The sequence below is a fragment of the Hyla sarda genome, chromosome 10 (assembly GCF_029499605.1).
Source record: "Hyla sarda isolate aHylSar1 chromosome 10, aHylSar1.hap1, whole genome shotgun sequence".
Lineage (NCBI taxonomy): Eukaryota > Metazoa > Chordata > Amphibia > Anura > Hylidae > Hyla > Hyla sarda.
The window spans coordinates 110,754,543-110,881,510 of record NC_079198.1 but is presented as its reverse complement, the minus strand read 5'-3'; the positions used below and the strand labels follow the sequence as shown (position 1 = coordinate 110,881,510).

Genomic DNA, 126,968 nt, shown 5'->3' with positions numbered 1-126,968 from the left:
TATATATTATTTTCCTGAAGTACCCCTTTAAGATAAAATGTGACTATTCCTCCTAGCCTCAAACGTACCTTTTAAAGGGGTACTCCACCCCTAGAAATCTTATCCCCTATCCAAAGGATAGAATATAAAATGTCTGATCGCAGGGGGTCCCGCTGCTGGGGACCCCCGCAATCTCTCCTGCAGCATCCGCTTGTCATCAGCTGCACGGAGTGAAGATTGCTCCATGCTGATAACTCACAATACAGGGGCCGGAGTATCGCGACGTCCCACCCCACACCCCCTCAATGCATTTGGGAGGGGGCGTGATGGCCAACATGCTCCCTCCCATAGAGAGTTGCATTGAGGGGGCGAAGCGTGACGTCACGAGGGGGGCGGGGACGTGATGTCACAATATTCCGGCCCGTATATCGTGAGTAATCAGCACGGAGTTAGCTTCACTCAGTGCAGCTGATGACAGTGGCGGGAGCCCCGCGATCAGAGATCTTACCCCCTATCTTTTGGATAGGGGATAAGTTGTCTAGGGGCGGAGTACCTCTTTAATCTGTGGCTATCCAGCCGTTACACAAACCACAACTCCCAGCATAAGTTTTTAGTTTTGCAACAGCTTGAGAGCCACAAACTGGGGGCCAGTGCTTTATAAAGGATATGCAGGAGGGAACAGCTGGAAGGAAGGCAGCCTGGCAGGGATGACTTCTGGACCAGGGAGAAAATCAGATTTAAAAAAAAAAAGTTTTTTTGAGCCAAAAAAATCGGATTTTCTCCCTGGTCCAGAAGTCCACGCCGTCCAGCTGTTCCCTCCTGCATCTGCACCGCTGCCTCAGCGGGACCGACTGCCATCTGACTGCCGGCACAACACACTTTGCAAATTGGTTAACTTATTTTCAGTATAAAACTCTTCTCCAGACATGTATACCCAGGCTTACAGTCTAGACTGCAGTGCACGGTAGCCTGTCTGTAGTCATGGTACTATATACCAGCTGTGCCTCCATGTAAGATGCAAGATCAAAAATGGACTCCATTCCCCCAAAAAATATTCACTTGAAACAGAATTTCACAATTCAAAATTATACATAGTCTATACCAGAGGTCTCCAACCTGCGGACCTCCAGATGTTGCAAAACTACAACTCCCAGCATGCCCGGACAGCCGAAGGCTGTCCGGGCATGCTGGGAGTTGTAGTTTTGCATGGGCGTCAATGGGAACCGTATGTGGGTACGGTTCCATCCAGTTTGCGCCATACGGCTTTTGACTTTGTACAGTTTTTTTCTAGGAATTTCAATCAAACAAGTAAAACTTTATTCATAATGGAGTGAAAAGTTAAAAAACGCATACGCATTTATTTATTTTTTTTTTAAACGTATGCAACCAGACATTTTTCAAACCGTGTACGGGTTAAAACGTGTACACGTTTTGATACAGTTTAGTCAGGTTTTGAGGAATCAGTTTTTTTTTTTTTTAATCAAAACTCTATTGCAAAAACGTGGTGTGAATGCAACCTAAGCAAGAGGGCTTGGGAAGCAAGGAATGAAGGAGATAATTAGTGACAACCATAGAGGCTCCTCTCCTTGAAGATCATTTGAGGACCCACGTGTGATGGCATCCGTATGGACATGTCTAAGGGTGCATGCACGCCACGTTTTTGCAATACAGTTCCCGTATCAGGTTTTTGATGAAAAACGGATTCCTCAAAACCTGACTAAACTGTATTAAAACGTGTGTACAAATTTCAACCTGTATACGGTTAAAAACCCTATACGGTTTGAAAAATTATGTCTGGTTGCATCAGTTTTTTTAAGAAAAAAAAGTATACGTTTAACTTTTCACTCCATTATGAATAAAGTTTCACTTGTTTGATTGAAATTCCAAGAAAAAAACTGTGCTAAGTCAAAAACAGTATGGTGCAAACCGGATGGAACTATATGCACATACAGTTCTGTAGGGTTCCCATTGACTCCCTTCTTCAAATAAAAAAAAAAAAAAAAAATACGGTTTAATACAGTGACCCCCCGACCTACGATGACCCCGACATATGATCATTTCAACATGCGAAGGCCTCTCAGAGGCCATCGCATGTTGAAGGCAGCATCAACATAAGAAGCTTTTATATGTCGGGGCCATCGCATAAACGGCTATCCGGCAGCGCAGACTGCTTCAGCTGCCACCGGATAGCCGTTTACGGTGCCCCGTGTGGTCCGCTGACGATCACTTACCTGTCCTCGGGGCTCCGGCGCGTCCTCTTCGGGATCCCCTGCATAGTCGGCGCTCTTCATCGTCGTCGTCATCACGTCGCTGCGCACGCCGTCCCGTCATTGAATAGGAGCGGCGTGCGTAACGACGTGATGGCTGTGACGGAGAGCAAAGATGCCGGGGAAGCAGAGGTCTTACCGGAATGTCGGGGACACCTCGGGGACGCGGCAACAGCGATTGAGGGCGACATCCAGGGCAGCGGTGACGAGCGGTGACGGTCCGGAGCGGCGGGGACAGGTGAGTACAACTTCCTCTACCAGTGGTCTTCAACCTGCAGACCTCCAGATGTTGCAAAACTACAACTCCCAGCATGCCCGGACAGCCAACGGCTGTCCGGTCATGCTGGGTGTTGTAGTTTTGCAACATCTGGAGGTCCGCAGGTTGTAGACCACTGTCCTATACTTTACATTGCACGGATCCCTCAACATACGATGGTTTCAACAAACGATGGTCCATTTGGAACTGTACTGTTTTTCTACCGGAAAAAAAACATAGTAGACTACGGTTTTGGGTACAGGTAAAAAAAACAGACAAAACCATGTAAGACGCAAAACGGACTAAACCGGATGATGCGTTTGGCATACGGTTTTCTATACGGTTCTGTATGGTTTTTAACTTGAAACCGTATACGGGAACTGTATAGCAAAAACGTGGTGTGCGTGCACCCTAAGACAGTGTTTCCCAACCAATGTGCCTCCAACTATTGCGAAAACTAAAATTCCCTGCATGCCCAAAAAGCCCGCTCTAAGGGGTACACACCTCACTGCTTTCACAGTATAAACTCCACAAAACCTTTTCATTGATTCTTAAATATATTTTACATTTACAAGCAAAAGGCAAATATATATATATTACATTTTTTTTTCACCATTTGCTGTTACAGCATAAAAAACAAAGTCCAAACACGCATTTTGGCTGCAGCAGAGTTCACCAGGAATTGTACAATCCCTCAGCCCGACGCCTTCTTACCAGGAACATCACCGGCTATAGCTCTTCTGTTATGGTGCCAGGAATAGTCTGTGCCGTGACATCTGGGGCCACAGAGCACACGATCTATTGCTCACCCTCAGGACTTGTGGTGTCGTCCCATGAACACTGATGTCTTGGTGTCCCCCGCCAGTCATTGAGGCTCTGTCGCTGGCTTAGGGGGAGGGGTGGTGGTCACTACAACGGTGGATACCGCCTTGGAAGCTGCAGAGGAGGCCGGCTGCAAATGGGAGGCGGGGACTGTCTGAATACGCACCTAGTGGAGGAAATTTTAATTTGTTATCACTTTTGAAAATATCAAATCATCATAGGTTATCAAGAAACAGCGGGTGCAACTAATCCCAACCAAAAGGGGCCAAACCAAAACTTATGCACAAACAAGCTATAGGGACAACTGGAAGTAGCAAAATTGTATAGGTACTACTGATTATGGCTAGAGATGAGCGAACTTACAGTAAATTCGATTCGTCATGAACTTCTCGGCTCAGCAGTTGATGACTTATTTTGCGTAAATTAGTTCAGCCTTCAGGTGCTCCGGTGGGCTGGAAAAGGTGGATAAATTCCTAGGAAAGAGTCTACTAGGACTGTATCCACCTTTTCCAGCCCACCGGAGCACCGGAAAGCTGAACTAATTTATGCAGGAAAAGTCATCAACTGCCGAGCCGAGAAGTTTGTGACGAATCGAGTTTACTGTAAGTTCGCTCATCTCTAATTATGGCCACACTTGTTAGGGGGGATTCACACCACGATTTTGCTATACGGTTTCAGCAAACGGTTTCATAAAAAAAAACGTATGCAACCGTACAGAAAACCGTGGCATAGACTTCCCATTCAAAACTGTATGCACCATGATGTATACGGTTGTCTCAGTTTTTCAAACCATATGGTTTTTTACTATTTTTTTTTTCCCCGGACAGAAAACCGTGGCCTACCACGGTTTTTGGTCCAAGAGAAAAACTGTATTAAACCGTATACGTTTTTTTTTTTTTAAACATGGGAGTCAATGGGAACTGTACAGAACTGTATGTGCTTACGGTTCCATCTGGTTTTCACCTTTGCCAAGTTTTTTTTTCTTGGAATTTCAATCAAACTAGTAAAACTTTATTCATAATGGAGTGAAAGGTTAAAAACGTTTACGTTTTTTCTTAAAAGGATGCAACCGGACATCATTTATCAAACCGTATACTGTTTTCAACTGCATACAGATAAAAAATTTGTACACATTTTGATACAGTTTAGTCAGGTTTTGAAGAATCCGTTTTTTTTTTTAAAATCAAAAACCTGATACAAAACTGTATTGCAAAAGCGTGGTGTGAACCCAGCCTTACTCAGTTTATTCCCGATTTTCACAAATTGCACATTTAAAATTGTGCTAAATTTGCAGCGTTTACTTTCTTAAACCAAACCAGATATCAGTCAAGAAAGGTGGGCATGATCAAGCTCTTAAACTGTGGCCATTCAGGTGTTGCAAAACTTCAACTCCCACCATACTCTGTGCAGTTCCCGAGACAAGCAGAGATGTCAGCAGGGAGCACTGTTGCCAGACAGAAAAGAACAACTCAACTTCAGCAGCTGATAATTATTGGAAGGATTAAGATTTTTTAATAGAAGTAATTTACAAATCTGTTTAAAGGGGTTATCCAGGAAAAAACTTTTCTTTATATATCAACCGGCTCCAGAAAGTTAAACAGATTTGTAAATTACTTCTATTAAAAAATCTTAATCCTTTCAGTACTTATGAGCTTCTGAAGTTAAGGTTGCTCTTTTCTGTCTGATGACACGTGTCTCGGGAACCACCCAGTTTAGAAGAGGTTTGCTATGGGGATTTGCTTCTAAACTGGGCAGTTCCCGAGACACGTGTCATCAGAGAGGACTTAGACAGAAAAGAACAACCTTAACTTCAGAAGCTCATAAGTACTGAAAGGATTAAGATTTTTTTAATAGAAGTAATTTACAAATCTGTTTAACTTTCTGGAGCCAGTGGATATATAAAAAAAAAAAGTTTTTTCCTGGAATACCCCTTTTTTGCAATTCTGACCACTCTCACTTTATGCATTAATAACTCTGGGATGCTTTTACCTTTTATTCTGATTCTGAGATAGTTTTTTCATGACTTATTCTACTTTAACATACTGGTAAATTTTTGTCGTTACTTGCATCCTTTCTTGGTGAAAAATCCCAAAATTTGATGAAAATGTAAAAAATGTAGCATTTTTGTAACTTAGAAACTTTCTGCTTGTAAGGAAAATAGACATTCCAAATAAATTATATATTGATTCACAAATACAATATGTCTACTTTATGTTGGCATCAGAAAGTTGACAGGTTTTTACTTTTTGAAGGCATTAAGGGGCTTCAAAGTATAGCAGCAATTTTCAAAATTTTCACAAAAATACAAAATCTGAATTTTTCAGGGACAGTTAAGTTTGAAGTGGATTTCAGGGGCTTTTCTGTGAGAAATACCCCAATAAATGACCCCATTATAGAAACTGCACCCCTCAAAGCATTCAAAATGACATTCAGAAAGTTTGTTAACCCTTAAGGTGTTCCACAGGAATAGCAGCAAAATAAAGGAGGAAATTCTAAATCTTCTTTTTTACACTTGCATGTTCTTGTAGAGCCATTTTTTTTAAATTTTTATAAGGGTTAAAAGGAGAGAAATCCCCCCCCCAAATTTGTAACCCAATTTCTCTCGAGTAAGGAAATACCTCATATGTGGATGTAAAGTGCTATGTGGGTGCACTAGAGGGAAGGAGCGACAATGGGATTTTGGAGAGTGTGTTTTGCTGAAATGGTTTTTGGGGGGCATGTCGCAAGGAAGCCCCTATGGTGCCAGAACAGCACAAAAAAACAAACAAAAAAAACCACATGGCATACAATTTTGGAAACTACACCCCTCAAGGAACGTAACAAGGGGTCCAGTGAGCCTTAACACCCCACAGGTGTTTAACGACTTTTCCTTAAAGTCAGATGTGTAGAAACTTCCGATTCTGGCGCCATGCTGAGAGGACACAGAGTAGCTCCGCTCCTCTCCCGCTCTCGAGATAAACCCGAATTACCCGCAATTGAACCCAGTTCAGCTGGCCCGAACCATCCCAAGAACTGACCCACCTTTTATGGACCGTTTTGTGGTACACATGGGGCTCCGAGACGACAAATCCGCAAAAGCCAGGCAATCCCGCGGCCGTAACAGACCCCCCAGCGCGGCCTCCTCTCCCGCCTCCAGCCGAGCGGCCTCTCCGGCTCCTTCGCTTTCCGGCCTGAGGGCAGAGGACGACTCCCCAGCGCACCAGACCACTGACTATGCTGCGCTTGCCGATGTGATGGTGGACCGGATTATGCCCCGAGTTAAGGAGACCTTGGTGACGACGCTACAAACAGCCCTGCAAGAGCTGCAAACGTCGCTGTCGCAACATTGCGCCAGCTTACAGTCCGCAGAGGATCGTATTCAGGCAGCAGAGGACAGCGGAGTGTTGACAGATGGCAAGGTCGCAACACTGGAGGCGGAATGCCGCCTCCTCTGGGACAAAGTGGAAGATCTGGAGAACCGCTCCAGAAGGAACAATCTCTGCGTTGTGGGGGTCCCAGAATCTGTTCCGGCGTCTGACCTGCTACACCTCTGTGAGTTCCTCATTCCCAAACATCTGGGCCTACCAAGACCTTGCAAGGTTGAACGAGTACATAGGATGGGCCCTGACCTGAGGGGGGAGGCGGAGAGAGGAGTAACCCCGGGTCTGGCCACAAGGTCCCGTCCACGCCAAGTGATCGCTAAATACCTGGACTTTCAGGATAAGACTGCTATCTTACGTGCTTTCAGGAGAAGAAGAGATGACCTGGTTATTGGCAGAGCTCGGTTGCTCATTTTTGGAGACTTTTCGGCCGAAGTCACCAGCCGCCCCAAGGTACTGTCCCCAATTTGTACGGCCCTATACAAGAAAAATATTCGCTTTGCCATGCTGTACCCAGCGAACTTAAGAGTGTTCTTCCCTGACGGCCAAATGGCAACCTACTTGACACCTGATGCTGCCTCCGCTGGCCTGACCGATATTTTGGGCCGCTCCTTAGCCTGAGGGAATGATGTTCCTGCTTCTCCTCCACCGAGCCAATCACGGGGACCGACTTCTGGTGCTCACGATGCCCTCAACCCGGTGGCATCCTCGTACAGACCGGATCGTGGAGCATCCGAAGATTGGACCCTTCCGCCGCGGGATCAAAGACTCGCTGACTTGTCCCCTTATGTTGGTCTATGGGACTGCCGCTTGAATTCAGATGAGGATTCCTGCTGATTTGGTCGCTGACCATATGACCATGTAGGAGACTGGATGTACCCCGCTTGAGTGCCTCTGGGATGATACTGGACCCTGATTGCTGGTAGTTATCTTCTTGTTCGTTGGGTTGCTTGAGGGGAGGGGAGCGGGGGCGAGGGGAGAGGGGGCGAGGGGGGAGGGGAGAGGGGGCGAGGGGGGGAGGGGAGAGGGGACGAGGGGGGAGGGGAGAGGGGACGAGGGGGGAGGGGAGAGGGGGGCGAGGGGGGGGAGCGGGGGCGAGGGGGGGAGCGGGGGCGAGGGGGGGAGCGGGGGGCGAGGGGGGGGGGGGCGAGGGCGTGGGGGAGGCAATGCAAATAAACTCAAAATACAAGAGAGAAAAAAAATATATATATAAAAAAAAAAAAAAAAAAACTAAGTTAAATAATGAAGGGGGAAGATACAAAACTCGGGGAAACATTTTTTTTTTTATATAAAGAAACCATTATGATCCCTCAGGGGCACGTCCAATTTTTTGTATAAAGGGGTTTTCTTGGTGTATTTCTATGGATGAATCCTTCAGGGCATGTGGCGGGATGTTCATGGCCACATATTAATGCGGAGGGTCCTTGGGTCCGACTACAGTCAGGGTCGGCAGTGGGGCCAGGGTTCGGCACTGTCATACTGGGACAAGCATATTCCCTGTCGTGTATAGTCATATTAACACTGTTATTACTGTTTAACGCCTACAGGGTATAACAGTGTACTCGATGGGCCTCTGTTCTTGAAGGTCGGGGGTGGAGTGGATCGGATTGCTCGGGTGGTCCTAATCTAGGTCGGGTGATGAACAGTTTATTAGGGTAGTGTATTTCTGTTATTCTGCTCCACTTCTTCTGGGGGGAGGGGGCCGGGTGTTTGGTCTCTCCTTTCCTAGCAGTATGGGATTTTTGGAAGTCCCTAGGACTAGGGGCGACTGTGATCGGTTTCTGTTCATACACAGCCAGTCCGCATTCTTCTCCTTTGTTCTCTTGGGTGTTTTTTGTGTCTTATCTGGGGATGGGGTGTGTGCCCTCGGATAATATATTTCTAGCCCTCAGACACTATCTTGCCACTATTCAGTTCCTACTGCATTTACTTTTGGTCCTCAAGTTATGCGAATAATCTCATGGAATATAAAGGGGTTGAGGTCTCCCCAGAAACGTAGCCAGGTCCTGCGACATCTCAAGAGGTTCTCCCCTGATCTGGTCCTCTTACAAGAGACCCACCTGGAGAGGGAGGACTTTTTCAGACTGCGCAAATGGTGGGTGGGACGGGTGGAGGGATCTCCTGCGGTAGATAGGAGGGCCGGGGTGATCCTCCTTTACACAAGGCTTTCTCTTGTGATGTGATTTCTGTGACACATGACGATATAGGAAGACGTTGCACAGTACAACTTAAGGTGGCTGCTGAAGAATATGTGATCACAAATGTCTATGGTCCTAATGGTAGGGAATACACCCACTATTCCCATCCACACGACTCCTGGTCGAGGATCGACTATTGCTTTACCACGGCACCTTTACTGAGTAGAGTGGAGCAAGTGACGGTAGATGACATGGTCATTTCTGACCACGCCCCACTGACTGTCCACATAACCGACACGGTGTCTAGAGGTTCTGACTACCTATGGCGATTCCCCACTAGCCTGGCGAGGGACGAACAATTTCAGTCCCTTTTGAAAGGTTGGTGGATGGAATACCATTCCCTCAATGCAGCTCACGTGGGGGATCCCCAACTATTCTGGGATGCGGCGAAAGCGGACCTCCGGGGGTGGATTCTTGGGTACTCGTCCTCCCTTAAAAAGACTATAGCTAGGCAGCTGCTGACCTTAAGTGCTACCCTCCGGACATCGTATACCGCCTTTCTAACCGATCCTTCCCCGAGCACGAAACAGTCATTGATAACGGCCAAGGCGGGATACGATCTCTGGCTCGAGAAAAGAGATAATTTAAAACGGTCACATTTTGAAGTGTCATTATTCCGGTTTGGGAATAAGCCGGGGAGACTCTTGGCCAGGTTTGGGAAGGGGGCACGGCCTACTTCTAACATCACTAGTCTTAGAGACGACACAGGAACGGATAGACGGGAGCCCAAGGTCATCAATATGATCCTGCAGTCTTATTACAAGCACTTATATTCCCATACATCCAGTTCTACACCTGACTTGGGAACATGGTTGACTCAGGGGTCCCTCCCAACTTTGACTACTGAAGAGCGGACTGTGCTAGGGGGTAATATCTCCGGGGAGGAACTGGCGGGAGCCATTAAGGGCTTGGCCTCACCGGGTCCGGATGGTTTTTCCGGCGACTTTTATAAAATCTTAGCGCCTGGGATATCTCCCCATTTGCTAGCTTTGTACGACTCTTATTTGGGGGGAGCTCAAATACCGGCTGCCTCGAACACTGCATACATAAAAGTTCTACCCAAACCCGGGAAGGATTCGGGGGGTCCAGATGGGTACAGACCAATATCCTTGCTCAATGTAGATTTTAAATTAGTGTCAAAAATCTTGGCCGACAGGCTGGCAGTGGTGTTACCTCGCTTGATATTACCGATGCAGGTGGGCTTCACCAAAGGCAGATCTGCGGTCACTCACGTCCGTACGGTACTAGTGTTGCTTGATGACATTCAACGGCACCCCCATGGTCACCCCTCACCTGCTCGGTTATCTATCGACGCAGAGAAAGCTTTCGTTAATGTTTCACGGGAGTGGCTGTGGGCGGTGCTGGACCGAATGAATTTTGGAGGCCCCTTTCTTACTTATCTACACAGCTTGTATAGCTCACCGGTTGCTAGGATCCACATGCCCGGTTTCTTGTCGGACCCCTTTGCTCCCCAGAAAGGCACCCCCCCTGTCACCACTCCTGTTCAATATTGCCATAGAGCCTCTTTCCAGGAAACTGCTATCCCAGGGTGACTCTTTTGGAATCGGGTTGGGGGGGGGGGGGGGCGGTATCCCACGCACTGTTCGCTGATGACCTTCTTTTGTTTTTGGCGGATCCCAGAAGGGACTTAGGGACAGTGTTTGAGATATTGGAGGATTTTGGGACACGTGTGGGATTCAAGATCAATGATTCCAAGAGTGTCCTCCTTGATCTTTCTCCTAACCACAGGGCCCTAGTGTCCTCTGCTCTTCCCAGACGGGTTACCATTAGCCACACCTCGTTTAAATATGGGTATATGGGTGGGTAGAACCCCCTCCTCCCTGTATGCCCTGAATTACCCCCCGCTTATCCACAGGATTATTGCAGAGTTGAAGGGGTGGTCCTTGCTTCCATTACCTCTGTTGGCTAGATGTCATCTCCTTAAAATGCTCAGTTTTTCCAAACTCCTATATCCTATGCAGACAATCCCAGTATTGCTTAAAAGGGGTGACCTTCAATTACTCACTTTACACTTTACTAAGTTCTTCTGGGCTGGCAAGAGAGCCAGAATTGCTCTCCGCAAATTAATGCTTCCTAAAGAGAAAGGTGGGGTCGATTTCCCTGATATTAAGCACTATAACCTCTCCTGCTTGTTCCGACAATGTATTGACTGGCTGAGGGGGGACTCGTGTTATTCGAACACCGGCCTGGAGGAGGGGATAGCTGCCCCCTGGTCACTCTCGGCATTGCTGGATACGAAATTCTCTGCATTGCCGCCACATATTCGGAATAGCGTTCTGTTTAGGGATACCATTGGGGCGTGGAAACAGTGTCGAAGACTGATGTCCCTCCCTTTTAGATTAGTAAACATATACCACTTTGGACTCTCCCGGAGTTCCAGCTGGGTAGGTCCACAGCCCAATTCCGAGACTGGCGCTCGGCAAACATCCTAACGGTGGGGAATCTCTTTCACGATGTTGAATCTAGATATGTGACGTTCTCTGAACTGGCCGATAAGTTCGGATTGGGAGGGGGACATTACTTACCTTATTGCCAACTGATGGCGTTTTTACGCCCTAGACTGGCGGTTCTGTCACACGAACGCTCTCAGACCTCCTTCGACAGCTTCATTAGCTCCTCTTCCCCTTCTCACACTCTCTCCTGTCTGTACCACTATCTTAAGCGACAGGGCAGCGACTCTGTCCTGGCCTCCTTATTCTCATACTGGGAAAATAAGCTCTCTGAACCTGATCTATCGATTTCTATTCTGGAGGGGTGGATGTAGCTCAGAAAGGTGGTGTCTAATGAGGGGTGGAGGGAGACCCAGTTCAAAATTTTGCACCATGCTACCTACGGATTCTCGCTACCAAGGACGCCTGACAGGATTGAAAATTGCCCGAACTGTGGAGACTATAGGACGGACTTGATAAACGGACTGTGGTCATGCAGACTTTCACAAGCTTTTTGGGAGTTGGTGTCTGCCGCGGTGTTGCGCAAGTTGATCCCCGGTTTAGTCCTGACTCCCAAATTGGTCATTCTTCATGTTGGACAGGGGGATGAGTCTATCTCACTCCTGGTGCATACTGCCATTCTGGTGGCCAAGAGATGCTTGCTTGCTCATTGGTCGGAACCAAGCATGCCTACAGTAGAGGAAGTCCTGGGCCAGATGAGGAGATACATGCACCTAGATAGCCTTGAGATTCTTAGAACTAAAGAGAAATCGGCCAAACAGTTTTAAAAAAAAATGGGAAATGCTCATAGTGACGTTTTTGACTGACGATGACATTATGCAGGTGATGACCCCATTTAAAGATACTTCCTGGTATTTGACGAGAGTGACATCGGGCGATCTGGGGCAACTACGTTTACCCGACTGATGCTTCTGATGCCGGCCTGACTGCACATTGTTTTAGGGGGTGTCAAAGGTGTGGCTCAGGGGAGACCTCATAGATTCCTCTTTGGTGAGGGGCTGGGGACCACGGTTGCTATTGCATATTGCGCTTAGGAACCTTGCACGAATATTTCGAGGGGCGAGTGGGCTATTGTGTCATTGGTAATTGAAGGTATATCCGCAATTTCGAAGGGGCGGCAGAAGGCCCTCGCGAGGGCCTGGGGACTCCCAATGGAGGGGGTTGGGGTGTGATATACACTAAGTGGTATTGTGTCATATTGTACCATACAGGAAATGATGTTTGTTTTTGCATGTCCCGAGGCTCTTTCTCTGTATTGAATTTGAAAACCAAATAAAAATATGTTTAAAAATAAAAGTCAGATGTGTAGATGAAAAAAAAAAAAAATCATTTTTCCACAAAAATGCAGTTTTTCCCCCAAAATTTTAAATTTTTTTTTTTAAAACAAATTTTATTGAATTTTCATTGTTATAAACAAACATCACACATTGATAGTTAAGTGCGGAATATCGTCGAATAGGAGCCATAAGAACATTCAATAAATTACAAACCAGAAACTGTAAACTCCACACAGCTAATGGATAACCCAAGTGGAAATGCGCGGCAGTATCACAATATTCATTCGCCTCGCTCAAATTAGGCGTGCCATGCTCGTAGTATGTTAGAAGTCAAGGTCAAGAGGTAAGTCGTAATGGACCCAGTGAATCACTCAAAACCCCAAGACAGTACCAGTCTGTCGAGCTAAAGGGCTTAACTATGTCCTCGATTTCAGCTGATGTGTAGTGTGCAACAATAAAATCTTGCCATTTGGCGAAATATTTTGCTGTGTTTGTGCTCATGTGTCGTTCAGTATCAAGCCTATCTATCCCACATAGCAGTTTAAGTTGCGATATGACCATGGGGATGGTGGGAACAGAAGGGGAGAGCCAGGCTGCGAAGATACACCTAAGTGCCACTAAGAGGACAATGTGAACTAGTTGGGGTGTTTTGGTGGGGCCTTGGTCGGTCAAGTCAGGTGGTCTAAACTGATGAAACAATAGGGCTCTTGGTGTATGTGGTAGTGACATTTCCCATTTCTCTCTGATATATGATATAATCATTTGCCAATATCTTTCTGTATGGGGGCATGTCCAAACTCCATGCCACATATTCGTCAAAGGGGTAGCACATTTAGGGCAGGCCGTGATACGATCGGGGAAATCCGGGGAAGGCAGTATGTTAAACCCATATAAGGCTTTGTGAGCCATTTTGTAGTAGGTTTCACGCCATCTCTCATTGATAATACATTTACGGATGATATTCCACCCATTCAAGATACATTCCGAAATATCGTCTCCTGGTACCCATGAGGTCCACGCTGAAAAAATAGAAGAGGGTGTAAATTTCAGTAGTACTTTCCTAAGGGATGTGTATATCATAGAGATGGACAATTTACGGGGTTCCGAACCAATAAGATAGTCTAGTTTGTTCTTTGTGGCCTCTTTGGACAGGTTACGCAATCGACTAAAGAAGAAGGAGCATATCTGTTGTATAGGGAATGCATGAGACGGGGGAAGGTTGTGTAGGGAGAGCAGTGTGGTAGGTCGGAGCCATCGTTTCTGAGTAACGTCCATAAAGTGCTTGGCTTTCGTGAGGCCTTTGTCCGACCAAAGGCCAAGCACCTCAGGAGGAAGTCTTGGGGGAAACTCTGGATGTTTCGCCAGTGGTAGATGTTTGGATAAGAGGTAAGGCAGTCCATATAACTTCCTGACCTCTTTCCAAGATGCCACCGTATCCCTCAGCAGTACAGAGCGTTTCACTATGGAGGGGAGTTTAGAGTATGTAGTATGTAAGAGGACTGCTAGGTTCCATGGAGCCGCCAATTCACTCTCTAGACCGTAAAGAGCATGGTAAGAGGATCCATGTATCCAGTCATTAACAAATCGAAAAAGACATGATAGATTGTATCCTCTTACATTGGGAAAATTCAGTCCCCCATCAGACCTATTGAGCATCAGTTTGTTTAGTGCGATTCTGGGCCTCTTCCCCGCCCAGATAAATTTGGTGAATGCTGAGTTCAAGCCTTTCACGTCAGTATGTTTTAACAGAAGTGGTAGGGTTTGCAGGGGGTATAGGAGACGCGCAAAGCTAACCATTTTAATGAGTGCACATCTCCCCATAAAGTTCAGGGGGAGTTTTTCCCATTTACGTAATTCAGCTTTAATCTTGGAGAAGAGGGGAGTATAGTTTAAACTATATATGGTGTCGGGCGTTCTCCCTATTTTGATACCTAGGTAGGTGATGGAGGAGTCAGCAATGCGGACTCCCATACCTGATATTTCTGGAAGCCACTGGTGACGGAAAGGACCTAGGGGTAAAAGTTCCGATTTAGACACATTTATTTTGTAACCCGAGAACGCCCCAAATGTTCTCAGATGTTCAATAATGCGTCCTAGGGAAGCAGTCGGGCCATCAAGGAACAATAAAATATCATCTGCGAACATTGTCAATTTTACTTCATTCTTCCCCACCTTAATGCCAGGATAAATATTTGCAGACAGTAGGGAGAGCGCCAGGGGTTCTAACGCTAAATTAAAGAGTAGGGGAGAGAGTGGGCAACCCTGTCTGGTGCCCTTAAAGAGAGGGAAGGGTGTGGATAGGATACCAGGCGTGTGTATTCTAGCCTTGGGGGTTGCATAAATCCCAGAAATGTAATTCCTAAATGACCCTTGAATACCAATCGCATCCAGCACCAGTCCCAGCCAATCCCATTTTACATTATCGAATGCTTTTTCAGCATCCAAAGTGAGCAAGGCAGGAGCTTCACCCCTCTGGGGCTGATGCTGTAGGCGATCTAGAACCGCCATAACCGTTCTCAAATTCATGGTAGCTGATCTGTTCCTAATAAAGCCCACTTGATGGGAACCGATTAAAGCTGGCATGAATCGAGAAAGACGGTCAGCTAAAATTTTTGATAGAATCTTGATGTCTTGGTTAATTAGAGATATCGGACGATAGGAACCTGGGTCAGTTAGGTCCTTACCCGGTTTAGGCAAAACTTTTATGTGTGCAAGAGAGGCTTCTGTGGGTAATGATCCCGTAGACATGAATACCTGAAACATATCCCTTAAGACTGGGGCAATCTGCTCTGATAGGGCTTTATAAAATTCGCCTGAATACCCGTCTGGGCCCGGGGCCTTCCCGTTATGGAGATGACCGATAACTCCCTGTATTTCCTCCACCGACACCGGTGCATTAAGAATCTCCCTCTGTTCTTCCGTCAGTGTGGGAAGTTGGACCCGTTTCAAGAAGGCCTCACCCGCCGAAAGGTCAGAGGGAGAGTTTTCATAAAGCGAGCTATAGTAGGAGGACAGCAATTTGTTAATGGAGTGAGGGTTTTTGTGCGTGACTCCCGAGGAGTCTTTAAGTGCTGTTATGTGAGGGGTGGGTATCTTTCCCCTAGCTATACGGGCCAGTAGACGTCCCGATTTGTTACCGTGTCTAAAGAGATCTACCTCAAAGTGGGATCTCCCTAGGCGTTCCCTTCTATCCCACCATAATTCAAAAGTGGCTCTAGCCGATTTCCATTCCTCCCGGTTCTGAATAGTAGGGTGGGCTACGAAGGTGGCATAGACATCCCTTAGTCGAGCACTGGCTTCATTCAGATTTTTCAGAGAGGTGCGTTTTAGGTGGGCCACGTGTGCCATCAATTTTCCCCTTAATACTGCCTTCCCCGATTCCCAGAACAGAGTTGGGTCTGAGCGGTGTTCCCCATTATATACGGTATATTCTAACCACCAACCCCTAAGCAATTCGAGGAAGGTATCATCCTTGGCCAGCAGTGAGGGGTAACGCCAAAGAATATCTGTCCCTTTGGGGTAGGAGGGCAGGAGCCGTAGACAGAGGGGCATGGTCTGACAACGCCAGTTCTCCAATGTCTACTGAGCTAACTTTATGGTAAAGTTCCGGAGATGTCAGTAGATAGTCTATACGAGACCAGGAAGAGTGAGCATTGGAGAAATGGGTGAATTCCCTATCGTCCGGGTGGGACATTCTCCACACATCTAGCAGTCCCAATTGGTCCAAGAAAGGGGGCAAAACACAGTCCCTGCTACGTATGGGGATTGCTTGAGATGTCGGGCCCTTTCTGTCCACTAGGGGGTCGAGGACTGTGTTAAAGTCGCCCCCCACTATTTTGTTCGTCGTGTTATCGTCATGAATTCTGTCTGCTAGAGCGTGAAAAAAGGACTTATTTTCCCCATTGGGACCGTATATGTTATAAATGCTAAAGATCTCTCCATTGTGGTCAAGTCGTAAATGTGAGACCCTGCCTTCATCATCAGTGTCGTGTGATATAAGACCAAATGCAAAAGATTTGTGGATCAAGGTGACCACTCCTGCTTTCCCATCCTGGGCCTGAGAACCAAACACCTACCCCACCCATTGCTGCTGTAACCTAAAAAAATCTGAGCCAGCTAGGTGGGTTTCTTGGAGGAGGACAATGTCCGGGTGGAATCGTTTCAAGTATCGTATAAAAAGTCTTCGTTTTTGGGGGGAGCGAAGACCCTTGACATTCCACGATATTATGTTAGGCATGGTAAATCAAGACAATCCAGACAATCCCTCATGGAGGGCTGTGCAGATATTATATGTGTAAGTAGATATGAAAGGGCACAGCAGCAATGGGGGCATACCAAACATGACCCTGAATAAGTAATACCGTGTAAAGTATCTATAAGGCAGGATAGGTGCCCGATAATAAACTGGGCAGTAGTTTTCACTAGAGGTTCCGAGCTGTGGGAAAGAACAAACAAAACAAAAACAGTATACAAGCAAATAACAGTTAACCATCCTGTAGAATATCCTAGAAAGTGTTGCTAATTTAGCAACACCTTCCTTTTGGATGATGGACTTCCTTTTTTCGGCCGACATAGGCATCAAAGTAATATCACACATTTCTGGACGCCCATGCTCCCCCCCCTCCCCCCGACCCCTTCTAAGATGGTCGAGTCCCTCAGTCAGGCAGGTGAAAGGCCAACCCTGCCGTGCGGCCGTGCAACATTACAGCACCAAAGCCGGGTTGGAATATGGCAACACTGGAAACCTTCTGTATAACAGCGCCATATAGGCGAGGAAGATAAAAATAAAGAGAAAACCTGGACGTCCGGTTCATCATTCCCGTAGTCCCAGCAGAAGGCTCAAAGGCAAGAAGGTGAAGTCATCATGAACAAGGAACAAGGAACAGCTGTGTTCAGTCAGGTGAAGATCGCCTGTCGCTGTCATAGCCACGACCTGGAGAGCGATGACGTCTACGTCGGTGTCTTTGGCTTGCAGAGAATTGCGATTCTCTAGGTGCTGAGCGGGAACGATGATTCCTCCTTGGTGACCTTGAACGACGAGTGGGTGTCCGAGCCGGTGGACGGGAAGATGACGTGGAGGAAGAGGACAGCAGCTGGTCTATTGATGAAGATGCTTCCTCTGGAGTCTTGAAAGTGGTAGTAGAGCCGTCAGGATGGAACACCCTCAGGGTGGCTGGATACTGCAGTTGGAATCTATATTTCGCCTGAAATAGCTTAGTGCAAACAGTGCTGAAGGCCCTCCTTCGTTTCGCCACTTCTACCGAGAAGTCCTCAAAAATCAACAGGCGCATTCCATGAATTTCCAGGGGTTGTGTCAGACGGCGGTATGCCCTCAGAATATCAACTTTGTCGTTGTAGTCCAGTAGTCGAAGAATGACTTGACGGGGGCGGGCCTCCGGAGTGGAAGATGGTCGGTTAGGCTGGGGGTGTGAAGATGGGCCAATTCTGTGGGCTCGTTCCACCCTGCAGGGATGAGACAGGCCAAGCGACTTAGGAAGATCTCGCTCACAAAAGCGTTGCAGGTCAAGAGGTGCTACTGTCTCCTTAACCCCCACTATACGTAAATTATTGCGCCTAGAGCGATTTTCTAGGTCTTCCATTTTCTCGCCAATGCGGGTCATCTCTAATTCCATGTCATGTAGGCGTTTAGCTGCAGCCGTGTCGGTATCCTCCAATTGGGAGGTTTTGTGCTCCAATTCTGACAGGCGGCCAGTATGTTCCTGTACTTCCAGTTTTAGGTTTTGGAGAGTTGCTTTTAGGACCTCCTCCACTATATTTCGTACAGTTGGGGTAATACGCAACGCCATTTCATTCGCCAGGTGCTGGTAGTCTATGGAAAAGGCCGGCCCTGAGGAAAGTTGAGGGGTTGCAATAGTAATCCCGGGGAGTGAGGGGCCCACGGTGGCAGTGTGTGGTCCCAAGTGTGGGTCAGCTGGCAGGCTGACTTCCATTGCGGTTACCTCAGAGTTTAACTGCCTCTCCGTTCGTGGTGGCCGTGATGTCTCCCCCGATGCGGCCTCCGCCATTACTGCAGAGTCGGGCTGCGCCATTTCTGGGACTGCAGGTGGTGCCGGTTTTTGGGAGCCGCCATGCGGTGTCGCCCCGTCAGTCCCCGGCGTCCCCACGCGGGTATCATTCATTGGTGGCAGTGTGGGGACTCCCGAAGCGGGTCGCAGCTTCTGTCCCGCTGCCGCCGCCATGACAGGTGCGCTTTGTGGCGTGTGCTGGGGAGGCGCGGGCTGTGATGTACCGGAGGAGCCGCCACGTTGGAGGTACCTGTCCATCCCCTCGGTCTGGCTGAGGTGTCGGGCGGTGTTCGGGGACTTCTGAAGCCCGTTAGTGCAGCGGTACTTAGCTGATAGGAGTCGGGGGTGGAGGAGCACAAGCGCTCGCCGTCTACATCAGGCCGCGCCGGAACCGGAAGTCAAATTTTACATTTTTACAAGGGGTAATAGGAGAAAATGCCCCCCAAAATCTGGAACCCCATATCTTCTGAGTATGAAAATACCCCATGTGTGGACGTCAAGTGCTCTGCGGGCGCACTACAATGCTCAGAAAAGAAGGAGTCACATTTGGCTTTTGGAAAGCAAATTTTGCTGAAATGGTTTTTGGGGGCATGTCGCATTTAGGAAGCCCCTATAGTGCCAAGAGAAAAAAGAACAAATGGCATACTATTTTGGAAAATATTCACCTCAAGGAACATAAGGGGTACAGTGAGCCTTAACACCTTACAGGTGTTTGATGACTTTTCGTTAAAGTCGGATGTGTAGATGGAAATGTAATTATTTTTTTTTCACTAAAATGCTGATTTTCCCCCCAAATTTTACATTTTTACAAGGGGTAATAGGAGAAAATGCCCCCAAAATTTGTAACCCCATCTCTTCTGAGTATGGAAATACCCCATGTGTGGATGTAAAGTGCTCTGCTGGCCAACTACAATGCTCAGAAGAGAAGGAGCGCCATTGAGCTTTTGGATAGAGAATTTGTTTGGAATGGAAGTCAGGGGCCATGTGTGTTTACAAAGCCCCCCGTAGTGCCAGAACAGTGGACCCCCCCCCTCAATTTTCTCTTCAAAAGCCCAATGGCGCTCCTTCTCTTCTGAGCATTGCAGTGCACCCACAGAGCAATTTACATCCACATATGGGGTATGTTCTTAATGGTGATTCACATTTTAGGGGGATTTTTTCTCTATTTTCCCTTGTGAAAATGAAAAATTTAGGGTAACACCAGCAATTTTGTGAACTTTTTCCTCATTTTCCCATCCAACTTTAATAAAAATTGTCAAACACCTGTGGGGTGTTCAGGCTCATTATACCCCCTTGTTACGTTCCGTGAGGGGTGTAGTTTCCAAAATGGGGTCAGACGGACCCCATTGGCTGTCCGGCAATACTGGGAGTTGTTGTTTTGCAAGAGCTGGAGGCTCCATTTTGGAAACCGTGCCGCACCAGACGTTTTTCATTTTTATTGGGGGGGGGGGGGGGTGTAACTGTGTAGGGGTTTATGTATATGTAGCGATTTACTTTTTATTTTGTGTTTGTGTAGTGTAGTGTTTTTAGGATACATTCACACTGGTGGAGGTTTACAGCGAGTTTCCTGCGGGGAGTTTGAGCTGCAGGGGAAAATTTGCTGCATCTCAAACTTGCAGTGAGAAACTCACTGTAAACCCGCAGGTGTGAATGTATCCTGTACATTCACATTGGGTGGGGGGGGGACTGTTGCAAAACTACAACTCCCAGCATGCCCTTTGGCTGACGTGCATGCTGGGGGTTGTAGTTATGCAACAGCTGGAGGCACACTGGTTGCAAGACACTGATTTAGGTAACAAACTCTGTTTTGCAACCAGTGTGCCTTCCTTCAGTTGTTGCAAAAAGCTACAACTCTCAGCTTGCAGTGACAGCCGAAGGCCATGCTGGGACTTGAAGTTATGCAACAGCCGGAGGCATACTACTAAAACTCCCAGCATGCCCTTTGGTTGTCCGAGCATGCTGGGGGTTGCAGTTATGCAACAACTGGAGGCACACTGGTTGCAAAACACTGGGAGTTTGTTACTTAAGTTGCAACCAGTGTGCCTTCAGCTGTTGCAAAACTACACTCTCAGCATGCACTTACAGCCGAAGGGCATGCTGGGACTTGTAGTTATGCAACAGCTGGGGGCACACTACTGCAACTCCCAGCATGCCCTTTGGCTGTCCGTGCATGCTGGGGGTTGTAGTTATGCAAAAGCTGGAGGCATACAAATGTGCCTACAGCTGTTGCATAACTACAACCCCCAGCATGCACAAACTACCAAAGGGCATGCTAGGAGTTGTAGTTGTGCCTTCTTCTGTGGCATAACAACAACTCCCGGCATGCCCTTCTGTGCATGCTGGAGTTGTTGCTTAGCAACAGCTGGAGGCCGGCCTTACCGCCTGCTGCTGCGCAGTGAAGATCCGCCTGCCGCCTCCGCTGCTGGGGCCCCGATCCCACCGCCGATGCCGGGGATCGGGGGCCCCAGCCTCAGGTGAGGGCTCCCGGCACACGCTCTCGCCATCTGGAATATGGGCGGAGCGGGTGCCATTAGGGACACCCCCACAGCAGGCATTCTGATTCGTTGTCCGATAACGGCGTAAGAATCAGGACGATCGTGAGGATCGTGCCACCTCACTCCTGCTGCTAAGGGATGATAGGTGCCATCTCGGACGGCACCTATCATCCTTTTTTTCCGGGTCACCAGGACCCGTTGACCCGGAATTGCCGCAAATCGCTGATCTGAATTGATCGGCGATTTGTTGCGATCGCTGACATATTGGGGGGGGGGGGGTCTCAGGAACCCCCCAGGCGTTGTCACTGAATGATTTCATGAGGCATCCAGGTCCGGTCCCCGTCCGGTAAGCGGCAATGCTCACGGCATACAGGTACGCCCTGAGTCTTTAAGGATTGGGGATGCAGGGCGTATGCATAAGCCCTGCGTCCCAAGAGGTTAATGAGCAGAACAATGCCCACCAACTACCTTCTCTGATATATTTGGTACCCCCCAATAACCCCTTTAAGGGTACGTTCACACGAGTGGCTCCCCAGGCACATATTACACTGCGGATCCACCGCTGAGGGACCACTGTATGCTGCCTTTACAGGTGCCTCAGCAATACGCCGCTACGAACAGACACACTGCGATGTGCGATATACTCGCACATTGCAGCTGCTCTCGGCCTAGCTCATTGAGCAGGGGGAGCGGCCGCGACTTGTACATCGCTTCAGTGTGTCTGCTTGTAGCAGCGTATTCCCACTCGGAGCAGGCACCTGTAAAGGCAGCATACAGCGGTCCTTCAGTGGCGGATCCGCAGCGTAATACTCGTGTGAACTTACCCTAAAAGGTACATTCTCACATGTGCGTATTTGCGGTGGAAAACAAGAAGCAGATTCTGCTATCCATTGACTTTAATAGGTCTGCATTCAAATCTGCATTAGTAGTTAATAGGTAGCAAAAATTTTGCGGTGGAAAATGCACAGCTGATAATTGTACATGTGCACATACCCTAAAAGTCAACCTGTAAAGTTGAACTCCTTTCTTTTCTTCAGATTGTGAGAAACTGGGCTGTGAGGTTGCTGAGGTGAAGCATAATGGCCACTCCACACGTCCTCTGGTCCTTCCTGTTCATTGTTAACATAATAATAACACCTAGCGAGACCCAAGTACTAGGCCATTTCTATCTAATGGGACTTGCTGAGCATCGTACAGAAATCTGATTGCCTATCGTGGACATGAGCAAAGGAAGAAAATATAAAAGTCTGCTCAGAGCAACATCTGGTGGCTGCAGGATGGAATTACTGTAGGATTTGTGGGTTCCACCCTTACACCATCCTGCATTTACTGACTGGTGTTCTCATCTAAGATTCCCTTAGAACTTGAATGGTTAAGTGCAGTAATCTCCAACCTATGGTTCTCTAGGTGGTGAGTGCACCTGATGCATCTTATTCTCCATCCTTAGCTATAGTAGTATTAAAAAAAAAAAAAAAAAAAAAAAAAAAAAAAAAAAACTTCCAGTATGCCCTGACAGCTATCTGGTAATTGTGCTTTTCATTGGCTAGAGAGCCAAAGGTTGCGTGAACACCGGTCTACAAACAATAGATCCTTTCTGTTTTCTAATAATGCAGGTGGAAATAGGGTTAAAATATTCAGCCTAACCCACATATCACCTTACTTGTAATCTCCTTCAGCAACTCCCTCTTACCTGAGTGGCCTGTCCTTGCTGCTGGAGCTGTTGCAGTTGCTGAGTGGTCAGGAAGCTGACAGGTTTGTTACCAGCGATGAGCTTGGTACCAGCTGGCACCGTGGTCAGGATTATATTCCGTCCAAGTCCACTTATACTAGAGAGACAGAGAGAGACAGACATGAGAACATCCTCCACCATCATGTGCAGCCAAGTTCGCCTCATCTACCGCCTCTAGGGGGACTAAGAATTCTAGCATGTGACCCCGGGAAGCTGTGCTTATATTAAAGCCGGTGAGATATTCTGACAGTACATTATAAAGTTCATTAACAATTTTCTGTAATAACATCTGCTGCCTTTCAGTGTCAGAAATCTTAAGGGCATTCTGAATTACATCCTGACGATTCTGCTTCAGATTACCCCTATACAACATGTCTGATCTGTATCCTAGCTAGGCAACACAGTCTCCAAGAAGAAACACGTCAGACATGACCTTCATTATCCCCCCAGATAGATTTTCAGATTTGCTGCACATTTTATACCGCAAAAAATCTAAATCATTTTTGTTCTGTGTGGCCCTAATAGTGCCTTCTTTACAAAATATTTGTTAATATGTTCAGGGATTCCGGAGTCTTGAGCCTTCAGAACGATCACTTCAGAAAAAACATTTTTAGATAAAAATTAACAACCATTCTGCTTTCAGAGCCCACAGGTTCCCCACAGAACGGAGACTCAGCGAGACGTTGGGTCATGTGACCACTCATGGCTCCACATTGCAGCAGCAGCAGCTCTGATTTCTGCCCGTTACTATGGAGACAGTAAATTCAGATGAAACTTACTTGGCTCCTAAGTTGCCTTTGATAATTGGCGCAGCCACCACGCTCTTCCCCTTCATGGGCTGACTAAGCACAGACAGTGGCACAGTGATCCTAGCTGGAAGCTTTCCCTAAAAAGCAAAGAAAAAAAACACAAAATGAATTATCACCTAGAGAAGTGACATCACAAAACATGATGGCCGCAAAGCCTCAGAGCTTGAAGGGGTACTCCGGTGAAAAACTTTTTTTTTTAACCAACTTGTGCCAGAAAGTTAAACAGATTTTTAAATTACATCTATTAAAAAAAAATCTGTATCCTACCAGTACTTATTTGCTGCTATATACTACAGAGTAAGTTCTTTTCTTTTTGATTTTTTTTTTTCTGTCCACGGTGCTCTCCGCTGACACCTGTATCAGGAACTGTCCAGAATAGTAGCAAATCGTCATAGCAAACCTATGCTGCTCTGGACAGTTCCTGATACAGACAGAGGTGTCAGCAGAGAGCACTGTGGACAGAAAAAAAAAAAAAGAAATGCAAAAACAAAAGAACTTCCTCTGTAATATACAGCCGCTAATGGTACTGGAAGGATAAAGATTTTTTTATTAGAAGTAATTTACAAATCTGTTTAACTTTCTGGCATCAGTTAATTAAAAAGATTTTTTTTTTCCACCGGAGTACCCCTTTAAATCATTACCACTGCCTGAATAACAAACGTGTAAATAGACGCCGGTGCACACTCAGCCCAAAATTTGAGATGTCACCTGCAGGCACCAGTTGCCCCAGATCAGTGATGTCACCTGCAGGCCTTAGCTAACTCTGGAGTGATGTCACTCACAGGTCTCAGTGGTCTTACCTGCTGAGTTGTTGTGACTGGAATTTGCCTTACAGTGGCGGCTGCAGTTCCCACAGTGACTCCAGTTGGTTTTGATGCGGCAGGCGTTAGGCTTACAGTTGTAGCGGTATGAACAGGGCTGACCACAGCGGAGGACACCACAGGTACTGGTTTGGCAGTGACAGTAATACTCTGTGTGGCTGCAGCCTTTGGAGGGATGACGCCGAGTCCTTGTACGATCCGTATGGTGGTGGCTGGTTTAGTGTCCGCACTGGTTGTGGTTTTGCTCTTCTGATCAGCTACAGACACCCCCAGTGCTGGCATCAGTCTAAATCCAGAGCTACTTGCCTCCACTGGTTTAACCTCTGGGGTGACTTTGATGGTAGCTGGAGCTGGGGGAGAAGGGGAGGAGGGGTTTGACGTCATCTGGAGGAGTCCTTTACTGGAGCTGGTCGCCGGGTTGGCAGAAAAAAGTTCTTGTGACAACTTCACGGCTGTTACCTGGGATTTGGCCAATGTGGCCATCATGTCAGGTGTAATACGTAAAATAGTCTGACCCTTAGCATCAGTGGTGATGGAAGATGGAGGAAGACGCAATACATCCTTGCCCTGTATCCGGAGATTGGTGGTTGACAGAGGAAGACTAGAGGCTGACTGGGACTTCATGCCAAGTTGTCCAGACAGCGCCACCTGATGGCGAATGGAGAAAACAGTCAGATATACTATAGAAACGTTTGCTAATCTGTGGCTCTCTAGCTCAGTGTTTCCCAACCAGGGCACCTCCAGCTGTTGCGAAACTACAACTCCCAGCATGCCCGGACAGCCTTTGGCTGTCCGGGCATGATGGGAGTTGTAGTTTCGTAACAGCTGGAGGCGCCCTGGTTGGGAAACACTGCTCTAGCTGTTACAAAACTACAACCCCGTCATACCCTCAAAGCCTTTGCTGCATCCATTTTCTAATCTCCAAAATGATGGCCTGACAGCCTTTACATTCCAACAGTGCATTCTATCCCCAACCAATGGTTCCCCCACTGTTGCAAAATTCCCTTTTATGTCCTGACCGCTTTAGTGCATACAACTGTTGCAGACTATTCTCCAACATCTGGCTCTCCAACTCCAACTTCCATCATGTCCAAACAGGTTCTTCTGCTGGATTCTGATAATTTTATGTAAGAACAGAATGGTCACTAGGAGCCTGTATGTCATGTACTAAGGCTGTGATTACAATGAGTGCACTGAAAACTGCAGCATGTTCACACTCAGGAGATTCAAGACCACCACTGAATGTAAATTGATTATGTACAAAGCAATACCCCCATGTCACCTCCCACTGGCCCCAGAGGGCCCTTTAGTACCTGTTTGAGGATGCTTTGGCCGGTGATACTCTGCAGTATGGCTGGAGCAGACCCAGCAGGAGAACTGACAACCGGCTTAGAAGCGACCACCGTTGATGAGGAAAAGGTGGTCACAGTAATTCCAGCATGATTGGTTAGTGAGGTCCCAAGACGGGGGGCAGCAGCAGATGTCTTTACAGGCATTGTCACAACCTACAAATAAAGGGGAAAAAAATTGAGCATTTGGACAACATCCCTGTAGTCCCCTCTGTGGTCCCTGGCGGAACATGTACTGACCTGTGTTAACCCCTTTGTGGTGGAGGATGTGACCGGCAACCTGATGTGAGACACCACTGGGGAGAGTGGCTGAGACACAATGGCAGGTGGGGGGGCAGGAGTGACTGGAGCGGGAGTGGTCACAATTCGCACCTGGGGGATTGCTGGGGCGGTGGAGAGGGGGGTTCTCACAGGTCCCGGAGTCACAGTGGTCACCTGGCTAGTCACAGGGGGAGTCAGCAATGTGCTCAGCTGAGGTATTGTTGGAGAAGATACCAGAAGAACGCTGTGTGGGAAACAGAAATAACAGGTTACACCAACCACACATACAGCAGCTGACAGTGACCTAGGGGCCGCAGGGTCTCACCTCGGGCTGGATTTTGGAGGCTCTGGGACGCTGCTAGCAACAATTTTGCTGACGGCTGCAGATGTGGAGGGAGACAACGGTGTTGTTGGAAGTGCCGGGGTTGTTGGGGTGCTAGGAGTGCCTGGGGTAGGGGGCATGCTGCACTCGCTCAGGGTCAGGGGCCCCGGTTCTGGGGTACCACCACTCTTCACAGAAAACTCCTTGCTGCTTGACTTCTGAAAAAGGAAATATCCCCTCATGAAATTAACTGAAGTGTGAACCTGACACAAAACATTCACCAGTGAAGTGGTTCCAGCCTCACAAAATCTCATATCGTGAACTGAAGAATCATCAATTTCAGATCCGAACAGGAGGATTCAAGGACAGAGACCAGAATTACACAATAGAAAATGATTGGATTTTAGTTTTAGTAAATTTTCTTCCAGTTATTTTATGCAGATCCAAAGACTAAAATCCTGTTTTGACCTAAAACTTCTCACAGCTGAGGATTTGTTACAATGTATCCAATTTAGATAAAGGGAAAACAAAGCAGCACCGTAAATCTTTCTTCTGTCCTCATAGTTTGGGCAATCAGACAGGAATCAAGACTGTGGATCACAAAGAACTGTCTAGACTGGATACAACTGTAACAGACCCTCAGCTGGGAAAATAATTAGGTCAAGGCAGGAACAGCTTTAGGGGAAAAACTAAAAATAAGTGTTCCTACTGACTGGCAGGAAGTAGAGATCTTGAAAATGATGACAAACTTAAATAGTCTTTTAAGTTACAAAATATTATTTGAAAAATCTTAATTTTCACATGGAGGACACAGATATTGGGGGGGATTTAATTCCCTGCACCACCATAGTGTGGAAATATTGTGCAATTTTTCCCAAGCTCTGTCTGAGTATAAAAAATAAAAAAAACACTGGACAAACGCCAACTTTGAAGAAGAAAAAAAAAACGAAACATTTTAAACCTACAATCTTTGATGGCGTCTTCGGCTTCTGCTGCAGCGCTTTCTTGGCTTTGGCCGCTGCTGCCTGCGCCTGGTGGATCCTCTCTAAAAAAAACACAAATCACAGGAGACAATGTAGGATCGGATGGACTCTAAGGATTTCCAAAGAAAAGTGTCTGATTAAAATTCTTACCAAACTCTTCCTCGCTGCGGTCTCGGTGGAGGTAGATCCATAGCTTTCGGCCAATGTCATATTTCACACAGGGATCTTTCTCATAGTGCAGTCGGTCCAGAGCACCACTCACCACGGTATTAACCTGATGATCACAAGAACAAAAGAGATGACACCATGTGACACCCAAGGGCAACCAATAAAAGCAATGACAAAGGCCACCACAACTCATTGCATCAGGTCAGTAAAGTACTTCAGGCACATGCTTGACTTACTGGGAGCCAATCATTAAATGGCTCATAAATGTGATGTAGATGAGAGAAGAAAGCGGCCATCAGGGGCCAGATCACACCTGTACTATCCTGCAGTCATCTCATTTACATCCAGTCATAAGTGGAAGCAAATCTGAACCATCATCTCCTGTTAAAGCAGTCGAGTCATTTTTCCCTCTTATATTGGGGGGGGGGGGGGGGGCAGGGGTTACAGAGACCGTTGGTATATGCTGCTGCCACTAGGAGGAGGACACTAGGCAACAAAAAGAAAGTCAGCCCCTCCCAGCAGGATATACCCCGCCTACAGACTCCGAGCTATCCAGTGTAGTCCCAAAGCAGTAGGAGAGGACCGACCAGGAAAAAAAAAAAAACCAGCAACTGTCCGAGGAAACCACAGACAAAAAAATAACCCAACCAACCCTCGGACAGGCAACCGAACCAAGAACACCAGAACAAATGGGTGGGCGCTGTGTGTCCCCCAAAGGATCCACCAAGAAAGAGATTTTACGGTAAGCATAAAAATCTACTTTTTTTGTTCGGCTCCATTGGGGGACACAGAGACCGTGTGAGGTAACAAACCTGCCCCCGGGGGTGGAAGAGAACCCAAGCAACTCAGGTGGAAGGCTGGGCTACAGCCGCCTGCAACACCTTGCGACCAAAACCAGCGTCAGCGGACACAAAAGTGTGCGGAACATCCTGGGAGTAAGAACCAGGAGGGCAGGGACGCCCAGTGGTGCAGGCGGGATATTTTAGTTTTGCAGCCCACACAAGTGTAATAAGTGACAAGGGCCGCAGTGACCTGTCTGGAGGTGGGGGGAGGGGTCGGGTCTGGGTTCGGACATTACCGCAAGTAAAAGGAGTCAGCAAGAAAAAGTGAGCAGTCTCACCCGGTCAGTGACCCCCCAGTGCGTGTGATAGGATGGTGGGGGGGAAATGGGCCGGGACCCTACCAATAAGCCAGCTGTTGGGAAGAGGGCGGAGCTACAAGGCTGCAGCCGCGGCCTAAATTAATGACCCCCGACCCTCCGGGCGCCTTATACAAAGGCGGCCGAAAGTGAAGTAGCTGCACAGCTGACAGGAAAAAAAATTACTTACTCAGCCGAACAGTGAATACCCCCAACCGTGATCCTTCCTCCCCCTCTGCACAATGTTTTATATGTGAGTATACAATAAAGAAGCAACCCTGAAAAAGAAGTACTCGTGAGTCTGCCGACTTTTTTTCATCTTCTCCTTATACTATATATATGACACGTCTTTCAAGTCAGAGCACCACCATATCTTTGGGGACCACTCCAACCCATCCCTATATCCTAGTCCTAGTGGTTGTCAGTAGCAGTGCCGGACATTGAACTTTCTATTTTTGCCTAATTTAGAAATCTGTTTAATGTTCTGGCACCAGTTGATTTAAAAAAAAAAAAAAAAATGTCACCAAAGTATCCCTTTAAGTACCCCTCACAACAGGTCATGATTTGCGGATAGCTCATATAGAGGACACTTGTAGTGATGTCTGATGACCATTATTCTATCACCTGTGAAAGACTGAAATCCTGAAAAAAAAAAAAAAGACCTGTTGGGGTACTTAAAGGGGTTATCCAGGAAAAAACTTTTTTTTATATATCAACTGGCTCCAGAAAGTTAAACAGATTTGTAAATTACTTCTATTTAAAAATCTTAATCCTTTCAGTACTTATGAGCTTCTGACGTTAAGGTTGTTCTTTTCTGTCTAAGTGCTCTCTGATGACACATGTCTCGGGAACCGCCCAGTTTAGAAGCAAATCCCCATAACAAACCTCTTCTAAGCTGGGCGGTTCCCAGGACACGTGTCATCAGAAAGCAAGAACAAACTTAACTTCAGAAGCTCATAAGTACTGAAAGGATTAAGATTTTTTAATAGAAGTAATTTACAAATCCGTTTAACTTTCTGGAACCAGTTGATATATATATAAAAGAAAGTTTTTTTTTCCTGGAATACCCCTTTAAGGACAGAGTTGTGAAACACTGGGCTAAGTCATTAAGGTGGTTTACAAGAACTAAAGGCACGAGACACTGACATCCTGTCTACCCAATAGAGAATGTAATTGTCTGGTACTAAGACTGGTGGTCACGTAAACCAGCTGCAGTAATGAAATACTGGTGGTGAGTTGAGAAAGCATAATATGGGAAAAGAAACGTAGAGAGTGTTTCTTAAGCATATAGGTTCTCTAGTCCCAGCCGCCCCCACACAGCACACCTCACCTGAGCACTAGTGACATCTGGGGCCAGAAACTGGGAGTCTTTAAGCAGCTCACAGATTTCCGCACGTGTCCCTTCTCCATTAGGCAGTCGGGCAGCAGCATCTCGCACTAAAGGATAAAAGGAAAGTTCAGACAGAAATGTTAATACTAGTTAATTATACTTCAACATTCCCCAAATGAAACCACCACCATCATCCCACCACTTACCAAGAGACAAGATGGTGACATAAGCCGGCCGGTCAGAGCGCAGCAGGGAATGCTCTCGTGCTTTGTTGAGTGATGTCTCCTTGTCAAAGACGCCCTTCACTGGCCCAACAACCGAATCGAATCCATGCATGCGGAACGTGAAGGCTTTGTGGGGCTGCAGATAGCGGTGACGTTCCTAAGGAAAGGGTGAGAGAAGACACAGAATGGTGATAAACCCTGTTCATACAGGACCAAGGCTGGAAAGTCTAAGGCCATACCCCACAAGTGAAGGAAGTAAAAAAAAAAAAAAAAACATGCATTCTTCTAGGATCAGCTGGTTACTTCTTTCCTCCACCAACATCTTACCTGCTCCTGGAAGATTCGCTTCTCATCACCAGAACTAGGCCTCACAATGTAATCGGTCCTCCTAAAAGGGAAAAAAAACCTAAGTATAAAATGTACAGAATAGTCCCCCTCCCCCACTTTCTAAATCTGAAGAAATCTTCTGATCTGTGATAAGCAGTGACTGTATTACTTACACTCTGGGGACCGGTGTTCCGGTGTCAACGCTCTCCTCAATCTCCTAGAGAAGGAATTTAATGCCGTTAATGTTATTACAACTAAATCCATGAAAGAAAAGGGCAGCAAAAAAAATAAATAAATAAAATAAAATAAAACCTTCATTGGGCAAATACTAGAATACAGATAGACAAAAGCCAGTCATAAACTGACACCCTGCTCTTACCTTGGATAATATATGATCCTTTGTCTCCAACCAAAGGTGAAATAAAGCCACAAGCTCCTTCTCCAAGTCGCTGGGGGGACCTGAACAATACAGAGAAAATAAGTGCTCTATTCACTGCAACAGAACGGGGAGGTGCGAGGCGCCAGTGACTTACCTAGGCATCTCCACTGCTGCGTCTTCTCCTTGAATTCCACATACGGAGTGAAGCCAGACAATGTTCCTGAGGAGAGAAAACTACAATGGAATCTTTCAACAATAACCAGGTCTCTTTTCGCCAGTTCCCCAAAAGCTGTAAATTATCGTTCTTGAAGGCTACATCTCTTACCTTTACTGTCCCCACTGAGATACAGGAGTGCAGAATGGACCAGGTCACACCAGTTAGGGACCGCAGAGAACCAGCTGTTCAGGGTGCTTGCGGGCGATGACTGCCAGTGCGACACCTTATCCTCCAACTGCAACACAAGTCATCATCAATGTGACACCCAACAATCGAATGCACCCGATTTGTCAACCTACAGGGGGCACTGCAGGCAGAACCTAAAGGAATGGTGCAGTCCCTAGTAAATAAATCTCAATCACTGAACTGAGAAGATCTACAGTTCTCTCATATTTTTCCCTGATTCCTAACAATATTTAGGCATCTGCTTGCTGTAAATGAAAAGTAAAATCTTGGCTCTTGGGCTGTAATAATAACATGGCACTACCTGCTGATCAAGGAGCATTAATAAAGTGAAATAAACCAAACGAAGGCATCATGTCCACCTCTTACCAGCATGAGACTGGAGGGGCCCTCCACCATGAGGATATCCAGTAACAGCGTGAAGAAGCTGGCCGAGATCTCATTGAACATTAGTGGCGGCTTCACATCATCCATGGGTCTATAGAATAAGAACAAAACTAGTTTAGAATCAATAAATGCAGTTAGGCAGTGGAGGAGGGGGCTATCTTATCCACTGTCTAGTATCAATAATTCTATGAAGCGTCATGTAAACAACACACATATTGATAGGACATATACAGAAGTCACTGCCTCCCAGCAAATCATACAAAAGAATGAGGATGGGACTTACTCCTCCTTTACTACAGTCAAAGGGGTGGGAACAGACTGGTCACTGGGCATCAGCGCTGGCATCATGTCCGTTTCTTCGGGGACTTCTGGGTAATCATCTGGCTCTGTCTTAATAGGTTTCATCTTCTTCTTTTTCCTTTCATCTCGCTCCTTCACTCTTCTCTTCATAGTAGCCAAATCAAAGAGGGCTGAAAAAAGAATACAAAATAAAGTCAGAAATCTAAATTAAAGTGTACCTGTCATCAACAAAAACTTTTTATATAATGTAGATAATACCATTATATGTATATTTATAATATACAATGATTAAAAATTATGTATATTTTTGGGTGAACAAAATGCTGTACCTGCAGCTATTGCCTATGTGTCTTTGTGAGGAGTCCAAATACAGGAAGTGAGGGCGGGACAAGCAGGGCTCTGTGCAGACTCCTGGCTTGTCAATCATCCTAATGTGTGAGTCCGGAGAGTGTCAGAGCATCGGTGCACAGAGCCCCGCTTGTCCTCAGTGCACAGAGCCCCGCTTGTCCTCAGTGCACAGAGCCCCGCTTGTCCTCAGTGCACAGAGCCCCGCTTGTCCTCAGTGCACAGAGCCCCGCTTGTCCTCAGTGCACAGAGCCCCGCTTGTCCTCAGTGCACAGAGCCCCGCTTGTCCTCAGTGCACAGAGCCCCGCTTGTCCTCAGTGCACAGAGCCCCGCTTGTCCTCAGTGCACAGAGCCCCGCTTGTCCTCAGTGCACAGAGCCCCGCTTGTCCTCAGTGCACAGAGCCCCGCTTGTCCTCAGTGCACAGAGCCCCGCTTGTCCTCAGTGCACAGAGCCCCGCTTGTCTACTCTCACTTCCTGTATTTGGACTCCTCATAGAGACACACAGGCAATAACTGTAGGAGCAAAAATATACACATTTTTTAACCAATGTATATTACAAATGTACATATAATGGTATTATTACTAAAGAATGGTATTATTACTATAGAGCTGCACTCACTATTCTGCTGATTGAGTAACTGTGTTCATACATTACTTACATATTATACTGGGGCAACATTCTGCTATGGGGCCCTAAGCTGTGGACCCCATTTTATCCAGATTTACGAAGAGTCTTTTACCTGCCAGAGAATTCTTTCTGCCAGCATTAACCCGAGTCATGATATCATTCATGGTCACGTCATCCGTCATGAGATCCGGATGATCCTGCAACAGAGATAGAAATGATCTACATCAGTGTTTCCCAACCAGGGTGCCTCAGCTGTTGCAAAACTACAACTCCCAGCATCCTCGGACAGCCAAAGGCATGTGGGGAGTTGTAGTTTTGCAACAGCTGGAGGCGCCCTCATTGGAAACACTGATCTACACAATCAAAGATTTGTGGCCTCTGTCCATTAATGAAGTCATGTGAATGTCATCTGTAACTGTCCCATATTACAAGATTCATCATTCCCCTCCATTTTAACCCCATCCAATATTGCACACAAATCTTTTAGCATTTATCACTGCATGGAGTCTTCTATATAAGGAATGGGCCTAGTCCTGACAAATTTCATTCAGGGGTGCCCAGTCATCTGTAAATGAGCTTTCACTTTTTTTGTCTTCTGTTCCTCTATATTTTCTTCATGTTTGTTTGACATTAAAGGTTTCTAAACACTGAAAAACCCTGCACTTGAGTAGGACAGCTGACAGCAAGTGTTAGCTTTGAATAATGTGAGTGACTAAAACAAAGTCCAATAGGAAGATACAGAGCTGTTTGCTATACAAGAATTAGGCTTCAGTGACATAAAACCAGACAGCTGGAGACATCACACACAGCCTCCCTTTCCACTACTATTAAAACCAAGAAGAAGCACCTCTGGGGAGTTCCTCTCCCTCCTCCGGGTATAGAAAAGGGTAAGAACAGCAGTATCCTCAGTGATGTATTCACATTCATCCAGAATCTTGTCCTGTACTGCTGATCTGACATGTTACACCTTTAGGTTACTTACCGGTTGATGTTTTCTCTTCTCCCGGTGTTTTCGCAACAACAGCTTTAAGTCACGCTCTGTCAGTTCAACTTTGTCTTTATAAAAAGAAACAAAATAAATAATGTGTAAAAAATTTTTTAAAGTGACACAAAGAATCCAAAAAATGTATTCCGTTTTATTCCAGAAAATAGTGAAAGAAAAGTGATGCAAATCTACTCTTACAGGAGGCTTAGATTTTGTGGTTTAAACAGAGTCCAAAACACGCCATATTTACCAAGACTTACCTGCGGTCTTCATGTCCTGAGTGGAGAGTGTCTGGACTGAGCGGAGAGGAACAGCAGCTCCAGGCAACTGGGGTGGGTGACCCCGGTAACCAAGAGCTCAAATCTAAACATGAAGGAAGAGACTTCATTATAACTACTGCTTTGGGGGTGTCACTGGGTGATCTACACAAGGACCCCTAAGGCTCTTGATCCTCACCTTCCTCCTCTGAGGACAGAGTAGCATCCCCACACTCCTCCTTCACCTCTCGCAGGATCTTCAGGTAACGCCGCTGTGCCCGCCGCTCTCTTTCCTCTGGGGAGTTCCGCAGGGAGGCTAGCTTCCTCTTCAGCACCAGGTCTGGACCTTTCTTCCTTGCAACATCTAAAAGTTCCTTTAAACAGCACAGAGAGCAGGGCTGACCCATTCAGACTCATGACACAAGCACAGAGACGACACATCACCTCAGACGGGGGAGGATGACCTACCTGCCTGGATGCCAGGATTTGCTTCAGTAAGTTGTGGAAATACTGCTGCTGAGATGTCAGGTATCGCTTATACTGAGACTTGAGACACAGCTGTCGATACTTCACCACCTCCGGGTTCAGGTGACCATCTGACAGGCAGAGAGAAGACAAGAATCATTTAGAACAGGTTTATTCTTTGACTTTGCTATCTAGAGGCATTAAGTAATTTTTGGAAACAAGCCACTGCAGTTTTTGATGCAGATTATTGAGACATTCCAGAAGGAGGAGGAGGAAGTATATGTCCTTCTTTTACATTTGGTTGTTCCATTTGAACAGAAAACTGCTGCAAGAACTGCAATGTGCCCCAGCAATATAAAATCACACTTCGTGTGATGTGACACCAGCCTAAATGGAACCACGAATCATAGATGGTGAGATATACAGTGGTCCCTCAACATACGATGGTAATCCGTTCCAAATGGACCATCGTTTGTTGAAACCATCGTATGTTGAGGGATCCGTGCAATGTAAAGTATAGGACAGTGGTCTACAACCTGCGGACCTCAAGATGTTGCAAAACTACAACACCCAGCATGCCCGGACAGCCAACGGCTGTCCGGGCATGCTGGGAGTTGTAGTTTTGCAACATCTGAAGGTCCGCAGGTTGAAGACCACTGGTTTTGGAGGTTATACTCATGTGTCCCCACCGCTCCGGACCGTCACCACCGGATGTCGCCTTCCATCGCTGTTGCCGCGTCCCCGACGCTCCGGCAAGGCCTCTGCTTCCCTGGCATCCTCGCTCTCTGTCGCCGCCATCACGTCGTTACACACACCGCTCCTATTGGATGACGGGACGGCGGTGCGCAGCGACGTGATGACGACGATGGAGAGCGCCGACGATGCAGGGGATCCTGAAGAGGACGCGCCGGAGCCCCGAGGACAGGTAAGTGATCGTCAGCGGACCACACGGGGCACCGTAAACGGCTATCCGGTGGCAGCTGAAGCAGTCACTCAAAAGCATTGTATGTTGATGCTGCCTTCAACATGCGATGGCCTCTGAGACGCCATCGTATGTTGAAATGATTGTATGTCGGGGCCATCGTAAGTAGGGGGGTCACTGTATAAGTGAGCCAAACCTGTATGACTGAAATACAGGATTTGGCTTCCAGCATGAGGATTGTACATCAATCATGCAGAGGAGGGAGGAGGCATGCATGATGCAGCTCAGCCCAGCCATTTCGACAGTTGTATTTAGAAGAAAAACTATTATTTTATAACTCTGCAAATAACCATCAGCTAAAAGACAGGCATCATTTATTTTAGCTCCCTATCAGTTGTATGTCCATGTCTGCAGTTCTTTGCATTATCTATAGATGAAAGATTCACTCTACATTAGGATAGTTATTTTTTATTTTTTTTTTACTTTTTATTTTACTCTTAGGTTCCAAATGGTTGTTTTAATGTATGTAATTTTGAAAATTAAATCATTAAAAAAAAAGTAGGATCAGCCTGTATTGTGGTTTTACACTTTGAATAAAAAAATAAATACATAAAAAAAAAAAAGATAGGTAGACAACAATGTCCCCATTCTCTGACAGCAAGAAAATATCTGGAATTGAAACACACAGCAAATCAGAGTTCCAGAATTTCTTGGTGGCACGTGAGGAGCGGAACTCACCCCTGAAGAGCTTTTGGGCCGTGTGCAGAGGATTTCCAAAGCGGAAGTTTTCCCCCCTGAAGAGGGAACGGACCACCTGCTCCTGCTGTTCCGAGTTGTTCTCAGGAAAGGATGGAAGAAACTGGCTGAGGTGCTCCCGCTGTGAGTCCGATAAGACGTTCTTCCAGGTGTCCATGCTGACCACATCAAAGAAGAGTTCAGGCTATGAGTAGAGAGAAGGGGAAACACTAAGATCCCAAAGACCACTCCCATCATCCTCACCATGCTCCTTTTATCCCCTTCATGTCACCAGTACACCCCCTCCCCCGCCCTCCAAATCATCCACTGCTCTACTACCAATCCCAGGCACAGTCTAACTATAAAGACAATTTCCATTCAAGAACCTGGGTAAGTATCTCTGTTTTAGCTGCTACTTTAATCTTAGCGGTTGCACCAAACTTTCCTGGAAACAGATAGGTAAACGCTAATCAGAATTGGGAACTAACAGGAGGGAAAATCCTATAGTGAATGAAGAAAAATAATAAAGATTATAATGTATAGGGCAGCGGTCTCCAACCTGTGGACCTCCAGATGTTGCAAAACTACAACTCCCAGCATGCCCGGACAGCCGTTGGCTGTCCGGGCATGCTGGGAGTTGTAGTTTTGCAACATCTGGAGGTCCACAGGTTAAAGACCACTGGTATAGGGGAATAAACAAGAAGAGGTATCAAGGGTTGCCTTAGTTTGCCGGACCTTGAATGAAAAGGATATATTTGTAGTGTTTAGGGGAATGTACAGACATTTTTTAGAAACTGAAGCCTAAAAATATCCCTGTGCTTAAAGGGGTACTCCGCCCCCAGACATCTTATCCCCTATCCAAAGGATAGGGGATAAGATGTCAGATCGCCGGGGTCCCGCTGCTGGGGACCCTGGGGATCACTGCTGCAGCACCCCGCTATTATTACTGCGCAGAGAGAGTTCGCTCTGCACGTAATGATGGGCAGTACAGGGGCCGGAGCATCTTTACGTCACGGCTCCGCCCCCGTCAATACAAGTCTATGGGAAGGGGGCGCGGCTGTCGTCATGCCCCCTGTCATAGACTTGCATTAAGGGGACGGGCCGTGATGTCATGAGGGGCGGAGCCATGACGTCACGCTGCTCCGGCCCCTGTATCGCCTGTCATTACGCACAGAGCGAACTCGCTCTGCGCAGTAATTATAGCGGGGTGCCGCAGCAGCGATCCCCGGGGTCCCCAGCAGCGGGACCGCGGCGATCTAACATCTCATCCCCTATCCTTTGGATAGGGGATAAGATGCCAGGGGCGGAGTACCCCTTTAATAGACCTAGAATGAATAAGAAATATGTACAGTTTACTGGTCCTATGGAATATGTGTTCATACCATTGTAGACAGGAAACCCTATAGATGGTTTTGCATGAAAATCCCAGTAGATCAGCAGTTTCTGAAATACTCAGACCAGCCCGTCTGGCACCATCAACCATGCCACATTTAAAGGGGCACTCCACTGGAAAACATTTCTTTTAAAATCAACTGGTGCCAGAAAGTTATACAGATTTGAATTTTACTTCTATTTAAAAAAAAATCTTAACCCTTCCAGTACTTATCAGCTGCTGTAAAATACAGAGGAAGTTCTTTACTTTTTGAATTTCTTTCCAGTCTGACCACAGCGCTCTCTGCTGACACCTCTGTCCATGTCAGGAACTGTCCAGAGTAGGAGAAATCCCCATAGCAAACCTCTCCTGCTCTGGACAGTTCCTGATATGGACAGAGGTGTCAGCAGAGAGCACTGTGGTCAGACTGAAAAGAAATTCAAAAAGTAAACAACTTCCTATGGAGCATACAACAGCTGATAAGTACTGGAAGGATTAAGATTTTTAAATAAAAGTAATTTACAAATCTGTATAACTTTCTGGCACAAGTTGAGTTAAAAAAAATTCCACTGGAGTACCCCTTTAAAGTCACTTAAATCCCCTTTTTTCCATATTCTGATGTTCAGTTTGAAATTCAGCAAGTTGCTGCCATGTGGTTGGCTGACTAACTATTTGCTTTAACAAGCAATTGAACAGGTGTAACTAATACAATGGTCAGTGGGAGTTTGAATTTTAGAAGGAAAAGAACACATAGAAACAAATACCTATTCTGCACATATCCTGTTTATTGCTGGTGTATCAAGCACATGAATATTATTAAGCATTTGTTATTATGGAATGTGTGTTCATACAAGGGATGTTCTGACACTCGGTCATGCTGGGAGTTTTAGTCTTAAAACAGCTGTAAGGCTGGAATTCCAATTGTTTTTTGGGGGAAAAACGGCAAGAAAAACGCTGTATAGAGCCGCTCCGCATCTCTGCTATATTATGGACGATCACTTCTGGTGTCAGGATTGAGACCCTGGGCGATAGGTCTATTAGTGCAGGTACTACTACTCCCATCATGGAAAAGTCTGTTCCATGCTGGGAGTAGTAGTACTACCTAAAAAAAATGTAAAAAAATTTGAGAAAAAAAAGTGAAACACACCCACACACTTTATTAAAAATTAATTAAAAGTTAATTATAAAAAAAATTTAATTTCCTTAAATAAATTTGTTCCCATCCCTACTGCATCCTTTTTTATTTTTTGTGTGTACCCAACACATTTAAAAAAAAAAAAAAAAAACACCAATGGGGACAAAAATGCAATTTCAACTCAAATGCAAAAACGACAGATGTAGGAAATTGCACTGGCGTTTTTTCCAGTGGAAAAAAACTCTGGAAAAAAAAAAGTGGAATCCTAGCCGAAGGCTGCACGCGTGACACGTACGGTCTAAACCATGCTCTTTGAGTGACGGCTATTTCTACCAACAACAAATTGAGCCCTCTGAGGCTAAGTTTCCACTTGTTTTTTTTTTCTGGCAGTTTTTGGATATCTGCCACTGCAGTTTTTGAGCCAAAGCCAGAAGTGCATTCAAAAGGAATAGGACATATAAAGGAAGGACTTATACTTCTCCTCCCTTATGGATCCACTTCTGACTTTGGCTCAAAAACTGCAGTGGCTGTATTCCAAAAACTGCCAGAAAAAAAAGTGGAAACTTAGCCTGACACACGTGAAGGTGCTTCAATTATACAACAGATAACCCCATGGGGGTAAGTGGATTCTTCTCATATCACGGGTGATTAAAAACAGTCCCTGTGGTCTCAAATTTTGTACCACGCTCAGTTTCAGGGGTGTTGCTAGTGACAAAACCTCTACAATTGACTGCAGCTCAGTCACTCACTGCACGATAACTAGGTTACAGTTTAAATTTGTTATTATGTTACTTAAATATTGGTGACTATTAACGTGTATTTAGAGCATTGTTTCCCAATCAGGGTGCCTCCAGCTGTTGCAAAACTACAACTCCCAGGATGCCCGGACAGCCGAAGGCTGTCCGAGCATGCTGGGAGTTGTAGTTTTGCAACAGCTGGAAGCACCCTGATTGGGAAACAATGATTTAGAGTCTAGTGAAGACGTAAAGGGGTACTCCGGTGGAATTTCTTTCTCTTTACAAACTGGTGCCAGAAAGTTAAACAGATTTGTAAATGACTTCTATTAAAAAATCTTAGTCCTTCCAGTACTTATTAGCTGCTGAATACTACAGAGGAACTTCTTTTCTTTTTGGAACACACAGCTCTCTGCTGACATCATGACCACAGTGCTCTCTGCTGACATCTCTGTCCATTTTAAGGACTGTCCAGAGCAGGAGAAAATCCCCGTTGCAAACATATGCTGCTCTAGACAGTTCCTAAAATGGACAGAGATGTCAGCAGAGAGCACTGTGGTCACGATGTCCGCAGAGAGCACTGTGCTCCGAAAATAATTTCCTCTGTAGTATTCAGCAGCTAATAAGTACTGGAAGGATTAAGATTTTTTTTTAATAGAAGTAATTTACAAATCTGTTTAACTTTCTGGCACCAGTTGATAAAAAAAAAAAAAAAAAAGTTTTCTACCGGAGTACCCTTTCAAAATGTGTTTGTGCCTTAATGAGGGCTAATATATACACCTTATGTGTCAGTGAACATGTTGTGCACCACAGTCACAAAACACTAATGTGGCATTCTCCACCTATTTTAGCAACCCCAATGCTTGATTAGTGTATGGCACAAACTACAGAGAGCCAGGAACTGCAATATAAGATCAGAAAGTGTCACACTCCAACATGTTTCACCACTGACACTGGCTTCTTCAAAGAACAAACTGACAGCTGTAAACAAGAATGTTCCCATTCACTGACATCAAGCAGAGGGGTATTCCCACCTCATAAAATCATGGCTTCATGGCCCCTGTGGCAGGCGGAGGTGGTCAGGGGACTCTCGTTCTAGAGATAGGTGTGGGTACTAGATTGGTCACCAGACCCCCATCCTACATGACACTGCTGCGTGTTGTGTCTGGCCTCTTCTGTGAGACTAGGAATGGCTAAATCATCAGACACAGGGCATGTATTACTGGACTGCTCTCTAGAGAATGGGATGGCGGATGTATATAGAGGTAGTGCACTTACATCCTCCAGCAAATCCTCTGGAAGACTGACTCTTGTTCCTCCAAGTAAGCACGGCTCCATAATCCCCGTCCCATTGCTGGTCAGGCAGGGCCCCAGGTCCAGGGGATCGCTTAGCATCGTGTCCAGGGAATCCATGTGTTCTCAGCTGGTGGGGAAAACATGGCGGATAAATGGTGGGAGCTGCTCAGTCCTACCTCTCTAAAGACCTCCCCTGAGAGTAAAAGCCACACAAGCTTACATTCTACATGACACACTGCCTGCCACTCCACCCCCCACCCATCTACATGACACATACCTGCCCCTCTGCCCCCCATGTATATGACACATACCTGCCCCTCTACTCCCCATGTATATGACACATACCTGCCCCTCTACTCCCCCTTGTATATGACACATACCTGCCCCTCTGCCCCCCATGTATATGACACATACCTGCCCCTCTACTCCCCCATGTATATGACACATACCTGCCCCTCTACTCCCCCATGTATATGACACATACCTGCCCCTCTACTCCCCCATGTATATGACACATACCTGCCCCTCTACTCCCCCATGTATATGACACATACCTGCCCCTCTACTCCCCCATGTATATGACACATACCTGCCCCTCTACCCCCCCATGTATATGACACATACCTGCCCCTCTACCCCCCCATGTATATGACACATACCTGCCCCTCTACCCCCCCCCCATGTATATGACACATACCTGCCCCTCTACCCCCCCCCCATGTATATGACACACTACCTGCCCCTCTACCCCCCCCCCATGTATATGACACACTACCTGCCCCTCTACCCCCCCCCCATGTATATGACACATACCTGCCCCTCTACCCCCCATGTATATGACACATACCTGCCCCTCTACCCCCCATGTATATGACACATACCTGCCCCTCTACCCCCCATGTATATGACACATACCTGCCCCTCTACCCCCCATGTATATGACACATACCTGCCCCTCTACCCCCCATGTATATGACACATACCTGCCCCTCTACCCCCCATGTATATGACACATACCTGCCCCTCTACCCCCCCCCCATGTATATGACACATACCTGCCCCTCTACCCCCCCCCATGTATATGACACATACCTGCCCCTCTACCCCCCCCCCCATGTATATGACACATACCTGCCCCTCTACCCCCCCCCCCCCATGTATATGACACATACCTGCCCCTCTACCCCCCCCCCCATGTATATGACACATACCTGCCCCTCTACCCCCCCCCATGTATATGACACATACCTGCCCCTCTACCCCCCCATGTATATGACACATACCTGCCCCTCTACCCCCCCCCATGTATATGACACATACCTGCCCCTCTACCCCCCATGTATATGACACATACCTGCCCCTCTACCCCCCCCATGTATATGACACATACCTGCCCCTCTGCCCCCCCCATGTATATGACACATACCTGCCCCTCTGCCCCCCCATGTATATGACACATACCTGCCCCTCTACCCCCCCATGTATATGACACATACCTGCCCCTCTACCCCCCCATGTATATGACACATACCTGCCCCTCTACCCCCCCATGTATATGACACATACCTGCCCCTCTACTCCCCCATGTATATGACACATACCTGCCCCTCTACCCCCCCATGTATATGACACATACCTGCCCCTCTACCCCCCATGTATATGACACATACCTGCCCCTCTACCCCCCCATGTATATGACACATACCTGCCCCTCTACCCCCCCCCATGTATATGTCACATACCTGCCCCTCTACCCCCCCCATGTATATGACACATACCTGCCCCTCTGCCCCCCCCATGTATATGACACATACCTGCCCCTCTGCCCCCCCATGTATATGACACATACCTGCCCCTCTGCCCCCCCATGTATATGACACATACCTGCCCCTCTACTCCCCCATGTATATGACACATACCTGCCCCTCTACTCCCCCATGTATATGACACATACCTGCCCTCTACTCCCCCATGTATATGACACATACCTGCCCCTCTGCCCCCCATGTATATGACACATACCTGCCCCTCTACCCCCCATGTATATGACACATACCTGCCCCTCTACTCCCCCATGTATATGACACATACCTGCCCCTCTACTCCCCCATGTATATGACACATATCTGCCCCTCTACCCCCCATGTATATGACACATACCTGCCCCTCTACCCCCCCATGTATATGACACATACCTGCCCCTCTACCCCCCCCCATGTATATGACACATACCTGCCCCTCTACCCCCCCATGTATATGACACATACCTGCCCCTCTACCCCCCCATGTATATGACACATACCTGCCCCTCTACTCCCCCATGTATATGACACATACCTGCCCCTCTACTCCCCCATGTATATGACACATACCTGCCCTCTACTCCCCCATGTATATGACACATACCTGCCCCTCTGCCCCCCATGTATATGACACATACCTGCCCCTCTACCCCCCATGTATATGACACATACCTGCCCCTCTACTCCCCCATGTATATGACACATACCTGCCCCTCTACTCCCCCATGTATATGACACATACCTGCCCCTCTACTCCCCCATGTATATGACACATACCTGCCCCTCTACTCCCCCATGTATATGACACATACCTGCCCCTCTACTCCCCCATGTATATGACACATACCTGCCTCTCTACTCCCCCATGTATATGACACATACCTGCCCCTCTACTCCCCCATGTATATGACACATACCTGCCCCTCTACCCCCCATGTATATGACACATACCTGCCCCTCTACTCCCCCATGTATATGACACATACCTGCCCCTCTACTCCCCCATGTATATGACACATACCTGCCCCTCTACTCCCCCATGTATATGACACATACCTGCCCCTCTACCCCCCCCATGTATATGACACATACCTGCCCCTCTACCCCCCATGTATATGACACATACCTGCCCCTCTACCCCCCATGTATATGACACATACCTGCCCCTCTACCCCCCATGTATATGACACATACCTGCCCCTCTACCCCCCCATGTATATGACACATACCTGCCCCTCTACCCCCCATGTATATGACACATACCCGCCCCTCTACTCCCCATGTATATGACACATACCCGCCCCTCTACTCCCCCATGTATATGACACATACCTGCCCCTCTACTCCCCCATGTATATGACACATACCTGCCCCTCTACTCCCCCATGTATATGACACATACCTGCCCCTCTACTCCCCCATGTATATGACACATACCTGCCCCTCTACTCCCCCATGTATATGACACATACCTGCCCCTCTACCCCCCCCCATGTATATGACACATACCTGCCCCTCTACCCCCCCCATGTATATGACACATACCTGCCCCTCTACCCCCCCATGTATATGACACATACCCGCCCCTCTACCCCCCATGTATATGACACATACCCGCCCCTCTACTCCCCATGTATATGACACATACCTGCCCCTCTACTCCCCCATGTATATGACACATACCTGCCCCTCTACTCCCCCATGTATATGACACATACCTGCCCCTCTACTCCCCCATGTATATGACACATACCTGCCCCTCTACTCCCCCATGTATATGACACATACCTGCCCCTCTACTCCCCCATGTATATGACACATACCTGCCCCTCTACTCCCCCATGTATATGACACATACCTGCCCCTCTACCCCCCCCATGTATATGACACATACCTGCCCCTCTACCCCCCCCATGTATATGACACATACCTGCCCCTCTACCCCCCCATGTATATGACACATACCTGCCCCTCTACCCCCCCATGTATATGACACATACCTGCCCCTCTACTCCCCATGTATATGACACATACCTGCCCCTCTACTCCCCATGTATATGACACATACCTGCCCCTCTACTCCCCCATGTATATGACACATACCTGCCCCTCTACTCCCCCCTGTATATGACACATACCTGCCCCTCTACTCCCCCATGTATATGACACATACCTGCCCCTCTACCCCCCCCATGTATATGACACATACCTGCCCCTCTACCCCCCCATGTATATGACACATACCTGCCCCTCTACTCCCCATGTATATGACACATACCTGCCCCTCTACTCCCCATGTATATGACACATACCTGCCCCTCTACTCCCCCATGTATATGACACATACCTGCCCCTCTACTCCCCCATGTATATGACACATACCTGCCCGTCTACTCCCCCCTGTATATGACACATACCTGCCCCTCTACTCCCCCATGTATATGACACATACCTGCCCCTCTACCCCCCCCCCCCATGTATACGACACACTACCTGCCCCTCTACTCCCCATGTATATGACACATACCTGCCCCTCTACTCCCCCATGTATATGACACATACCTGCCCCTCTACTCCCCCATGTATATGACACATACCTGCCCCTCCCCCTCGCTATCTGCCCTTCTGTCGCCTCTCACCTCCCGGTGTGTCTTCACCTCCTCTCCTCATGTACATTGATCCCTCCACATCGTTCTGCTCGAAGACTCCTCAATCTCCGGGACATCCTGCCCGGTACCGGCTTCCGCCCTCCTTTCCGGAAGTGACCTACCGGAAGCAAACAACCGCACGTGGGAAACACTTCCTGTACACTCCGGGCAGAGTTGTCCGCAGAAAGCTGCTTCTCATCAAACGGCCATGAGCCAGCAGAGTGTATCACAGGGATGGGATTCATGCAGGTTTAGCAGAGTGTATCACAGGGATGGGATACATGCAGGGTGTATCATAGGGATGGGATACATGCAGGGTGTATCATAGGGATGGGATACATGCAGGGTGTATCATAGGGATGGGATACATGCAGGGTGTATCATAGGGATGGGATACATGCAGGGTGTATCATAGGGATGGGATACATGCAGGTTCAGCAGAGTGTATCACAGGGATGGGATACATGCAGGTTTAGCAGAGTGTATCACAGGGATGGGATATATGCAGAGTGTATCAGAGGGATGGGATACATGCAGGTTTAGCAGAGTGTATCACAGGGATGGGATACATGCAGGTTTAGTGTATGACGGATGGGATACATGCAGGTTTAGTGTATGACAGGGATGGGATACATGCAGGTTTAGTGTATCACAGGGATGGGATACATGCAGGTTTAGTGTATGACAGGGATGGGATACATGCAGGTTTAGTGTATGACAGGGATGGGATACATGCAGGTTTAGTGTATGACAGGGATGGGATACATGCAGGTTTAGTGTATGACAGGGATGGGATACATGCAGGTTTAGTGTATGACAGGGATGGGATACATGCAGGTTTAGTGTATGACGGATGGGATACATGCAGGTTTAGTGTATGACAGGGATGGGATACATGCAGGTTTAGTGTATGACAGGGATGGGATACATGCAGGTTTAGTGTATGACAGGGATGGGATACATGCAGGTTTAGTGTATGACAGGGATGGGATACATGCAGGTTTAGTGTATGACGGATGGGATACATGCAGGTTTAGTGTATGACGGATGGGATACATGCAGGTTTAGTGTATGACAGGGATGGGATACATGCAGGTTTAGTGTATGACAGGGATGGGATACATGCAGGTTTAGTGTATGACAGGGATGGGATACATGCAGGTTTAGTGTATGACAGGGATGGGATACATGCAGGTTTAGTGTATGACAGGGATGGGATACATGCAGGTTTAGTGTATGACGGATGGGATACATGCAGGTTTAGTGTATGACAGGGATGGGATACATGCAGGTTTAGTGTATGACAGGGATGGTTATTACAGATCTGGATGTGCAGCCCTCCTCGGCCTCTCCCCCCTCAGTCTATGTGCACAAGTCTTCTGATAAGCTTTCACCTTACTGATTGTCATTAGCAAGTTATCAATTATTCTGCCAACCTAAATAAATAATAAAATGTAAAGCATGGTGGACACTGCAGCAGCCTAAACTTCTGATGAGGTAGATGTCAGACTACAATGGACAACACAGCTAAGGCTGCATTCGCACCACGATTTTGCAATACAGTTCCCGAATCAGGTTTTTGATGAAAAACGGATTCCTCAAAACCTGACTAAACTATCAAAACGTGTACAAATTTTAACCCTTATACGGTTTAAAAAATGATGTCCGGTTGCATCCGTTTTTTATGAAAAAAACGTGTACGTTTTGAACTTTTCACTCCATTATAAATAAAGTTTCACTTGTTTGATTGAAATTCCAAGAAAAAAAAAACTGCAAAGTCAAAAACCGTATGGTAAAAACTGGATGGAACTGTATGCACATACGGTTCTGTACGGTTCCCATTGACCCCCATTTAAAAAAAAAAAAACGTATACGGTTTAGTACAGTTTTTCACCCGGACCAAAAACCGTGGTAGACTATGATTTTGGGTACGGGAAAAAAACTGACAAAACCGTACAGGATGCAAAACGGACACAACCTGATGCATCTTTTGGCATATGGTTTTCAATACGGTTCCATACGCTTTTCACATTGAAAACGTATGAGGGAACTGTTTTGCAAAAACGTGGTGTGAATGCAGCCTAAGCTGGAGTCACTGATTATGGCTGTGCTGAAACTATTATATAAAAGAAACAATATCGATCATATATCATATCATGGAAAATAAATCTGACAGCTGCCACGCCTTCTCCCATAGGCTTGCATTTAGGGGGTGGAGCATGACGTCACATCACAATGCTCCGGCCCCCGTGATCGTCAGTAATCAGACCCGGAGCGAACACGCTCCGGGGAGTGATTGTAATGGGGGTGCTGCATGCAAGATCACGGGAGTCTCCAGCGGCGGGACCCCCACGATCAGGCATCTTATCCCCTATCCTTTGGATAGGGGACAAGATGTCTTAGCGCCGGACTACCCCTTTAAGAAATGTGCCACCTCCATAGAGAGCAGTGCATTTCTGAGCAGATTCCTCTGACAGAATTGACATGTCAGTTCTTTCAGCGCAGGCTAGACTCGGGATAACCGCCATGTGCATGGTGCAGCAGAATCCCATTAAAGGAGTAGTCTGGTGCAGAGTATTCCTGCTCCGTCCTGCCCGGGCAGCAAAAAAAAATTAAAATGAACCATCTCTCACCTTCCTGGGTTCCCGCGGAGCGCCACTACAGCTGATCGGTCCTCCGGTCCATCCTCTTCATACTTCCGGGTGTAACGAAGCATCACATGGGGCCACGCCTATCGCCGGCCGCCGTGATGTTCAGCCTCAGCCAGCAATAGGCTGAGCGCCATGAGACGCTTCGTTACACCCGGAAGTATGAAGAGGATGGACCGGAGGACCGATCAGCTGTAGTGGCGCTTCGCGGGAACCCAGGAAGGCGAGAGATGGTTCATTTTCATTTTTTTTTTTTTTGGAGCCCGGGCAGCAATCATAAATATGCGATGTTGAGCCTGACAATATAGAACACTAGCCTGACATTAACAGTGATCATCCGACAGATCCAAGATATCCATTACAGTGCGGCATCTCCCGAGCGCGCGACTTGTGCACGAGGAACGCCGCCGGGTTATTCACTTTGTATACAGCATACAGCCGTTACATGAATTGCAAGTAAGAAGCCGATCGGGCCATCTATAATAAGGACTTTGTGCCTGCTGACCGCCACCATTCCCAGCTGGTCCGACCAAGGAACTCCGATTGACAGCGCTGCAGTCCCCCCAAACGGTGCCCACCACCAAGTGCTGCGTTCTTAGGAGTTGGCCGAGACTCCAGCAGTGCGATCCCTGACTGAGGCAAGGCACCGGGCGAAAGATCCTATACAGCCGGCATACAGAACTACACATAAGGGAGATCCATGGAGTGGTGAGCATTTTATGGAGTACATTGCAAGTTGGCTGATTTAATATGACTTTTGAATGTGTGATATACACAAAGATTTATAAGGAGTGATCTTGATTGACTGTTAATCAACTTGCTACTGATCACCAAGCGCTACATTGCTTCTGTTGGATCGGGCGATCACTGTCTGGAAAGATACAATATCATTGCATCAATTGATTAATTGTATATCTGTAGCTGCTACATTGTATCTGCCTTATATTGAAGATCACTGAGAACAGGAACAATCGAATGAACATTGGCATTGAGAATTGTTGTTCCATATGATTATTAGATTGCTATACTGATATTACAGGCTCAAGTCGCAGAATATTTTTTAGTTGATATATTTATTGTTGTTTTTATTATATCTTATAATTTTGCATTAATTTAAATTAATTAGGGGTGTACAAGGGCCCTGTACATTCCCTATTTAATCTATTATCATTCTATACTAAAAAATATTAATTATTATTTTAAACCAAATATCTTTGACCTTTGAGCCCCATTTTCTTTTAACAGATTTGTAAATTACTTCTATTAAAAAATCTTAATCCTTTCAGTACTTATTAGCTGCTGAATACTACAGAGGAAATTCTTTTCTTTTTGGAACACACAGCTCTCTGCTGACCTCATGACCACAGTGCTCTCTGCTGACATCTCTGTCCATTTTAAGAACTGTCCAGAGTAGGAGAAATTCCCCATAGAAAACATTTGCTGCTCTGGACAGTTCCTTAAATGGACAGAGATGTCAGCAGAGAGCACTGTGGTCATGATGTCAGCAGAGAGCTCTGTGTTCCAAAAATAAATGAATTTCCTCTGTGGTATTCAGCAGCTGATAAGTACTGGAAGGATTAAGATTTTTTTTAATAGAAGTAATTTACAAATCTGTTTAACTTTCTGGCACCAGTTGATAAAAAAAAAAAAAGTTTTCCCCCCAAAGTACCCCTTTAAAGGGGTATTCCTGGAATTTTTTTTATTTGACTATGCTACAGGGGCTGTAGATTTAGTGTAGTTCATAATATAGTGTCTGTACCTGTGTGTGACGGTTTTCTCACAATTCTTATGTGATTTCTACCTCAATATTTATTTTTAACAGCATACAAAAGACTGTTGTCTCAGATTTTTCCCAGTTTGCAATGCGGCCGAGACGTGACTCACTAGTCAGCTGATGACAGGGAGCCTGTCTGCTTCAATGGGTGGAGGGATCAACTGCAACTAATGCAACAGCTGTAGGCACCCTGATTGAAAACCACAGGTCTTTTGAATGGATGCAGCTCCTTTATATTTCAATGGGTGGGGTGGCTGATGTGTGGGAGGGAGGAAAATGGAATAATGGGATTTGTAGGCAAAAAAGAAAAACTCAAACAGGAAATACCAGTTCACAAAAAGCTAGCCACAGTGTTATGGTAATCTCACAGCATAGCCATTTAGCCCCAAGAAAAGCGCAGATCCTTCCTAAGCATGTCCATTACTGTCTTCCAGGTATGTACTAAAATCACCTTATGGTGGATAACCCCTTTAACATACATGGGGTGGGGGGCGTGGCCTGCCTGGAGAGCAGAGTGGTCGCCCATCGCTGTGCTCCCGCTAGCCCAGCTCTGAATACCCTGATTGTGTAATCCTGATTGGGCTCCAGCTCACCTTTTTGGTCCGGAGGTGTGGCGGAAGCTCTGCTGGTGCCTCCGGTGCTTCGTCTGAGCACAGGCGTGGGCGGAGAGAGTGCCGGGACGGGAGCTGTGACTGCACAACACCCCCCCCCCCCCCCCCCGGGGGCCCCTCCTAGACCGTTCTCGGCGAGACTTCTCCACTACAGAGACAGGGATGCTATCCTGAGAGCTGTTTGTATCAAAGGAGAAGTGCGCTTCAATGACAGTAGGGTAGCTTTCTATTCATGGAGCTGCGCAAACAGCTGGCCAAGTTTACCGAAGTTCATCTCCGTCTGCGTTCCAAGGGATACCGTTACGCCATAGGGTTATGGCTCGTCTTAGGGTGGTGAATGGGAGACTCTGCAGTGGGTAGATGCGGCTCCTGATATGGCCCCTCCGGACTGAGTTCCTGAAAGTCTACTCCTATTGCTCTCTTATATGACTTACTGCATTAGTTAGTTAGTGTAGGGGGTTATGCCTTGTCCTTTAGGTCCCTTTCCCTAGGTTCCTGCCATGGACTTCATTTCTGTTTTTTCCCTGCCCATATTAAGGGGTCCCTTAGTGAGTTAGCTGGGGTTGGGTTGGTGGGAGGGTGTGGGATTGTTTGGGTCGCTAGGACTCATGCTACCTCCGTTGGTTATTGTTTCAGGGACTAGGTCTACACAAGTTCACAGTGTTAGACAGGGTTTTGTTGGGGATGCATTTGTTATGATTTGCATTTGTTTCTGTGTTTGTTCTCCAGTTTGTCTGTATGTCTGGTCCTTTGTTTTGTCTGAGGTATGCATGGTGTATGTTCCCAGAGTGCCTCAGGTGGTGGTATTATATCCCAGGTGCACTTTTACTACTACTACGATATTTTAGGGGGGAGGAGGGTGTTCTCTGCCATATTGTGTTTCTACTGTCGATTGTTTTTCCAGATACTGATAATGGGGTCACTTAAGATTGTGAGTTGGAATGTTAGAGGCCTTAATTCCAAATTTAAATGGGCTCTGTGTCTGGACTTTGTCAAAAAGCAGTCCCCGGACCTGATTTGCTTACTAGAAACTCATCTAACTGGTCAGAAAATGCTTGCCCTTAAAAGGGCATGGATAGCGAGGGGCTATTATTCAACTTATTCTTCCCCTGCAAGGGGGGTGTCTATTTTGGTAACTAAATCCCTCCCCCTGTTCATTGATCAAGTGGCTTGTGACCATTTTGTTAGGTTTGTGATTGTTCAGTGTTCATCACATGCCTTTAGCTTTCTTTTGGTGTCTGTGTATGTCCCCCCCTCCATTTCACATGGATGTCTTAGACCAGGGGTCCTCAAACTACGGCCCGCGGGCCACATGCGGCCCGCGGAGCGCATTTACCCGGCCTGCCGGGTGTTTTTGCCTTAGGACATCCCTGTGTTCCGAAAAATGCTTTTGGAACACAAGGATGCCTCTGAAGTCCCTGCGGCCCGCGTTTTTAAAGCAGGCGCCCGCAGCGACGTCACTGACGTCCCATGCGTGCGCCCATAGCAACAGAGCGCGGAGCAGAAGAGAAGAAGCAAGGACGCGCGCGCTGGTAGTAGGTAAGTGTTTACCAGCGGCGCGTCCTTTCGGTGTTCTGACCACCGATCCTCCGGTCCTGCTATGGCCGGAGCGGTGGTCGGAACACTGAAATGGGGCAGTACACAGGCATACAGCCTCCAGCCATACTTTATGGCTGGAGGCTGTATGCCTGTGGGGGAACATACTGCCAACGTAATTTGGGGGACTATACTGCCAGCCTAATGTGGGGGAACATACTGCACCTAATGTGGGGGAACTATACTGCACCTAATGTGGGGGACTATACTGCACCTAATGTGGGGGACTATACTGCACCTAATGTGGGGGAACTATACTGCCAGCCTAATGTGGGGGAACATACTGCACCTAATGTGGGGGAACATACTGCACCTAATGTGGGGGACTATACTGCACCTAATGTGGGGGAACATACTGCACCTAATGTGGGGGAACTATACTGCATCTAATGTGGGGGACTATACTGCACCTAATGTGGGGGACTATACTGCACCTAATGTGGGGGACTATACTGCACTTAATGTGGGGGAACATACTGCACCTAATGTGGGGGACTATACTGCACATAATGTGGGGGAACATACTGCACCTAATGTGGGGGACTATACTGCACCTAATGTGGGGGAACATTATACTGCACCTAATGTGGGGGACTATATTGTACCTAATGTGGGGGAACATACTGCAAGCCTAATGTGGGGGACTATATTGCACCCAATGTGGGGGAACATACTGCACCTAATGTGGGGGAACTATACTGCACCTAATGTGGGGGAACTATACTGCACCTAATATGGGGGACTATATTGCACCTAATGTGGGGGACTATATTGCACCTAATGTGGGGGAACATACTGCAAGCCTAATGTGGGGGACTATATTGCACCTAATGTGGGGGACTATACTGCCAGCCTAATGTGGGGGACTATATTGCACCTAATGTGGGGGACTATAATGCCAACGTAATGTGGGGGGACTATATTGCACCTAATGTGGGGGAACTATATTGCACCTAATGTGGGGGAACTATACTGCACATAATGTGGGGGAACTATACTGCACCTAATGTGGGGGAACTATACTGCACCTAATGTGGGGGACTATATTGCACCTAATGTGGGGGACTATATTGCACCTAATGTGGGGGAACATACTGCAAGCCTAATGTGGGGGACTATATTGCACCTAATGTGGGGGACTATACTGCCAGCCTAATGTGGGGGACTATATTGCACCTAATGTGGGGGGCTATATTGCACCTAATGTGGGGGAACATACTGCAAGCCTAATGTGGGGGACTATATTGCGCCTAATGTGGGGGAACTATACTGCCAGCCTAATGTGGGGGACTATATTGCACCTAATGTGGGGGAACTATACTGCCAGCCTAATGTGGGGGACTATATTGCACCTAATGTGGGGGACTATACTGCCAGCCTAATGTGGGGGACTATATTGCACCTAATGTGGGGGGACTCTATTGCACCTAATGTGGGGGAACATACTGCAAGCCTAATGTGGGGGACTATATTGCGCCTAATGTGGGGGAACTATACTGCCAGCCTAATGTGGGGGACTATATTGCACCTAATGTGGGGGACTATACTGCCAATGTAATGTGGGGGGACTATATTGCACCTAATGTGGGGGAACTATACTGCACCTAATGTGGGGGAACATACTGCAAGCCTAATGTGGGGGACTATATTGCACCTAATGTGGGGGAACTATACTGCACCTAATGTGGGGGAACTACAACCTAATGTGGGTGAACTATGCTGCACCTAATGTGGGAGAACTATACTGCACCTAATGTGGGTGAACTATACTGCACCTAATGTGGGGGGGGAACTACTACCTAATGTGGGGGAACTATACTGCCAACCTAATGTGGGGGAATTGTACTGCACCTAATGTGGGGGAATTGTACTGCACCTAATGTGGGGGAACTGTACTGCCAACCCTAATGTGGGGGAACTGTACTGCCAACCCTAATGTGGGGGAACTACAACCGAATGTGGGGGGATCTATACTGCCAACCTAATGTGGGGGGAACTGTGCTGTGTACTTAAAGTGGTAGTCCACTAATAAGATATATAAGTGTGCATAGGAATTTATTCATGTTTTGTTATCTATAGTCCGGCCCTCCAATGGTCTGAAGGACTGTGAACTGGCCCCCCGTTTAAAAAGTTTGAGGACCCCTGTCTTAGACTGTGTTACGTCCAAATTATTGGCATATCCCTCTCTGCCTGTTCTCTTTATAGGTGACTTTAATGCGGTCCCAGATCCAAGTGTGGATCGCAACGGCTCAGCGGATTCCGTTTCTCATGGACTTAATACCTGGAGTGCGGCGCTGTCCCTTACTGAGGTTTGGCACTGGAAGCATCCGTCTCACCTATTATTCTCTATCTATTCAGCGGTACATAAATCTTTCTCAAGGATTGATTTGGCATATGCCTCATCTGATCTTCTACCTCTGGTAAGAGATGTAATTGAGATGTACACCACTAGGGGGATGTCTGACAACTCAGCTCTTATACTGTCCTTGGGTTTAGGCCTTCGTCACTCCTCCAGAGTCTGGCGGATGCATCCCGGCTGGTTGCAAGAGGAGGTGGTGACGGCATCCTTGCTCGACGCCCACAATTGTTTCTGGGAACAAAATAGGTCCCACCCCGACAAGTTAGTGCAATGGGATGCTTATAAGGTGCATATTCGGGGGGCCTTTATGACGGGGGTTGCCGGACAGAGGTCGGCATATTCGGCTAGGTAGAGGGCGCTGCAGGTTGAGATTGTGGTTCTGGAAGTGGAGATGGTGAGGGACCCTTCCCCTGATGCTGAGAAATGGTTGAACGCCTAAAGAGCTCTCCTGATCCTTCAGAAGGAGAAGATTCAAAAGAGGTTGGTAGACAGGGAGGTGGCATTATTCGAATTTGAGGATAAAAATGATTAGGTTACTGGCGTGTTAAAGGGGTATTCCAGGAAAAAACTTTTTTTTTATATGTATATCAACTGGCTCCAGAAAGTTAAACAGATTTGTAAATTACTTCTATTAAAAAATCTTAATCCTTTCAGTACTTATGAGCTTCTGAAGTTAAGGTTGTTCTTTTCTGTCTAAGTGCTCTCTGATGACACCTGTCTCAGGAAACGCCCAGTTTAGAAGTAAATCCCCATAGCAAACCTCTTCTAAACTGGGCGTTTCCCGAGACAGGTGTCATCAGAGAGGACTTAGACAGAAAAGAACAACCTTAACTTCAGAAGCTCATAAGTACTGAAAGGATTAAGATTTTTTTAATAGAAGTAATTTACAAATCTGTTTAACTTTCTGGAGCCAGTTGATATATATAAAAAAGTTTTTTCCTGGAATACCCCTTTAAGCTAGAGAGAGCAGGCCTGTGGTTGCTATACCCTGTATTAGGGGAGCTAATGGGATACTAGAAACTGACCCTATCACTATTAATAGTGTGTTTAGGGACTTTTATAGCAGTCTCTATACTTCTCAATTGCCAGCTATTCTGGACGGCTTAGTGTCATTTTTGAAGGGTTTGCCCGTTAGGCCCTTGACTACGGCTCAGGCAGCCGCTTTAGATGCCCCTTTTTCTAATGAATCTGTAGAGAAAAGAAAAGAAAGGAGCGACGGATGGCGCCTCGTGTATTTACCCTCAATAGATCGGGTGGTGGGTGGACCATTTTATTGTTTTTTTAATAAAATGTCCTGCTGAAGACTTTCCTATTACCTTTGGCATCCGCCTCATCTGTCTACAAGAGTCTGCAGCGCCATACCTGAGGGTTTTTTCCTGCTCTACTTTTTCTGATGAGGAGGCCTCTCTGGCTATTGCTTCTCTGCAGATGGGAAAGACCCCGGGATTAGAGGGAATGATTGGAGACTGGTACAGGGCGAATGAAGAGCGGCTGAACCCTATTTTACAGAATCTTTTCAGAGTGGCCTTGGACACTGGAAGGCTCCCTGATTCTATGAGGGAGGCACTTATTGTGGTTCTTCCCAAGCCGGAAAGGATCTAACTTTACCGGATTCATACTGACCTATTTCCCTCCTTAATGTAGATATCAAACTCCTTGCAAAAATATTAGCTATTCGGTTATGTAAGGTCATAGCCGCTGTCATTCATCCTGACCAGACGGGCTTTATGCCAGGGAGAGCTACGGACATTAATGTCCAGCGGTTACATCTTAACATAGCTGTTGCGGAAAGGGAAGCCTTTGGGGGATACGTAGTTAGTCTGGATGTCTATAAGTAATGTAGAGGTAGACTTCAGACAAAGGTGCCGGCTTTCAATGGCGAAGGTCACAGGACAAGCATGGATGAGTAAAAGCAAGGGTAGTTTATTCTCCCAGCATGCAACGCGTTTCACTGCAGCAGAAGCTTCATCAGGCATGACAAGAATCACATGAATGGCGAATTTATCCAGAAGGTGAGAGGACACATCAAGGGGAGGGAGGGGGGGGCGGGGAAAACAAATGGGAACAGGTACGAAAGGACTTAGACGTTCTCCTCACCAACGGGCAAATTCTAACCTTACAAATATATATACAATATAAAAGTTATAATAGTTGTAAGGATATATACTTATATATAACTTTTATATTGTATATATATTTGTAAGGTTAGAATTTGCCCGTTGGTGAGGAGAACGTCTAAGTCCTTTCGTACCTGTTCCCATTTATTTTCCCCTCCCTCCCCTTGACGTGTCCTCTCACCTTCTGGATAAATTCGCCATTCATGTGATTCTTGTCATGCCTGATGAAGCTGCTGCTGCAGTGAAACGCGTTGCATGCTGGGAGAATAAACTACCCTTGCTTTTACTCATCCATGCTTGTCCTGTGACCTAAGCCATTGAAAGCCGTCACCTTTGTCTGAAGTCTACCTCTACATTACCTCTTGCTCAGCTGACTGGCTGCGGACACTCTATGCGCTCACCATTGTTGTTTATGTGGGTACACAACATTACCAGGTGAGCCTCCTTTTCAGTGAATAAGTTGCCTGATAAGTTACTCTTTTAATACACCATGGAGCGCTTTGTTCTTTGTCGTTTTTGGATGTATATAAAGCCTTTGATTCTGTGGAATGGATATATCTTTGGGGTGTCCTGGAGGTCCTTCAGTTTGGTCCATGGTTCCAGGCGTGGGTACGGTTGCTATATGATAGCCCTAGGGCCAGAGTGCGAACAAATCTAGAGGTCTCGGAGTCCTTTCCACTGGGTAGGGGTACGAGGCAGGGCTATCCCGTCTCTTTTTGTTTGCCCTGGCAGTTGAACCCCTGGTAGCGGCCATCCAAGCGTCCAACTGTATTCATGGGGTACGAAGAGGTTCCTGGGAGGAGAACGTATACATGTATGCGGATGACACACTGGTTTATTTCGCTGATGTCCAAGGTTCCCTGAGTGCCTTATTCGTTCTCCTTGATGATTTTAGTTCCTTCTCCGGTCTCAAGGTTAATTGGGCTAAGTCTTCACTGATGTCTTTACCTGTGGCAGCGGACCTTGTACCGTTTCTTCCTCATGGGTTGCAATTAGTTACTCAATTTAGATACATGGGAGTGGAGGTTTCTGCTTGTGTGAGGTATTATGTACAGTTGAATTTAGAGCTGGTTTTGTCGTCTGTGACGGTCAAATTGAAGGCCTGGTCCACTTTGCCCCTTTCCCTAGGTGGAAGGAGTAACATCTTTAACCCCTTAAGGACTCAGGGTTTTTCCGTTTTTGCACTTTCGTTTTTTCCTCCTTACCTTTTAAAAATCATAACCCTTTCAATTTTCCACCTAAAAATCCATATTATGGCTTATTTTTTGCGTCGCCAATTCTACTTTGCAGTGACATTAGTAATTTTACCCAAAAATGCACGGCGAAACGAAAAAAAATCATTGTGCGACAAAATTTTAAAAAAACGCCATTTTGTAACTTTTGGGGGCTTCCGTTTCTACGCAGTGCATATTTCGGTAAAAATTACACCATATCATTATTCTGTATGTCCATACGGTTAAAATGATACCCTACTTATATAGGTTTGATTTTGTCGCACTTCTGGAAAAAATCATAACTACATGCAGGAAAATTTATACGTTTAAAAATGTCATCTTCTGATCCCTATAACTTTTTTATTTTTCCACGTGCAGGGCGGTATGAGGACTCATTTTTTTGCGCCGTGATCTGAAGTTTTTATCGGTATGATTTTTGTTTTGATCTGACTTTTTGATCACTTTTTAATGGTATAAAAAGTGACCAAAATACGCTTTTTTGGACTTTGGAATTTTTTTGCGCGTACGCCATTGACCGTGCGGTTTAATTAATGATATATTTTTATAGTTCGGACATTTACGCACGCGGCGATACCACATATGTTTATTTATTTATTTTTTTACACTGTTATTTTTTTTATGGGAAAAGGGGGGTGATTCAAACTTTTATTAGGGAAGGGGTTAAATGACCTTTATTAACACTTTTTTTTACAAATTTTTTTTGCAGTGTTATAGGTCCCATAGGGACCTATAACGCTGCACACACTGATCTCCTATTCTGATCACTGGCGTGGAGCAGTCATTCGTCGATCGGACACCGCGGAGGCAGGTAACAGCCCTCCCGGTGTCAGGTCAGCTGTTCGGGACGCCGCGATTTCACTGCGGCGGTCCCGAATAGCCCGACTGAGCAGCCGGGTCACTTTCACTTTCGAAGCGGCGGTCAGCTTTGACCGCCGCTTCTAAAGGGTTAATACCGCACATCGCCGCGATCAGCGATGTGTGGTATTAGCCGCGGGTCCCGGCCGTTGATGAGCGCCGGGACCGACACGATATGATGCGGGATCGCGCCGCGATCCCGCTTCATATCACGGGAGCAGGCGCAGGACGTAAATATACGTCCTGCGTCGTTAAGGGGTTAAAATTATATATTTAACTACATTTTTATATCTTCTCCATCTTTCTCCTGTGATTCCCCCTAAGAAATATTTTGTAAAGCTGGGTGGCGTTTTGGGATCCTTCTATTGGCAAGACAAACCACCGCGATTGGGTCAGGCACTGCTCCAGGCGTCCAAGCAATGAGGTGGCTAAGCTGCTCCTAACATGCATAATTACTTTTTAGCATCTCAATTGGTGTATGCTGCCTGGTGGATCGACCTGGATCTGGCAAATGCATCTACTGCTCTAGCGGGAGCTCTCATGGGTTTGTATGAAACATTGACTAATACCCTGTATAGAAATACTTGTACTTCCCTGTTGTTGACCCCTATAAGAACTGTGGCTGAGGTGTGGTCGGTGGTTTCCAGATGATTTCCGTTGCTGGTTATGTCTCCTAGAGCACCTCTGTGGGGGAACCCTCATTTTGAGCACCTGCAGGAGTTTGAGGAAGACAGTTTCTGAAGTGACCATGGAGTATAGTTAACCATGCATCTGTTTGGGGAATTCCCTTCTTTCCCCTCGTTCCAAGAACTGCGTGACCGCTTTAATCTCCCTCTGAGTACTCAGTTTTGGTACTCCCAGTTGAGATATGCGGTGGTGGCGCAGTTTGGCTCTCTTGAAGTGACCTCAGTTTTTTCTCATGTGGAGCTGCTTCTGGGTACCACTGACCTCGCCAAACCTCTGTTTGGGGAATTCCCTTCTTTCCCCTCGTTCCAACTCAGGCCTATGCATTACTTCAGTCGATGGGTCCAGATCCATTTGAGTTGGCTTTTGTGAAGTGGGTGGATGATATTCCTGATCTTACGGCAGATCAGTGGTGAGAGAGAAGTTACTAAAACCTATTACCTTAAGGTGGTTAGTGCTAGGGATTTGCTTATTCAAGTTAGGTTAATCCTACGTTTGTATTACACTCCAGTTAAGCTGTTCCGTATTGGTGTATCATCTTCCGATTCCTGTTTTAGGTGTCAAGCGGATGTGGGCTCTCTTATACACGCTTTGTGGAGTTGGAGAGAGGTAATGAAGTTCTTGGCAGATCACTTGGAATTCTCCCATGTGTTATCTCCTGTCGCATGTCTTTTGGGTGTTGTTAACCCCTTAATGACGCAGGGTATTTTCCGTTTTTGCATTTTCATTTTTTCCTCATCACCTTCTAAAACGTATAACGCTTTCAATTTTGCAACTAAAAAGCCATATTATGGCTTATTTTTTGCGCCACCAATTCATTTTACCCCAAAATCCATGGCGAAACGGGGGGGAAATCATTGTGCGACAAAATTGAAGAAAAAATGCCATTTTGTAACTTTTGGGGGCTTCCATTTATACGCAGTGCATTTTCCGGTAAAAATGACACCTCTTTATTCTGTAGGTCCATATGGTTAAAATGATACCCTACTTATATAGGTTTGATTGTGTTGTACTTCTGGAAAAAATCATAAACTACATGCAGGAAAATGTCCTCTTCTGACCCCTATAACTTTTTTTTTTTTCCGCATATGGGGATGTATGAGGGCTCATAAAAAGTATGGTATAAAAAGTGACCAAAACTACGCTATTTTGGACATTGGAATTTTTTTTTATGTGTGCGCCATAGACCGTGCAGTTTAATTAACAATATATTTTTATAATTCGGACATTTACGCACGCGGCGATACCACATGTTAATTTTTATTTACACAGTTTTTTTTTTAATTGGGAAAAGTGGGTTGGATTCTGACTTATTATGGAAGGGGTTAAATGATCTTTATTAAAAAGGAGATTTTTTAACACTTACCATAAAATCTCTTTCTCGAAGGATCCAAAGGGGATCTCGAAGAGGACACAGACCGTGGGTTATGCTGCTGTCTCTAGGAGGTGTGACACTATGGTAATAAAAAAAAGTCAGCTCCTCCCAGAAGGATATACCCACCTTCTGGCTCTGAGCTAGTCAGTTTAAGTTCCAGAGCAATAGGAGGAGACCAATAGGGCAAAGAAAAACCCCAAAACTGTCCAAGAACCAGAAGAAAAAACATAACTGAACACACCCTCGGACAGAGAACCAAAGGAAAAACCCAAAAAGGGCAGGAGCTGTGTCCCCCAATGGATCCTTCGAGAAAGAGATTTTACGGTAAGTGTTAAAAAAAAATCTCCTTTTCTCTATCGGCTCCATTGGGGGACACAGACCGTGGGACATACCAAAGCCGTCCCTTGGGTGGGCAGATAAGTAATCAGGCAGACGGCCGATCCACTGCCGCCTGCAACACTTTAGGACCCAGACTAGCATCAGCCAATGCGAAAGTATGAACTCGGGAAAACCTTGAGAAAGTGTGCAAAAACGACCAGGTAGCCGCCTTGCAAATCTGTGAGGTCGAGGCTCTATTCTGGACAGCCCAGGATGCCCAACAGAACGTGTGGAACAAGCCACAACCCTGAAAGGAGGAATCTTCCCCTTACAGCGATAGGCTTCCGCAATGGCGGACCGAATCCACCGAGAAATGGTGGCCTTGGAAGCAGGTTGTCCCTTGCGACGACCTTCCGTAAGGACGAAAAAGGAATCACACTGACGAAACGAAGAAGTGATGGAGAGATAGGACAGAACAGCCCAAACTACATCCAGTTTGTGTAGTAAGCACTCCTAAGGATGAGGAGTCGGACAAAAGGACGGGAGGACAATGTCCTCATTGAGATGAAAGGCCGAGACCACCTTACGCAAAAAGGAAGGAACTGGCCAGAAAACGACCTTGTCATGGTGGATCACCAGAAACGGAGAACGGCAGGAAAGGACTGCCAGTTCAGACACCCTCCGGATGGAGGTGATAACAACAAGAAACGCCACCTTCCAAGAAAAGAGGCAGAGAGACACATCTCTAAGGGGCTCAAAGGGTGCACCCTGGAGGGCACTCAGAACCAAAGGTCCAGACACGAGAAATAGAAACCAGGGGCCGAAACCAGACCTGAGAGACAACCCCAGTTCCAACCCAGACTGCAAAAAAAGGAGAGAAGACAGGGAACAAAGAAGGTCACCGGGGAGAAGTCCTGAGCTTCACACCAACAAAAATAAAACCGCCAAGTACGGTGGTAAATTCGTGCGGAGGGCTTATGAGCCTAGAGCATGGTGTGAATGACTTGGGAAGAGAACCCGCAGGCCCTCAAAACCACGCTCTCAACCACCACGCCAACAAATGCAGTGACTGTAAATTGGGGTGGCAAGAGGACCCTGAGAGAGTAGGTCCGGGCGGAGCAGAAGGCACAGAGGAGCATCGTCCAGGAGCCTGACTACGTCAGCGTACCACGACCTTCGGGGCCAATCTGGAGCTATCAGAAAGGCTAGGAGTCCTCTGCCTTGAGCTTCCTCAGCACCCTAGGAAGGAGCGGAAGAGGAGGGAACAGATAAAGGTAGGGCAAACCCCGCCCAAGGAAGCACTAGGGCGTCCACGACCAGAGCCTGAGGGTCCCGGGACTTGGACACAAACGGAAAGATCCTCCGATTGCGCCGGAACGCGAAGAGGTTCACGTCCGGAAAGCCACAGAGGTCGTAGAGCTTCGCAAAGACCTCCGGATGAGGAGACCACTTGCCGGGGTCGGGTGAGGACCGACTGAGGAAGTCCGCTTTCCAGTTGAGCACTCCCGGAATGTGAAACGCCGAAATGGCCGGAACCTTACTCTCCGCCTAGGTGAGAATCTTGGTCACCTCGGCCATGGCAGCCGAGCTGCGAGCGCCGCCCTGTCAATTTATGTACGCCACGGTCGTGGCGTTGTCCGACTGAACGCGGACAGGACTGAAGACGGGACTCCCAATGAAGAAGACAAAGAAGAAACGCCCGTAATTCCAATATGTTTATCGGAAGAAGGGTCTCCAGGGGAGACCAGAGTCCCTGGACCGTCCAATCCCTAACACGCCACCCCAGCCCGACAGGCTGGCACTGTTTTAACAACCTGCCAGAGAAGGGGAAGAAATGACCGCCCTTTTAGAAGAAGGGGGGAGCAGACCCACCAGAGCAGAGACTAACGGACCCTGTGAGGGAAAACAATCTGACAATTGAGGGACAGAGGAGACCTGTTCCATCGAGAGAGAATCGCCAGTTGAAGGGGGCGGTAATGAAACTGGGCAAAGGGTACGGCCTCCATAGTTGCCACCACCCGACCCAGGACTTCCATACAAGTGCAGATGGAGACTGATACCTGGGTCCGAAGGGAGCGGACCCCCGACCAGAGCGCCAGACGTTTGTCCGGCGGAAGACAAATGCGGGCAGAGGCCGTCGAATAGAAGTCCCAGGAAGGTTAGAGACTGGGTAGGACAGAGGACTGACTTGTCCCGGTGACCATCCACCTGAAGCGAGTCAGAGTGTGGAGAGTGACGTCCAGATTCTCCAGAGTCTGGACTCTGGTCGGAGCCTTGATGAGCGGGTCATCCAGATAGGATATCACCTAGATTCCCCTCGACCAAACAGGCCCAACACTGGCACAAGGATCTTTGTAAGGATCCGAGGAGCCGTGGCAAAACCAAAGGGTAGGGCTACGAATTGAAAGTGCCCTTCCGGAACCGCAAGCGGAGGTACCGATGATGGCCCCGAAATATTGGCACATGGAGGTAGGCATCCTTGATGTCCACCGATGAAGGGAACTCCCCTTGTTCCAGGGACGCCACCACCGAACGGAGAGATTCCATTCTGAAGTGGTGGATGAGAAGGTGGTGATTGGATTGGTCGCACAGAACCGTCCATCTTGGGGACCACAAACCCGAAAACGTTCCCCTGGAGGAACGGGGACGATAACCCCCTGGAGAAGAAGAGACTGGAGAGCCGCTCGAAATTGCTTCGCCAGAGGAGACCGGGGGCCCGGGATCGAAAAACGCGATCCCTCGGAAGGGAGGGGAAGTCGATCCAGTAACCACATCCCTGACCCAGAGTCCTGAATGTGTGAAGTCCAGATGTCTCGGAAAACAAGAGACGACCTCCCACCCAAAAAGAAACCGCGGGTGGGGGCCTCACTTCATGCAGAAGTGGGCTTGCACATGCCCAATTTTGGCGCAAAACTGCCGGACCGGTTGGAGTCCGAATTCCAAGCCGGGCATGCCCGGAACGAGGGAGCCTTCTTGTCCCGCGAGGGCGCCTGGCCGGACCCTTAGCTGGAACCAGAGGTCTGAAAGGAAAAATTACTTCCTTTGGGAAGAGGGGCGAGCCTTATTTTGAGGTAAAAAGGAACTCTTACCTCCCGTTGCCTCAGAGATAATCTCATCGAGGCGTTTGCCAAAAGGGACCTTTTGGAAGCGGAATCCGCATTCCAAGCTTTAAGCCACATAAAGCGGCGGGGGGCCGCTAGTTGACCCACAGCAAAGGCAGAACAACGGGCTGACTACATGGAAGCTGGGCACAGAAATTCCCCAGCTTTAGAGCATTGGAGAGCCAGAGCAGATAGATCCTCTGGGGGAGATCCCGCTAAGATATCCTGATGGAGCTTTTGGCACCACTCCGACAGGGCCTTGGACACCCATGTCGAGGCGAAGATGGGAAGAAGAGAAGAGCCAGCTGCTTCAGAAGCAAACTTCGCTAAGGATTCTACCTTCTTGTCCGTGGGATCCTTGAAGGCAGCGGCAACTGCCAGAGGCAGGGAGGGGCTGAGGGAGGGGAAACCACCTTAGCAACAAAGTCCTTGACAAGTGGATATCGTTCTTGGATTGTCTTGATTCCCGGGAACCTCTTGTCTGGATGTTTCCATGCAGATTCCAGAATGTCATCAAAGTCAGCAGGAGAGCTGAACCTTTGAGGTGCTGGCTTAGCACGATGAAAGGATACTTCTGGATAGACATCCGAAGATCCTGGGTCCCCTAAGTGAAAGGTGTCTCTTATGGCTGTCACCAATTAGTTCACCGTTGCAATTGAGTCCGAGCGGTCCTCTGAGTCAGATGCCGGCTCGGAAGCCTCGTACACCAGTTCACCAGGGGAAGGGAATGAGTAGAGGCAGTCCTGGAGGGGGGCGACCCTGACAGGGTACGCAGCTCTGGCGTGGCAGAGCGGCGATTCCGAGAACGTCCTCTGGAGGAGCGATGTTTGTGCCCAGATGACAGGGGGGGGGGACCCACGAGGAGAACGCCCACGTCTATCTAAAGACTCAATGGAAGAGTCAGACGAGGCACCCTTAGTACGCTTGTGAGAGCGCGAAACATGAGGAGACGAGGAGTGGGCCCTCTCAGAGGTCCTGCACAGGGAAGACCCCTTCAGGGCGGACACCACTACCCGGGAGGCCTCAGCCACCAAACGGGAGACTTGGGTCAAGTCCGCCATATACTGGGTCAGGGAAGAAACCCAGGGTGGTGGAGCCGCTGAACCCACCGGGACCGAAAGGGCATCAGGGGGTACCAGGGGGTCTGGGGGAGCAGTGGAGCAGGTAGGGCAAGTGAGCATGGCAGAGCCAGGCATTTTGGTACTACAGTGTATACAGACCAAATAAGTCTATGTATCCTGGCAGCTGCAGAGAGGAGAACAGCTCCATGCAGCTAGAGTGAGAAAAGGAACGGCCAATGGTAGAGGGGGGAGTGCCTGCAGCAGAGGCACTAACTAGTTGGCCCCCCCTCTGGCTGAAATTCGCGCCCACGGCGCTGATTGGAGGCTGATGCGCGCCTCAGAGGAGCTCCGACCATCCTGTGGGCGGAGCTAAAACCAGGCCGAGAAGGAGCTGTAATGGCACCCGCTCCTTGTCCCGAGCGCACGTCATTCGCATATGAGCTCGGGGGAACAGTGCGGGCGGTTAATATGCCGGCAGAGACCGCCGGAGAAAATGAAAGTAAGCCGGCGCTGAGAGCGCCCGGCTCGTACCAGCGCCGCGGCTGTCAGCCGCATATAAGACGCTGCCGGCGAAAACGAAAGTAAGCCGGCCTGTACTAGCGCCGCGGCTGTAAGCCGCATATAAGGCGCTGTTCAACGTAACACACTACACACACACACAGTGCCAAACATACATGCCCCCTCAGAGTGCCACTGCTCCCCCGAATAAAGTCCTCAATAAAAGTCCATTCCCAGTAAGCCAGCCCAACCTGAAAAGGTGGGCCAAAAACAGGGGGTCTCCAGCAGTTGCAAGTTCGCTTATCTGAGGAGAAAGAGGGAAAGTACTTACCTCAGTCAGAAGAACTTACCTAATGAAGTCTTCAGTGAAGTCTTCAGTCAGCTGTAGTTACCTGCATCACGCCTGGCTGCTATGCGCGAGCGAGGCAAGCAGGAAAAATAGGGGGACCCGGACCCATGAGGTACCACCCAGGCGAGGGCGGGTTAACAGCGCATATACGCAATGTCTGTGCCCCCTTACTCGCAATGGGGAAACAGGGAACCGGAGTCCCCACCTGAAAACAGAAAAGAAAAGGGAATAAAAAACTAACACGTCCCTATACTAGGAAAACAAAAAACAGAAGACCTGGTCTGGAGCAAACCAGACCATGTCCACCTCCTGCAAGACACTAAGCTTAAACTGACTAGCTCAGAGCCTGAAGGTGGGTATATCCTGCTGGGAGGAGCTGACTTTTTTTTATTACCATAGTGCCACACCTCCTAGAGACAGCAGCATAACCAACGGTCTGTGTCCCCCAATGGAGCCAATAGAGAAACTTTATTTTCACTTTTTTTTTTTTTTTTGCAGTGTTATAGCTCCCATAGGGGGCTATTACACTGCACACACTGATCTTCTACACTGATCACTGCCAGGCAATAGCCAAGTATGTACCGTTGTATAGGACTCTTTATATTAGTCGCAGATGCCCCCAAAAATTTGATAAGGTCTGGATGCCCTGTTACGGATAGGAGAATCGGTAGTCCACCCAGAACGAGTCAGTTCTCCTGGGCAGTATGACTGATTCTTTCTTTACCTGAGACGTGGGGGATTACTCCGGGAGTGTGTGTTTGGTTTGTGTGTATGTTACTGTCTCAATGTCGGTCTGGGCGCGGATCTCCTTGATTGTCTATTGCTGTGACGCCTTATTATTCTGCCTTTTCTTATGTTATCGCTGGAGGTTGGAGAGCTCTGTGCTCGAGTTTATTGTATTTTTATGTGTATTGAAGACAAAAAAAAAAAATCCACACATACATGGGGTTACATTACGACCCACTAGTGGTCACAACCAAAATACCCCCCCAATACACTTCCTTTTGTTACAAAGCCAGTCATAGTCAAAGTCACCATTATAGCTATAGGCTTGAAGAGTACCTTTTTGACAAATGACTATTGTGTAGCATATTTATCACATTAACATAAATATCAAATTTGGCATCTAAATACCAGAATAGAGCACCATTCACCCTGCATATCACTATTCATATGAAACTAAGCATCCAACTCTGTCCCCAAAGCAGCCATCTCCAGAGCGAGACCCAGCATAACGCTATTTGTGATGGAGACGGCTGCTACAGGGACTAAGCTGGAAGCTCAGTCTCATAATGTAGGCCGGGAGAAAGGCGCCTTGTTCTGGCATTTAGGTGCTGAATTTGAAATGTCAATTTCATGTCATGTCAATTTGAAAAACTGCAAAATGCTGCACAATATTCACTTAAAAAAAAAAAAAAATGACAATTAAAATAAGGGGAACACTTTCATGTACTGCATCCTTTACATTAAAGAGATTCTACTATACAATGACTGTCAGTTACCGAATCCATGATGGAAAAGAATTTATTTAATGCAGCAGGATGGGGCCCAGGTAAAAATAAATACTTATAAATATACTTGAAAACACATGGAATAGAGGAATATGTTTTCATACTTTTCTAATTACAACTGTTAAAATACATTCCTGTTTGAGAAACGGAGAACAGCGACACGCTTTAGTTAGTCGGAGAACACTTTCCAGTTCCACCCGTCCTCCCTTGTGTCCCAGTTGTGGACACAGCTGTAGAGGTTGGAGTCTTCACAGTATTTTGCACTTTTGGGACTGATGTCACAATCATTCTAGGGCTATAAAATTATTTTACATAAATGACATCATGTCCAGACGTAGTCAGGAAGAATGAGGAAAGAGTCGCTCCAATGGGATCCTAGGCTCCTGTTACTTGAGCAGTACTGACCTGTGACCTGTTTAGTCAGAAAATGCTGCATCGGCAGTGTATAGTCAATAACCTGCACATAGTGACTGCTGCGCCCCTCCAAAGCCTTAGTGAGTGTAATCACATAAAAGGGGGAACATGTGGCACTTCAGAAATACCTCACGTAAGTGAAGCCTCAGTCACCTACATCTGAAAATGCATTTAATGCCAGTTGATAAAACCAAGCTCTCAGCATCCTGCCAGTTTCTAAAAGAAAATAAGGAACTGCAGAAGGAAACAAAAACTCCTTTACATACTAAACATGTGATTCCAGGAAATCCTGGAGAGCAGCCATAGGACCATCTTTTTTTGCAGTGTGTTATTTAGGAACAATATGGCTGGGCACTTTGTAAAAACATTTTGCACAGTTTGCAATCAGTTCATGCCCAGACATGACAGAGGTCCATCCATAGAACCGTGCAGATTCTCTCTCACATTAGAAGCATACTGTTCTTTTTGTGCACAGTTATGAGACTCGAGTACATGGAATGAGAGAAGGCAATGTGATGCCATGCTTGATAACCTGTAGATCGCTGCCTGGAAACCCTCAAGGTTATAGTGGTAGCTTCCAGTGTGACAATCACTGCTGCAAATCGTCATAATTAAGACTCCTTCGAAGCAGCAATACAACAATATATTGCCATAGGTCACGTGACAGAAACCTGGTACTGATGGCATCGTAGAACACTCTCTGTGCCATCTGAATACATGTCATGGAGACATCGCTGTAGTGCTCTATGTGCAGCCTCGTGTCAGGGCTTGCCGATATGCATCTCGCTGCTCCCGTTCATGTTGGTTGTGGTGGTGATTATGTACTGTGTTGTCTGAGATTGATTGGCAGATGTTTGCTCCAAGTGGTCTTGGTTGGGGGTCCCCTCCTCTGCCTTCTTCATCTCCAGATCGGTCTGCCCATCAGAGATGACGTAGTGTGTCTAAAAGAGGCACCACAGTGTATCAGGAAGGACATAATGTTTATTGGGAGGATTGGGTAGCATACATTTAACACAGACATACCTTCACCTGACCACTGTTCACTGGTGTAACAGGGGTGCCCACAGCCGCCTCTGTAATGACATACTGACCCTGAGGTAAGGTCATCATCTGGATCTCAGAAGCTACAACATGAAACACAACAAACTGTTAAACAAGTGCATGAATGATCCTCCCTCCTTTACTCACTATGACCTCCAACTATTTATTCCATTATCTACTGCCCATTACTGGGGAACAGGGGAACATAGCATCTACAGCAGGGGTCTCAAACTCCCGGCCCATGGGCCATTTGCGGCTTGCGGAACAAAATTTTGCGGCCCGCACCAGGGATCTGGAATTTGTATCACCCGGGACATGCAGTTCCGGGCACCGGGCAGTTGATTTCTTCAGGCATTTAGCCCTGTTTCGGGCAAGCAGGGCTAAATGCTGGAAGACTTCACACACTTCGGCAAACAATGCTGCATGGGACCCGGTACACATATGACGGGGCAACCAGTCTTGCCCCGTCACTAAACTGCTACTTGCGGGGACTTTCTGGCGGAGGTGCACACGGTGAGTGATGTCATCGCAAGCACCGCGCAGGGACGCCGAAGTCCTGCACAGCGTGTGCGATAACGTCAACTCCGCCAGGAAGTCCCCGCAGGCAGATGTAAGTAGCGCAGTCCAGGTGGGGAATCTGTGCTAAGGCTACCTAATGTGGGGAATCTGTGCTACGGCTACCTAATGTGGGGAATCTGTGCTACGGCTACCTAATGTGGGGAATCTGTGCTACGGCTACCTAATGTGGGGAATCTGTGCTACGGCTACCTTATGTGAGGAATCTGTGCTAAGGCTACCTAATGTGGGAAATCTGTGCTAAGGCTACTTAATGTGGGGAATCTGTGCTAAGGCTACATAATGTAGGTATTCTCTGCTAAGGCTACCTAATGTGGGGAAGCTGTGCATCGCTACCTACTGTGGGGAAGCTGGGCTGTGCTACCTAATGTGGGGAATCTGTGCTAACTAAGGCTACCTAATGTGGGGAAACTGCTGCCCACCTAATGCTTCCCCATCAGCTCATGCTATTACCACAGGGGGGGTAGGAGGAATTTAGGGGAGGGGGGGGTTGCTGGTGGATGATGGTGTGCTACTGCTGGTGGTGGGTGTTGCTGGTGGATGATGGGGGTGCTAATGCTGGTGGGGAGGTGTTGCTGGTGGATGATGAGGGGCGCATGATGGGGGCATTATATGTGAGGGGCTCATGCGGCCCAGCCTCACCCAGCCGCTACCTCCAGTGGCCCCCAGATAATTTGAGTTTGAGACCCCTGATCTACAGCCTCATAAACTGAAGAAATCTTATCTTATCTAGTTTATCGGCCACATTTCATAACCTTTGCAATTCATAATTTACTGCTTTACAAAAAGAGATGAAACTTCTGTACCAACTGAAACTAACAATCCTAAAGTCTTAGACCGCACCAATTCAAAGATCTCCCAAATTAACAGTCTGCTAAAAACTTTTAACACATTGAGCATGAGAAACTTGGATCTAAATAGTTATCAGTACATTGTCAGTGAAATAAAAGTCTAAGGAAAATTGTTGTGTTTAGCTGTAGGATTCAGCCAGATTTGAACGGTCTCATCTCTACTCTACACAACTTACGGTAACCTCGGAAAGAGTTCCATCCACTTGGCAGGTAGGCATGTTGCACTGTGGAGTTGGTCTGAGTTTGGGAGGTCGGCGTCTGCATTTGTGAAGGACTGACATCTTGTTCTGCTTCCTGCGATGAGGGACTGAGAGTCTGTGCCCCTACCTGAAAGACACAGCAAGCAGCAAAGAAATGTAAAAACTCCCTTAACTCCTATTCAATATGTTTTCATAGAAAGGCTCACACCCCTATAGTTTTATAAAAAGAAAAAAAATCACCTGAGTGGAGGCCTGGCTGCCTGGGGGAGGCTCAGTCACCTGGATATGCTGAACCTGGATGGCATGCTGACTGAATCCTTGGGATTCATGAAGCTGCCCCATGTCTACAGTGGAATGCTGGGTCTGGTGGGGTGAAGGAGCCTGGGCAGGAGGAAATGAAAGAAAAAAAAAGTGATATTCAGTCTATGTACATACAGCATAGTAGCAGAAATGTATTCTTGATGCCAGGAGACCTCTCAGTGAAGGGTGCTAGGACACTGATCTTACCTGGGAAACCTGCACCACCTGGAGCTGAATGTGCTGCGGCTGCTGCATGCCAGCTGTTGCTTGTGACACTGGGATATACTGTATGCGCTGATAGTCACCCTGGGCTGTGCGATATTCTGTAGTTAGAGTCTGTGATAGCTCGGTCATCGCCTGAGTCAGAAGATCTGTTGTCTGTTGGGAAAGACAAGCATCCAAGGTGGTTAGAAGGCAGAGTAATGTAATAAGACTCAGCACAGTAGTGCAGAAAGACAATAATTTAGCATTTACAGCTATACATTTTAGTGTTAAAGTGGTATGCCAGAAACACCATTTTTATTTCTTTTTTTTATATTGCTATGGCTGCAGTGAAAAAAAAATATTATTAAAAATAAATAATAATAATAGTACTACTACTAATAATAGTAATAATAATAATAATATCGGTCACACACACACACAGCAACACCTTCTAGCTCCCCCCTTGTCGCTCTGCCAATTCAAAGACTGACTCATTTCAGCAGTGACAGCCCACATAGTCAGTGATTGGCTGGGTGGGCTGTCACTGCCAAGAGGAGTCTGAAGTGGCAAGCAGAGTGACAAGCAGGGAGCTGGAATATGTCACTGGGGTAGTTCAGAGGAAGGTTGACAGATGAGTATGCATTTTTTTTCTACAGTGGGCCTAGCAACATATAAAAGAAAACAATTATGCATCTGGAATACCTCTTTAACATTACAAGTCACATACGTACCACCACAGTCTCTCCACTTGTGCCATCAGCTGTCAGCACTGTAGGGGCTGCACTAATCATGGTGGTCTGCGTGCTGATGGGCAACAGGGCAAACTCTGGATGTTTCTTACGTATATGCTGAACCATCTTGGTCTAAAATAAACAAGAAGAAGTTCTATATTTGTGCACAGATGAGGACATGACAAATAAGGACATGTAGCTGAATTACTTGCAGGTTATAAGAGGTTGAAAAGAGAGATAGTGGGTTAGGCAAGAGCCCACCAAGTTTTCCAGGAGTTTGGAGACAGGTTCATAAAAGAGCAGGATGGGTACCCTCAGCACATGGTGCTGCAGCCAATCACATACAAGAGCAAATGCATGTGACCTCTGAGGCCAGTGATTGGCCAAAACATCCCATGATGTGTGTACAGGGACATCATCAGGAGAATGGACAAAATGTGAGAAAATAGGTCCTTAATGCAAGTAATAGGGTGAGAAGACGGAAGGAGCCTGGAGACTACCTTTGTTATAGGGTGAAAAGCCAAGAAGAGGCTGTGTGGGAGAGCAGATAATCAACGTGAGATCGCTGCATGGTCATAGGAGAGAAAAGATCTCACTCACCTTGCTGCTGTATTGCTTGGCACAGTGTGGGCAGCAAACTGGGGGTGTTGCAATCGTTCCAGTTAGTTGGGTATGCGTACTTAACATGGGGTCAGGTTCTCCAGGCCCCGCAGGACGGAGCTTTCTGATACTAGGAGGCAGCTCTGCTCCTGGGTGGTTCTTCAGGATGTGTGCTTTCCTCTTGCTGGCACTTTTGTAAACCTGTCCAAAAAGTAAAACTGTCCAGTCAGTATGTTCTACCTCCATACAGGGGCTAAGCAAGCAAGCAGAGACACTAAGACTCACCTTCTCACAGTACTGACAATAATAGTCACGGTTGGGTTTAATGATGGGCAATGTGAGCTCTGGAACTTCCTCTATTTTCATTTCTGGATGCCTCTTTGACAAATGATTGACCTGAAGAGAGATAATGATGTTATAAAAACAGAAAACAGTTCCCAGGCACAATTTTAATAAAAATAATATTTAAGGGGGAAAAAAAATAAAATAAAAATAAAAAAGAAGGAACTGAAGCGTTGCATGGATCATTGTTCACTATATTTATATATTCCCAAAATATTGAACAAAACTGGAACATATTTCCACATATCCATGCAACATTTCAGTTCATACAACAAAACACAAGGTATAGCCTTTTTCAAGCATAACACTATGCACTATTAGGGGGCTATTTATACCCAGACGTGGTCAGAATTAAAGTGAATTCTTAATCAATAAAGTGCAACAAATTCAAAAGTTGTACATAGAAGTGAAAAATCATAATTATCTCATACAGGGTTTCTTATACTTTTAGTGTTTAACCCAATGTTTCCCAACCAGGGTGCCTCCAGCTGTTGCAAAACTACAACTCCCAGCATGCCCAGACAGGAAAAAGATTTTTTTAACACTTACCGTAAAATCTCTTTCTTGAAGGATCCATTGGGGGACACAGACCGTGGGTGTATGCTACTGTCTCTAGGAGGTGTGACACTATGGTAATAAAAAAAGGTCGGCTTCTCCCAGCAGGATATACCCACCTCCAGGCCCTGAGCTAATCAGTTTTAGTTCCAGAGCAATAGGAGAGGACCGACAGGTCAAAGAAGACCCAAACTGTCCGAGAACCAGAAGAAAAAATACAACTGAACACACCCTCGGACAGAGAACCGAAGAAAACCCCAAAAAAGGGTGGGAGCTGTGTCCCCCAATGGATCCTTCGAGAAAGAGATTTTACGGTAAGTGTTAAAAAATCTCCTTTTCTCTATCGGCTCCATTGGGGGACACAGACCGTGGGACGTACCAAAGCCGTCCCTTGGGTGGGCAGATAAGCAGTCAGGCAGACGGCCGTTCAACTGCCGCCTGCAACACCTTACGACCCAGACTAGCATCAGCCGATGCGAAGGTATGAACCCGGTAGAACCTCGAGAAAGTGTGCAAAGACGACCAGGTAGCCGCCTTGCAAATCTGCGAGGCAGAGGCTCTGTTCTGGAGAACCCAGGATGCACCAACAGAACGGGTAGAATGAGCCACAACCCTGAAAGGAGGAATCTTCCCCTTACAGCGATAGGCTTCCGAAAGGGCAGACCGAATCCACCGAGAAATGGTGGCCTTGGAAGCAGGTTGTCCCTTACGATGACCTTCCGTGAGGACGAAAAAGGAATCACACTGACGAAACGAAGAAGTAATAGAAAGATAGGACCTAACAGCCCGAACCACATCCAGTTTGTGGAGTAAATGCTCCTTAGGATGAGAAGGAGCGGGACAAAAAGACGGGAGGACAACATCCTCATTGAGATGAAAGGCCGAAACCACCTTAGACAAAAAGGAAGGATCTGGCCAGAAAACAACCTTGTCCTGGTGGACCACCAGAACGGAAAACGGCAGGAGAGAGATGCCAATTCAGACACCCTCCGGATGGAGGTGATAGCAACAAGAAACGCCACCTTCCAAGAAACGAGGTGCAGAGACACCTCTCTAAACGGGCTCAAAGGCTGCACCCTGGAGGGCACTCAGAACCAGATTCAAGGTTCCAAGGGGGAGAGGGTGACCGGTAAGGAGGGACAGCATGCGCCACTCCTTGAAGGAAGGTCCGGACATGAGAATTAGAAGCCAGAGGACGCTGGAAAAGAAAAGGCCGAAACCTGACCCTTAAGGGAACTGAGAGACAACCCCAGTTCCAAACCCGACTGCAAAAGGAGAGAAGACGGGGAACCGAGAAAGTCACAGGAGACAGGACCTGAGCTTCACAACAGCGAAAATAAGACAGCCAAGTACGGTGGTAAATTTTCGCCGAGGAGGGCTTACGAGCCCTGAGCATGGTGTGAAAGACTTGGGAAAAGAACCCGCGGGCCCTCAAAACCACGGTCTCAACCGTCACGCCGTCAAATGCAGCGACTGTAAATTGGGGTGGCAAAGCTGTGAGAGCAAGTCCGGACGAAGCGGAAGGCGCAGCGGAGCGTCGTCCAGTAGCCTGCTACGTCGGCGTACCACGACCTTCGGGGGCAATCTGAAGCTACCAGAATGGCGGAAACATCCTCCGCTTTGAGATTCCTCAGAACTCTGGGAAGGAGGGGAAGGAGAGGGAACAGGTAGGGTAGGGCAAACCCCGCCCAAAGAATCACTAGGGCGCCACAGCTAGAGCCTGAGGGTCCCGGGACTTGGACACAAAAGGAAGGATCTTCCGATTGTGCCGAGACACGAAGAGGTCCACGTCTGGAATGCTCCAGAGGTCGCAGACTCCCGGAATGTGAAACGTTGAAATGGCCGGAACCTTGCTTTCTGCCCAGATGAGAATCTTTGTCACCTCGGCCATGGCTGCCGAGCTGCGAGTTCCGCCTTGGCGACTTATGTACGCCACGGCTGTGGCATTGTCCGACTGGACGTGGACAGGAAGGCACGGAAGCAGAGACTCCCAATGAAAAAGACAAGGAAGAATCGCCTGTAGTTCCAAAATGTTTATAGGAAGAAGGACTTCTCGGGGAGACCAGAGTCCCTGAACCGTCCAATCCCTGAACACACCGCCCCAGCCCGACAGACTGGCATCCGTTGTAACTACCTGCCAGTAAAGGGGAAGAAATTACCTCCCCTGAAGAAGAAGGGGGGAGCGGAGCCACCAGAGCAGAGACTGACGGATCCTGGAGGGAGAACAATCTTGCGATCGAGGGACAGAGGAGATCTGTCCCATCGAGGGAAGAATCGCCAGCTGAAGAGGGCGGTAATGAAACTGGGCAAAGGGTACGGCCTCCAGGGCCGCCACCATCCGACCCAGGACTTTCATACAAGTGCGGATGGAAACTGGGACCTGAGCCTGAAAGGAGCGGACCCCTGACATAAGAGTGAGACGTTTGATTGGCGGAAGGCAAATTCGGGCAGGGGCCGTGTTGAAGTGAAGTCCCAAGAAGATCAGAGACTGGGTGGGAGAGAGGACTGACTTGTCCCAGTTGACCATCCACCTGAAGCAATCCAGAGTGTGAAGAGTGACATCCACATTCTCCAGAGTCTGGGCTCTGGTGGGAGCCTTGATGAGAAGGTGGTCCAGGTAGGGTATTTCCGAGACTCCCCTCGACCGCAACAGGGCCATCACTGGCGCAAGGATCTTGGTAACGACCCGAGGAGCCGTGGCCAGGCCAAAGGGGAGGGCTACGAATTGAAAATGCCCCTCCGGAACCGCAAAGCGGAGATACCGATGATGGCCTGGAAATATTGGCACATGGAGGTAGGCATCCTTGATGTCCACCGAAGGAAGAAACTCCCCTTGTTATAGGGATGCCACTACCGAACGGAGAGAGGTCTAGGATTGGTCGGACAGAACAGTCCTTCTTGGGGAGCACAAAAAGAATGGAATAGAAACCCCCAAAAACGTTCCCCTGGAGGAAACGGGAACGATAACCCTTTGGAGAAGCAGAGACTGGAAGGAGAAGGAGACCGGGGGGCCCGGGATTGAAAAAAGCGATCCCTCGGGAGGGAGGCGAATTCGATTCGGTAACCGTTGGACACCACGTCCCTGACCCAGGAGTCCTGAATGTGTGTGGTCCAGATGTCTCGAAAAAGTAAGACACAACCTCCCACCCGAGAAAAAACTGCGGGTGGGGGCTTCACTTCATGCGGAAGTGGGTTTGCGGTTGCCTGATTTGGCTGCAAACAGGCCGGAACTGTTGGCGTCCGACTTCCAAGACGGGCTCGCCCGGAACGAGGGAGCCTTCTTGTCCCGCGAAGGCGCCTGCTCAGACCCCTTACTGGGGCCAAGGGTCCGAAAGGAAGAGGACTTCCTTTGGGAAGTGGAGCGCGCCTTGTTTTGAGGCAACAAGGAACCCTTACCCCCCGTCGCCTAAGAGATAATCTCGTCAAGGCGCTTGCCAAAAAGATGGCCACCCGTAAAAGGAAGCTCAGTGAGAGACCTTTTGAAAGCGGCATCCGCATTCCAAGCTTCAAGCCACATAGAATGGCGGAGAGCAGCTAGGTGACCCACAGCAAAAGCAGAACAACGGGCTGATTGCATGGAAGCTGTGCACAGAAATTCCCCAGCTTAGAACATTGGAGGGCCAGAGCAGACAGATCCTCTGGGGGGATCCCGCTAGGATACCCTGACGGAGTTATAGGCACCACTCCGATAGGGCCTTGCACGCCCATGTCGAGGCGAAGATGGGAAGAAGCGAAGAGCCAGCTGCTTCAGAGGCAAACTTCGCTAAGGACTCCACCTTCATGTCCGTGGAAGCCATGAAGGCAGCCGCATCTGCCAGTGGCAGTGTAGTAGCCTTAGAGATTCGGGAGATTGGTGGATCCACTGAAGGAGGGGAACCACCTTAGTGACAAGATCCTTGTCAAATGGATAACGTTCTTGAATCGTCCTTATTCCCGGGAACCTCTTGTCTGGATGTTTCCATGCAGATTCCAGAATGGCGTCAAAGTCAGCGTGAGAGCTGAACCTTTGAGGTGCTGGCATGCACGATGAAAGGATACTTCAGGAGTTACGTCCGAAGATCCTGGGTCCTCTTAAGTGAAAGGTGTCTCTTATGGCTGCGGCCAATGGGTTCACCGTTTCAACTGTACCCGAGTGGTCCTCTGAGTCAGATGACGATTCGGAAACCTCGTCAGCCAATTCGCCAGGAGAATGCGACGAGTGGAGGCAGTCCTGGCATGGCAGAGCGGCGACCCCGAGAACGCCCACACCTATCTGAAGACTCAATGGAAGAGTCGGACGAGGCACCCCTAGTACGCTTGTGAGAGCGTGAAGTATGTAGGGAAGAGGAGCGGGCCACCAGAGAGGGCCGGCGCAGGCAGACCCCTTCAAGGCGGACGCCACTTCCCGGGAGGCCTCAGCCACCGAACGGGAGACTTGAGTCAAGTCAGCCATATACTGGGTCAGAGAAGAAACCCAGGCTGGAGGGGCGGCTCAATCCACCGGAACCAAAAGGGCATCCGGGGGTACCGGGGGAGCAGTGGAGCAGGCAGAGCAAGTGGGCTCAGTAGAGCCAGGCATCTTAGCATTACAGTGCTTACAGACAAAACAAGACACCGACATTCCGGTTATCTGTTTAGAGGGAGGAACAGCTCTGGGTACGGACATAATGAGAAAAAGACAGGAACTTTCTCACTCCAGACTGTGTCCCCTGGCAGCTGCAGTGAGGAGAACTCAGCTCCGTGCAGCTAGAGTGAAAAATGGGCCAGCCAATAGCCAGAGGCAGAGGCATAATCTGATTGGCCCCTACTGAAATTAGCGCCCCCGGCGCTGATTGGAGGCCGTTTGCGCCTCTAGGGAGCTCCGACAGCCCAGGGGGCAGAGCTATGAGAAGAGCGAGAAGAAGCTGTAATGGCACCCGCTCCTTGTCACGAGCGCACACGTCAGCTGCATATGCGCTCGGGGGGAAGTGAGCGGGCGGCCCAAACGCCGGCAGCGGCTGCCGGAGAAAACGAAAGTAAGCCGGCGCTCAGATCGCCCGGCCAGAACGAGCGCCGCGGCTGTCAGCCGCATAGAAGGCGCTGCGGTCATAGCCGCACAGTAAAAAACCACACACACAGTGAAGTAGAAAAAACGCATTCACATAGTGAAAACACAAAATGCATGCCCCCTAAGATGCCACTGCTCGCCCCAGAATAAAAGTCAAGCCCCAGTATAAGCCAGCCCCATAAACCTGAAAAGGTGGGCCAAAAAAACTGAGGGTCTCCAGAGGTTGCAAGTCCGCACCTAAGGGAGAAAAGGGAAATGTACTTACCTCAGTCAGAAGAACTTACCTAATGGAGTCTTCCATGAGGTCTTCAGTCAGCTTTTGTCGCCTGCATCACGCCTAGCTGCTATGCGCGAGCGAGGCGAGCAGGGGAATAGGGGGACCCGGACCCATGAGGTACCAACCCAGGCGCTGACCGTTGGCGAGGGGGGGTGAACAGCCCATATACGCAATGTCTGTGCCCCCTTACTCGCAATGGGGAAACAGGGAACCGGAGTCCCTGAGTCCCCACCTGAAAACAAGAAAGAAAAAGGAATAAAAAACTAACACGTCCCTATACTAGGAAAACAATAAATCAGAAGACCTGGTCTGGAAAATTCCAGACCATGTCCACCTCCTGCAAGACCCTAAGCTAAAACTGATTAGCTCAGGGCCTGGAGGCAGGTATATCCTGCTGGGATGAGCCGACCTTTTTTTATTACCATAGTGTCACACCTCCTAGAGACAGCATCATACACCCACGGTCTGTGTCCCCCAATGGAGCCGATAGAGAAAGGCTTTTTTTTAAATTAAACACACAAGTGATGGTGGACAAGCAGGGCTCTGTACACCGAGGACAAGCAGGGCTCTGTACACCGAGGACAAGCAGGGCTCTGTACACCGAGGACAAGCAGGGCTCTGTACACCGAGGACAAGCAGGGCTCTGTACACGGAGACTGTGACACGCCCCTGGCTCCCAAAGCAGGATGAGAGCCCTGCTTGTCCTGCCCTCACTTCCTGTATTTGGTCTTCTCACAGAGACACCCAGGCAATAGCTGCATACACTTTTTTATCCAATGTATATTACCCATATACATACAATGGTATTATCTACATTATTTACAACGTTTTTTGCTAAGGACAGGTACACTTAAATCCATAAAAATCACAGTGTCTGATTTTTAAAGAATTTATTTGCAAATTATGGTGCAAAATAAGTATTTGGTCACCTACAGACAAGTAAGATTTCTGGCTCTCACAGACCTGTCACTTCTTCTTTAAGAGTCTCCTCTGTCTTCCAGTCATTACCTGTATTAATGGCACCTGTGTGAACTTGTTATTAGTATAAAAGACAATGAACAAAAGAAATTCACACACTGTTTCACTGCAATAATTTCTTCCTTTTATATATGGATTCTTTCCAAAATTATAACATGGTACAGGAAGGCTGTCCTTCGTGTGAAGGGAGATGGCCGGAGTATCCAGCAGTGAACACTGCACATGAAGTAATAAAGAAGTCGTCTGTTACTCCAAGACACAACCTGCGGACTTTGCTCTATCCATAGTGAGTGATTATAATTTTTCTGCCTTCCTGTAACGTGTTATAATTTTGGAAAGAATCCATATATAAAAGGAAGAAATTGTTGCAGTGAAACAGTGTGTGTGAATTTCTTTTGTTCATTGTGCTTAAACTGGGATTAGAGCACCCAGTCACCACACTGCACCCTAGGACTGAAGTCCCTTCCCTAGATTTATTATCCAGGACTGAGATTAGTATAAAAGACACCTGTCCACAATCTCAAACTGTCACACTCCACACTCCAAGACCAAAGAGCTGTCAAAGGACACCAGAAACAAAATTGTAGACCTGCACCAGGCTGGGAAGACTGAATCTGCAATAGGCAAGCAGCTTGGTGTGAAGAAATCAACTGTGGGAGCAATTATTAGAAAATGGAAGACATACAAGACCACTGAATCTCCCTCGATATGGGGCTCCACGCAAGATCTCCCCTGTGGTGTCAAAATTATCACAAGAACGGTAAGCAAAAATCCCAGGACCACATGGGGGGACCTAGTGAATGACTTGCAGAGAGCTGGGACCAAAGTAACAAAGGCTACCATCAGTAACACACTATGCCACTAGGGTCTCAAATCATGCAGTGCCAGAAGTGTCCCCCTGCTTAAGCCAGTACATGTCTGGGCCAGTCTGAAGTTTGCTAGAGAACATTTTCATGATCCAGAAGAGGATTGGGAGAATGCCATATGGTCAGATGAAACCAAAGTAGAACTTTTTGGTAAAAACTCAACTCGTCGTGTTTGGAGGAGAAAGAATGCCGAGTTGCATCCCAAGAACACCATACCTACTGTGAAGCATTGGGGTGGAAACATCATGCTTTGGGGCTGTTTTCTAAAGGAAACAATGAATGGGGCCATGTATCGTGAGATTTTGAGTGAAAACCTCCTTCCATCAGCAAGGGCATTGAAGATGAAACGTGGCTGGGTCTTTCAGCATGACAATGATCCCAAACTCACCGCCCGGACAATGAAGGAGTGGCTTTGTAAGAAGCATTTTAAGGTCCTGGAGTGGCCTAGCCCATAGAAAACCTTTGGAGGGAGTTGAAAGTCCGTGTTTCCCAGTGACAGCCCCAAAACATCACTGCTATAGAGGAGAGGAGATCTGCATGGAGGAATGGGCCAAAATACCAGCAACAGTGTGTGAAAACCTTGTGAAGACTTACAGGAAACGTTTGACCTCTGTCACTGCCAACAAAGGGTATATAATAAAGTATTGAGATGAACTTTTGTTATTGATCAAACAGTTATTTTCCATCATAATTTTCACATAAATTGTTTAAAAATCATACAATGTGATTTTATGGATTTTTTTTCTCATTATGTCTCTCATAGTTGAGGTATACCTATGATGAAAATTACAGGCCTCTCTCATCTTTTTAAGTGGGAGAACTTGCACAATTGGTGGCTGACTATATACTTTTTTGCCCCACTGTATATTATTCACCACTCAAGGAGACACTCAGCATTTACGTCTAAAAGGGGTACTCCAGTGGGAATAAAATTATTATTATTTTTTTTTTTAATCAACTGGTGGCAGAAAGATTTGTAAATTACTTCTATTTAAAAATCTTAATCCTTCCAGTATGTATCAGCTGCTGCATGCTCCACAGGAAGTTGTGTAGTTCGTTCCAGTTAGACCACAGTGCTCTCTGCTGACACCTCTGTCTCAGGAACTGTCTAGAGCAGCAGAGGCTCGCTATGTGGATTTACTTCTGCTCTAGACAGTTCCTGACACAGAAAGACCAATCATGGTCCACAGTAATATAGTAACAAATGGCGCACCCATCCAGGATTCAGTGTTACATATCTTCCTTACCAGCATGCCCCTTCTCCGAAAGCCCATCATACACAAGCGACATTTGAACATGAAGCTTTCATAGTCTGTGGAGGCAATGCGTGGCTTAAATGCCTTGGTGCGCCCTGTGCGATCTGCCTTCTTGGCTTCTCTCTCTGGGTTGTGCATGCGTTGCATGTGTTCCCTTAGCTTGTCCTTTCTCTGAAATAACCAGTTATGGGAAAAATAAGTGAGACGGTTACAGTGACTGCTTAACCTTGTTGTCCCTCTGGTACATGTATATGTTGGACTATAAAGTATATTACAAATTTACATGCCAATAACATTAACATTAATAGGAAGGCACACTTTCTTTGTAATACAAAAACACAAGAAACTTTTTGCAACCATCAAAAGGTTCTATGTATGTAGATTCTAGCTTTATTTTTAGATGCTGTGTAGTCCTAAATGTGTCTTCGGGTAAAGCTGTGTTACCCACCCTGTGGCTCTATAGTTGTTACAAAACTACAACTCTGATCATACTCTGACAGCATTGGGTGAATCTCAGTAGGGCATCCTTCATTCTCCAGCCTATCTAGCTATTGAAAAACTACAACTCTCATCATGCCGCAACAGACTTCAGGCTGAAGAGAGTTTAGTTTTGCAACAACTGGGTTGGTGGAACACTGATGTGAGGTGTGCACAATAAGAGTTGTACTTTTGTAACAGCTTCAGAATCACAGATTGGGAAATCACTGAAGTACAGAGTGCCATTTCTATGCTAACATTATATGTCACATTATATGTCACAGTTACCCAATATATTTTAGAGAGAAGGTTCAAAGTAAAGTTAGATTTGGATGTACAGCATATCGGGAATAAGTGTATTTCTGTATCCTAACAATTACCTTAAACTGCTTGCCACACGTGGAACAGAGAAAGTCTTTGCGGTCGGAGTGCCTGAGCATGTGTAGCCGTAGCTTGTCTGGCCTGCAGAAGGCCTTATCACATTCTGTGCACTGGTATATTTTCTCAGAGTGGAAGCTCCGCACATGTTTCTTCACCTGGTGATACACAGAGAAGCAATTGTGAGGGCCAGACACACACTACATTATGGGTCAACATTTTGCTTTTATTCTAGATCCCCTATTATACTGTAACAGAGATGGAACAAACTATAAGAATGTAAACTGCAAATGGGAGAACATATTTTCTCTGACCTGAATGAAATCAGAGAAGCGTTTTTTGCATGTTGGGCAGCTGAAGCAGCCATCCACTACATGCACAGCCACATGGTCCTTCAGTAGATCCAGGCGGTCAAAGGAGTCTGTGCAAAAGATGCAGGAGTAAGTCTTCTGGTCCAGATGGAACTTCATGTGGTTCTCCAGGGAGCTGGTGCTAATAAAGCCCTTGTTGCAGATGTCACAGGTCAGAGGACAATTGCCATCTCGACCATGGAAGCGTAAGTGTTGTTCGAGTTTCTCCTTTTCCCTGAAAGCCTTGCCACACTGCAGACATTTAAAGGGTCGGTATGTCTTTCGGATAAACAGATGTTGCAGGGCAGCATTCTGCAGAAAGCCAAAGAAAGTATTTGTTACTGAAAACTGAGCAGGAAAATGAAGTGAAGTGTGAACGGTCGATGGAGCAAGCAGCATGAAAACCTACAAAATAAAGTGAATGTAATGTGCTCATGATATTTCCTACCCCACTGTTACAAACAGCAGGTGAACACATTCCAACCTACCTGCAGCTCCAGCTAACAGGTCAGCATGGGGAGAGAGAAAGACAGGTTACAGCTGTATACTTGTCTGGGGACAGTGACAAGAAGTCTAAGCTGAGGGCTCGGAAGGTCTGAGGGCAAATTCAGATCCACTATACGTAGGTAGCTCTGCCTAGTGGTGGATTCTGGCAGTCAGAAAGTTATAAAACTCTGTCTGTGTAATGGGCAGCAAGGGATTTGGAGCTTTGTATAAGGAAAATGCTGTTCTGAACCTTATGGATAGCTTACAATTCTGAACATATTTAGACCAAAATAACAAAATGGTGTTTAAGAGCAGATAGTCTTTATAAAGGGAAATTTCTTCAAATTAGATGGAGTGTTTAATTGGTGTGGATCTGTTATCTGTAAAATAGGGGTCCAATGTCCCCCTGGACCCCCACCAAGCAGACTTCTCTATTCTGCGGATAGGTCATAAGTGTTGCTGGTAGGAAAACAAACTTTTATTATTAAACATTTAAGAAGAAAAACCCTTCAAGTTTCCTTTGACACTGCTGCAAATGATACATCATGTACCAGAAAATAGGGTTCATACCCGTATGCGTTTGGCTCTTCGCATGTCTTCAGCTGTTAAGGAACTTTGAGAGGTGGCCTGTATGGGCTGCACAGTTGGAGCAGGTTGTAGGAGTTGGCTCTCTGCCTGTGGATCCAGTGTACCTTGTGTTGTTGGACCCAAGGAAAGCCCTGACTGGTCGAGGCCATTGATCGTTTTCGAACTACTGTCCTCAAACTTCGGAGCCTTATTATGGAAGTGCAAAAGCTCCTGAAAGACAAAAAAAACAAAAGACTAAAAACAAAAAATAGGAGACAGCGAGTCCAGAGAAGACCAAGCTTCAATCTGGCTAGATCAATAATATGTTGGTGACCACAATGCTGGCTCCTTGTTACTGGTATAATGACCGGGTCAACAATGATGATTCACACCGACCTCCACTGGCTTAATAGTCAATCGACATTATTATTACCAATATGGAAATATATTTACTAACAATATAATCCTAGCTGCAGTTCAACCTGCATGCCACACAATTATCAGGTCTTGTCATCAGGTTATTTATTTTCTTATCTCCCAAAAATCCTTTTCAATCTAGGGCCAATGGAAAGATTATCACCTTTTTCCATGTGTTGCACCCACTCCTGGTTTTGACTGAAAATACTGACCAAAATGCCATGTGTGAACCCAACCTTAGGATAAAAGCATCATATAAGAAGTGTGTCTGAATTAGGAGTTTTATACACCTGTACCTGACTTCCAAGACCGCACTTCTCTCTGTTTTCGCCTGTAATGTCCAAACGCATAAATTTTGGAGGCCTTCCTGGTCTCCTTCCTGGTCCAAATTTCCTTCTTGTTCTCCCTCTGCCACGTCCTTTCGCCCTGATATTTTGAAGGTACATACGATGAAACATTATTTGCGTATTTAGGTCAGGTGTAGCACCAATATAAAATGCAACATACAAGCAGCACGATAAAGAGGTTTGTGTTGTATAATATCTAGAGATGAGCGAAGTTACAGTGATTCGATTCTGCACAAACTTCTCGGCTCGGCGGTTGATGACTTTATCCTGCATAAATTAGTTCAGCTTTCAGGGTCTCCAGTGGGCTGGAAAAGGAGGATACAGTCCTAGAAGAGTTTCCTAGGACTGTATCCACCTTTTCTAGCCCACCAAAGCACCTGAAAGCTGAACTAATTTATGCAGGCTAAACCGCCGAGCCGTGAAGTTCGTGACGAATCGAATCACTGTAACTTCGCTCATCTCTAATAATATCCCATGCAGCACAGTGCAACAACCTTCAATTCTTATTGAAGGTTGCTATACTGAGATGTGGACACTTAGATGCGCTGAATAACACCCGTGTGCTAACACACACCCACAACCCTATTTAGAAACACAGTGCAACAACTCCATAACATTAATGTGCCACAAGCTGCACAGGTCCATGCCTTATGTATGTGCGGCAGAAAAAAAAGTTAACCCACATTGTAATGTGTAAGGCCTTCAATTATACCTGCACAGAGAAGCAATATAGTATATACACAGCATGAAGTCAGTCAGCTGTCTTAAGTGTCTACAACAGAATGTTAAAGCAAAAAGCAGTAAAGTTCAAAGCACCTGCTGAAGAAATCCAGTTTCTCATCGTGAGAGTTTAGGTGCTGCTGTAGTTGTTCCGAGCTCATGAAGCGTCGATTACACTCATAACACGGCCAATTCTTTTCTTGTTCCCTTAGAACTAAAGTAGGTAAAGATAATACACATTATTAGAAGCACCGACACAGATTACTATCAGCTTCTCCTGTACACACAGCTAGAGAATAACCTGAAATGACACATATAACACTGTAGACAAATTGCATTAAAGGCAGGGTCACACTGGGCGGATACGCAGCGTATTTGACACTGAAAGAAATATGGTGTGTATGCGCTAGGAGCAGGTTGCGCTTGTGCTGGAGAGGGGATGACATCATGGCGCTTTCTCCCGCACTTTTTCAAATGTGTACATGTATATAAAGAATGCTCTTATGTTTTGTCACCATGACCTGACAAAGCGACGGACCCCTCGCGAAACGTGTTGTCACAATTGGCCAAATAAAGGGAAACATTTATTATTTACGTTTTCTGCATCTTCACTCCGACATCCCGATACTGGGACACAGAGCAAGATTCTCCCAGTTGCCCCATTGCAGCATCATCATTTTCCTGCTGGACAAGCTACAGTACTTTGCAGCCTCACTCCAGCACAAGCGCAACCAGTTACCTGACCGACACCACGGATGATTGAGACCGATGCACGGCAGCCACAAGGAGCCCTATGAGTGTATGGTACACCCTTACATGCAATTACCAGTATTGTGCCTGTTTTAGCCCAACATAAAAAGGTGAGTGTGCCAATCTCACCTTATGAATGTTTACTATTTTAACCCACTGATTTATCTTAGTAACGTCACTTAATAGATAGCGCCACCTTTGTTCTATTTTTTGCTGTATTCGCTAGGAGCAGACACAGGGCTTTCCCCACTACAGCCCCGTGTCTATGGTTCGGAGGCCGGCCACGTGCACCAGCATAACTGTGACGCGATGCCGGCTCCCGAACCTTATTGCAGACACAGGGCTGCGACGGGAAAAGCCCTGCGTCTGCTCCTAGTGCATACACAACATATTTCCCGCTGCTTGGCAGATTTCTCGCAATGTTAAAAATGCTGCGTATACGTCCAGTGTGACCCTACCCTAAAGGAGTTATCACCTATCCACTGAATATGACAAAACTATCTGACCAGTTGGGGTCCCACTGCTGGGCCCTTACCACTAACAAGAATAAAACCTCTTTATTATGCAAACTTCACTGGGCTGACCCAGCAATCAATATAGCAAAAATCTGTTTATATCCAGCTGAGCCAAAAGGGATGGGCAGGATAGAATCAATGTGCTGGGTCCTTATTTCCTGCAATGGCATCTGTGTACAGATACATATTCCATATGGGCAAGCTGCATATTGTTACTAGTACATGATCAGCAGCTGAGTCAACACTTATTAATGCTTAAAGGAGAAGTCCTATGGCGAAAAACGTATCCTCTATCTGCAGGATCAGCTTTAAATCCCAGGGGATCCGACCCCTGCCAAACCCCCTTCAAATATCTCTATAGGAGAGCCGTTCGACTAGCTTCGGCTCTCCCATAGAGGTATATGGAGAGGGCGTGGCAGCGCCCGCATAGGGCAGAGGTTGTGAAGCGCTGCCCCCAGAGAGAGCCACGGCCCCATGCAGACCATGCGGGGTCCCTGCGGATGGGGGATAAGTTTTTCGGCATGACACATCTCCTTTAAAGGGGTATTCCAGGAAAAAAACTTTTTTTTAAATATCAACTGGCTCCAGAAAGTTAAACAGATTTATAAATTACTTCTATTAAAAAATCTTAATCCTTTCAGTACTTATGAGCTTCTGGAGTTAAGGTTGTTCTTTTCTGACTAAGTGCTCTCTGATGACACCAGTCTCGGGAAACACCCAGTTTAGAAGTGGTTTGCTATGGGGATTTGCTTCTAAACTGGGCGTTTCCTGAGACATGTGTCATCAGAGAGGACTTAGACAGAAAAGAACAACCTTAACTTCAGCAGCTCATAAGTACCGAAAGGATTAAGATATTTTAATAGAAGTAATTTACAAATCTGTTTAACTTTCTGGAGCCAGTTGATATATATAAAAAAGTTTTTTCCTGGATAACCCCTTTAAGATCAGGACTTAGAAGTCTGAGAGGATATGTGGATCTGCTTACCCTTCCTTTCCTCCTGTGAAATGTCATGAATCTTTTGGTTTACAAACTCTGCATATGATGCAGCATACCAAACCTATTAGGAGAGAACATCAATGATTAATGTAATGTAATAAAATGCTCCCATCTGCAATACCGAATTGTCTATTTTGCACCACACGCTCTATGCCAGTAATCTTCAACCTGCGGACCTCCAGATGTTGCAAAACTACAACTCCCAGCATGCCCGGACAGCCGTTGGCTGTCCGGGCATGCTGGGAATTGTAGTTTTGCAACATCTAGAGGTCCGTAGGTTGGAGACCACTGCTCTATGCAAAATGTACATTTAGTACAAGGCTAAGACACTGTGTGCCACCCATATCTCATATTTCTACTCCCCCTATTTTCTACCATCACAGGAACGTTTCCTACCCTTAGTTCCTGTTTTGGCTCAATATTCTTTATGGTGGTGTAATAGATGTGCTGTCCATACTGATAGGCCACCAGGTTCTGCTCCAAGTGATTCTGCGCCGGACGTACAAACATCATCCAGTTGCAGAGACTTTCCTCAGACAAATCAAACCACAGATCTTCCTGATAAGTCTCCTGAGGCTCCAGGGAATTATTTAATAAAACCTAAAAATAAGAATAGTATCTCAACTTAGCATAAGACAGAATGACATCTGTAAAGTCTTCTCCATTGTCAGGTCCTCACTCCACAGCACACTCAGCAGTTAGCGGAAACTGTCTTTTCAGAATGGACTTAACGGATCCTATTCCTTCCAATAACATCTATGCTGTCAGAATTTGGCAAAAAAAGCAAATTCTGGTATATGATCCAGTTATAAGAGTTTAAAGGGGTACTCCGGTGGAAAACTTTTTATTTTTATTTTTTTTTAAATCAACTGGTGCCAGAAAGTTAAACAGATTTGTAAATTACTTCTATTAAAAAATCTTAATCCTTCCAGTACATTTTAGGGGCTGTATACTACAGAGGAAATGCTTTTCTTTTTAGATTTCTCTGATGTCATGACCACAGTGCTCTCTGCTGACCTCTGCTGTCCATAGCAGGAGAAAATTCCCATAGCAAACATATGCTGCTCTGGACCGTTCCTAAAATGGACAGCAGAGGTCAGCAGAGAGCACGGTTGTCATGACATCAGAGAAATCTAAAAAGATAAACATTTCCTCGGCTAATTTTTGCGCCGTATGCGCTTTTTCCCCGCACCTAAAACTGTGGTCGACCACGGTTTTAGGTCCGGTTGTAAAAGCGCATACGGGGTAAAAATGAGCCGACCGGACCGAACGTTTCACTGCGGTCGGCTCATTGAAATGAATTACATACGGCAGCGCATAGAAAGGCATACGGGAGCGCAAGTTTTTAGCTCTCCCCTGCTGTATACGCTCCCGTATGGGGAAAAACGTAATGGGAACCCAGCCTAACTTTCTGGCACCAGTTGATTTAAAAAAAATAAAATAAAAAAAATTTAAAAAGTTTTCCACGGGAGAACCCCTTTAAAAAAAAATAATAGTGAGCCATATATTTGTTGCTGCACCCCTATAGATATTTACCAACCTTCAGATGGATGTAGGCATCCTTTAGCTCTGACTGTTTGACTAGAGGCCCTTCCAAAGGCCCAAACTGCGTACGTTTGGGAATACGGCGTTTGGAGTATACTCCACCAAGGAAACGATCAATGTAGAGGACTAAAGGCAGACTGGCTCGAGCTCGGGTTAGAACAGGGCGGTTAGGAATTGGATGGAGGGCTCCATGTTTAGGGCACACAGAGGGATGGGCGTTATTGCATTCCTCACACCCTGCAGAACACAAGAAAGCAACTTACAAAATAACACGTTCTAGATCAGTCACAGACAGGGCATTTTATAAGCTCTACATGTGGAATCAGCCGAACGGTAATTCACACAGCCTTATCACTATTCAACTAAAGGAAGTGTATTCTATAATAAAATTATTCTACAGAATTACTTTGCTTTATGAAATAAATTCTAAACTCAAAACTTGACTAGTAAAAGAGGTATTCCAGGGAATTTTTTTTATATATATCAACTGGCTCCAGAAAGTTTAACAGATTTGTAAATTACTTCTATTAAAAAAATCTTAATCCTTTCAATAATTATCATCTGCTGAAGTTGAGTTGTTCTTTTCTGTCTGGCAACAGTGCTCTCTGCTGACATCTCTGCTTGTCTCGGGAACTGCACAGAGTAGAATAGGTTTGCTATGGGGATTTGCTTCTAACTGGGCGGTTCCCGAGACAGGTGTCATCAGAGAGCACATAGACAGAAAAGAACAACTCAACTTCAGCAGCTCATAAGTACTGAAAGGATTAAGATTTTTTAATAGAAGTAATTTACAAATCTGTTTAACTTTCTGGAGCCAGTGGATAAATAAAAAAAATAGTTTTTTTTCCTGGATAACCCCTTAAACATAAACAGAGAAGAAATGTGATTTTTTTTTTTTTTAAAACCTCTATAATATCTTACACAGATCATTGGGATCAAAGGGTCGAGGCGGATCTGGATCCCACTCATCCATATCTGACTCTTCTCCTTCATCTTCGTCTTCCTCCTCATCGTCGTCGTCGTCATCATCATCGTCATCATCCTCGTCATCATCATCATCATCCTTCCCTTGAGAATCAGCACTTGAGCTCTGCAGGGCAGCCATGTCTGCTGTACCTTCCACACCATCCACAGGAGGTAGGCTGCTCTCATGCACTGATAATGACGACTGCAAACCAGGGAGAGACATACAATCTGAACCACTGGTGACTATGCTCACTGTGTGTAAAATAACTCCAATAATTTATCATTTTGTATGAAACAGGCAGCTTTTATACTCCCTTTAGGCTACAATCATGATATGTTTGAGGCATCTACACTTCTTACATTACGAAATATTTGGGAATGCTTCTATTCACATATATTGTGGTACAAAACTCCTGAATGCAGAGTGAATACAGCCAAGCGGCTAATATCGTCTCTGCTTAGTTTTCTAATATTTCTATATTTTACTACACAGTGGAGGGAGATTTATCAAAGCTGTCTATGTCCTGCATCAATATAGACCAAACTACAGAGTGATAGGCTGGTCTATTGTGCGCCTAATTCATCAAAAGGCGCAAGGCTCTTGATAAATTCTGCGCATGGACTTTGGGATCTATGCTTTAGACCAGTGGTCTTCAACCTGCCGACCTCCAGATGTTGCAAAACTACAACTCCACGCATGCCCGGACAGCCGTGGGCTGTCCGGGCATGCTGGGAGTTGTAGTGTTGCAACATCTGGCTGGTCCGCAGATTGGAGACCACAGCTTTAGACTGTATTTAAAGGGATACTCCGGCGCTAAGACATCTTATCCACTATCTAAAGGATAAGGGTTAAGGTGCCAGATCGCGGGGGTCCCGCCGCTGGGGACCCCCGTGATCTTGCATGCAGCACCCCATTAGAATCAGTCCCCGGAGCGTGTTCGCTCCGGGTCTGATTACTGGCGATCACGGGGACGGAGCATTGGGAAGTCACGGCTCCGCCCCCGTGTGACGTCACGGCTGTCACGCCCCCTCTCATAGGCTTGCATTGAGGGGGCGGAGCGTGAAGTCATACGGGGGCGGAGCCGTGACGTCACAATGCTCTGTCCCTGTGATCGCCAGTAATCAGACCCGGAGCAAACACGCTCCGGGGACTGATTCTAACAGGGTGCTGCGTGCAAGATCACGGGGGTCGCCAGCGATGGGACCCCCGCAATCAGGCATCTTGTCCCCTATCCTTTGGATAGGGGATAAGATGTCTTAGCGCTGGACCACCCCTTTAAACCTGCTCCAGCATGGTCTGACATTTCAGCGTACTTTCAGCCGATGCGACTTGTCACCAAAAAGTCGCTTTTGATAAATTCAGCAGCAATGCATTTTTCCGTCCAAAATAGACTAGAACGCATCATGTTCTAAAAATCCTCTAAAGCAAAAGTCGCAAAAAAAAAGTCTCACATATTTAGACTGCGACTTTCTGTGCGACAAATTTAGATGGGGAAAAAAACTGTCTAAATCCTTGGATAAATCTCCCCCCAAATAAAAAATCCAGCGAATCGTGATCCTATCATGATAGGTAAAAGTTGTTTGTTCTTACGGAGGTTTTACAGTGAAAGACAACTTGTCTGATCACGGAGAGTACTTGCTTGGCTTCATTCAAGGCAAGCTTGATGCACAAGTTGTTCTAGGTTATTCAATGTGACTCCTTACCTGGGCCACCGGTTCCAATGTCATGGTTTGAGCAGATTCGGGGACACTACTGAGCACAGCTAGGTTGGCAGCATTCATGCTCTGTGACGCAGGCAGCAATACTGTAACCTGCAATAGATAATAAGATTTTTATAAAATAAGACCTGTAGTGCTAAACACACATACATATAAAGTACAAAAATTTGTGGCCGGTGTTAAAAAAAACTTCAGCAACATAAAAATGCTTTAAAAGACAAAGGATAATCACACCAAATGTTGATTTTATTTCTGTTTATTCACTTTGCATTTTGTCAATTGCCAAACATATAAACTATTAACACTCTTTTTGAAAGCATTCTTACTTAGCAGCCTTTTTAAACACCTGCCTAAAACCTTTGCACAGTATTGAATATTGGAACGATGCAGAAAACAGTATAGATTGATAAAGGCTCACTACCTGTTGGGTGGTGGCATCTTGTTGGACATATGCAACCTGGGGTTGGTCAGTAAAAAGTGCCTAGAAGAGAATACAGATTCAAACTATGTTAAAGAGGTTATCCAGGAAAAAACTTTTTTTTATATATATATCATCTGGCTCCAGAGAGTTAAACAGATTTGTAAATTACTTCTATTAAAAAATCTTAATCCTTCCAGTACTTATGATCTGCTGAAGTTGAGTTGTTCTTTTCTGTCTAAGTGCTCTCTGATGACACCTGTCTCGGGAACTGTCTAGAGTAGAAGCAAATCCCCATAGCAAACCTCTTCTACTCTGTGCAGTTCCTGAGACAAGCAGAGATGTCAGCAGAGAGCACTGTTGCCAGACAGAAAAGAACAAGTCAACTTCAGCAGCTGATAATTATTGGAAGGAGTAAGATTTTTTAATAGAAGTAATTTACAATTCTAAAACAAAGATTAACCACACCTCAAGAATACTACCCTAGGGTACACAGTGAATAATTGTTTGAGACAAAGTTTTGAAAAAAATGCAGATTTTATTAAAACAATAAAAACCTAAATGGTTAAAAATATCAGAGCAATGTCAATGTTATCTTAAACTGTCATTGGGCCCTAATGACAGATTTAGAAAATATGAATATATATATAGCAACCACCTAATATAGAATAATCTATAGATGTTAAAAACAAATGCAATTTTTCAACGGCATATAATGATCCGGAGTCGACTATTTGTCCGGCACCTATGATGAATAAATGATGAATAAAAAAGGGCTGATAGTCCGGCACTTGTAATGGAAAAGGCAAAGTCACTTGATGGACTGATGTATAGGTGTATAAAAAGCTGGCCACAGATGTTAAACAAATGCAAAGTTCAACCTCACCCTGGCTGCTGGTCCCGTACTGCGACGAAATTCTTATGTTGGCTGCAGCAATCCCGGCGTGAGAGCCTGGATGGATATGGGCTCCGGCAGGAGACTCTCTGGGGAGCGGTCCGTGGTATCGGCAAATACCTGGATGTGTATCGGACCTTCGCTGGAGAGATCGTGGCTGGGTTCTGGTAGTGCAGGCAGCAGGTTGGTAATGCGCTCAGTGGGAGAGGATGTTTGATGAATGCAGCAAGTGGTGCACAAAGTTCTGGGCCGGCTTCAGTCTAGGTGGTGCATGCGAATTGTGCTCTGTTCAGATTAGATATCAGCCTAGACGCGTTTCAGGGTGCTAAAACGACCCCTTCCTCAGTAGGCGAATGTCTACTGCGGTGCATTCACCTACTGAGGAAGGGGTCGTTTTAGCACCCTGAAACGCGTCTAGGCTGATATCTAATCTGAACAGAGCACAATTCGCATGCACCACCTAGACTGAAGCCGGCCCAGAACTTTGTGCACCACTTGCTGCATTCATCAAACATCCTCTCCCACTGAGCGCATTACCAACCTGCTGCCTGCACTACCAGAACCCAGCCACAATCTCTCCAGCGAAGGTCCGATACACATCCAGGTATTTGCCGATACCACGGACCGCTCCCCAGAGAGTCTCCTGCCGGAGCCCATATCCATCCAGGCTCTCACGCCGGGATTGCTGCAGCCAACATAAGAATTTCGTCGCAGTACGGGACCAGCAGCCAGGGTGAGGTTGAACTTTGCATTTGTTTAACATCTGTGGCCAGCTTTTTATACACCTATACATCAGTCCATCAAGTGACTTTGCCTTTTCCATTACAAGTGCCGGACTATCAGCCCTTTTTTATTCATCATTTATTCATCATAGGTGCCGGACAAATAGTCGACTCCGGATCATTATATGCCGTTGAAAAATTGCATTTGTTTTTAACATCTATAGATTATTCTATATTAGGTGGTTGCTATATATATATTCATATTTTCTTAATCTGTCATTAGGGCCCAATGACAGTTTAAGATAACATTGACATTACTCTGATATTTTTAACCATTTAGGTTTTTATTGTTTTAATAAAATCTGCATTTTTTTCAAAACTTTATGTCTCAAACAATTATTCACTGTGTACCCTAGGGTAGTATTCTTGAGGTGTGGTTAATCTTTGTTTTAGTTTTTACCCATTTGGATTGGTGGGGATCAATCCTTTAACCACAATAACCTCGAATACCTGGTTGTGAGCTGCACACATTTTTCTAATTTACAAATCTGTTTAACTTTCTGGAGCCAGTTGATATTTAAAAAAAAGTTTTTTCCTGGAATACCCCTTTAATGTAATCAGCCTGAGAAAATCCATTTTCATTTTACAAATGAGATTAAATTCGGACCATACGATTCAGATTTATGTCAGCAGAATTGCTGTTTTTGGGGACCAACCGGCCATCTAATATGTATGAAGGCCCCCGACTCTCTGCTTCTATACTGTCAGGAGGAGAATGTGTTAGATTTCAATAAATCCCATAGTATTGTTGTCAGGGTACATAAACTTCCGCCAATAGTGTGTGGTAGTGGCTTACCCCCATCTTCACATTTAGAACACATACAAACTTGGCCAAAACATCAAGTATAAGTGTGGGGAAATTGGGAGCTGTCAAGACACAACTATCTGAAGTCTATGGGCAGCTTAAAGGGGTACTCCGCTGCCCTGTGTCGGAAGCTCCGCTCCCCAGCGTCCAGAAGTTTATTGTTCCGGACACTGTGTGCGGGCTTCCGTGTTCAGGGCTGCCCCTCGTGAAGTCACGCTCGCCCCCTTCGTGACGTCACGCCTGCCCCCTCAGCGAAAGTCTATGGGAAGGGGGCGCGATGGCCGTCACGCCCCCTTCCCATAGACTTTCGTTGAGGGGGCGGGCGTGACGTCACAAAGGGGGCGGGCGTGACGTCACGAGGGGCAGGCCTGAACACGGAAGCCCGCACACAGCGTCCGGAACAATAAACTTCCGGACGCTGGGGAGCTGAGCTTCCGACACAGGGCAGCGGAGTACCCCTTTAAAGTGGTACTCCGCTGCTCAGCGTTTGGAACAAACAGTTTTGAACGCTGGAGCAGGCAGCTTGCGATGTCATAGCTCCGCCCCCTCATAACATCACACCCCGCCCCTTCAATGCAAGTCTATGGAAGGGGGCGTGACGACTGTCACGCCCCCTCCCATAGACTTGCATTGAGGGGGCGGGCATGACATCATGAGGGGGTGGGGCTATGATGTCACAAACTCCCGGCAACAGCTCCAGCATTCGGAACAGTTTGTTCCAAACGCTGAGCAGCGTTTAATAGTCAAAGAAAAAAAATAGAAAAAAATTCAACAAACACATAATAAATTACAAATAATATTAATAAGAAATAAAGATCAATAATAGCTACAAATTAACCCCAATATGTGAAATAGAAAGTACATATATTTCTTCCATTTTAGGAGAAGGACAAAATAAACCTTTAAAAAAAAAAAAAAAAAAAAATTATTAATAATAAAAATAATTCCTTCTTCTTCCTCTGATGCGCCAACTGAGGGGCAGGACCTAGCTAAGAGGGTATGGTTTAGTTTGTCTAATTTTCCATGGTATTGCATTGGAGAACTTCTGTTACTGCTGCCCCCTCCCAGCCATAGAAGTCTGAAATGAAGAGGGAAACGGAACAGATGTCCCCTGGAGCATATGAGAAATGTTTTTTTTCTGTAATAAAACTTAGTGAAAAAACCTACTAAAAAGTGGATAACTTGCTCAATTTTGCTTTTCGATGAATTGAGTCCATTTACATTCCATACCTGTGACCCATCCACTGGGTGAATGTACACTAGGGTGTGTTCCGAGGCATCCACTGAAGTGAATGAGGAGCCATCTGCAGTGTAAACCACCTGCTGCGGTGGTCGCTCCTGGTCATCACTGTATACAATCTGTGCCACAGCTCCCCCATCAGGAACAAAATGCACCTGCAGACAGCAAATGGGAAGAAGAAATGCAAAAGATAAAAAGGTCATGTCTATAGGGCAATGTTTCCTAACCAGGGTGCCTTCAGCTGTTGCAAAGCACAACCTTTGGCGATCCGGGCATGCTGTGAGTTGCAATTTTACATCAGGATAGTTTGCTATAGGGTAAGGTACACTACAGAATTTCAGCAGCGGATTTTCTGCTGTTGAAATTCCGAAACCAAAAGAAAGATCTCGGTCATTCTTTAGGCGGAATCTGCGTGGAAGACATTGCAATCTATGGGGACAGCAATGTCTGCGGCGCAGTCCTATCGGCGCTGAGCTCACTCGGAATTCTGTAGTGTCAACCTAGCCTTAGTATTCTGGTGTTTCCTTTACTGTACTTATTAAAACCAACCTTCCTAATAAACCAAATGTGAAGCACATTTTCCACTATAGCTGCAAAGTTATGGTTAATCAAAATATGGACGTTACACGCGGATTTACTATGGATTTGACAGCTATGCCGACAGTGGTCAAAGTTGCCATTTATGGTTGCCATATACGGTGTTTGATTTGAATATTGTCTAAAACTGTATAGCAAACCGTATACATTGACCTCAGATGCAAAAATGTACACAATAAGATGTATCCGGTTGTGCAAGTTTTGTACTTGTACGATTTTATACCATGTACAAAACTGTAGTCAACCACGATTGTTTCGGGTCCACTTTTTCTGCTTACAAATGGTTTTGTGTCCTTAATAAAAACTGTATACGGTTTTTATAACATTGTTGTCAATGGAAACTGTATTGAGTATAGGACTGCATACAGTTTTGTCAGTTTTTAAAAGGAGTACTCCGCTGCTCAGCGTTTGGAACAAAATTTTCCGAGCTTTTAGAGCCGGGAGCTTGTGACGTCATAGCCCCGCCCCCTCATGACATCACGCTCCGCCCCTCAATGCAAGTCTATGGGAGGGGGCGTGACAGCCATCACGCCCCCTCCCATAGACTTGCATTGAGGGGGCAGGGCGTGATGTCATGAGGGGGCGGGGCTATGATGTCACAAGCTCCCAGCTCTAAGCGCTGAGCAGCGGAGTACCCCTTTAAGGGAAAAGTTTTCCAAACCAAAAACTGATGCAAAACAATTTGGCTAAATCGTGATGTGAATTTTGCCTCATTTAGAATGGTGCAAAGTTTTATTCCTCTATAGTACAAAGATACAACCCATGCGGATATCTTTATCAATAACAAGAATAGCACTGCTTGATAAAGAACCCTGTGTGGATTTAAATGTTGCCACTTTGTACCATGAAGGAATAAAACTGTTTGTACTTCTAAATAAGCCTGTATGGCTGCTGTTACTACATTGGCCCTGAATATATTCAATATAGATCAGTCGTCTTGCAACACCTGGAGGTCCACAGTTTGTAGATGACTGATCTAGATTTTGGGACTTGGTAATTATTGCATCCATAGGTTTCCTGGTAGACGGCATAACACACATGTTGCTGCAGAGATTGCTGCATTTGTTTATTTTTGTAATCTGCAACAATGTCACCAGATAATGTGGATGATGGGTTTTAGAAAATCACAGTATGCTCATATTCTGTAGGAGAAAAATCCGGCAGCGTGTGGATGAGATCTGTAAAATCACTTGCCTGTCACTGTAATTCGGTGTGGATTTTTATAGCGTAAAACCACAGCAATTGTTTTATATTTATTAACAAATGTTGCTAGCGCCTATATTTGTCACAAAAAAAAGCCTACAAAAAAATGCTACCATGGGCTTCAAATGTGATGTGAGAGTGTACATTTTTGTTAGTTCACAAAACACTAAAAACATTGCAAAAAAAAAAAATAGGATGAACACATCGACTGATAAAGGGCGCTCTAGTGGTAATTCAGTGCAGCAATAACATTAATCAGAAAAATTTATAAATTAAAGGGGTACTCCGGTGGAAAATGATTTTTTTTTTTTAATCAACTGGTGCCAGAAAGTTAAACATATTTGTAAATTACTTCTATTAAAAAAACTTTATCCTTCCAGTACTTTTTAGCAGCTGTATGCTACAGAGGAAATTCTTTTCTTTTTGAATTTCTTTTTTGTCTTGTCCACAGTGCTCTCTGCTGACACCTGATGCCCGTATCAGGAACTGTCCAGAGCAGGAGAAAATCCTCATAGCAAACCTCTCCTGCTCTGGTCAGTTCCTGAGACAGACAGAGGTATCAGCGGAGAGCACTGTGGTCAGACAGAAAAGAATAACTCAACTTCAGCAGCTGATAAGTACTGGTTGGATTTAAAAACATTAATAGAAGTAATTTACAAATCTGCTTAACTTTCTGGAGCCAATTGATATGAAAGGGGTACTCCACTGGAAAACATTTTCTTTTAAATCAACTGGTGTCAGAAAGTTAAACAGATTTGTAAATGACTTCTATTAAAAAACCAAAATTCTTCCAGTACATATCAGCCGCTGAAGTTAAGTTGTTCTTTCCTGTCTGACAACAGTGTTCTCTGGAAGGATAAATATTTTTTTTTATAGAAGTAATTTACAAATCTGTTTAACTTTCTGGCACCAGTTCATTTAAAAAAAAAAAAAAAATACGTTTTCCACCGGAATACCCCTTTAATGACTAAAGCAATGGTGTGCATAAGGCATCACCAACAAACGCCATGCAAATGATACTTGTATAGAAGGTGCAGGAGCTCACAATTTCCTAGTCAATCCTATATTTGCTATAGAAATTTGTACCTGAAGGAACAAGGCCATGTGAAACATTACGGGAAGGATTTACCTGGGCAGTATTGGGTGTTTGGTCTTCAGCAGGAGGCCACACATGAGGACTTTCTTGCTTGGAATCCATCGTGAATGAAAAGTTCCAAGTTAGCGACTTCTCTCCAGCCCAGGGTCTGAGTGTAAAGATCTCATCTGTCCGCTGTGTCTCCGCTCATACGTAGCGCCGTCAGTCTGGGCAACATGGCTGCAAGAGAACACAGGTAAGTGGTATCAGCCTACAAGGAACATCTACAGAGCCCAAACCACCCACAGCTCTTCACCAGCCACATGATATTACTTCTCATCATTGGGGTACTATATACAGGCTTGACATTCAGAAGCTTGGGAAAGCTTAGTGACTGCCCCATAAAGAGCACTAGATACAATCATCACTCCTACAAAGCCGTTCAACCAGCACTCCAAAACAGAAGAATTGGTCTTCCCCAACCTGTGGCAAAACTACGACTCCCAGCATGCAGGCAATTGTAGTTCTGAAACAGCTGGGAAGCCACAGGTTGGGAAATAGATCAACTGGCTCCAGAAAGTTAAACAGATTTGTAAATTACTTCCATTTAAAAAAAAATATTAATACTTTCAGTACTTATGAGCTGGTGAAGTTGAGTTGTTCTTTTCTGTCTAAGTGCTCTCTGATGACACCTGTCTCGGGAACTGTCCAGAGTAGAAGCAAATCCCCATAGCAAACCTCTTCTACTCTGTGCAGTTCCCGAGACAAGCAGAGATGTCAGCAGAGAGCATTGTTGCCAGACAGAAAAGAACGACTCAACTTCAGCAGCTGATAATTATTGGAAGGATTAAGATTTTTTTAATAGAAGTCATTTAAAAATCAGTAAAAAAAAAAGGGTGTGTAGCTCACTTAGGATATGGGGAGATGAGTGTTCGAGGTTAAAGGTGATGCCTTCACCCAATAAGGCCTAGAGTAATGTAGAATTAATATGGAGAGTACCAGTCCTCAAGAACACTAGGGAATAAGGTATAGAAAGAAAAAAGAAGAAGAGATGTGGATCCAGTAATTATAATTACATTTGAATTTATTAATAATATATAGTATATAAGATATAGTATAGTATACAAAATGACCAATCACTCTGCAGGGCCCTTGCAGAGATAAATGGTATATATTAACTAGTTGTAAATGTGATAAAAGTGAATAAAAGATTATTACACAGCACCAATCAATAAATATATTGTTAATATCCACTGTAGTGAGTTTGCAATAAGTCTCTTTCATTAATCACAATTCATTCACAGTTAATCAAGCAGATAATTAATCCAAATATATCCAGTGTTGAATATTGAATGAATCCTGTGAGTCAATTGTAGCAGCATAAATCCTGTGAGTCAATTGTGGCAGCAATAGCAACTATGTTGCGATCTCAGGTAAATGTATCAAAGCTGTGTGGGCGATGTAACAATGTGTAGGTGCACAGCACCACTCGCCCTCCTTTGCAGACCTCGGTGGACTTCGGATAGCGATGTTTTTGATTGTTGGCAGGTAGCGATGTCAGCGGGTAGCGATGCTGACAGGCAGCGGTGTCCTGCAGATAGCGAACGCTGTCAGTAGTTGCAGTATCAGTCCGGGTCGTGGTCTGGGTGGGTGGTTCTCTGGTGGGCTGTAAGTATCCTAGGCTGGCACAGAGAGGCGTCCGGCCTTGGGGGGTATTGTCCAGGAATCTTGCCGTCCGGGGCTGTGGATGGATGACTGGGAGCAGCTGCGTGTCTGAATGGTGCGCTAACAATGCGCGTGTTGCAGTGGTCCCGATTTCGCAGGCATCCAGCAGTTGCAAGAGCTGGATGCCCGCGAAATCGGGACCACTGCAACACGCGCATTGTTAGCGCACCATTCAGACACGCAGCTGCTCCCAGTCATCCATCCACAGCCCCGGACGGCAAGATTCCTGGACAATACCCCCCAAGGCCGGACGCCTCTCCGTGCCAGCCCAGGATACTTACAGCCCACCAGAGAACCACCCACCCAGACCACGACCCGGACTGATACTGCAACTACTGACAGCGTTCGCTATCTGCAGGACACCGCTGCCTGTCAGCATCGCTACCCGCTGACATCGCTACCTGCCAACAATCAAAAACATCGCTATCCGAAGTCCACCGAGGTCTGCAAAGGAGGGCGAGTGGTGCTGTGCACCTACACATTGTTACATCGCCCACACAGCTTTGATACATTTACCTGAGATCGCAACATAGTTGCTATTGCAGCCACAATTGACTCACAGGATTTATGCTGCTACAATTGACTCATAGGATTCATTCAATATTCAACACTGGATATATTTGGATTAATTATCTGCTTGATTAACTGTGAATGAATTGTGATTATTGAAAGAGACTTATTGCAAACTCACTACAGTGGATATTAAAGGGGTTATCCAGGAAAAAACTTTTTTATATATATCAACTGGCTCCAGAAAGTGAAACAGATTTGTAAATTACTTCTATTAAAAAATCTTAATCCTTTCAGTACTTATGAGCTTCTGAAGTTAAGGTTGTTCTTTTCTCTCTAAATCCTCTCTGATGACACCTGTCTCGGGAACCGCCCAGTTTAGAAGAGGTTTGCTATGGGAATTTGCTTCTAAACTGGGCGTTTCCCGAGACAGGTGTCATCAGAGAGGACTTAGACAGAAAAGAACAACAATAACTTCAGAAGCTCATAAGTACTGAAAGGATTAAGATTTTTTAATAGAAGTAATTTACAAATCTGTTTAACTTTCTGGAACCAGTTTATATAAAAAAAAATGTTTTTTCCTGGAATACCCCTTTAACAATATATTTATTGATTTGTGCTATATAGTAATCATTTATTCACCTTCATCACATTTACATAGTTACATAGTTAGTACGGTCGAAAAAAGACATATGTCCATCAAGTTCAACCAGGGAATTAAGGGGTAGTGGTGTGGCGCGATATTGGGGAAGGGATGGGATTTTATATTTCTTCATAAGCATTAATCTTATTTTGTTCCAGGAATGTATCTAATCCTGTTTTAAAGCTGTTAATTGTTCCTGCTGTGGCCAGTTCCTGAGGTAGACCGTTCCATAAATTCACAGTCCTCACGGTAAAGAAGGCGTGTCGCCCCTTGAGACTAAACTTTTTCTTCTCCAGACGGAGGGAGTGCCCCCTCGTCCTTTGGGGGGGTTTAACCTGGAACAGTTTTTCTCCATATTTTTTGTATGGGCCATTAATATACTTATATACGTTTATCATATCCCCCCTTAAACGTCTCTTCTCAAGACTAAACAATTGTAACTCCTTTAATCGCTCCTCATAGCTAAGATGTTCCATGCCCCATATTAGTTTAGTCGCGCGTCTATGCACCCTTTCCAACTCCGCAGTGTCCCTTTTATGGACAGGTGCCCAAAACTGAACAGCATATTCCAGGTAAGGCCGTACCAATGATTTATTACAACTAGTTAATATATACCATTTATCTCTACAAGGGCCCTGCAGAGTGATTGTTCATTTTATATACTATACTATATCTTATATACTAAATATTATTAATAAATTCAAATGTAATGAATTTACAAATCTGTTTAACTTTCTGGAGCCAGTTGATTATATATATATATATATATATATATATATATATATATATATAATATATTTATGTAAGTTTTTTCCTAGGATTTTTATTTTGAAGCCAGGAAGAATGTATTCATGGTAAGCTGAACACTACAGACACTGCTCCTCAGAGATGAATCAGGTTTCCCATAAGGATCCTGTAGCCCAGTATTTCCCAACTAGGGTTCCTCCAGCTGTTGCAAAACTACAACTCCCAGCATGCCCGGACAGCCTTTGGCTGTCCGGGCATGCTGGGAGTTGTAGTTTTGCAACAGCTGGAGGCACTCTGGTTGGGAGGAAACCCTGCTGTAGCCCATACAGGTGTGTTCCCTGCATTTTCCTAAATATTGAAGAAGAAGCTCAGCTTCCCAGCCATTCCCCGTTGTAATGAGCAGCTCGGGAGCCTCGATCTGACAAGGGCTTTTGATTATATTGAGTGAAGACTTGATATTTTTAGACCGTGGCGTAGAACACGGTTCAGGATGAAAAGCTTGATATTTGATGAAATGTTTGCAATCTCATTCCACTGGCGCGTCTCCTGTACAGAGCAGAACCGCTCCATCTGCCGCCCTTAATCGCTCTTTTGATGTTGATTGGTTCAGGACAGAAGCGGTGGCACTCGCACCATTTCACGCAAAATTTGGATTGACGGCAAAAAGAAGAGAGGAGCCAGGATGCTGGAAATGGATGCCTTATTTGATAAGCCGGTGGGGCTATTGTAGCTGCTAAAGGGGTACTCGGGTGGAAAACTTTTTTTTAAATCAACTGGTGATGAAAGTTAAACAGATTTGTAAATTACTTCTATTAAAAAATCTTAATCCTTCCAGTACTTATTAGCTGTTGAATACTAAAGAGAAATTATTTTCTTTTTGGAACACAGAGCTCTCTGCTGACCACAGTGCTCTCGGCTGACATCTCTGTCCATTTTAAGAACTGTCCAGAGTAGGAGAAAATCCCCATAGCAAATATATGCTGCTCTGGACAGTTCCTAAAATGGACAGAGATGTCAGCAGAGAGCACTGTGGTCATGATGTCAGCAGAGAGCACTGTGGTCATGCTGTCAGCAGAGCGCACTGTGTTCCAAAAAGAAAAGAATTTCTCTGTAGTATTCAGCAGCTAATAAGTACTGGAAGGATTAAGATTTTTTAATAGAAGTCATTTACAAATCTGTTTAACTTTCTGGCACCAGTTGATTTAAAAAATATATATTTTTTTTTCCCCCACCTGAGTACCCCCCCCTCCCCCTCTCCTTTAAGAAGTAGGATACACTATGGGCATGCACTAAAGCTCTTAGGGCATAATGGGTGCATTCACACCACGTTTTTGCAATACAGTTCCCGTATCAGGTTTTTGATTAAAAACGGATTCCTCAAAACCGGACTTAACTGTTTCAAGACGTGTGTACAAATTTTAACTTATATACGGTTAAAAACAATATACGGTTTGGAAAATTATGTCCGGTTGCATCAGTTTTATAAGAAAAAAAACGTATACGTTTTTAACTTTTCACTCCATTATGAATAAAGTTTCACTTGTTTGATTGAAATTCCAAGAAAAAAAAAACTGTGCAAAGTCAAAAACGGTATGATGAAAACCGGATGGAACTGTACGCACATACGGTTCTGTACGGTTCCCATTGACTCCCATGTTAAAAAATAAAAATAACATATACAGCTTAATACAGTTTTTCACCCGGACCAAAAACCGTGGTAGGCTACAGTTTTGGGTACGGGAAAAAAAACGCACAAAACCGAACAGGATGCAAAAACTGACAGAACCTGATGCATCTTTTGGCATACGGTTTTCAATGGAGAGTCAATGAATACGGTTTTCAATACAGTTCCATACGGTTTTCTCATTGAAAACGTATACGGGAACTGTATTGCAAAAAACGTGGTGTGAATGCTGCCTGAGATGCACTGGTGGGAGGCTTATCAGAGCATGATGGGAGTTGTGGAGTGGGACAGAATGCACCAGAATACACTGTCAGGGTATGATGGGAATCGTAGTTCTGGAATGTAGAACCACAGGTTGGGGAATAGGATGTGTCAGTGGGATGCACCAAAGGTTGTCAGGGCATGATGGGGGTTGTAGTTTTGCAACAGCTGAGAACCACAAAACTCTGGTATACACTGAAAGGCAGTCATTCACAAAAAAAAAAAAAAATAATAATAATAATCAAATAATAATAATAATAATAAAAAAAATAAAATAATATATATATATATATATATATATATATATATATATATATATACACACACACACACACACACACATCAGGAAACTGCTATTCATGTAACGGAGTTATATATACTAATGTGAACCATCTCCAGCCTCTGAACCTGCTGTTAGGACTTACAATGCAGGACTTGCTGCAGAGCGCACACACAGGCCCAGGAACATTGCTGGAGTCCAGTGCTGGATGCTGTCACTAATGCTTTGTGGCTCCCAGGGTGACAGACATCATGACTGGAATGAAGAAGCAATAAGCAGACAAGTGTAGAACAGCCAAATCCTACAGGAGCCTCCCCCACAGACACTGCGGCCCGCACCTGCATTATCTGAGGGGAAGGGAGCAAAAGGATTCAGCCGACCCTACAAGATGAATAGGGCCGCATACAAGAAGTCTACAGCTCCTGATGATCTGCTACAGGACAAGGGCCCAGCAAGCGCTGAAGAATCGATCAGTATAGACCAGTGTTTCCCAACCAGGGGGCCTCCAGCTGTTGCAAAACTACAACTCCCAGCATGCCCGGACAGCCGTTGGCTGTCCGGGCATGCTGGGAGTTGTAGTTTTGCAACAGCTGTAGGCACCCTGGTTGGGAAACCCTGGTATAGACAGAGGATGGGGTAGTGAAACATCATGGGTGGAAAAAACACAAATCATTTTTCTAACAAAGACTACAAAGGAAAGATTCTGCTGCACTGAGCACCATGCTGGGCCCCGGCTGACCCTAATGTGAACACCGCAGGGTCTCCACAAATACCATAGGACCCCATAATGCACCCAATAGTCACCATCTAACAGAGGTTTACAGATTTATTACTATAAAAAATAAGAATCCATAAAATGCCACTAAAAAGTGTAAATGCATAGAAACCTCTTAAAGGGGTACTCGGGTGGATTTTTTTTTTTTTATTTAAATGAACTGGTGCCAGAAAGTTAAAAAGATTTGTAAATGACTTCTATTATCTTTACCCTTCCAGTACTTTTTAGCAGCTGTATGCTACAGAGGAAATTCTTTTCTTTTTGAATTCCTTTTTTTGTCTTGTCCACAGTGCTCTCTGCTGACACCTCTGTCCATGTCAGGAAGGAAGTTCTCCCCTGTATGGCTTCAGATGATGTCACGCCTGCTGGGGAACGCCCCTTCTCAGTCTGTGAATCTGACTAAGACTGAGCAGAAAATACAGAGCAATATCAAGGTAGAAAACTAAAAAATTATAAAAAAATAAAGGCCGGGGGTGATTTATCAGGATGGGGGCAGTGAACTGGGAGGATTATAAAATTTAACAAGATCATGAGAGCTACTCTTTAAAAGGTACTAAAACTAGTATCAAAACCTTGTGTGCAGCAGCCATTGTCAGGGCTGTATTGGGCGGCACCTTGCAGGGAGGGGGTTGGCCCTTGCTGATACATAAACTAGAAGTATTTTTTTCCACACACCACTCCCCTGCCTCCATACAGCTAGCAATGGCTGTATTTTAATATTACGTTAAAGAAATTGTCCAGTGAAAGAAATCTTATCCTCTATTCCAGCGACCGAATCCACTTTCCCTCCCTTCTCCCGCAATCTACGGCGCTCCAATAGAAATTAATGAAACGTTCCTCTCATAGAGCCAAAGTACCATTCTAGAGATCGCAGGGAGCCCTAATGGTCCGACCCCCCCTGCCATCAGACACTTACACCCTATCCTATGAAAAGGTATAAGTAGAATATCCTACGAAAGTTGTCTTTCACTGGACAAACCCTTTAAAGCAGTATACAGCCAAGTCAGTTTAAAACAAATTCCGCATTAACCCCTTAACGATGAAGGACGTATATTTACGTCCTCCGCCAGCTCCCGCGATATGCCGCGGGGTCACGCAGTGGCCATCAACGGCCGGGACCCACGGCTAATACAGGACATCACCGATCGCGGTGATGCCCTGTATTAACCCTTCAGACGCAGCGATCAAAGCTGACCGCCGCGTCTGAAGTGAAAGCGAAAGTATCCCGGCTGCTCAGTGGAAAAAAAAGTGTTAATAAAGGTCATTTAACCCCCTTCCCAAATAAAAGTTTGAATCATCTCCCTTTTCCCATAAAAAATAAAAATAAAACAGTGTAAATAAAAATAAACATATGTGGTATTGCCGCGTGCATAAATGTCCAAACTATAAAAATATATTGTTAATTAAACCGCACGGTCAATGGCGTACACGTAAAAAAAAAAAAATCCAATGTCCAAAAAAAGCGTATTTTGGTCACTTTTTATACCATTAAAAAATTAATAAAAAGTGATCAAAAAGTCTGATCAAAACAAAAATGGTACCGATAAAAACTTAGATTCCTGCATGTAGTTATGATTTTTTCCAGAAGTATGACAAAATGAAACCTATATAAGTAGGGTATCATTTTAACCGTATGGACCTACAGAATAATGATAAGGTGTCATTTTTACCGAAATATGCACTGCGTAGAAACGGAAGCCCCCAAAATTTACAAAATGGCGTTTTTTCTTCGATTTTGTCGCACAATTATTTTTTTTTCCGTTCCGCCATGGATTTTTGGGTAAAATGACTGATGTCACTGCAAAGTAGAATTGATGACGCAAAAAATAAGCCATAATTTGGATTTTTAGGTGGAAAATTGAAAGAATTATGATTTTTAAAATGTAAGGAGGAAAAAACGAAAATGCAAAAACTGAAAAACCCTACGTCCTTAAGGGGTTAAACAGATTCATAGAGCCCATACAGCGGCATAGCTATAGGGGTCACAAAGGTCGCAATTGCGATCGAACCCTATAGTTCAGGGGGCCCAAGGGACCCCTACCACATAAGGCACTGAAGTAGAAGGGGCCTCCACAGCCTCCAACCGGTTCAGAGAAATGGTGAGAAGTTCCCCCCAGTTCTTGGATACAATTGTTTCATCATCTTTGTTATGCTGTTTATTATTGTATTGTATTGTATTGCAAAAATAACAACATTTGAAAAAGGGGAGGCGTCAATAAGACACACTCACCAGGGGCGCATAAAAATTATTTCTGCACCCAGGTGTCCATAATTCTCGGATCAGGCCTGGCACCAAAGGCTGCCAGAACATGATAAGAGTTGTAGTTTTGCAACAGCTTGAGAGCCACAAGTTGGATAATAACATGCACTGTAGCTGCAGGGTATGATAGGGGTTGTACTGTTGCAACAGCTGGAGACCCACAGGTGGTGGAACACTGCATAGTCTATGTCCATAAAATATACAATATACTGAAGGGATCATCCACCTGAACGCAGCTCTGCAGCCCCCTGAACCATGAAGCCTTCCTTGATCTATTAGAAAACAGGTGACTCTGGGGTGATTCATGGCCAGGCCCGCCCCGGTTTATCTTCACTAGATCCTCTGCCTGACTCATTTTTCTCCATCTGCCACGCTTATTCGCCTTCCCATAAATCCTGCCGGGAAAGATAGACATTTATTTCCTTACCAGCTCCCATTGTAACCTGGAGAAAATGGCTGAGAGGTAGAAAGACGCAGAACTAGAAAGACAGACAAAGGTTGCTCTGAGACCCTCACGTAACATGTCTGATAGCACTCCTCTCTGTTCTCTCCTGTCTGATAGCACTCCTCTGTGCTCTCTCCTGTCTGATCGTACTCCTCTGTGCTATCTCCTGTCTGATAGTACTCCTCCGTGCTCTCTCCTGTCTGATCGTACTCCTCTGTGCCATCTCCTGTCTGATAGCACTCCTCTGTGTTCTCTCCTGTCTGATCGTACTCCTCTGTGCTCTCTCCTGTCTGATCGTACTCCTCTGTGCCATCTCCTGTCTGATCGTACTCCTCTGTGCTATCTCCTGTCTGATCGTACTCCTCTGAGCTCTCTCCTGTCTGATCGTACTCCTCTGAGCTCTCTCCTGTCTGATAGTACTCCTCTGTGCTCTCTCCTGTCTGATAGTACTCCTCTGTGCTCTCTCCTGTCTGATAGTACTCCTCTGTGCTCTCTCCTGTCTGATCGTACTCCTCTGTGCTATCTCCTGTCTGATCGTACTCCTCTGAGCTCTCTCCTGTCTGATAGTACTCCTCTGTGCTCTCTCCTGTCTGATAGTACTCCTCTGTGCTCTCTCCTGTCTGATCGTACTCCTCTGTGCTATCTCCTGTCTGATCGTACTCCTCTGTGCTATCTCCTGTCTGATCGTACTCCTCTGTGCTATCTCCTGTCTGATCGCACTCCTCTGTGTTCTCTCCTATCTGATAGCACTCCTCTGTGTTCTTTCCTATCTGATAGCACTCCTCTGTGCTCTCTCCTCCTGTCTGATAGGACTCCTCTGTGCTCTCTCCTGACTGATAGGACACCTCTGTGTTCTCTCTCCTGTCTGATAGGACTCCTCTGTGTTCTTTCTCTTGTCTGATAGGTCTCCTCTGTGCTCTCTCCTCCTATCTGATAGTACTCCTCTGTGCTCTCGCCTCCTGTCTGATAGTACTCCTCTGTGCTCTCGCCTCCTGTCTGATAGGACTCCTCTGTGCTCTCTCCTGTCTGATAGCACTCCTCTGTGCTCTCGCCTCCTGTCTGATAGTACTCCTCTGTGCTCTCGCCTCCTGTCTGATAGTACTCCTCTGTGCTCTCGCCTCCTGTTTGATAGCACTCCTCTGTGCTCTCGCCTCCTGTCTGATAGCACTCCTCTGTGCTCTCGCCTCCTGTCTGATAGCACTCCTCTGTGCTCTCGCCTCCTGTCTGATAGCACTCCTCTGTGCTCTCGCCTCCTGTCTGATAGCACTCCTCTGTGCTCTCGCCTCCTGTTTGATAGCACTCCTCTGTGCTCTCGCCTCCTGTCTGATAGCACTCCTCTGTGCTCTCGCCTCCTGTCTGATAGCACTCCTCTGTGCTCTCGCCTCCTGTCTGATAGCACTCCTCTGTGCTCTCGCCTCCTGTCTGATAGCACTCCTCTGTGCTCTCGCCTCCTGTCTGATAGCACTCCTCTGTGCTCTGTCCTTTCAGACAGTGCTAGTCCACCCTCACTTACTGGACTTTGTCCCTGCCTGTGCTTCATCTTGGACAAAGCCATGATTTCTATAAAAAAGAAATACAAATTTGTTATCATGTATATTAGAAAGGTTTATGTTTTGCCAAGATGTACAACACAAAAAGTTTTTGAATTTGTATACCTATTTTGAATGCCCACTTAAATTTTGTAAGATGTACATAGGCTTTAACCCCTTAAAGACCACGGACGTAAATGTATGTCCTAGTGGGAGGTACTTCGTGCACCAGGAGGTACATTTATGTCCTGTACATGACCGCGAGCATCGGAGAGGTGCTCGCGTCATGCACTGTAGGTCCCGGCTGCTATCAGCTGCCGAGGATCTGCCGGTAACGCCATTAACCGCTCAGATGCAGTGATCAATACAGATCACGGCATCTGCAGCAATGCGCACATTTAAACAGATGATCAAATCGCCTGCGGCGCCGCGATTGTCTAAAATGGCGGCTGGAGGTCCCTTCACCTGCCTCCGGCCGTCTCCCGGGGTCTTCTGCTCTGGCCTGAGATTGAGCAGACTAAAGAAGATGATCACCGATAATACTGATCAGTGCTATGCCCTATGCCAGTGTTTCCCAATAAATGTGCCTCCAGCTGTTGCAAAACTACAACTCCCAGCATGCCTGGACAGTAAACGGCTGTCCAGGCATGCTGGGAGTTGTAGTTTTACAACAGCTGGAGGCACACTGGTTGGGAAACACCGCCCTATGCATAGCCCTGAACAGTATTAGCAATCAAGTGATTGCTATAGATAGTCCCCTATGGAGACATAAAAGTGTAAAAAATAAAAAATTTGTGAAAATCCCTTCCTCCAATAAAAATGGATTGTCCCTTTTTCCCATTTTAGCCCCAAAAAGCGTAAATATTTGGTATCCCCGCATGCATAAATGTCCAAACTATCAAAATATTATGTTAATGATCCCGTACGGTGAATGGCGTAAATGTAGGGATCGACCGATATCGTTTTTTTAGGGCAGATATCGATAATCGGTGGAGGTTGGGGCCGATAGCCGATAACTTATACCGATATTCCAGTATAAGTTATCGGCTATTTATCCCCCCGCGACACGGCTGCAGATCATTGATTTAAAGCAGGCGCTTTAAATCAATGCACTGCAGTGGCTTTTGCGGTGCCATAGGCCGCCGCCGCCACCCCCCACTTCTCTCCCCCTACCTGTCAGGGTGGTCCGGGCCATCCATCCTTCCTTCCTGTAGTGTCCGGCGGCATTCCGGGTGGAGGGTGAACCGGTCCGGGCTGTCCTTCTCCGGGAGTCTTCTTCTCCACTCCGGGCAGGCTCCGGCCTAGTAACGCAGCATAGACGCCACTGCGCAGTGACGCCCGTGCGCAGCGACGCACCTGACGTCACGGCGTAGCGGCGTCTATGCAGCGTACTAGGCCGGAGCCTGCCCGGAGTGGAGAAGATGACCCCCGGAGAAGGACAGCCCGGACTGGTTCACCCTCCACCCGGAATGCCACCGGACACTACAGGAAGGATGGATGGCCCGGACCACCCCCATTACGGGTAAGTTTAATTTTTTTTTTATTAACTCGGAGGGTGGGGGAGGGGCCCGACCGGTATAGCGGTATGGGCAAAAATCCATACCGGTATACCGCCCAGCACTACAGTGGGGGGTGCGACGCGGTGCGGCGGGTCGGAGCGGTGGGGGCGGGGCATTATCGGCAAGGTAATTGCCGATACCAATAATGCCCAAAATCGTGATTATCGGCCGATAATATCGGCCATACCAATAATCGGTCGATCCCTACGTAAATGTAAAGAATAAAAAAAGTCCAAAATTGCTTCTTGTCACATTTTATTCCCAAAATAAATTACAAAAAAAAAAAATCATAAAAGGTGATTGAAAAGTTTCATATATGCAAATGTAGTATTTATAAAAAGTACAGATCACGGTGCAAAAAAAATGAGCACTCATAATTCCCCATATACAGAAAAATGAAAAAGTTATGGGTGGTCAAAATAGGGCGATTACATACTGATTTTGTACAAATAGCTTGAGGTTTTTTTTAAGCGGTACAATAATGGAAAAGTATGTAATAATGGGTATCATTTTAATCATATTGACCCAGAGAATAAAGAAAACATTTTTACCGTAAAGTGTACAGTGTGAAAAAGAAACCCTCCAAAAATTGCTACGTTGTGGTTTTCATTTAAATTTCCTCCCTAAAAAATAATTTTTGGGGTTCGCCATACACTATTGTCACTAAAAAGTACAATTGGTCATGCAAAAAACAAGCCCTTATATGGGTCTGTAGATGGAAATATAAAAAAAGAGTTATGGATTTTAGAAGGCGAGGAGGATAAAAAAACGAAACTGCAAAAATAAAAATGGGCTGGTAGTTAACCGCCTAAGTACGCAAGGACGTATGAGTACGTCCTTGGTCCCGCTCCCGATATATAACGCAGGGTCCCACGGTGACCCCGCATCATATCATGGCGGGCCCGGCGTCATAGTGATGCCGGGACCCGGCCGCTAACAGCTGAGCCACGCGGCTAAAAGTGAATGTGAAAACTGCCGGTTAGCTCAGTGGGCTGTTGGGGATAGCTGCGGCGAAATTGCGGCATCCCGAACAGCTTACAGGACAGCGGGAGGGTCCCTACCTGCCTCCTCGCTGTCCGATCGTCGAATGACTGCTCAGTGCCTGAGATCCAGACATGAGCAGTCAAGCGGCAGAATCATAGATCACTGGTTTCCTATGAGAAACCAGTGGTCAATGTAATAGATCAGTGTGTGCAGTGTTATCGGTCCCTATAGGAGCTATAACACTGCAAAAAAAAAGTGAATAAAGATCATTTAACCCCTCCCCTATTAAAGGTTTGAATCACCCCCCTTTTCCCATAAAAAAAAAAAAAAACTGTGTAAATAAAAATAAACATATATGGTATCGCCGCATGTGGAAGTGTCCGAATTGTAAAAATATATCGTTAATTAAACCGCACGGCCAATGGGCCTATCAATGCAAAAATGGTACCGTTAAAAACTTCAGATCACGGCGCAAAAAATAAGCCCTCATACCGCCCCATACACGGAAAAATAAAGTTATAGGGGTCAGAAGATGACAATTTTAAACGTATTAATTTTCCTGCATGTAGTTATGATTTTTTCCAGAAGTATGACAAAATCAAACCTATATAAGTAGGGGATCATTTTAATTGTATGGACCTACAAAATAATGATAAGGTGTAATTTTTGCCGAAAAATGTACTACGTAGAAATGGAAGCCCCAAAAGTTAAAAAACAGCATTTTTTTTTCAATTTTGTCGCACAATGATTTTTTTTTCCGTTTCACCGTAGATTTTTGGGCAAAATGACTGACGTCATTACAAAGTAGAATTGGTGGCGCAAAAAATAAGCAATCATATGGATTTTTAGGTGCAAAATTGAAAGAGTTATGATTTTTTAAAGGCAAGGAGCAAAAAACGAAAGTGCAAAAACGGAAAAAACCCCGGTCCTTAAGGGGTTAAAGAGGTACTCCACTGGAAAACATTTTATTTTAATTTTTTTTAAATCAACTGGTGCCAGAAAGTTAAATAGGTTAAAAAAATGTTATCCTTCCAGTACTTATCAGCTGCTGTTATCATCCACAGGAAGTTCTTTTCTCTTTGAATTTCCTTTCTGCCTGACCACAGTGCTCTCTGCTGACACCTCTGTCCATTTTAGGGACTGTCCGGAGCAAGATAGGTTTTCTATGGGGATTTGGACAGAGGTGTCAGCATAGAGCACTGTGGTCAGGCAGAAAGGAAAAAAAAAAAAAAAGAGAACTTCCTGTGGATCATACAGCAGCTGATAAGTACTGTAAGGATTGTGTATTTTTTTTTTTTTTTTTTTTTATAGAAGTAATTTACAAATCTGTTTAACTTTCAGGCACCAGTTGATTTAAAAAAAAAAAAAATAAAGGGTTAAAGGGGTACTCCAGTGGAAAACATTTTATTTTTCATAAACACCTACATAAGAGACTATACCTCAAAAGAGGTAAGTAATGTGCAAGATAGAAGCACCACCAAAAATACAGAAAAAATTATGCACAAATAAATAACTAAACAAGAAATGGAAGAAAGTTAACAAAATATTTATTAAAGTATTTCATTGATTAAAAAACGATAGCACAAATACATAATAAAAACAAGGCACCGAAAAACACTACAGATGGGTAGGTGAGGACTGGAACTAAGTGTAGAGAGGTAATAAATATAAATACGAGGTCAAAGGGCAATAAGAGTATATGTCAGAGGTGGAGACGCACCAAATGGCTGCTGAATGCAAGCACGAGGGCAAGGAGAAAATGAACAAAGGGATCAAACCCAAGGACCAGAGGGAACAAGTATGCCAGACCTCACCTACCAACCCCAACGATCGTTTCACCACTAAATGGCTTCCTCAGGGGGTGTGGAAGCCATTTAGTGGTGAAACGATCGTTGGGGTTGGTAGGTAAGGTCTGGCATACTTGTTCCCTCTGGTCCTTGGGTTTGATCCCTTTGTTCATTTTCTCCTTGCCCTCGTGCTTGCGTTCAGCAGCCATTTGGTGCGTCTCCACCTCTGACATATACTCTTATTGCCCTTTGACCTCGTATTTATATTTATTACCTCTCTACACTTAGTTCCAGTCCTCACCTACCCATCTGTAGTGTTTTTCGGTGCCTTGTTTTTATTATGTATTTGTGCTATCGTTTTTTAATCAATGATATACTTTAATAAATATTTTGTTAACTTTCTTCCATTTCTTGTTTAGTTATTTATTTGTGCATAATTTTTTCTGTATTTTTGGTGGTGATTTTATTTTTCATATCAACTGGCTTCAGAAAGTTTAACAAATTTGTAAATTACTTCTACTATTCTACTAAAAATCTTGCTCCTTCCATTATTTATCAGCTGCTGTATGCTCCAGGGGAAGTTGAGTTGTTCTCTTCTGTCAGGAACTGTCCAGAGCAGGAGCAAATCCCCATAGCAAACCTCTCCTGCTCTGGACAGTTCCTGACATGGACAGAGGGGTCAGCAGAGAGCACTGTGGTCAGACAGAAGAGAACAACTCAACTTCCTCTATAGTATACAGCAGCTGATAAGTACTGGAAGGATTAAGATTTTTTAATAGAAGTAAGGGTGCTTTCACACTATGAAAAGTACCCATTATATAACGCCCGTTATAAAATCGCGGGGGTTAAATGACCATTAGAAAATCCCTAACATACGTTCGAAAATCCCATTATAGTCTATGGGATTTTTCTAATAGCCGTTTTAACCCGTTGTTCTAAAGAAACCATGTCACGTTAACATTATATATTAAAGGGGTTATCCAGCATAAAGTCATTTTAGTACGTACCTGGCAGGCAGTAATGGACATGCTTAGGAAGGATCTGCACTTGTCATGGGGCTAAATGGCTATGCTGTGAGATTACCATAACACTGTGGCTAGCTTTTTGTGAATTGTATTTCCTGTTTTCATTTTTCTTGTTTGCCTACAAATCCCATGATTCCATTTTCCTCCCTCCCCCAAATCAGCCACCCCACCCATTGAAACATAAATGAGCTGCAGACCTGTGGTTTTCAATCAGGGTGCCTCCAGCTGTTGCATTACTTGCAGATTGCTCTCTCCACCCATTGAAGCAGACAGGCTCCCTGTCATCAGCTGACTAGTGGGTCAGGTCTCGACCGCATTGCCAGCTGGAAAAAATCCGAGACAGCAGTCATTTTGTATGCTGTTAAAAATAAATATTGGGGTGAAAATCACATAAGAATTGTGAAAAAAAGTCACACACAGGTACAGACACTATATTATGAACTACACTAACTTTACAGCCCCTATCGCATAGTCAAATAAAAAAAAATCCTGGAATACCCTTTTAACAACCACATGTAGAGTTCAGCACCGCACAACAATATTCTCCGAAGCTTTGCCCGAATACAGCAGATGTCAGGACATGGCCATGGACAAGGCTCATATCCTTCCAACGGGAACAACTCTGAAGTTGAGACTCTAATAGCAAATGACTAGGCGAACTGTAAACAAAACGATTATCCAGGTCCGGAACACCTCCACAGGATCAAGCTGGGGTAGGTAGTAAAGTTTCCCCTATCAATCTGCACTCAATACCCAATAATGACAACATGAGAACAGAATGATAGAAATCTTTTGGACATTTCCTGCCATTCTTCTCTGTAGATCCTCTCGAGCTCTGTCAGGTTGGATGGGGATCATCAGTGGAAGCCATTTTCAGATCTCTCCCGAAATGTCAGAATTCTAGCTGGGCTTAGGGACATGCACAGAGTTGTCCCTAAGCTGTCCCTGTGTTGACTTGGTTGTGTGCTTAAAAGGAGTACTCCCATGGAAAACATTTTTTTTAATCAACTGGTCCCAGAAAGTTTTGTAAATCACTTCTATTAAAAAATCTTAATCCTTCCAGTACTTTTTTAGGGGCTATATACTACAGTGGAAATGCTATCTATTTTTGGATTTCTCTGATGTCACGACCACAGCGCTCTCTGCTGACCTCTGCTGTCCATTTTAGGAACTGTCCAGAGCAGAAGAAAATCCCCATAGCAAACATATGCTGCTCTGGACAGTTCCTAAAATGGACAGCAGAGGTCAGCAGAGAGCACTGTGGTCGCGACATCAGAGAAATCCAAAAAGATAAGCATTTCCTCTGTAGTATACAGCCCCTAAAAAATACTGGAAGGTTTAAGATTTTTTAATAGAAGTAATTTACATATCTGTTTAACTTTCTGGCACCAGTTGATTTAAACAAAAAAGTTTTCCACGGGAGTACCCTTTTAAGGTCATTGTCTTGTTGAAGGTAAACCTTCGGCCCAGTCTGAAGTCCAGAGCACTCTGGATGAGATTTTGATTAAGAACATCATTGTACTTGCTTCATTCAGCTTTCCCTCACTTTCCCTGTCCCCACAGCATGATGCTGCCCCCACCATGCTTCACTGTAGGGAAGGTATTAGGCAGGTGATCACCTGATACAGACAGAGGTGGCTGCAGAAAGCACTATGGTCAGACTGGAAAAAACTACACACCTTCCTCTAAAGTATACAGCAGCTGATAAGTACTGGAAGGGTTAAGATTTTTATACAGAAGTAATTTACAAATCTGTATAACTTTCAGGCACCAGTTGATTTGAAAACTTTTTTTCCCACCAGAGTACCCCTTTAAAGCATGAACAGTTAGGGGTTCTGTTGAAGAATCACGGTGCCTTTCTCCAGATCTGTGCCTCCACACAATCCGGTCTCTGAGCCCTACAGGCAGTCCTTTCCTTCTTCATGGCTTGATTTTTGCTCTGATATGCATTGTCAGCTGTGAGACATTTAACCCCTTAAGGACACATGACGTTCTCATACGTCTCCATTTCTGAGTCCTTAAGGACACATGACGTATGAGAACGTCATGTGTTTTACCGGCCCCCCGCAACCATCTGGAGCGGAGCCGGTCCCCGATGCCTGCTGAAATCGTTCAGCAGGCATCGGGGCATATCGCCCAGGGGGGTCATTATGACCCCCCATGTCGGCGATGGCCGCAGATCGCTGGACAATTCAGTCCAGCGATCTGCGGCGGATTCCGGGTCAATCGGGTCTCCAGTGACCCAGTATTATTGGCTGATCGGGGCCGTCAGAGACGGCCCCGAACAGCCAGAGGCAGCAGGGGTGAGGTGGCACTGGTGCCACCTCACGATCGCCCTGATTCGTCGGCCGGATTACCGGCCGACCAATCGGCGCCTGCTGCGGGTGTCACTCCCGCAACCCGCTCCGCCCCTCTTCCGGAGGACGTGAGCGGGTGCGGGACGTGCACCCCGGGTGCTGGGGACCCCGATCCCCGGCGCCCCTGTTGGGATCGGGGCCCCAGGAGCAGCGGCGGCGGCGGAGACGACGAGGGACTGACCTGGTGCAGCGAGGATCGTTGGAGGTGAGTGACAGCCTCCTGCTGTTGCTTAGCAACAGCTCCCAGCATGCAAAAGGGCATGCTGGGAGCTGTAGTTATGCAACAGCAGGAGGCAGACCACCACAACTCCCAGCATGCCCTTATGGGCATGCTGGGACTTGTAGTTTTGCAACAGCTGGAGGCACATTCTTTCTATGGAAAAGTGTACCTTCAGCTGTTGTGTAACTACAACTCCCAGCTTGCACAATCAGCTAAAGTGCATGCTGGGAGTTGTAGTGGTGCATCTGGTGGTTGCATAACTACAACTCCCAGCATGCCCGTTGGCTGTCGGTGACTGCTGAGAGTTGTAGTTTTGCAACAGCTGAAGGCACACTGAGTTAAGTAGCAAACCAGTGTGTCTCCAGCTGTTGCATAACTACAATCCCCAGCATCCCCAGCCAAAGTAGTATGCCTCCAGCTGTTGCATAACTACAACACCCAGCATGCCCTTCCGCTGTCCGTACATGCTGGGGGTTGTAGCTTTTGCAACAGCTGAAGGCACACTGGTTGCAAAACACTGAGTTTGTTACCAAACTCGGTGTTTCACAACCTGTGTGTCTCCAGCTGTTGCAAAACTACAACTCCCAGCATCCACTGATAGACCGTACATGCTGGGAGTTGTAGTTTTGCAACAGCTGGATGTCCCCCCCCCCCCAATGTGAACGTACAGGGTACACTCACATGGGCGGAGGATTACAGTAAGTATCCAGCTGCAAGTTTGAGGTGCGGCAAAATTTCTGCCGCAGCTCAAACTGCCAGCGAGAAACGACTGTGAACCCCCCGCCCGTGTGACTGTACCCTAAAAACACTACACTAACACACAATAAAATAAAAAGTAAAAAACACTACATATACACATACCCCTACACAGCCCCCCTCCCCTCCCCAATAAAAATGAAAAAACGTCTGGTACGCCACTGTTTCCAAAACGGAGCCTCCAGCGGTTGCAAAACAACTACTCCCAGCATGCACTGATAGACCGTACATGCTGGGAGTTGTAGTTTTGCAACAGCTGGATGTCCCCCCAATGTGAACGTACAGGGTACACTCACATGGGCGGAGGATTACAGTAAGTATCCGGCTGCAAGTTTGAGCTGCGTCAAATTTTCTGCCGTAGCTCAAACTGCCAGCGAGAAACTACTGTGAACCCCCGCCCGTGCGACTGTACCCTAAAAACACTACACTACACTAACACAAAATAAAATAAAAAGTAAAAAACACTACATATACACATACCCCTACACAGCCCCCCTCCCCTCCCCGATAAAAATGAAAAACGTCTGGTACGCCACTGTTTCCAAAACGGAGCCTCCAGCTGTTGCAAAACAACTACTCCCAGTATTGCCAGATAGCCGTTGACTGTCCAGGCATGCTGGGAGTTTTACAACAGCTGGAGGCACCCTGTTTGGGAATCACTGGCGTAGAATTCCCCTATGTCCACCCCTATGCAATCCCTAATTTAGGCCTCAAATGCGTATGGCGCTCTCCCTTTGGAGCGCTGTCGTATTTCAAGGCAACAGTTTAGGGCCACATATGTGGTATCGCCGTACTCGGGAGAAATTGGGCTTCAAATTTTGGGGGGTATTTTCTGCTATTACCCTTTTAAAAAATGTAAAATTTTTGGGAAAACAAGCATTTTAGGTAAAAAAATATATATATTTTTTTTTTACATATGCAAAAGTCGTGAAACACCTGTAGGGTATTAAGGTTCACATTACCCCTTGTTACGTTCCCCGAGGGGTCTAGTTTCCAAAATGGTATGCCATGTGTTTTTTTTTTGCTGTTCTGGCACCATAGGGGCTTCCTAAATGCGGCATGCCCCCAGAGCAAAATTTGCTTTCAAAAAGCCAAATGTGACTCCTTCTCTTCTGAGACCTGTAGTGCACCAGCAGAGCACTTTTCACCCCCATGCGAGGTGTTTTCTGTATCGGGAGAAATTGGGCTTCAAATTTTGGGGGTATTTTCTGCTATTACCCTTTTTAAAAATGTAAAATTTTTGGGAAACCAAGCATTTTAGGTAAAAAAAATATATATTTTTTTTACATATGCAAAAGTCGTGAATCACCTGTAGGATATTAAGGTTCACTTTACCCCTTGTTACGTTCCCTGAGGGGTCTAGTTTCCAAAATGGTATGCCATGTGTTTTTTTTTGCTGTCCTGGCACCATAGGGGCTTCCTAAATGCGGCATGCCCCCCAAAAACCATTTGTCGCTCCTTCCCTTCTGAGCCCTCTACTGCGCCCGCCGAACAATTAACATAGACATATGAGGTATGTGCTTACTCGAGAGAAATTGGGTTTCAAATACAAGTAAAAATTTTCTCCTTTTTACCCCTTACAAAAATTCAAAAATTGGGTCTACAAGAACATGCGAGTGTAAAAAATGAAGATTTTGAATTTTCTCCTTCACTTTGCTGCTATTCCTGTGAAACACCTAAAGGGTTAATACACTTACTGAATGTTTTATTGAATACTTTAGGGGGTGTAGTTTTTATAATGGGGTCTTTTATGGGGTATTTCTAATATGAAGACCCTTCAAATCCACTTCAAAACTGAACTGGTCCCTGAAAAATAGTGAGTTTGAAAATTTTGTGAAAAATTTCAAAATTGCTACTGAACTTTGAAGCCCTATGGTGTCTTCCAAAAGTAAAAACTCATAAATTTTATGATGCAAACATAAAGTAGACATATTGTATATGTGAACCCCAAAAAAAATATATTTTGAATATCCATTTTCCTTACAAGCAGAGAGCTTCAAAGTTAGAAAAATGCAAAATTTTCATTTTTTTCATCAAATTTGGGGATTTTTCACCAAGAAAGGATGCAAGTTACCATAAAATTTTCCCACTAAGTTAAAGTAGAATATGTCACGAAAAAACAATCTCGGAATCAGAATGATAACTAAAAGCATTCCAGAGTTATTAATGTTTAAAGTGACAGTGGTCAGAATTGCAAAAAACGCTCCGGTCCTTAAGGTATAAAATGGCCTGGTCCTTAAGGGGTTAAACAGGGCTGTATTTCCAAATTATTTCTAAGTGCCTGAATTTATCATAGGTGATTGTGATCAAGGTGTAGAATCATCTCCCCAGAGCAAAATTTCAAGTGTCATAGCAAAGAGTCTAAATACTAATGTCCATGGAAAATTCTAGGGTTTCATTATTAATTACATTTGCAAAGCCTTTCTAAACTTCCGTTTTTTAAATTCTCATTGAATGCATTGATCGGGGAAACTATTTTTTTTTTAAGCACATGGCCACAACATAAAATTTGAAAAAAGTGAAAGGGTGTGAAGATTTTCTGAATGAATTTTATACACGGAACAAAGTATCAGTCAATGTAGCATGCGCTGGTACACGTGACCTGCAGCGCTACAGGCGTCATTGTTTCTAAGCACGATGACGATATACAGCTGTGTTCAGCAAGGAGACATTTATTGAGCACAACCACTACTACTAATAGAGCAGGCTCCTGTGGTTTGGAGTGCTCGCCACACACTTTGCTTTCGTCCTCCTGGAGCGCATTAAGCTGAATCCCACATAAACCTACACAGTAATAACCAGACAGATGCATTAAACTAAGAACTTGTGAGAAATGCAGTCAATATAATACATAATGAATGCAACACACTACAGCAACTAAAAATATCTGAGGTGAACACAGGGGAGCATCTAGGGGTGGGGGTCATCTACCTGCACACTGTATGTACATCATCCTCAGAAATGTCCTAGACATTATATACCACCGTGTTAAAGAGTACCTGTCATCAAACAACATTTTCTAAACTAACTCAGATTATATTCCCTAACTACTTCTAACACCTCTCCTACCCTTAAAAAATCATTCTGAGCTTTAAAAATCTCTGTATCAGACCTTTCCCCTTTCTCACATTGTGCGAATTCCCAGCAGGAGAAAGTGGATGTTCCCCAGCAGGTGCAAAGTCACTGAAGCCTTCGAGAGCTGTGCCTCACCATGTCCTGCACACACTTCCTGAGTTTGGTCTCCTGCCAGGCTGGGAGGAGACCAAATTAACTGTTTGACTTGCACACGGAAGAACAGAGCCGCCTAGTGGCCGCTTTTTCAATCACATTACAAAACCATATAAAAAGGTTGAGAATTTTTACAGCAAGTAAATAGCAAAGTGTCTTTTAAATTAATATATTAAAAGTAGGGATCGACAGATTATCGGTTTGGCCGATATTATCAGTCGATAATCACAATTTTGGGCACTATCAGTATCGGCAATTACCTTGCCGATAATGCCCCGCCCCCCACCCCGTCGCACCCCCCACCCCCATTGCCTCCCTCATCCCCGGTTTTATAATTACCTGTTCCCGGGGCCCACGCTACTTCTGGCTCCTGCTGCGTCCTGCGTTACGCTGTGCGCAATGACGAGTGAAGTGACGTGCGCAACGTGACGTCACTGTCAGTGTGCACAGTGACAGCTCAGGAGGACGCCACCGAAGCCAGATGTAGAGTGGACCCCGGGAACAGGTAATTATAAAACCGGGGATGGGGCCAGGGAGGTGCGGTGGGGGGTGCGACGCGGCATGGTGGTAGGGGGCGCGGAGCGGGGCGCGGTGATAGGACTCAGGACCCCCGGACAGGCAGGGGGAGAGAAGCGGGTGGTGGTGGCAGCCTATGGCACCACAAAAGCCACTGCAGTTCATTGATTTAAAGCACCCGCTTTAAATCAGTGATCTGCAGCGGTGTCGCGGGGGGATAAATAGCCGATAACTTATACCGGAATATCGGTATAAGTTATCGGCCCTAACCTCCACCGATTATCGGTATCGGCACTAAAAAAAAATATATCGCTCGATTCCTAATTAAAAGTTTAGTTTGGTGACAGGAACTCTGCAAGAACAATGTATACACACACACTGTGTACATACATAACTTATCCTGTACTGATCCTGAATTATATCCTGTATTATACTTCAGAGCTGCACCCACTATTCTGCTGGTGGGGTCACTGTGTACATACATTACTTATCCTGTACTGATCCTGAGTTATATCCTGTATTATACCTCAGAGCTGTACTCACTATTCTGCTGGTGAGGTCACTATGTACATACATTACTTATCCTGTATTATACTCCAGAGCTGCACTCACTATTTTGCTGTTGCAGTTATAAGAACCATAGACATAAGCTTTGTCCCAGTGACAAATAGCACTTCTCTGGCGAATTCCACATGCTAAATGTTCCACCAGAATCTAATGCTTTATCAGAAGTTCCTATATGAGACTTCCAACGTGTGAACAGAGAGTGGAATTCCCAATTAAATCAATAGGAGGCTGCTGCATTACCATGAGGAATATCCGTAGTGTGAACAAGGCCTATGGATGGTGCCCTTTGAAAAACGGTTTCAGTATCAATATATTCATATAATGAAAAAGAAAAAAAAAAAAAGAAATATCACAGAACTCTCCCAGAGAGCAAACACACAGCAATTTATCTTGGAAACCTCCTGTATACAGCAACCACCTGCAATTGAGAAAGGGAGCTGTGACTCCAGAAACGAGTCTTGCTTTATTTATTTATTATTTTCTTATGCTGTAAATAAATTATTTATTCTTCATCAATACCGACGACTTCGGGTTACTTCCTTGGGAGCGCCATCGCAGCTTTTTTTCCTATACTTCTGCATGTCAGGAACTGTCCGGAGCAGGAGAGGTTTGCTATGGGGATTTGCTCCTGCTCTGGACAGTTCCTGACACGGACAGAGGTGTCAGCAGAGAGCACTGCAGTCAGACAAAAGAACTACGCAACTTCTTCTGGAGCATACAGCAGCTGATAAGTATTGGAAGGATTAAGTTTTTTTTTAATATAAGTAATTTACAAATCTGTTTTAACTTTTGGCATCTGTTGATTTAAAAAATATTATATTTATATATATATATATATATATATATATATATATATATATATATATATATATAGTTTTCCACCGGAGTGCCCCTTTTACTTGGCTGGACCATTATATACTAAGCACTTACTGCATTGTCTCAACCCTGCTTCCTAGAATGTAAGCTCTGTAAGGCTAAGTTTCCACTTGTTTTTTTTCTGGTAGCTTTTGGATATCTGCCACTGCAGTTTTTGAGCCAAAGCCAGAAATGTAATCAAAAGGAATACGACATATAAAGGAAGGGCTTATACTTCTCCTCCCTTATGGATCCACTTCTGATTCTGGCTCAAAAACTGCAGTGGCTGTATTCCAAAAACTGCCAGAAAAAAAAAAACAAGTGGAAACTTAGCCTAAGGCCATTACTCTTTGTTTAAATATATAGGGGAGAGTTATCAAAACCTGTCCAGAGGAAAAGTTGCCGAGTTGCCCATAGCAACCAATCAGATCGCTTCTTTCATTTTTCAGAGGCCTTTTCAAAAATGAAAGAAGCGATCTGATTGGTTGCTATGGGCAACTCAGCAACTTTGGACAGGTTTTGATAAATCTCCCCCATAGTGTGTAATAACGTAACGTCTTAGGCTACATTCACACCATGATTTAGCAAGACAGTCACGGAATCAGGTGAGGAAATTTAAAAACCTGTCGCTGCTGTATTCCATTCATTTGAATGAGCCGGACAAAGTCAGATAGTGACTCCGATTGGCTCATTTTTGGACAATATGCGGTTTTGTTGCCAGACTCAAAACCATAGCCTGACAGTTTTTTAGGTTGGCAGTAAAACTGATACGGTTCAAAAATTAGCCGACCGGAGTCACCATCTGACTCTGTCCGGCTCATTCAAATTGAATGGAATGTGGAGCAGGTCTGGCAGGGATACGTCAGCGGACGGTTTTTAAGTTTCTCCCCCAGACCCGCACCGCATGCCACTAATTTGAATGAGTTGGATGGAGTAAGATAGTGGCTCCGGTTGGCTAATTTTTAAACCGTATCATGTTTGTTGCCGGACTAAAAAAACATGGCATACTGCGGTTTTCAGTCTAGCAACAAAACCGTATACAGTCCAAAAAATGAGCTGACCAAAGGCACAATCTGACTCCCTCCAGTCTCTGTTCCAGCAACCATATTGCTAAATCGTGGAGTGAATGCACCCCTATATTTGTCTGTACCCTCAGAATTGTAAAGTGCTGCAGAAATCATTGGCGCTATATAAATATATTACCGCAGTGTGAAGAAGAGCCCAAGATGGAGTAGAGGGTTTGCAAGACTGGTTACTAGGGACAACCGCATAAGTTCCATAGCAACCAGCTGTCAGACAAGAGTCAGCTGCCACGTTGTATACAGATTACATGACACATAGGGGCCCCTTTATATATTGTAAAGGTTTCATGACACGTAGGGGCCCCTTTATATATTATACAGGGCAGAAGAGGACACATAGGGCTCCTCATATTGTACAGATCACTGGAAGACACATAGGGGGCCCCTTATTTGGTATATACAGGACAACACATAGGGGGCCCCTTATTTGGTATATACAGGACAACACATAGGGGGCCCCTTATTTGGTATATACAGGACAACACATAGGGGCCCCTTATTTGGTATATACAGGACAACACATAGGGGCCCCTTATTTGGTATATACAGGACAACACATAGGGGCCCCTTATTTGGTATATACAGGACAACACATAGGGGCCCCTTATTTGGTATATACAGGACAACACATAGGGGCCCCTTATTTGGTATATACAGGACAACACATAGGGGCCCCTTATTTGGTATATACAGGACAACACATAGGGGCCCCTTATTTGGTATATACAGGACAACCCATAGGGGCCCCTTATTTGGTATATACAGGACAACCCATAGGGGCCCCTTATTTGGTATATACAGGACAACACATAGGGGCCCCTTATTTGGTATATACAGGACAACACATAGGGGGCCCCTTATTTGGTATATACAGGACAACACATAGGGGGCCCCTTATTTGGTATATACAGGACAACACATAGGGGGCCCCTTATCTGGTACACAGGACAACACATGGGGGTCCCTTATTTGATATACAGGACAACACATAGGGCCCCTTTTACAGCACGAAGGTTGGCACACAGGGGCCCATCAGGTTTCAGGCGCTGTATGTTGATATTGGGGCCCCGGGAGCTGGCAGCAGGGCCCCGGTGACAGCTGAGCTGCCTCTGACAGAACGAGCACGGCGGGCAGGCGCGGAGAGGCAGTGGTCAGCCCCATCTCTGGTGGTGGTGGGGGGGACCCGGAGGGTTGGGGGCGCCTACCGACCCAATTGGCGCTCCATCGGCAGCGGACCCGCCAAATTGCTGTCATGATTGTCACCAACCGGACAGCCCCGGAGCTCCCCCACTACATCCCCATAGAGGTACCCTCCGAGTACCCCGATTCCCCGCAGCTCCCCCCGGCAGGTGCGGGTAAGATGCGGCGTCCCATTAGCTCTAAGGGGGCGGGGGATGGACGATACCACAAAGCGCTGTGCGGCGGGGCGACCCCGGGCGAGAGGCCTGCACCACACCGCTCCGACGGGCGCTGCTCTCGGACCAGACACACCCGCCCCAACTAACAGCCACCGCCGAGCACCGTCCGAGGCGCGCACAGCCCGGGGGTACAGGGGAAGGAAGCTGTGTCGCCATTTTGGGTGGGACTAATACGACAACAACCCCGGCACCATCCCACAGCACAGAGCGGGACGAGGAGGAAACCAATATCACCCGAAAGGTGCCCAACACGGTGCCTGCCGGGTGTACCCCTTCCCCAACCTACCTTGGGGTGTGTGAGAGCCCCCGGCGCCCGGGCCGCCCCGCTCCCGCCGTCACATTTCTTAATTTAAATGAAAATTCCCAACCCGTCCTTACCTCAGAATGGTAGCTGCAGAGATGGTGGCTTTCCCTGCATTAGCATAATCTGCCTAGCAACTACTGAATAGCGGCCGCTGATAGGTCCCTGCCTCTGTAGGAAGTATCAGGATTTACTATATTACGCCACTTTATAAAGCCTTTATAATGTACTGTGAGGAGGCGACAGAGCTCGGAAGGTGTCGGTACTGATCGGTATAACGGTGTTACCGGGAGGTTTACACTTATTTTCTATATATTTATCAAGTCGGCCATAGCAAATATAGTGACGGAGCAGCGACCAATCAGACTAGGCGATACTTGAGTACGTATACTGAAGCTACAGGCGGTGCGCCCCTACAGGGCGCTGGGGGAACTGCAGGAAATAGGAAAATAAGAGTGTATTTAGATAAGGAGGGACCACAGTGCGCTCCTGGG

At 46.0% G+C, this 126,968-nt stretch overlaps 2 protein-coding genes across 8 annotated transcripts; both read right to left on the bottom strand.

Moving 5' to 3' along the window:
• Nucleotides 1-2,922: 2,922 nt before the first annotated feature.
• Nucleotides 2,923-45,520, bottom strand: NFRKB (nuclear factor related to kappaB binding protein). The gene is given in 27 exon segments (XM_056543341.1): nt 2,923-3,490; nt 22,841-22,976; nt 23,659-23,765; nt 24,489-25,157; nt 25,823-26,014; nt 26,099-26,363; nt 26,445-26,659; nt 27,407-27,486; nt 27,575-27,698; nt 30,061-30,167; nt 30,267-30,441; nt 30,612-30,672; nt 30,785-30,828; nt 30,991-31,070; nt 31,145-31,210; nt 31,316-31,442; nt 31,760-31,868; nt 32,061-32,247; nt 33,164-33,248; nt 34,034-34,107; nt 34,297-34,366; nt 34,368-34,399; nt 34,493-34,667; nt 34,762-34,889; nt 36,419-36,620; nt 40,935-41,079; nt 45,394-45,520. Coding segments are annotated over 26 exon segments (3,768 nt in total). The 5' UTR covers nt 41,070-41,079; nt 45,394-45,520; the 3' UTR covers nt 2,923-3,367.
• Nucleotides 45,521-67,491: 21,971 nt separating this feature from the next.
• PRDM10 (PR/SET domain 10) lies at nt 67,492-126,680 on the bottom strand. 7 transcript variants are annotated; one of them, XM_056543722.1, is made up of 23 exons: nt 126,552-126,680; nt 99,015-99,200; nt 96,076-96,240; nt 92,367-92,426; nt 91,931-92,038; nt 90,182-90,428; nt 89,256-89,497; nt 88,112-88,315; nt 87,704-87,776; nt 85,550-85,667; nt 84,677-84,812; nt 83,973-84,200; nt 82,881-83,228; nt 82,569-82,724; nt 81,703-81,882; nt 72,697-72,807; nt 72,412-72,612; nt 71,812-71,943; nt 71,084-71,254; nt 70,817-70,957; nt 70,553-70,703; nt 68,932-69,032; nt 67,492-68,849 (listed from the first exon to the last, which is right to left on the bottom strand). In XM_056543722.1, the coding sequence occupies exons 2-23, from the start codon at nt 99,081-99,083 to the stop codon at nt 68,670-68,672; spliced, it is 3,522 nt and encodes a 1,173-aa protein (XP_056399697.1). In that variant the 5' UTR covers nt 99,084-99,200; nt 126,552-126,680; the 3' UTR covers nt 67,492-68,669. The 7 variants fall into 7 exon arrangements, with proteins under 7 accessions (XP_056399697.1, XP_056399696.1, XP_056399703.1 ...); XM_056543721.1 differs by lacking the exon at nt 126,552-126,680 and adding an exon at nt 126,460-126,539; XM_056543728.1 differs by lacking the exon at nt 126,552-126,680 and adding an exon at nt 126,460-126,539 and having other exon boundaries at nt 84,683-84,812.
• Nucleotides 126,681-126,968: the final 288 nt, after the last annotated feature.

Bases quoted from the DNA above. Each gene is read 5' to 3' on its own strand.
- PRDM10 (XM_056543722.1), bottom strand. From the start codon at position 99,083: ATGGATTCCAAGCAAGAAAGTCCTCATGTGTGGCCTCCTGCTGAAGAC. The intron at 92,039-92,366 runs GTAGTGAGCCTT...TATCTATTGCAG, and splicing joins AAGATGCCACCACCCAACAG to GTTACAGTATTGCTGCCTGC. The intron at 83,229-83,972 runs GTATGAACCCTA...GGCTTTCTGCAG, and splicing joins GAAGAGCCAAACGCATACGG to AATGCTGCCCTGCAACATCT.